Source organism: Sorex araneus, chromosome X, assembly GCF_027595985.1.
Source record: "Sorex araneus isolate mSorAra2 chromosome X, mSorAra2.pri, whole genome shotgun sequence".
Classification (NCBI taxonomy): Eukaryota; Metazoa; Chordata; class Mammalia; order Eulipotyphla; family Soricidae; genus Sorex; species Sorex araneus.
Window position 1 is genome coordinate 255602763 of NC_073313.1, and position 144179 is coordinate 255746941.

Below are 144179 nucleotides of genomic sequence, written 5' to 3' on the forward strand. Positions count from 1 at the left end.
AATTGCTGCCTTACCTCAACTTGAACTCTATGCCAACAACCAGGAGCCAGTGACATGTTTTATCACATTGGTTCTATCACGGTAACACTATTGGAATATCTCTTCTATCATAGGATGATCCCAAATATGCAAGCATATTGCATTGGTGGTATAGTGGTGAGCATATACTGCCTTCCAAATATGCAAGTATATGGGAAAATACATTTCCAAATTGGGATAATTAAGGTACTAAAATAAAATGTTTGCTTCCAGCACAAATGCAAATTTTTTCCCCCAGGAAAACAGCTGCCAAGAAATGACTAAGTAGTTAACATTAGTACATTCATTACTTAATCATTTTACTTTCAGTTTTTATTTTTAACTTTCCAAATTCAATTATATAATTATATGGACAAAGGGGAGCACCTCTGCTCACAATAGGGGTCAAGTGCAGTTGAATGCTGGTTGCTTGTGCCAGGAGAGTAGGGAACCCAGCTGGGATGAATGCTAGAGGAAGACAGATCTTCAGGAAATGGAGTCAATACACACACACACACACACACACACACACACACACAGAGTCAGGGGGAAATTATTTACAGAGAGTTTTAGCGTAAGAAATATGAGTAGAGCAATTTATATAGCAGGCATGCAGAGATAGAAAAGGGTATGAAGTCTATCAAACAGATACAAAGCATGTATGGCAAGATCTGAAATCAAGAGGGAAAGTGACATGAAAGATACATTCCTGTCATATAATTCCACATCCCAGTGGTATTTCTCTTGTGCATTGGGGAGTAAGTGATTTTTTTTTCAAGTGCCTGTTTTCAACTTGAGTTTAACGAAGTTTTCAAATTGAATTGAATGATGTTTTCAAATTGAATCTCAATTTGAGTTCAGTGACAACATAACCTGGTCATTGAAGTGAGGATCACAAGCAGCCTTTTTAAAAACAGGATCTACCACGAATGTGAGCTGTGAAGTCAAAGCCTGCCTCTGCTCTATCTGATTATATGCAACCTTGGCCCCAATGATGAACAACTTTGGACCTCAGTTCATTTAATCTGTAAAGGCTCACTTCAGGATCTTGTGAGAATTAGACAAGATAGCAAAAGCACACGTTCAGAAATCATTACCTTTGTTTCCTCAGATATGGATTTTTGTAATTGATAACTGTCATTTAAAAAAGGGCAATGAGCTAGATCTGTAAGCTCAAAGAGCTTTCAAGCTGAGGTAGGGCATAAATTAATGTCCTTTGTATGGACATGGCCTAGAAGAATTAATTCTCCAGTTACAAAAAGTAGAAGAATTTGTAAATCTTTACCTTATACAATAAGTATTTGTGGGGGGGGGGCGGAGGGTGGGGAGTAGGAGTTGTTTTTGCTTGCTTGGGGGCCACTCCCAGTTGTGCTCAGGGCTTTCTTCTGTCTCCTTCCTCAGGAATTACTCCTGGCAGTGCTTGAGGGACCATATGTGGTGCTGGGGTTCAAAGAGGGGTCAGCAGCATGCAAGACAAGGGCTTTAAACCCCTTAAACCCTGTACAATACCTCTGCCCCCCCATTTGGGTGTTTTTAAAAGATGAAATCATATTCTTTAGGTGAGTGCAGTCAACGTTTCTGCAAAGATAGAAATAGTCTAGGGTTGGAGAGATAGCACATCAGGGAAGTGGCTTGCCTTGCATGTGGTCGACTTGGGTTTGTTTGATCCCCAAAGCCCCAAATGGTTCCCTAAGTCCTGCCAGGAGTGATTTCTGAGAAGAGAGTCAGGAATAAACCCTGAGCACAGTCAGGTGTGCCCCTCCACCCACCCAAAAAACGAAATGTTCTCAATCTATATATGGTACATAGCTCAGTTCCATGTGACTATGGCACACTTGAAACATGCCTGGTACTACTGGGGAGCTGACTTTCTAATTTTACTTCTAATTAAGTTAAATGTCAATAGGCGTGGCTAGTTGCTGCATAATTGGACAGCAAACCTTTAGATGTGGCTATAATAAGGCTTTCCCATACTCGTCTGGACGTGGGAGAATCGAGAGGTACAAACTCATGGGTTATGGAATCCAGCTACGGGGACTCAAATCTCAGTTTACCTGTGGGCAGCTTCAAATAAACTTCAACTTCTGGGAGAAAGAAAGAGAGAAAGAGAGAAAGAGAGAAAGAGAGAAAGGAAGAAAGAAAGAAAGAAAGAAAGAAAGAAAGAAAGAAAGAAAGAAAGAAAGAAAGAAAGAAAGAAAGAAAGAAAGAAAGAAAGAAAGAAAGAAAGAAAGAAAGAAAGAGGGAGGGAGGGAGGGAGGGAGGGAGGAGGGAACTAAATAAGGCTTTGCAGTCATGGGCCTCAAAAGGCCTTTCGGATGATTCACCCAGAAGAGCGATGCCCTGCTCTATCGTACTCCCCTCCTTTGCCTACTGCATTAGAAGTAGCTCCCTAATACACAGCACATTTTGGTGTTAAGTCTTCAAGGAGAGAAGGAAAATAGGGGAAATGGAGGGAGAGCTGGAGTAGAAGGGAAAAAAAACTAAAATCGCTAGTAGTTTTTCGTGAAAAGTGAGGAAAGCTTTATATCTTTCTATTTATTTATTTTTTTTGGCCCTAGTGTTGCGTGGGGGTTACTCTCAGTGCAGAATTTGAAGGTCACTCCCAGAGGTGCTTGGGGGATGGTGCAGCGATGCAGATTAAACCTGCCGCTCCTGCAAGCTAAGTCCTCCCTTAACTTTGAGCCGATTCAGCTCTCTTCCTGACACCAAGGGAACCTTTTAAAATTAAAAACAAACTTCAAAAGTAATGAGTGTCTACAGTGAAAAAGTGCAAGGCTGGGTGAGTTTTGGAGAGAATGGACGATCTCCAATAATGAATGAATGAAGTCATCTAGAGAGAGGCATGCTTTCTAGTGGCAGCAAGATTTAAAAGAGCTGAGAAAATCAAACTGAGCGGAAGATGAACCTGAGGGTCTTCCCTAGACGTCAAATATCTGAAAGCACAAACTTCATTCCTACAAGTACTCACAACCAGGTTTTTTTCAAGAGAAACAATTGTGGGCTGGGGAACAGTATTTCTCCATGTCACCATCTCGGCACCCTTAGAAGGGAAGGAAGGACATGTTTGTATGGGATCCCCATTTCCAAGTTTGCTCCCCCCAAAAAGCAATAGAGACAAGGTTTCATAACTGTTTATTCATTATAAATAGTAAATATTTACTGCATTTTTTTACATGAAGGACATTTTTACAACACATTGTTGTCGGCTGAGGCTGCAACACGGAGAAAGCACTTCTCCTTACCCACCACCATCGTATGAACTACACTCGGTACTACGTCTAGTCTCACTAACTCACTACGTCATAGTTCTTAACTCTAAAAGGAATGTATTTGCGCCTACCTCATTCATGGTTCCAAGAATAGCAAAGAAATAAATAACACTGCCTTCCACCTTCTGGTTCCTCTTAACAATCGCGAAACACAAGTTTATTGACATTCTAAAATGTCACCACACAAAAGTTATGTAAACCTCAGTCCTATCACCTCTTAAGATGGGCTATCATTGTATAATTTAAAAGTACATGCGGGACATGTGGACATTTCTGCTCTTGCCCTGCCTTTCATAGAAAAGGGGAAGAATGTAAACGTCAGTTGTTTTAAAAGCATTGCTCGCCAACGTGGTCTCTGATCAGATCGGAGCAGAGAGGGTGTGGGCTACCAGCGAAAGCTGAGCACCGCTGCATTCTGCCATCATACGTCACGGGCTGCGAAAATAAAGCACCTGCAAAAATATAGCTCTGACTCTGTTTACCTGGCCTGGACCGTTCGTTGCCAAAGCAGAGGTGAGGTACATGGTATTGCACGCTGAGAGTAGCACCCCTCCCTCCCCTGCTCCATGTCGGCTTCCAAATGAAAATGAATGGGGAACACATCACTCTGCTCTCCTCCAGGGAAAGGAAACAAGCTTTCCTTCCTGCTGGCCCGTATCCTGTTGGCAAGACTGGTCCATCCGGGATGTTGATTGGCAGCAGCCGGATTACAAAGGAGGACAAGATAACAAATAATTTATTGGGGAGGTCCTTTACATCTAATCTAACTTCCTAAAAAATAATGGTGGCATTCATTTCTACATCAATTTCCAGTGTGTGCACGTCAAGGATTCCCCCATCCCTGCTTCATGAAAGTGAGCAGTTCTAAAGTTGAGTGTCGTCATTGTCCAACATGTTATACTGCCAAGTGTTCTCTGACTTTACTTTTGGACATTCTGCTTGCCCAAACCTATCCAAATAAATCTCTATCTGTCTCAATCTCTCTGTATGCCTCTCTCTCTCTCTCTCTCTCTCTCTCACACACACACACACACACACATACACAAACACACACGGAATGTTTTAGCTCCTTGATCATCAACACTACAGAGTTGGGATATTTTGATACCTAGCCATGTTTTTCAACCATCACCTTAAAATGTTGTATTTGTCATTTATTATTCGGGGTCTTCCTTGTACCCACTACTGAAGTCCAACATGTTCAGAAGAACTTGATACTGACTAATGGAGGAAGAAAATCAATCTCTCCTTTGTCTCCTGCCGAGACTGCCCCCTCCTCAAAAGGGTGATATTTTTCTCTCTCTCTCTGTCTCTCTCTCTCTGAGAAGATTCTTCATGTCTAGGCTGTGAAGACCGGAAACAGGGCCAGTTTGAGCTCCAAGTGGACAGTTCACTTATGCAATATCTGGTTTGAGATAATGAAAGGCACCTGTAAGGAAACACACACACAGCTTTAGGTCAAGCTGGGACAACTCACAGTGAGAGGCAAAATCAGCTACAGGCTGACAATGTCATATTTAATACCCTGGTATCAAAGGATTGAGACTAATATTTTTATTCTTGAGACAAGTTTGACACAACTCTGTGTCCTTAGGATTATACCCCATATGATCCTTGAGCTGACCTCATTAAGAACATGTGTTTCTAATGCCAAGGGTTATTTCATTTTGGCCAACCTTGTGTTTTACCTCCCGGCAATCAAGTTTCATGTCTCAGCAATTAATAACCACAAGATATTGTTGACATCAGTTAAGAAAATAATTATACAAGGGATCCTTTTCCACAGAATCCATCCTAGGATGTAAAGCTTTTTTTTTTCTTGCTTTTTGTGTCACACCTGGCGATGCACAGGGGTTACTCCTGGCTCTGCACTCAGGAATCACCCCAGGCAGTGCTCAGGGGACCATATGGTCGGCCGTGTGCAAGCCCCGGATGTGAAGCTTTATCAAGTCTCCTCCTCCTCTTTCTCAAAGAAGACATGAGTTTTAACCCTTCCGGGAAGAATTGCCCCCAAGAAAGTTCAAGGCTTACTTTGTCCATACTGCCCGTATTGATAGCCTGTGACAGGGTCCATACTGTAGCCTGTGGTGCTGTAGGTGGGTGGACAATAGGACTGAGAAGTTGGCAGACTGTCCAAGCTCTTCATATGGTCTAGTCTCTGACTGCAGCTGGCTGACACCGTGGTGGTAGGTTCCAAGCCCCCGGTGAGAGGAGAGAGCGCATAATCAGTCTGGGGCTGGTGGGGCACTCCACCATGGTTGGTCAGGAGTCCCATTACCTAAAATAAAGAGGCATATTTGAAAGCAGTTAGAATTCGGGGAGGACCAGATCATTGCCTGTAGCTGAAGAAATAAATGAGAAAAGTCTAATTTTCAGTTATTTGGAAATCTTCTCTTAAAGACTTTCCAGCTGATGGAGACTTCAATTCAAAGTGGCAGAGTTATTATTACATCATGCCCAATGATAACATCTGACTACAGTTTCAGACAAAGGAAAATTGGGGAGAGGGCACGAGGACAGAGGAAAAGGGGAAAATAAAAAGAAGGATGGATGGGGGCAGGGGAAGAGAGGGTATACCCATACTCCTAAAGATAAAATCAGAGTAGAATTTCAAAGACGAGAAAGGAAGGAAGGACAAAGGGACACAGGAAGAGAGGGAGGGAGAAACTGTATAGACTCATGTGAAATAATGTCTAATCATATACCTCCAAGTTTCACAAATGGTTTTAAACAAACGTTTGCTTAAATTTTTCTTCTTGAATATAAGTGAAACTACATGAAGTTTTCTTGTGTACCTTGAGATTTCTATATTTTCATCAAGTTTTGTCAAGAAAGTTCCTCTCCTTATCTTGACCACCCTTCAATCATCAGAAATAATTATGATGCACCCTTGGACTTTACTCAGCCCTTCCACTCTGAACTGAGCAGTTCAGACACCTGCTTCCAATTGTGAGAGTTTTGAAAGGAATAATGGACTCATCTTTATATCTCCAGCACCTAGTACAGAGCTTGGTATGAATGAGGGAGTAAATAACCACAGGAAATAATTAACAATTCTTTAAGTAACTCCCTCTATTACCTGTCCTTTAATTTCTTCTCCAAATTAAAGTGTTTCATATAGAAGAAGATGTTAAAAGAGAAGAAAAGGGGGCTGGAGCAATAGCACAATGGGTAGCGCATTTGTCTTGCACACAGCCAACCCGAGTTCGATTCCCAGCATCCCATACGGTCCCCTGAGCACCACCAAGGGTAATTCCTGAGTGCCGAGTCAGGAGTAAACCCTGTGCATTGCCGGTGTGACCCGAAAAGCAAAAAAAAAAAAAAGACAGAGAGAGAGAGAGAAGAAAAACCTCAAATGCAAACATACTATAGAAAGCCCATTGAGTTTTGTAAATATCCTTGGAGAGCGAGACAAAGTCAAACAAAAAAAATCTTGTAATAATAGAACAACTTTCAGATTAGCACACTGACGTGTTTCACAAACTCAAGCTCGCTGACCCTTACAACAGCATGCGATGGAAGTAAGTGGATAATTAATTTTGCAGCTGGAGAACTGCCACATGAACAAGAAAGTGATTTTTTTTCCTTCAACTTCAGACAATGCAGAGGCAGAGCTCAGGAAGCCACAGAAGTCACAGAAGAAATCCATGGCGAGGAGAAGAGCCCCCCAGAAGTAAGTGATCAACCTGCTTTACGAAGTCATTGAATGCAGAGACACACAGTTGCCCAGCCTCACCCTATTGGTCCTGCTGCCTGAAGCAGATGGAGATGAAAGTGTACGAATAAGAGCGAGAGATGAGGCAGAAGTGAAACCTGAGCCCTGACGCGGAGGCTTGAGCTGCTGGTCAGGATAGAAATTCAGACAAGAGAATCCTGGGTCCCGGGGTCCCAGCAAGGCGGGAAGGAGGAGTGAGTCTCACAAGCTGCCTAAATTAGATTCCAAAAACAAAGAGGCCACCACAATCCCCTTTGGGAAGGGTTTGCATAATCCTCATAGCTAAACAAAATCGTCTTGAAATACAGCTTTAAACTGATCCATCTTCAATTATCCCCCAGAGACAAGCTGAGCGAGAGGGCAGAGGAGAGGAGGGAGAGAGAGTTAGTTCACTCCTCTTCCGGAGACCCCTTCCTTCCTCCACATTATCCCCCACTGATGGTCCTTCTCTCTCCTCAAAGTCCCTATTTCCCCACTTTCTTGTCCTCATTTCAGTTACTGTGTGTAAATACAAAATCGGGGGAAAGAGGTGTGAACAACACGTTAAAACCAAAAGTCTGAATTTCCTTGAATTAGGGAGTGAAATGTCTATTTCCCCTCAATCTTTTCAAATGATTTATTATACCTCCACCACCACTCTCCTAATTAAAAGAATTGAGTTGGGAATTTTGGGTTAACTGAGATTAACCTAAGAAGAAAATAAAAATTCTCCAGATCAGCTGACTCTTGTAGGATCGTACCCATCATAGCTTTGTGTTGATTACCTCATTTTCCTATTTTAAAAACTCTAGTATATAACCCAGAATATATCCTTGGGTGTTCTGCTATATTAATTTCCATATCCTTATTAAACATTGCAACCAAAAATTCCTCCTGTCAATCAGAAGTCAATGATTATTCTGGCCCAAATACTGTATCACTGTCACTCTCATCACTGTCATCCTGCTGATCAATGATTTTCTCGAGCGGACACCAGTAACATCTCCATTCATCCTAGCCCTGAGATTTTAGCAGCCTCTCTTTACTCGTTCTTCCCAGTGGTACCACATTGGAGGCTCTTTCAGCGTAAGGGGAATGAGACCCATCATTGTTACTGTACTTGGCATATCGAATACACCACGGAGAGCTTGCCAGGCTCTGCCGTGCGGGCAAGATGCTCTCGGTACCTTGCCAGGTTCTCTGAGAGGGAAAACAAGGCTATAAGCAGCCGCGCACTTCCGGCCCAAATACACTTTTCTCAAATCAGGAGTATCTCTCTGTGTATTTGGTCAAGGGGCAAGAAAGGACAGAGAAAATTAAAATATAAGACATGTGACTTGGATAAAATGGAAGAGATAGTGGGGCAGGGAGAACATGAATCTCTTACAGAGAAGAAAATATCCAGCAGTTATGGATAAAGAGAAAACATATTCTAAATTTACAGTGCCCTGCAAAACATATTGCAAATTAATAGTGTCCTGAATGTAGATCCTAACTTGAAACTTTACCTAGTTTATTATCTTCAAAGAGCCATGATGATAGTACAGGGCTAAGGGACTACCAGATAGATAGTACAGGGCTAAGGGATTTGCTTTTGCATGGGGTGGGTCTGGATCAATCCCCACCACCCCATATGATACTCCAAACCCCACCAGTAATGATCCTAGAGCTCAGCCAGGAGGAAAGTTGACACTGGTGATGGAATCCGTGCTGGAACACTATATGCCTAAAACTCAACTAGGGAATAAATTTGTAAATCATAGTGCTTTAATAAAATATTTTTAAAAACAGTCTTCCATGAGCTGCAATATGCTTTTTTGTGAAAATCTTTGGTTCAGTTATCTGCCATACATTTCTTGCTTGCATAACTTTGAGGATAACAGTAACTTTGTCCATGATGGGAAAAGTCATGGAGATCCTGTACAAGAAGAAATAAGCCCCGCCCATAAGCAAAATTCAGCTGATAATGTTTGTGCAGCAAGGTTTTGCGGTTGCTGAAAATGATTAGCACTGTAGAACAAGATATTTGCAATATATCTTTTGGAGAGTGGGGGAAGAAGATATATACCTATCTGTTAGGGCTATATTCTAGACATTAGAAAGATATTTTCTCCAAAGTTCAAGGTCATGGTGTCCTTTAGGCATCCCAGGCCATGGTCTACGCTGGAAGGATAGATGCTGGGTGAACAGAGCAGAAGAGAGACTTGGTGAATCTTCTAATCATTAAGGTCATTGTCACATGAGAGAAAACTAGTGACAGCTTTAGCAATCGCCCTTAGCTCAACTGCCCGATCTTTGGGATGGTCAGTGAGAAGAAATAAAGAAAAGGAGGAATCCTTTATCTTTGCCTTCACTGATAAAGAGCAAGTGACAGACATTCTCCCACAATTTCTTATTTCCTCTGAGAGGGTCACAGATTGAAATTGTGTTTGCTTTCTCGAGAATTGTCTAAGGATGAGAAAAGATGCACTAATCTTTCCTGAAAGATTTAGTTTAGTCTGAAATTAAAATTATGTCAGTATTTCACATTAAGAACATTTAAGAAATACACAGCTTTTTTGTAACTTCTAATTTAAAATATTTAGAGGGGAAATATAGTTCTGAGTGGCGAAAAAACACAATGCAGAAAAGCCATCTGCATGCCTATGTTCACAGCAGCACTATTCACAATAGCCAGAATCTGGAAACAACCCAAGTGCCCAAGAACAGATGACTGGTTAAAGAAACTATGGTACATCTACCTACACAATGGAACACTACGCAGTTGTTAGGAAAAATGAAGTCATAAAATTTGCTTATACATGAATGTACATGGAGAGTATCATGCTGAGTGAAATGAGTCAGAGGGAGAGGGACAAACTCTCTCATTTGCGGGATGTTAAAAAAAAACATAGTTTGTGAATAATAGCCAAAGACTGTAGAAACAAGGAGTAGAAGGACTAGTCTGTTGTAGGAAGCTTCCATGCAAAAGGGGAGATGGGAGCATAGGTGCAGTCAGGATAGAGAAGGGACCACTATAACAATGGTAGTTGGAAAAGATCACTCTGGGCAAGAACTGAGTGCTGAGAGGAGGTAAAGTGATATGCATTATCAATTCCTTTTAATAACAGTATTGCAAACCACAGTGCCTAAGAGGAAAATCAGAGAGAGTGTGTCTGCCACAGAGACAGACTGCAGAGTGAGGAGACAGAGGGACAGGGGGAGCAGGCAGGAGGGAAACTGGGAGCACTGGTGATAGGAAATGTGCACTAGTGAAGAGATAAGTATTAGAGCACTGTATGACTGACAATCATGAGCATCTTTGTAACTGTACATCTCAATGTGATTCCATCGAAAAACTTTTTAATTAAACCCTCTACATTAACAATTAAAAAAATAACTTAGTAGGCCAACATATAGGAATTAGTACAACAGTAAAATTAAGCAAAATAAAATATAAGAGATAAAACAAAAAATAAAATAAAATAAGAAAAAGGAAGTCTGTTTTGGAAAATATAGTGAATATATCAATACACAATGCATTACTTTCTCCTAACATAATTTAAAACCTCAAATCTCTATGGAAGGGTCCCATTACACTTTCATGTATGTTCTTTCAAAGTTATTTTGTATTTCATGTGGTTCAAGGGACGCTATGGAAATTTCTTTTTGCTGTACAAAAGAAGTTGGTAAAGGAACCTCTCAGAACTCCCCCATTATGAGTATGGAATGTCTTCCTGTCATATTTTCTTTTTAAGAATATTGTCAGGATTTCCTTTATATATGCTTCTCCTACAGCAATTTGTAATTCAAAGCCTAAAATAAAATCTTCATTTGTTGCAAAGTGGGGTCCCCCAGCCCACTTCTTCCCAAGCAAGGTAATTCTTTGGCAGGACTGGGATTTATTGCCTGTCGGTTATTATTGCTGTTTGCTTCTTTGTTTTCAACTTGGGACCTGAGGGGGAAATCCACATGCTTGATCTTCTCAAACCATTTCAAAAGGGGAAAAAAAGGACTCCGGGTTACATGGTGCTGTCCATGAAACATGGGCCACGATTTCAGTTAATGCCAGCTAAGAGCTGAACAGGCTGAACACCATCAAGCAAGGGCAAGGTATCTTCCTTGCATATGGCCGACATGGATTCAATCCCTGGTATTGAATGGTATGGTCCCCAGAGCACCGTCAGGAATGATGCCTGAACATGGAGCCAGGAGGAATCCCTGGGCACCTATGGGTGCAGCCCAATAAACAAAACAAAACAAAAAACAGGTCCAGAAAGATAGTACAAGAGGTAAGGCGTTTATCTTGCAGTGCAGCTGACTCTGGTTTCAATCCCAACCCTACCTCAGCACCATGAGGAACTACTCCTAAGCATAGAACCACGTGTGGCCCAACCCTGTCCTTTAAAAGAAATATATATATATAACATATAATATATATTTTATAACATATATATTTTATAACATATATTTATATATATAGATAACAACATATATATATATATGTTGTTATCTCCAAAAACATTTCCTTGGCATAGCAGCTAATTTTTTTTCTTTTGGGGTCACACCTGGCAATACTCAGGGGTTACTCCTGGCTCTGCACTCAGGAATCACTCCTGGCAGTGCTGGAGAACCATATGGGATGCTGGGGATCGAACCCAGGTCGGTCGCATGCAAGGCAAACACCCTACCCACCCTCTGGCCCCAATTCTTTTCTAATGGATAACCTTTTAAAAGCAAATTCAGTTGGTACAGCTCCAAGCCTGTTCTCCAGACACCCGTTAGGAGTGATCCCTGAGCACAAAGCCAGGAGGACTAAGCCCTGAGCACCGGCAGGTGTGCCTTCTCCCCTCCAAAAGAGCATCAACACCGACAAAAAAATAGAGACATTTTCTTAAGATTTCTATAAGCTTATTCTCGAGTTTCAGAATTCCAAATAGGTTGCTTATATCTTGATTGGAAGATTATATGGTTCAGGAATAACTAACTCTTTACAATTGCCTAATTTTCCTATTGTAAGGTTAAATATGAAAGATAAAAATCCTGGGCCAAATTATGATTTACATTTGAAACAATGTGTCTGGAAAATATTTCTCTTGGCATAAGTGTTGTTATGCTGTCAGTTGAAAGTGCTCAAAGCTAATCAAAAATCTAAGATGATTTAGCAAATTACATTATACATTTCGACTCTTCATTTTTCCTTCGTAGGAATCCCGTTTCATGTCCTTATTTTCCTCTTTTGTTTTTAAGGAATCAGATGTTTTCAGCTTTATCATTTAATAATACTGTTTTCTTTAAAACAAACTAAATATCAGCTTTGCATACTAAGAAGGGTTGGATTGTTATTTTTTTAACTTCTCTTCTCTCTCAAAGTCTACCAGCTATGTGTATATTATACACACATATATTTTTAATGTGTATATTATTTACTCCAGAATCAAAACATTCAAACGTTTTTCCAAACGTGTTTGGTCAATGTGGCTGACTGCTGCTGGAATTACCTAATGATTCAATTTCAAGGACTGGATCTTAGAGGCTGAAAGTTTCAATTTGAACAGAGGAAACTTTCCTGAAAATGTTCTCTTCAGATCCGAATGCCTTAGGAATTATCCTGCAGTTGATTAGCATCTAAATAATTAGATTTTGGGTCCTGTCTGTTTGAAAGCTGTAAGAGGGAAGTTGCCCGCAGGCAGAAGTTTCTCTTAGGTAAATATCCTGACCTTCTCACCCGTGCCAAGAGTTACAGACCGGGCACCGCTGACCTTTACCTAACCAGAGAGAAAGCCGGTGCACATAAAATACCCAGCTACAAGTATCCTTGTTTTTTTTTTTATTTTAATTCTGAGCTCACATTTTTTCTAGTGGCAATGTTTAATGCATGATGAAAGTTTGAATGGCAAACAAATGTGGTTCTTATGGTGCATATATTTCCAAGTTTTATTGGTCCATTGCAGTAAGTACTGTCTTGGTTAAACTGTAAATAATAGGCTTTAACTTTCAGGACTGAGGAACTGAAGCCACTTTTATTTTGCCAGTTTCTTAGAATACTTACTTTTCTTTTTAATCACAGTGAGATACAGTTACAGGTTGTTCATGATTGGATTTCAGTTATATAATGTTCCAACACCTATCCCTTCACCAGTATACATTTCCCACCACCAGTGTACCAGTTTTCTTCCCTCTTCCCCATGCCCACAGCCCTCCCCCACCCGTGGCAGGCACTTTCTTCTTTCTCTCTCTCTCCACCTTCCTCCCTCTCTCTCTAACAGAAGAATGCCTACTTCTTAGTAAGGCCACACTGTTCAATCAAATAGCAAAATTTAGAAACTAATGACAAAAATAGAAACCTAGACAAAGAGTACAAAACATGGTTTGCAAGAAGCAAATATAGTTTATATATAACATATATAATTTATATATATTATATGTAGACCATGTATATAGCTTACCTCCTACTAATGATGAACAATCACATCATGTCAATATTACCAATAAAATCAATGGCATTAAGAAAAAAATGAACTCTACCTAAATTAAAAAGTGTGCCAGTTAATAGAGTTAGTAGTCAACGATGTTAGACCCACGTGGGTTGTGATGAAATTCTCATATGTTTTAATTCATTTACGGATGCCTGAATTTAAAATGCTTTGTGACCATGTCTACAATTAATATGATTTATGAGAAAAGAACATGTGTAATATTGTGGGGGAGAGTGCATACTTTTTCTCCTATGAATGAAAAATCTAACAAAAAGGCTCAAAGAAAATTGTTGGCCCTTAGCATAGGAAGATGGACTGGCAGAGCCCTGAGTAAACTTGGGGAGTTAATGATATCCTCTTATCTGACCCTGACACATTTGCAGCATGTAATTTACAGAAGCTCTGTCCAGGGAATCTTGACAAATGCTCCTAACGATGTCAGGGCAATGTTCCATTCTAATGTAAAACAGATGTGGGTCAGATACCCTCATTCATCACTTAACACAGAGAGTTTCAAACTCTTTTTGGGAGGAATGATATTACCTGCTGTTAACTCTTCTCATTTCAGGAAATTTCTCACCACCTCAGTAGCCCTCTGAACGACCTACACTCAAACCTAGCATTATTTCAAAAACCTGTCTGTACAAACTCAAACATAGATCTTGGTTTAACTCGATGGAAACTTCAGAACATGCTGGCTCAATACTCACTAACAATTTGGGCATAGGACTCCAACTACTGAAAGCGGAAGCTCCTTGATATTTGGGTACCCCATGATCTTTCGGTGAGGATAATGACTAAACCTTTTTCAAATTCCCCATAAGGTAAACTGATATTCAAGGAAATGCAGATTAACCCTGGCAATACTCATAATGCAAACTTTGTTGAACCTTACCTGTCCAGTTCTGCCTGACAGTCTCCCTCTCACCTTCTCTATCCTTCTCTCTCATTCTCTTTGTCACATATACATGCACACTTAATAAACTAGAAATCCGCCTTATCTTTTGCAAAGATAGATTTAATTCTATCTCTTTGAAGCAGGAGGTTAATGGGCTCTCTTCTGTTCCCATTCCCCCTAAATTTTCTCTGCTACTCAATAAACTAGGTTAAGGGAAACTAACCTCACCACTACAAAGGGAAAACATTTGTCCAGTTAAATAAGAAATTTTCTTCTTTCCAGACCATATGTGATGTAAGCAAATATTTCCATGGCTGTCCAAAGTCAATGTCTTGAGACTCTGCTATCTGCCTAAAGATTACAGAAGTGAAGGGGGCTGGAGTGATAGCACAGCGGGTAGGGCGTTTGCCTTGCACGCGGCCGACCCGGGTTCGATTCCCAGCATCCCATATGGTCCCCTGAGCACCGCCAGGGGTAATTCCTGAGTGCAGAGCCAGGAGTGACCCTTGTGCATCGCCAGGTGTGACCCAAAAAGCAAAAAAAAAAAAAAAAAAAAAAAAAGATTACAGAAGTGAAGTCTCCCTGCAGGTTTCTTCACATGACGGAAAGTGTTTCTTTAGGTAAAGAGTTAACCAAGAGGGCTGGAACAGTACTATAGCCAACAGGGTGTTTGCCTGGCATATAGCTGATGTGGGTTCAATCCAGTGGCACTTCTTATGGTTCCCCAAGCCCTCTAGGAGTGATATCTGAGCACAGAGCCAGAAGTAAGTCCTGAGTGCTGCTAGGTGTACCACCCCCCAAGAAAAAAAAGCAAGAAAGAGTCAACTGAGAAAGATGAATTATATCAGTAAGTTGCTAACCAGAATGAAAACACCTTTTCAAGGCAGCTGGGATAGAGAAGGGACCACTAAGTGAATGATATTTGGAGGGCTGACTTGGGATGGGAGATGCGTGCTGAAAGTATGCTATAGACCAAACGTGATGGCACTTACTACCTGTATCACAAACCATAACCCCTCCTTTTTAGGAGAGAGAGAGAGAGAATAAAAGCCTGACACAGAGGCAAGGGGGTGAGGGAGTGGCGGGAGGAATACTGGGCACATTTGTGTTGGAGAATGGGCACTGGTAGAAGGATGGGTACTCCATCCACATTGTATGACTGAAACATAATCACAAACGTTTGTAAGTCTGTAACTGTATCTCATGGTAATTCATTAAAAATATTTTTAAAAAACTAAGCTCCAATCGAGGGAAAAAGAAAAAGAAAATACATTTTCAGAAGTATCTTATTTCAAAGATTTTGGGGCAAGGTATGAATAGAGAGGATCTAAAAACAGCCTCATATGAACCAGAAACTACACTACCAAACTAAAATCCTAGTTATCTAAGTTTCCTCCCTTCTCCACTTCTCCAATTCCAGGGACTGAGACTTAATAAAGATATGTTGATTTTCCATCTGAAATTGTGCTTGTACCCTCGTCATAAGTTGGACAGTTGCTATGTCTCTATTGCAGTCAACTTGATGTAAACTGGCAATATATAGGACCCACAATAAAGTCACTTAGATAGCTCTTTGATCTACAGAAATTAAATCTGCCCCTGCAGATCTTGACAAACTAGTCTTTGTAATTTTAGTGATTAAAAGAATGTTCTCCAATCAGTGAACACCAGAGTCCTCAGTCAAATTGTCTCTGCTCGCTAAGACCTTTGTAATGTGCATGTTGTTTAAGCACCTTTACCAAGGAAAGAAAAGCATAGAATTCATCGAATTCTCCAACACACACACACAAACATGAGAAAAAGAGTGTGTGTGTGTGTGTGTGTGAGAGAGAGAGAGAGAGAGAGAGAGAGAGAGAGAGAGAGAAGGAGGGGTGGGGATGAGGATGTTGCTCAGGGCTTACTCTTAGCTCTGAGCTCAGGGATCACTCCTGTCAGGCTCAGGGGACCACATGGGATGCAGAGAATCAAACCACAGTTGTCCATATGCAAGGCAAGCCACCTAACACACTGTACTATCACTCAAGACCCAGAACTATGTTTTTGGTGTAACTTTGACACTATCGTATTTCAAGAAATAAAACAAGAATGATAAAAGGAAAATAAGACAATGCTGTTCTTCTCTACTCTCAACCTCATGGAACAATCATCAAATTATTGTTTATTATAGCGGACTCTAATGTTATCACAGTAGACTCTAATGTTATTGCAGCTTGAATTACTCATTTTTAAGTACTGTATTTCTGAGAACCACCCTTTGCTGGTACATTACAGTCAGTGCATTCTGTCTGAACACCAACAAGCTCTTTGCCCTTTGAAAAGTTTAAGTGGAATAATTAAAAGTACTCCAGTCAGGAAACTGCCTTTCCTCTGGTAGTACTCAGTTCTACACTTGCCTTCTTGTTTAGAGACAAACACAAGTCTATTTTTGTTAGAAGTTCATGTAATTTTTCAAAAGTAAACAATAATAAAAGCCCAGTTCTAACCATATTATTACTTTATAAAAAAATTAAATTTCCTAAGTACTATGCTTCCCAGAAGAGCTCTATAGGGTAATACTCTCTTTAAATCCTCCAAGATGAGAAAGTAGATAAAACAGAAGCTGAAAGAGTTTAAGAAACTTGCCTAAAGATAGATGAATGTCACGTAAGTATTTGAACTAATGTGCTTTTCATAGTATAGAGAGCTCTTCACTAAATCAATGGATTACACCCACACTACAATCAATTCACTAAACAGAAATTAGAAATTATCTCTTTACTTTCTTCTTTGCCCCTGTAAATATTAATCATTTAATAGTGTCCTTAAAATTATTCTTTTTTCTGCTCAATTCTTGTATAGGAATTGAAAATGGGTCAAATTTAAAGACAGCATTAAAACTTAACCAAAAAATATTACTAATAAAAAATTCAAGCATTTTAGAAATAGATGAATTGCCACATGATCCCTAGGAGGGTTTTCTTTCATTATTTCCTGAGAAATGTTGCTCTACATCTAGCGTTGTGGTACCCCGTGAAAGAGTACAATAGTTAGGGGGCAAGAAACTATATTCAAACTTATTTCCATAGACTTGTCAGCCTATACTAGCCTACTGGTGAGATGTGCACTAGAACTCTGAAAAATTATGAAATATACTTTGTAACATATACCAAAAGGTTGATTCAGAATCCTCTTTCTCAAAGACACTGTTCCAAAGTGTCCACTGGGAAACAAGTCTTCCTTATGAAGCAATATTTAGATTCAGGGTGTTTCAAGATGTTTGTGACCTTCAACTATTCCTCTAGACTCTCATAAGAAGGGAAGGTAGATGGGGACATTGTAATACCATCCAATTTAGTATGTGTTCTAACAGAGTATAAACAGTAATGTGGCATCAACAGAGTTTAAGACAAGAAACTCTGCCTAGAAAAATTGAAAAGATGGATACTGAACTGGAATTTTCCCATGGACTAACACAAGCAGACGGTCAGCTCGATCAAGGTTTCATAAATTTCAGAACAGATGGAAGAGTTTAGAATTTTTAACGCATTTCCCAAAATGAGACATCATTGTTTTTTTGGGGGGGGAAGAGTCCTTTCTTTAAATAATGCCTTTCTCCTTCATGGGTTTAGCTCTCAGGAGTGGCTATCCACTCAACTCACACCTAAGAAATATTCCTGGACAGGGAGGTAGGGGCATTGTGGTAAAGATGTAGCTGACCCTGGATTGAGTCCTTGAGACCCTGGCACTACACATGATCCTATGAACACTGCAAGGGTCACTTCAGGGGACTGCTAGGCATGGCCCCCAAACTCAATAAGTAAATAATAAATAAATAAGATTTCCTCCAATAAGTATGCAGTGCACTGTGATTCCACAAAATGCTCTATTTCAAAAGGATCTTCCAAATTGTCAACTTTTTCATTAATCAACAGACAATGCAATCACAAATCTCAGAGACTCTAGTTTACATAAGTCTAGCTAAATGTCAAGAGTAATTTTTAAATATTATCCTGTACATTGAAAAATATACACCTCTGATGAAACCCAGACTGTTTTGCAGAGACAGATTCTTTAGGAGGAAAAAAACACAAAAAAACAAAAAATAGTACACAACTAATGACTGAATCCAGTCCTCTGTGTCTGCCATACAAAGCTCACATTCAGTTCCTAATTGAATAAATATGCAAGTATTCAGATTTCTGTAGATATTGCCATTTTGCAAATGCAGTAATAAATTAAAAGCTTTACATTGCATTCCAACCACATATAAAGGGTTGATTCAGAGCATTGGTCTCACATCAGAATCCAGCATAGCTTTGCTGTATATTATTTACAAAGAAAAACTTTTTATTCTAGTAGCTTAGTTGTAGACTAAGCAATCACACCCTTTTTTTTCCCTCAATGGCTAAAGGAATTCAAATGGACCTAAAAACCATAGGGCTGTTGCACTGCCATGTACAGGAGAAAGTAGCTGGTGGGGTTTCTATTTAAATCAATTCTGCAGACAGAAAAAATTTAATTCAACAAGAAAGGTTTTCTTGTGGTTCATTTCAGTGACATGATGTAAGATTCAGTCATGGGTGGGTGGTTGCTCTTTCCCTTTCTTTAAAAAAAAAAAAGGTTTTGGCCAAATTGTCGTTTCTCTCACAATTCTCCAAATCTGTAACCAACACAGGAGGCCGAGGCAGAGCTGACATAAACCAGGGCTCTCCTCATGTTCTTTAAGGAGAACAACCACAGCCTTCAGAGCAAAACCAAAGGCACCAGGCCAATTACAGCCGGCACTGATTAACAAATAGATTGACTGCAATGTGTTCACCATGGAGCACAGCATCTCCGAAACCCAACAAAACAGAACGGAACCATACAAATGTCCAGGGACTATTCTGAGACAGCTAAAATGGTCTGACTGACAATCATAAACTTTCTTGAGCCTTCATAAACTTGGGAGGCTTCTGAATTCCTGGCTCTAAGCTTATAAGACACCTGAGAAATGATACAGAAAGATGTTAAGCTTTAGAGAAGTTGCTACCTTTGTACAGAATGTCATTGTGTCCCAGCTGTTTGACATCCAACAGATTTCTTCAATCAAATTCCCTCCTTCCAGCTACTCTGCCCACCCACCCCTCCAGAGGAATATGTCAAGCATAAAAGTGAGGAAATGCCCCCACTGGAAAAATGGATTTGTGGCAGGCTATCTACTTCCTTCCTTCCTTCCTTCCTTCCTTCCTTCCTTCCTTCCTTCCTTCCTTCCTTCCTTCCTTCCTTCCTTCCTTCCTCCCTTCCTTCCTTCCTTCCTTCCTTCCTTCCTCCCTTCCTTCCTTCCTTCCTTCCTTCCTTCCTTCCTTCCTTCCTTCCTTCCTTCCTTCCTCCCTTTCTTTCTTCCTTTCTCTCTTTTATTTCATTTTATCTTTTTGCTTTGGGGATCACACCCAGTGATGCTTAGGGGTTACTCCTGACTCTGTACTCAGAAATTATTCCTGGCAGTGCTTGAGGAAACATGTGGGATGCTGGGGATCAAACCTGGGTTGGCCGCATGCAAGGCGAACACCCGCCTCACTGTACTATTATTGTTCCAGTCCCCTTGTCCAGTTTTCCACGATAATAAAAATAGACTGAGGACATGGCATCCACACCATGTGTGTGAAGCAGGCAAAGTGAATGACCTGGCATCAAGTCATGTCTAAATATGTGCCTGTAAATAGCACTGTAGCACTGTCCCACTGTTCATCAATTTGCTGGAGCAGGCACCAGTAACGTCTCCATTGTGAGACTTGTTGTTACTGTGTTTGGCATATCGAATACACCACGGGGAGCTTGCCAGGCTCTGCCGTGTGGCTGGAAATATCCAGGAAAAATAGTTGTTCTGAAACAGGAGCTGAACTTGCCACCAGGAGATAAGTCTTACTGCTGTGTCCCTATATGAAAGCACAGTCCTCATCACAACCATTCTGAACAGCTACCCTCCATCCTCATCACAAGCTCACGGACAACAATCCTGACATTTCCGATGGACAAAGAACCATCAGCTGGCCTTGTAGCTAAGGAATTGCGGGTAATCGTGAGTACTATGGCCCCACAAATGACAAGCAAAATCAAAAGCAGCCTTGAGTTTTGTGTACACATATTAACACTTAAATGCTTCTCCTTAATAAGTTTCAGGATTAACAAATGTTTGTCAAAAGAAACTGTGCTGAGCAATTGAAATCTAATTTGAAATGGAACCACGACAGTCTAATACATATATGCATGAAATGGAAAAGCACCCTAATAGGCATAGCTGACACCAAATATGCAATTTACATACATTACACACTAATAATCTCAATTTTAATATTATTCTTTAAAGGCAACTGGATGGGTGGCGGAATTAAGGATTTTCTTTTGTAAAATGTGAATAAGAAGCAAAAGTTGATCCTGGCGTCCTCCACCATTAACCACAATCTCATTAGTAGGAAGTTCCTTTCTGGGTCTGTTTCACAGACAGCACCTCATCTCAACAAAACTGTGATGATTCAACCAGACGTAACAGATGAAGGGTTGATAAACTTGATGAGCTCTCCAGACTTGCTCTTTGTTCCTGGGGTGCTGCTGAGTGGTAAGCAAACATTCAAGCATTTGAAAGCCCCTACACAAGTCTTTATGAGAATTTTTTTTTCTTTCCTCAATAGATTACCCATGAAATAGGACAGGTGTAGTAGTTATTCAATTACATCGTGCTCAAAACCTTGGCAAAATTTGAATTGAGGTTTCTGAGCATAGTTCTGACTGTTGGGGATTTCTTAAGAACAGCTAAACATTCACTTAAAACAAAAGCTTTCTTGTCATTAGAGTCTATTTCATTAGTTTGTCATTGGTTTCGGTTATAAGCCAGAATCAAAAAATTAGCCCATCTAGTCCAAAAGTATAATGTGTTCATAATAAACCAGATTTATACCAAATGTATTTAAGTATTACTGAACTGAGAGAGCACTCAAAATTTATGTACTCTGAGGCTGCAATGAGAACTTCCTCTTTTTTTAAGAAGGAAAATACTTAAAACAATCATAGAAAAGTTCAGTTTCTTGGATATCAAATGGATCCACAGGAAAAAAACGTCAATGATATAAGAGTAAATGAATCAAAACCACATGGATCAAATTTTCCCTAAAATACACAGTTTGAAAAATTAAGGAGGGAAAGTGCTGGGCAAAATGTGTTTTAGGTTTTACCAAACCCAAAACATTTGAAGAATCATTTGCAATGGTTGATGAACCCTAAATGCAGCCAAGTTGGCCCATTTTTTTGTATACTATATAACAATACCAAAAAAAAAAGTTTCCCTGGAAACCATAGAATCCACTGATATTGTATTTCACTCAAAAAGTCATTAGATGCTGTCGCCCAAGAACTGCAGAGTTTGCAGATGTAGGTGGAGCTGGAGTGTGAAATGATAAAAGTTTGTTCATTTAATTGGTCTTATTTGGGAGGGGTAGCTCTGTGTGTTTTGGAGGTGGAGGAACAGCGAGGGTAATATTTCCTTCAAGGGAGAGTTAATTGGAAGAACGTGGGCCAAATGTTAATTAATCTTACGTCTTGAGCATATGGTAGCATTTCCTTTTCCAAAGCATTCCTGTCTCTCTCTCTCTCCTGCATATGCGGGAAGGTGCTGGTAACAAAACATCTTGGTCTGGAGAGCAGGTTAACATGATTTCTCCTCCCCTATGTTCCTTTTTACATTGTCCCCACACTAAGGAACACACCTTGCAAAAGAAAGAAGCTATCGCTGAGAAAGTCCTAGTTTAAGTGAGTCATGAGTGTTTTTCATGCAGAGATATGTCTCCTCATTCTTCTTTATCTCCGACCTCCAGAAAGAGTTGTGTTGTTGAAATAAAATGTAATTCGGAGACAGCAAATCATGTTGAGGTCATCTGCCTGTCCCCTCTCTCACTCATCAGTGAGAACCACCATTTCTCTGACAGATCCAGTCTTGGCGGCTGTGAGAACACCATGCCCTTCATATGTCAAGCCTTTCAACTATGCCTGCAGGAAAACTTGAGCCGAATATCAGTGCTGGAAACCCTGGAAAACTTTCTAGAACATTCTGCTTGTTCAGCAAGTGAAATGTGTAATTTGTGTTTATAGAAGAATTAGAAGCAACTGGAAGAGGATGGGGGGTCCAAAGTCTTATTTTTTTAAGTGAAATGGAAATATTTCAAAAATATAGTTACCAATTCACTCAAAACAAGAGAAACCTGGCAATAGTCAAAAGTAGGTAAAGGGATATTCTTGATAACCTTTCGTATCAATAAACCACAATGTCTAAAAGTGGAGAGGGAGAGAGAAAGAGAGAGAGAGAGAGAGAGAGAGAAGTGCCTGCCATAGAGGCAGGCAGTGGGTGCAGGGGGGCGTGAAGGGTGATGGGACAGAACCTGGGGACACTGGTGCTGGAAAATGTACACTCGTGGAGGGATGGGTGTTGGAACACTGTATGACTAAAATCCAATCATGAAAGGATCTATCTCACCGTGTAAGGGTCTATCTCACAGTGACTCAATAAAAAAGTTTTTTTTTAAGAAAAAAAATAACTATGTCTGTCTCTTTCTTTCTGACTCATTTCACTCAACATGAAACTCCAAGCAATAATAGTGAGTTTTTTTTGTTTGTATGTAATCAAAGTAAGTGAAATTTATCAGCTACACAGGCTGGGTGGGGGGCTGGGGGGCAGGGGGTGGAAGGGAGGTTCACCGTGGTTCTTGGTGGTAGAATATATGCACTGGTGAAGGGATGGATGTTCAAGCATTATGTAACTGGGACTTAAGCCTGAAAGCTTTGTAACTTTCCACATGGTGATTCAATAAAAAATAAATTAGGAAAAAAAAGAATAACTCGGGGGGGGGATATACATAGGGCCAGAGAGGAAATAATACAGTGGGTAAGACCCTTCCCTTGCACATAGTTGACCTAGGTTTGATCTCCAGCACCACCTCTGTTCCCCAAATCCCTGCCATGAGTAACCCCAATGCACAGAGCCAGGAGTAAGACTTTGGCACTGCCAGATGTGCCTTCCCCCCCAAAAAAGTATATAGCTTCTTTCAGCACCCTGAAGGATATGCAGAAAGCATCTTGAGGTTTGCGGGCTGTACTCTAAGATTTTGAATGTCACAAATATATATCAGTCCGTTTGCTACTTTGATCTGACCAGTCTGACGGATGTTACCCTGTGAGTCACTGCTGTGCACCCATCCCTCAAAAATAGACACCTTCCCTGAGAAAATGGCAGGGCATCCAAGAAATACCGGTTGTCTAAAGGCACTAACACCCATCTGTAAAAGCCTCTTTGCTTGAGGGTGCACTCACATATGGTAGACACCCCAAATGTAAAGTAACTAAAATCTACATACGAAGGAACAATTTGTCATTGTGGTCTCATTAATTCAATTATTTCAAAATAATTTCAATTATTTTGCCCATAATTAATTTCTTGCCCAGAAGCTAGGAGGCCCATTCTCCAACAGTTCCTGTACATGCATTCTAACTCAAACTTCGAGTTAAATGGTAAACCACTCGCCAATTTCAATGACAGTTGGGGAAGTAAAGCCAAGATGCTCCAACAATTTTAACACACCCAATAGCCTTCACTGAAGAGGTTTACAATGAATTGACTATAACATCTAAAAAAATGCAATCTAATTAACATACAGGAAAAGGTCTATGATCAAGGTAGAGAAAAAGACAAGATGTAAAATTAAGCACATGACCGTTCTCAAGTTTACTTTTCTCAAAGCAGAAAATTCAAAAAGAACTCAAAGACATTACTCAAAATTATTGACAGTAGTTTCCATGGGGATTTGATTCCTGGTCTAAAGACTTAAATTTTCTTCCTTTTAACACACATTACTATTTGGGGAACTTTAAAAATTAAAAGAAAATGTGTTTAAGGTAAAAATGTCGAGTATGGGGGCTGGAGCGATAGCACAGCGGGTAGGACGTTTATCTTGCATGCAGCTGACCCGGGTTCGATTCCCAGCATCCCATATGGTCCCCTAAGCACTGTGAGGAGTAATTCCTGAGTGCAGAGCCAGGAGTAACCTCTGTGCATTGCCAGGTGGCACCCAAAAAGCAAAAAAAGAAAGAAGAAAAAATGTTGAGTATGTTGACAATATCAATTAATCTAAACAAAGAGGTTTAGTAAACTAATCTTTGAAAATGATTTCAAAATATTATCAACTATTTTTCTTATAACCTGTTTCCTTGGATGGATTATAATGGACAAGATCTATGACTAGAAGCCAAGAATCATCGCCTCTGGTTTTTTTTTTTTTTTTGGTTTTTGGGTCACATCTGGCGATGCACGGGGGGGTCACTCCTGGCTCTGCACTCAGGAGTTACCAATGGCGGTGCTCAGAGGACCATATGGGATGCTGGGAATCGAACCCGGGTTGGCAGCGCACCAGGCAAATGCCCTACCCGCTGTGCTATCACTCCAGCCCCAAGAATCATCACCTCTAGACCCAAGTATTTAACAGGCTTTTAAAAGGCTCTCTGAGGTTCAGTTGATTTGTCTGCACTTGGATGTCCAAATAGAGGAAGAGTAAATGGGCACATAGAAGAAGAGGAATACTCATGATGATACATTAAAAAATAAAATAAAAAAATGAAAAGAAGAAGAGGAATAGTAATAGTAGGGTTTGTTCCACTTTAAGTATCATATGACCCAACATATTAAAACATACTTCTATAATATAAGCAGTCACCAGAAGTCACCTATCTCTCTTCACTCTGTTGGACATGGACTTGTAGTAATAACTTGACAATGTTTTTGAAAAGCTAAACAACCAAAAGTATGGTAGTCTTTCTCCTTGCATAAATAGAGGCATTCTTGGTAAGAGATAAATTACAAAGGTTATAGAAATCTGAGTTCTAATTCCAGAATCCCCAGTCCACTCTTTTGAAAATATGTTTGACAAGATGCTCCTTCACTCACTGTTTTTCTCCAACTTTGCTTAAGAAAATAAAAAACTTCAAACATCTCTTCTCTAATGCATTGGAGATGCTACAAGAATCAAGATAAACCGAGTACCAGCATCCGGGTGGATGGAGATACAACAAAATAGTATAAATGCTAAGTATCCCTGATCATCCCATGTAATAAGTAAGTAATCAAAAATAATATCTAAAAGCATAATAAAGATATGCAAGAAAAGTTTTAGAATTTTCCATTGCCTGATAGTAGATTGATTTCCACACTACTGAGAACTGGGGAATCATAGCTCGGCTTCTTGAAATCAAGGATTAGCAGTTTCAAGATCAAGTGCTAGTATTCCACTGATCTAATTCTTGTATAATATGCTTATTTTGCCTTAAGAATACTATTATAATAGGAGGAACTAGAAATTTTGTGTATAGAATACATATGTTTGCTATTAGTTTTATTATGATTGAACACTAAAAATATACATAGAGAATAATTCCTGGGTCTCACCTTATAAAAGTGTTTCAAGTAGAAACTTGCTTTTATTAAAACTTTCAACCAAGTGATATTCACAGAAAGAGTTTTCTATAGTTCTGAACTACTTGGGTTAAAAACTAAAAAGATAAAACTACCACTGTTTCTTCTAATTGCAAAAAAGCTTTATGTGCTCTCAATCTGGGCATTTTAAAGATGTCGGCCTGTGATTTTTATGCAAAATCACATTCACAAATGCCAGCACTTGGAAATTAAATGTATTAAAGTTCCATAGGAAGCACGTTCATTGTTGGCATGTTGTTATTTTTTCAGCTGAGGTTTAAAGCTACCACTTATTTTTTTAATCCCAGGATGTGCTATAGGAATCTATGGAACTTAATTACATTTACTGTTACAAAAAAAAGGATTTATGAACTTTTTGCCTTTAGGCATAAATGTTTATTTCATTGCCTTTGCTATTCATTCTTTTCAACTCCAAGGGCTTTGAACTTTTCAGCTGCTCAGACTTATCACCGTTGTGCAGAGCCCAGGAACTCCAGTCCCAAGACACAAAGCACAAAACAGAAGTTGAAGAAAACGAAGAAGGCAAAGATATATGAGTCGTTATTTTGGCCACCCTTTGTGCCATTAAAATCTCATTTTCTGCCTATTTAGAATGCCCTCTTGGTGCTTAGGCAGCGGTGATAGTCAGTGATTAGTGTGTAATTGAGTATAATTGTCTTTTCACTTTTCATTTATGTCATTCTGAGCTTCTCTCTGTTTTTCTAACCACCATGAGGAAAAAGGGGGTTAAGAAAAGATAAAGCTGTTAAAACTCTCACCCTCAGCCCTGGAGAGATTCCCGATTGCAATTATAGATTGCAAGCCCTTTGTGACATTTCTCCAAATTTAGCGGGCAGCTAGCCTCACCACCTGGACCAAGTGCTCGCTAATAAAATCAAGTGATCTGTATTTAAGCAACTGCTAATAATGTCAACCTCAGACAGATGCCACATGTAGGAAATTTAACCAACCCTCTGACAAGCAATTATCAAGGCAATTTATTAATATGATCTCTCAAGAAAAGCTCATAGTCCAATGCAAATTAGAAAAACAATTATGACATTCAAATTTCTATATATTCCCCCAAAGAGCAGTAATTCTCTTAATTTGTGCATTTATATCTCATTTATCCCAGAGTTCTGTAGTTATCAGCTGGGGCTCTGTCCACACAACTTGTCTGCACCCTCTGCAATTGTTTCATCGAGCGTGTTGATCGTTTCTGACTCGGTGTGTTTTGCTCACCCCGATTTAACTACTAACCAGATACCATTTTTTTAAGGTGTGTGCGTGAATGCATGCTTGCATGCAAGAGCATGCGAGCTTGTGAGCTTTGTTTGTGTGAGTGAGCTTCTTCCCCAAAGCCCGGGAGATGGAGATGACAAATGTCTTGACAGCTAAGTGTAAACATAAAACCTCCATGATTACATTATAAACCGTTTTGAATTCGAAGCCTATGCTACAACTTTTGATACCGCCAGTAGGAAGGGTGGAGAGAAAGGAAACTAGAAAACTAAAATCATGTGGCTTGTATAAAGAATACATTATGGTTTAAATTTGGCAATTCATTATATGACTGCCTCGGGGAATTGACTCTTAGGTTCTGGTACACAGCAAACGGTCTGTCTGGAATCACAGCACTGACCTGAGGTGAAAGGCCATTGCCAATGGCGGGGTTCATGGGGTTGGAGGGCCCGGATGGAGGCACAAAGCTGTCTGTATAGCTGGAAAATCCATGCCTGGTGCTGGGGAGGCAGTAGGCAGAGCTGCTGTCCGGGTTTGAAGGAATAGTGCTTTGGTGTACAGTGCTTGGAGGAAGTGGCTGAGGTCTGTGAACGGTACTGCTGGGATCCGACACGGCTGTAAAGAAGAAGACGGTCAGCCATGAAGTCCTTTCTAAGCCAACAGGGAAAGGTCAGTGCAAGAGTTCAAGTCACCAAACCACCAAGTCGTAGCTATTGGTCACACCCAGTATTCATTTCAAACTGCATTTCTCAAGATGCAGGTAGAGAGCTACACCAAACAAAGAGAGCCGTCTCTCTGAACCTAAGTGCAAATACATAACTTATTTATAGACTTCCATGGTCCACACACCCAGAAGAGTAGTTCAGAAATCACATTAACAATGCCAACAAATTGACTTTACTGAGGAATGTCATTAATCAACCTAAAAATTACCCAATAGAAGAATTTCAACTCTCAAATTTTTCAGCAAATACAGTCTCGAAACATTCAAATACCAATGTGCATTTATCGTTTAGAATGCCAGGAATATGATCTTTTACAATTCAAATTAATTTGTCCTATCACTTATCCCGGACTGAGGGACTGAGCGATAGCACAGCAGGTAGGGCATTTGCCTTGCACACCGCTGACCTCGGTTCAATTCCTCTGTACCTCTCTGAGAGCCCGGCAAGCTACCAAGTGTATTCCACCCCCACCTCACAGGCTGGCAAGATACCTGTGGTGTACTCAATATGCCAAAAACAGTAACAGCAAGTCTCACAATGGTGACGCTACTGGTGCTGCTTGAGCAAATCAATGGACAAAGGGACAACAGTGCTACAGTGCTATCACTTATCCCATCACCTCCACATACTACCAAATAGAGACTTTCTCCGGGTTTCCCCTTCCCTGTTCCTACCACAGTAAGGAACTACCATAAAATTGCAGACAGGCTGGAGTACAAACACAGAGGTGAAACTTTAATAGAAGAAAAGCAAGTCACTTATTCATTTTAAAAGGTTGTTTTGTTTTACATCCTTGTTCTGTTTTGTTTTAAAATACGGAAATGGCACTCTATTACAATACGGTTTTTCTAGAGAGACTCAGGTGTCATAGAACAAACTGTATTTTTGAACTGTGACAGGTACATTCAGGATATCCTGCAGCAAGGTAACCAACCAACCAACCTCCAAATCAGTGTCCGAGAGGGCAAGGGATTGGCAAAACACTTTAACCATGGGTTCCCTTTCTCCATACCTTGTGGAATAGCTGTGGGTTGGTAAGACGTCTCTGAAAGCTGGTATGTTGGCAGTGTAGGCATGGCAGTGGGCGGGAATCCCCCGGGAATGAGATGGTTGAAGGCCATCAGCTGATTGGCCCCAGCTTGCTTCCTCCATCTTGCACGACGGTTGCTAAACCAGACCTATGGATTTAATTTAAATGGTGAGTACTTCACTGATGTCATAATAGCACACTCTTCACAAATTTTTCATGCTAAAACAGATTAAAGACCTCTTCCTGACAGGGCAAATAGATGCAAAAGCTTTCAATCTCTAGTCTTGTATTGTCCAAGAGTAAAGAAGAATTAAATATCAGGGGGCGGGAGGAGGTCTTCAAGGCTCTGCAAAATCCCTAGGAGCTTCTCAAGCAGGCTTGCCTTGCGCACGACCAACTGGGTTCTATCTCCGGCATCTCACAGTGTCCCCTGAGCACTGCCAGGAGCAATTCCTGAGTGCATAGTAGGGAGTAACCTATGAGCATTGCTGGGTGTGGCCAGAAAAAAAAACATAAAAAAATTAATGAAGCAAGAAATAAAACAGAACACTTTAGATGCTGTAAAATTGTGACATCAGGACTTTCACTGTCATCATAATCTTGTGCAGCTCTTATATCTGTAAAGGTTAGGTCTAGAATTTGCAAGAATTGACTTACAGAAGAGTTTTTAGAGCTTTTAGGTGATAGTTCCCCAAAAGGGGAACTGCTACCAAGTGTAGGTATTTAAATTCCTATGTCAAAACTTCACTGATACTAGCAAGTAGTAGACATTTAAGTCCTAGATATATATATACTGCAACCATTAGAAATGATAAAATTATATTATAAACATTAAACTTGTTAAAGCCCAGACCATAATTATTCCAACAGTAGAAGAAATAATAATGGCATGATGCCATAGCAGTGTTATCTAATGCTGCAATAGAAATTAGATTATACTGAAAATGCATCAGATCGATGTGTTGTACACCTTAAAATAATGCAAGGTTGGTGTCACGTATATCTGAGTTTAAAAGTTAATGGTTTTTGATGACCTCTCAGTGTCTGTGTTGCAAGCCATAATGCCCAAAAGTAGAAGAGAGAATATGGGAAATATTGTCTGTCATGGAGGCAGGGGGAGGGTGGGAAATGGGGGGATATACCAGGGATATTTGTGGTGGGGAATGTGCACTGGTGGAGGGATAGGTGTTTGATTATTGTGTGATTGTAACCCAAACATAAAAGCTTGTAACTATCTCACAGTGATTTTATAAATTTTTTTAAAAAGAGAGAGAAAAAAGTTAATGGTTTTATAAAGGTAATTTAAAACAACTTTCTGAACACACTGTACTGGGGGGTCAGAGGGATTCAGGATGAAAGGACTGATCAGAGTAAGATTGGATCCCTACACATGAGCGGCTTGCAGATTGGTTTCTCCTGGAGCATTTACAGAGTAATCAAAGAAACCAAAAAAATTACTACAGAGAGGGACATCATGTTTGGAAGTGCAGCAAGTCAATAATAGTTTAGAATAGAGACAGTTTTACCTCATTTTATTTCTTTATTTATTTACTTAGTCTTTGGGTCACACCTCATGATGCTCAGGAATTGCTCCGGGCAGTGCACATGGGATCTTATGGGGTACAGAGGATCAAACATGGGGCTGGAGCGATAGTACAGTGGGTAGGGCATTTGCCTTGCACGTGGCCGACCCGGGTTCAATCCCCAGCATCCCATATGGTTCCTCAAGCACCACCAGGAGTAATTCCTGAGTGCAGAGCCAGGAACAACCCCTGTGCATTGCTGAGTGTGACCCCGAAAGCAAAAGGGAAAAAAGTGAGGATCAAACCTTGGGTCAACTGCATGAAAGACAAGCCCCCTACCTGCTGCACTATCTCACCAGCGCCCTCAACTCAATTTAAAACTGGGATATGATTCCTCAAAAAAGGAATCACTCCAAATGGAGGTGATAATACAGAAGAACAGCCAGTGTCAGAAAATATGGCACTTGATTTCCTTGTAGAACAGAGTTAACAACTGCACAGTTTGGGGCCGGAGCGATAGCACAGAGGGTAGGGCGTTTGCCTTGCACGCGGCCGACCCGGGTTCAATCCCCAGCATCCCATATGGTCCCCCAAGCACTGCCAGGAGTAATTCCTGAGTGCAAAGCCAGGAGTAACCCCTGAGCATCAATGGGTGTGACCAAAAAAAAAACCTGCACAGTTTAATTATAAGTTTAAATCATAAAACTTAAAAACGTTTGTAAAGCCCAGAAAGAGAAATGCTTCCATTCGGAGCAAGAAGGCCCCCTTTAACAAATATTTTACCAAGACATCTGCTTAAACTTTTGTTCTCCACCCAAACATTTGTCTGAAAATGACTGGGCTTCCCTAGCCATGTTGCAAAATATTGGTAAGGAAAGCTGTTTGAACTTCCTTAAAATACTAACATTTAATACTCCCTAGATTTCCAACAGGGAAAAAAAAAGTAAGTCAATATTTTCTCATGTTGATACATAATTGAATTAGAGTTTTACTTAACTTAATAAATTGCCACCTGGGATAATAGAACCATGAACAGCACTCAATTTCAGGTTTGCATCAATTGTGTTTTCTCCGTCTTAGCGTCTGTTACCATGACTCCCTGAGCCATCAGGATACAAAAACTATTTTCAGGGAAGTGTATGCACAAGTTGTGTTGGCCTGAGGAGGCTGAGCTATGAAATCAGGACCGTATGATTACCGGGAACACTTGTTATTTACTGCACACCAAAATTATATTCGATGTTATAAAATTTCAAGATGAGTGAAGGACATCTGGCTGAGGTGAACTCACCCCCTAGGTACAGTGCTGCGCCAGGACTGTAAACACTAGGGGAAGAGTTAAGTTCCAAAGATTCTGATGTAACTTAGTTCATTGAGACTTCTATCTTCAGTTCTACTGAAGAGCCCTTGTAGAGGAACTCGGAAGTTTACATTTCAGTTATTATTAAAGCATTTTGCCAACTTCTCCCTGCCAATTTCCTTTTGTAACCTTTAGCTAGTAAATCGAGTTTGGTATTTTGAGTGGTGGTAATACCTGATCACTGCATCAGTCAATCTACTTTTGACTTAAGTTCATTCTAACTCTTTCTTAACCAAATTTTGCACAAGAATGTCTCTGATCAAATGATCAATAAGAAGCAATGTCATCACTTTCTAAAAATATTTCCAAAAAAATTAAACTAAAAGATCAAGGAACATAAACCTTAGAGTGATTTTTTTCACTTTTCTAAAATGATACAAAGAAGAATACAGAGAACATTGAGAGTATCTACTAGGAGCTGAATATAAAAGTTCTTGGGGCCAAACAGATAGTTCAGAGGTTAAGGCACTTGTTTTTCATACAGCGGGCCCCAGTTCAAAACCTGGCACTGCCTATGATCTCCTGAGCACCACTGAGTGAGCTCTGAGCACAGTCATAAGTAAGCCATGAGTACCAAAAGATATGGCCCCGAAAATAAACCCAAAAATGTTCTTCACCATTTTTACAATACCTAAAATCTGGAAACAACCCAAGTGAGAAATAAATCTTGATTGAAAAATAAAGATTCCACAGGAAGGTGAAGAGACTTAAAAATAAAACATTTAAATGCTACTTAGACCTAAAAACCTATTTCTTAAACTAAATATCTAGATAACACTTTTTAAAAGAAATGATCACTCACTGACAATTAACCTGCCTGTCTCTGGCCAGATTTTCCTATTTTCTAGCCAGTACAAGCTTATTGGATCTGCGATAGTCAGCAACTCTGAAAACCAAAGCAAAAACTCAGAGCATTAAAAGGGACAGATACTGGAGTATTGAGGCTGCGGCTGAAATTCAAAGAGTTATGACTTTTGAAACCCCTGAAGGATGTATCTTTAGCTAGAGAGGTAAGTCGGTAGGGCATTTGCCTTGCACGTGTCTGATGGAAGTTCAATCCCAATACTCCCCGAGCCCTACAGGAGTGCTCCCTGATCACAGAGCCAGGAGTAGTCCCTGAACACTACCAGGTATTTTCCTCCCTCCATAAAAAATATATCTTCAAAGACCCAGAATATAGCTTAGTAGCAACACATATATTTTGCATATATGATAACCCTGGGTTTGGTTCCCCAGCACCACAACTCGCCCCCCCCCATGCCAAAAAAAAAAAAGTCTTCTGTTAAACACCAAAACTGACTAAGTCAAATGATCCTAGGATACTGTTGCTAACCTATCTTTAACTTAAAGACGTGCCCTTGGTACTTGGAAGTCTTAAATGACTTATTACATATTGTATCAGCAATTTCTAATAATCATGGAATGATGTGTTAGTATAAAACATTAGAATAAGCTGAATGTTGGAAGGCCATTTCTGATTCTGGCTAGAATTACCAGGAACTTAGCTTATAAAAAGAAGAGCAATGGTAATAATTTCAAATAGATCTTTGCCATTCTGGAGGGCAGTATAAGTAGCCCACCAATTTCTTCCTATATATCACCTGCCATTTTCATTCCACATTTAGTGTGGTAAGAAAGTAGGGGGAAGGAGCTGGAGCAATAGCACAGCAGGTAGAGCATTTGCCTTGCACGCGGCCTACCCGGGTTCGACTCCCAGCATCCCATATGGTCCCCTGAGCACCGCCAGAGGTAATTCCTGAGTGCAGAGCCAGGAGTGACCCCTGTGCATTACCGGTGTGACCCAAAAAGAAAGTAGGGGGAAAAGGTATACTTGGGTTCATAGCTAACATTGGTCATAGTTTATCACTTATAATTGCCTATAAAATGTCACATTATATCTAAATCTCACCTTCATAGCAAATTGTTATTTCATTACTGAACTACAGCCAGTTCATTTCCATTTGTCCCCTAGATTTTTACATGTTTCTTCACAAAACCTCTCCATAAAACTACGTATGTTGGCCTGATGTGATAGCAGTGATAGCATAGCAGGTAGGTCTGGCACATGGCCCACCTGGGTTTGATCCTGCATTGAACCCAAATATTGCCAGGGATACTTCCTAGGGGCAGAACCAGGAGTAACCCCTGAGCATCACCGGGTGTGGCCCAAAAGAGAAAAAAAAAACACTATGCAATTCTTTAGATATGATCTCTAAGTCCATTTGGGAGGTTATATAATGTTCAATAATTTTTTGACAAAACTTAAATTGGTTAAAAAAAGATGTCCAGGACCTCATTCTAACACAGAGTAGATGATGATAAGGCTTTCATATATTTTCTCTTTATTGGTGAAAGAATTAACCTATTTCTCCACAATATAAGTTGGTAAAAATTTAACATTTCATTTACTTATTTATTGTAAACTCAGGTCGTTTTTATTGAATGGAATTTGCTTAGAAATATGTATGAGGAAAGAGAGAAAATGTGCTCAAGAGAGAACACAGCCTTCGCCAGAGCAGCAACAGGCAAGCAAAGAAACTCAGAAACAAGCAAGTGAGATGCCCCTTCAAAGAGAACACAGGCTTGAAGAACACGGCGAAACTTAACATTGTAAAAGATAAATACTTAATCCTTTTCAAAGAGCATTGTCATTTCTATGGGTATGATGAAACACCAAGCAAAAGTTGAATCCTGGCCTTCCCACTTTCTTACTACTTCTTGGACCTGGAATAATTTGTTTGGCATCTATCTCCTCTGCTAAGTGGGAGAAATAGAAAACTACTTCACAGAGTTGTGACAATTACATGAGACAAAATAATCAAAACTCCCCAAAAGATACCCAAGAGATATAAAGTGTTCGATAAGTGTCAACCATTAAGTAAAGAGGTCACATTGACAACTGCCTGAGAAAACCAAGAATTAGAACCTTTGTTTTTTCAGTCCTGTGGTCAACTGCCAAAGCCTTTTGTGCCTATGAGCAAACAGGAAAGTGCCTAAGTAACACTTCAAAAACAATTGGGAGCCAGTTTGGCTTGGATGCAGACTTAGGACAAATTTGCTTCCAAGTGTCATGGATTAGTGCTAATTGCCGCACCGCATAGGCTTAATTTTACCTGGTTCCCATTTTCAATGTGAGTATTAAAAGCAATTATTAGTCCTGATAGATTCTTTTAAGCAAATTCCAAAGATTTGGAGTCAGAATCTAAGAAGTAATCCACAGAAAGATAATTCACATCAAGATTACTAAAAGTTTGATTGAAACTGTAGATTCAGAAATATCCAATGTTACACCAAAGCCAGTACTTTTCAAGTCGGGAAATTCCAGTCAACTTGCTCATTCTCTAGACTTTCCCTCTACTCAGTTCTCTGTTCCTGGATCACAGTCTCATCTGCCCTTTAACATTGCTGCTGCTCATCTTCTTTGGGCCATGGGGTGGAGGGATAAATACACTGATGCTCACGATACACGGTTCACTCCTGGCTCTGTGCTCACAGATCATTTTCTAACGGGGCTTAAGGATCACACCTGGGTCAGTCACTTGAGAGGCATGTGCCTTACCCACTGATCTATCTCTCCTGCCCAACTGCTACATCTCTGATCAGTGAATCAGGAGTAGGCTGGGGAAAAGATGGGCAAAATTGACAAGAAGAAATAGCAAGTGTCCATGAATGAAATCACAGATGTACATGAAATTATGTCCAACTGTGTATTGGTATATATCAAGAACAAAATCCAGCAGAAAACTATAGAATGATTTTTTTGGCATGGAGTTCTTAGAATCTTTGTAAGACATTTGTATATGTCCTTAATCATCTTCAAGTTATTCTTCACCACAAACCTATCATACCTGTTATTGTTTGCCTAACAGATACTTAGAAGGCAAATTGGACAATAGTCAGTGTACCATAATTCTTAGATTGTGTGCTCAGATGTGGCTATAATAAACACAATATAACTACTGTAAAGACACATTTTAAATAACATAATAACAATGGACTGTTATCACTTTACTCTTACCTCTACCCAAAAGCGTTTAACAATATTTTTACTCAGGAAGGGGGAAAAAGGGAACATAGACATGTTAGAGGTGGGGGTGAGGGGCTTGGTTTGGTGTTTGGTTTTCCCAGGTGCCCCAGATTAAACTAACTCACAGTCTCTGGCCATCACTCAAACTGAGTTGACTTTGCTACTGCTTTCCCAGATCCTTCTGAAAACGAAAGGATTTTGTTCTGGCATTTTAATCAGTGATTAACTACTCTCTTCTTTTTCCTGCTGGGTTAAGTAAAAGATCCATATGCCGTATGTTGTAGGGAATTTGTTAGGCTGTAGATCATAGCTGTGGTGCAGGACATAATGTGTCTCAAGGGAACTAATGAAGCCATAAGGAATGTAAAGAGTCACCGGGTTAAAGCCACATTAGGACAGCTGTTAGGTTAATGAGAATCCTGCCTTGCACAGGAGGTCACTGTATAGACAAATATGAACCACTCTTTACTGGTTTGGTCCCAGGTCCTCTGAAAGTTAATGGGTCATCCTTTTTTCCCTTTTACAGTCACTGAGCCAGATTCCCAGTGCTGGCACTGGGTGTATAAGTTACAAGGGTTGTTTTCGAGATTTATTTTATCCTCCATCCTCATTTTTTGGCAAAGGTAGCAAAGAGGTAGAGCAACACTGAACACTCTTTCTGGTTTTTCTTCACTCGCTTTGATTTCTTTAGGAAAGTATTTCTTGTCTGTCTGATTTTGAGTTCAAGCAGAAGGACAACACTCAACATGGAAGTCAGGGAGCATAGAGTCCCAATTCCAGAACAGAGTGGGCCAAGAGGAGTAGAAAAATGAAGGGGGCTTTCTTCACATTTAGACCAGATAGTCATGGAACTATACAAAGAAAGAAAAAGAAAAATATATGTGATACATATAGTGCTTGTGCCATTGTTTTCCATAAAACTATAACACATGTACTGTATATTCAAAAATATTCTAGATTTAGAAGTGTTATATTTACATACACAAAGGGTCATTTAGAGTAATTGATGGTCCCTTCTAAAGAGGAATACTGCATCCCAATAAAATAAGCAGAGTCAAGACTTTCCACTATAAATCTGTCATTTGCACTACAAATCTAGTCAGATCCAGTACTATTCCCTTCACTCTTTCTTCCACCTGTCTCCAACTTGTACAATGTGTTGCCTATACCCACTTCTGAGTATGATTCCCCCCATCCTTTCTTCCCAGTCCAACCACCACTGCCTCTACTGCCTTCCACAGAAAGCATGACCCTGCACTCCATACCCTCCATAACATGTCTGCAGCTTATGAACACACTTTCCCACCATCCTTATACTTCTCACTTGCTCTCCCTCAACCAAATTGAATGATGCACTGTTCCTTAATCTAACTGGACTGTTCCTTAATATCACTGGAAATGAGAGCCCCCCCCATATATAACTCCTAAGCTTCCAATGCTCTGGGTTGGGGTTTTTTTTGTTTTGTCTTGTTTTCATTCTTTGCTTTAGGGGGGGCCACATATAGAAGGGCTCAATAACTACTCCCAGCCTGGTACTTGGTGGTCACTCCCAGTAGTGACCACAAGATGCTGGAGATTGAACAAAGCATGTGCTCAGCCTTCCAAGCTATCTCACAGATGCCCTAATTCTGTTTATGCTCCTCTTATTCCCTGTCCCGGGTAGACTCACCCTCCTGTTTAGTGAGTATAGAGCCTTGAAAACCCATTTGAACTCTGCCTTCTTCGTGAGCCTCTCTGGTTTAATCCAAAAAGAGTTCAACCTTTTCTCTTATAAACTCCCACTATACTCTCCTTTCCCATCACACTCATTGCATCTTTGTTTTAAAATTTTTTGTGAGTTTAGTTTATTGCTTATATTAGACTACATTCCCTTAGCTTCTTTCTTTCTTTTTCTCTTTCTTTCTTTCTTTCTTTCTTTCTTTCTTTCTTTCTTTCTTTCTTTCTTTCTTTCTTTCTCTCTTTCTTTCTCTCTTTCTTTCTTTCCCTTTCTTTCTTCCTTCCTTCCTCCTTTCCTTCCTTTCTTTTTTCCTTTCTTTCTTTGTATTTTTTGGGCCATACTGGGAGGTGCTCAGGGTTTATTTCTGGCTTTGTGAGCAGGCATCACTCCTGGCAGTGCTCAGGGAACCATATGAGGTGCTGGGGATTAAACCCAAGTCAACCACAATACACCCTACCCATTTCACTACTGCTCTGGCACCCTAAAGTGATTTCTTACTGCATTTTAGCATCCTATAACTTTACTAGCACACTGACGGTCCTGGGGGAAAGTCAAGCTGAATGAAACAAACTCTCTGACTAGTATCTCATTGTAAAATTCAGCAATAGGAATAATTAAGCATAAAAGAGAAGGCACTGTGATCAATATTGAGATAGTACCAATGGACTGGTTCCCTGCTGAACCCCAGCCTTAAACTATGAAAGTCATGGATCTTGGAATAACATATGTTATGTGGGACATTTTCTGCATGAAACCTAACTTCAGGGTTGTAATAAGTTTCAAGATACATCGACGTTCATAATCTTTCTAACAGTTTTACTACCTGAATGAGGAACGTTTATATTAATAACAAAAGCATTATGCATCACACAGCAGAAATACATTGCACTAAAGCAGCCTCTTTCAAAATGTTCAGGGTACTTATAAGAACTTAAAAGACAGGCCAGAGCAATAGTACATGCAGGGAACTTGCCTTGTCTGCAGCAGAGCAGGGTTTGATCCCTGGCATCCCATATATCCCTCAAGTATCACCGGAGTAATTCCTGAGTGCGGAGCCATGAGGAACCCCTGAACATCACAAGTATGGCCCCCAAACAAAAAAATATTAATTAAAAAAAAACTCAAAGATGATTCGAATTGTCCTTATTCAGAGAACACATGCTCTGCGCATATCACTGAGTTAGATCCCCAGAAGAGCAAAAATTAGAGGTTCTTATAATGATACAGTTACTGAAATTTTTCTAGGCTATAAATTTCATAAAGGAAGAGATTTTGTCTAATCACACCCCTGCATAATTGACAAGGATAGAGAGGAAGTGCGCATACATCTATCACTGAGGTGACTTTAGCACTTAAATAGTTTGAATTTTCGAGGAAGTAATGCCAACTCAGTGGGGAGGGAAGAAGCAGGGATACCACAGGTGGAGGGAATCCAACAGACAGAATTTGAAGGGTTTCTATACACTGGTGGTAGATATGGTGTGACAACGTACTTGTGAAGACATCTGTAAAAGTATGTTCCTGGAATATATACATTAATGTAACTCAATATTAGCTTAATTGGGTGGGGGGGCAGGGGATCCAGCAGTAATCAGGGCTTTCCCCTGGCTCTGAACTCAGAGGTCCACTGCTGATGGGCTCGGGGGACCATATGGTTGCTGGGGGTCGAACCAGCGCTGGCCAAATGAAAGGCAAGTGCTCTGCCTGCTATAGTATCACTCCAGTTCCCATTCGTTCGATTTTTTTTTTAAATCAGATGTGGAAAAGAAACTGCCTGGCACTGAGGAAGCACTCAGACTTAGTTTGCTGTGATTAGTGTACCATCCGTAACATCCAGCCAGTGCCTGGAATAAAGCCAGTCTTGGAATAGTGACTGAAGTGAGTGAATCTACACAATTCTGTTTTAGACCTGCTGCAATAACCTCTTCTTAGGAATCAAAGTCTAATAAGAAATTGCATTTTTCATAAATAGCAAAAAAAATATTATGAATACAGAGAAAGCCAAAGATGTAGCTGAAGTATGGAGGACAGACCTGGCATGTTGGAGGGCCTGGTTTTGGCTCCTGGCATGTCGTCATGTGCCCCCATGATCACCTACCAGATAGGGCTCCCCAACAATAACAACAACAACAAATACAAAGGAAACGAACGGATCACATTTAAACTCTTTGCACACCGGGCCAGAGAAGTAGTACAGCAGATAGAGCATTAGCCTTGCATGCAGCTGGCCCTGGTTCAGTTCCCGATATCCCATGGGGTCCCTTGAGCATGGCCAGGAGTGATCCCAGAGCACAAAGCCAGGAACCATCCCCGAAGACTGTCAAGTGTGGTCCAAAAACAAAGCAAAAATTTTTTAATTTGCGGGGGCTGGAGCGATAGCACAGCGGGTAGGGCGTTTGCCTTGCACATGGCCGACCCGGGTTCTAATCCCAGCATCCCATATGGTCCCCTGAGCACCGACAGGGGTAATTCCTGAGTGAAGAGTCAGGAGTAACCCCTGTGCATCGCCAGGTGTGACCCAAAAACCAAAAAAAAATTTTTTATTTGCTTTAGATATATAAAATACTTTTACCAGGGTCTGGAGAGATAGTACTGAGGTGAAGGCATTTGCCTTGCATGCAGCCAAATCTGGTTCAATTTCTGGACTCAGAGAGTATCTGGCCTCAGATACTCTCTGGACTCAGAGAGTAACAGCACTGGGAGTTACTCGCAAGTAGACAGAGCAGGAATATCCCCTGAGCACTGCAGGGTGTGATCCAACACCCAGCAAAAAATAAAGTACTTGTATCAAATAACGTGAAAAGAAATAAATCAAACATACCCATTTATCATAAATTTAGTTAAACTTCCCCCCATTAATAGGTAGAGAACCAATTTTCTGATTGGTTATCAAAGTAAAATGAAAATACGGCTGTATACAACATATTTATCTAAAATAAAATAGCTTCACGGGACAGGGCAGAGTGGAGATTAGAAATCACAAAAGGAAATGAAAGTGAGGAATGTCAACAGGACAAGGCAAAATATAAAGAAGAGGCCTCAGGGGCGGGAGTGATACTACAACAGGTGGAGCACTTTTCTTCAAGCTGCCAGCCCAGGTTTGATCCCCAACATCCAATATGGTTACTGGATCCTGCCAGGAGTAATTCATGAGTGCAGATTGAGGAGTAACCCCTGAGCACTGCCAGGTATGACCCAAAAAGAAAAGGGAAACAAGAAAGGAAGGAAAGAAGAGAGAGGGAAAGGAAAGAGGAAAAGAGAAAAGGAAGAAAGGAAGGGAAAGTGGGAAGGAAGGAAGGAAGGAAGGAAGGAAGGAAGGAAGGAAGGAAGGAAGGAAGGAAGGAAGGAAGGAAGGAAGGAAGGAAGGAAGGAAGGAAGGAAGGAAGGAAGGAAGGAAGGAATAGAGGAGAGAAAGGGAGGGAGGGAAGGAGGGAGGGAGGGAGGAACGGAGGGAGGGAGGGAGGGAGGGAGGGGGGGAGGTTGGCTTACAGGTAAAGGAGGAAGTTCTTGAGAGTAGACAACTCACAGTGAAGTGCAGTTCCTCACATAGCTAGTCTCCTAGTGTGAAATGTGCTTTGGGGAGAAGCACTTTCTGATTTCCTATGAGGAGTTAAGCAGGGCAGGAAGGTTTGAATGCCAGTACCTGGACCCGGGCCTCAGTGAGCTTCGCCCGCTGAGCCAGTTCCTCCCTGGTATAGATATCAGGGTAGTGGGTTCTCTCAAAAGCGCGTTCCAGTTCCTCGAGCTGCTCGGCGGTGAAGGTGGTCCGACTCCGGCGCTGTTTCCTCTTAAGGGGCAAGTCTGGTTCCGAGTCTATGTCAGAGCCTTCATCCGACTGGGGAGCTGAGGCTGAAAGCACAAGAAGGGGAAAGCAGATCAACTGTGAGTGAAAGTGGAAGTCTGACCGAGTCCTAAGGTTCAGCGCCCTCTCTGAAAGTACATCCCCACTGTCTTTCCGTGGGTCTCCAGCCCCTCAGGGCCGTGCAACATTATTCAACGATACTTAATCTCTCCCCCTACCCTATCTCCAAGCCTCCTAGGCAGAAGTAATTGCTTCTTGCATCTGTCACCCTAGGTCCATTATGTACTTTTAGAAAATAGGGTTGAAACTTATTCCTCTTGTCTCCCCATTCTCCTTAGCACTTAATGGATGGCTAATGAATGAATCATGTTTCATTTGGTTCTGATCAATTTCCACCAGTTATTTTTATGTCAGGAGATCTATGAACAATTTGACCTTTAAGTGTTCCAAGGTTGACTTAGTGTCCCAAAAAAACAGGAATAATAAATTATTGCAGGAGTCTTATAGACACATCTACTCCTTCAGGAAATATCATTTTATGCCTATATTTAGTGACTCATTACCTGATATTAGGAAATACTTTAAAAGAGTTTCAACATTCTTGATGCCAAGTCAAAAACAGCTCGAGAAGATGTAGGCGTACTCTAATAAACTATCTTGAATTTGAACTTTAGACTTGAATTTCTGTAAAATGGGTAGGTAATTTCCCTAATTTAAGGAACTTAGGACAACGAAAAACCGTGGGGTTCAATGTCCAAAACCAATTATGCACTTCAAGATGACAATATACCATGAAACCAAGCCCTGTCTAACTAAATAGGTCACATGCTCCTGAGTTCAGCCTTGCTACTGTATCCTCCCTAGCAAAATTTCAATTTTCTTATATTAATATGTATGAAAAAAGGAGAACTTCCAAGTATAGTATCAGCTCCCAAAGGAAGAGAAGGCAGAGCTGAGAATTAGATCGGAATTTGCACACATGTTATTATCTGGACTGGAGTGATAGCAAAGTAGGTATGGCATTTGCCTCACACAGGTTCAATTCCTCCCTCCCTCTTGGAGAGCCCAGCAAGCTACCAGGAGTATTCCGCCCGCACCGAAGAGCCTAGCAGGCTACCCGTGGCGTATTGGATATGCCAAAAACAGTAACAACAAGTCTCACAATGGAGACCGTTACTGGTGCCAGCTCAAGCAAATCGATGAACAATGGGACGACAGTGCTACAATACTACAGTACAGTACTTGGGAGCTGTGACCATAGCTGCATTTCTTTCAGCTCCCTGCTGATGGTTCGAAAGCAAGACACCGGGCTCTGGTCAGAAATGCAGCATTCTCAGAGGTTCACTGCACATCGAGGCAGTGTGGAGGACCAAAGCAATCTTCAGTGTGCCCTGAAAACTCCCCCAAGTAACTGGGGCACCCTCCAGGGAAGTGGCTGAGGTGTGCTGCCGGCAAATGAGGAAGGAAAGCCAGAAAATTGTAGATTATTAACAATCATGTTAGGGCAACTCATCTGCCTGCTCAGGCTGGTCGGACTCAGGGTAGCCCTAGAAGTACTAATAAAAAGTGATTTCTCGGGGGCCAAACAAATAGTACAGGACAAGAAGCTTGGGCAGGGCCAACCCCATGTCAATTCATGTGACTGCCCTCACCACCAAAAATAAATAAATAACTGCTCTCTCCCATGATACTCTCTTTAATCTTAAGCTCAAATTGAACTCTGTCCTACAAAAATCTAAAATTTCACTCTGGGGCTGGAGCGATAGCACAGCGGGTAGGGCATTTGCCTTGCACGCGGCCGACCCGGGTTCAAATCCCAGCATCCCATATGGTCCCCTGAGCACGGCCAGGGGAAATTCCTGAGTGCAGAGCCAGGAGTAACCCCTGTGCATCGCCAGGTGTGACCCAAAAAGCAAAAATAAAATAAAATAAAATAAAATAAAATTTCACTCTATTTCAGTATAAACCATAAGCTGCCCCAAAAGGTATACACTAAAATAACCCATAAGTATATGATTTTAAGTGTTTAAACCTTTTAATACTTCTATATCATAAACACATTCAAACACTACAAAATTAAGCAAATTCATAAGATATAAATTAATGGAAACAAAGGCTTGTGAGTAAAAGTAAAAGGGAACTACATATAATACATCTAATGTATGTTAGCCATTAGGGATGATTTTTCAATTATGCTAATTTATAATAAAATAGACTGATTTAATAAAAGTCTTATTTTTAAATATCTTAATATTAACTAATAAATTCTTTTTTTAATTACAGGAGCATCTTAAGGAGTGCTGACATGCTGAGAAATGACAGGTATTGCATTTAAGGCTCTCAACACAACTTGCATGGATACACATTTGACAGATATTTAATTAAATAGAAAACAATATAAGCATAATTGAACATCAGTGGTTGTCAAACTTTTGGAGCAATGGAACTTTTTGAAAAGCTTGTTAAAACATGGGTTAGGACAGAGGCGGAGTGGGGTGGGGGGGGAACGGGATAGGGGGGTGGGAGGGATACTGAGTTCATAAGTGGTGGAGAATGGACACTGGTGGAGGGATGGGCTCTCGAACATTGCATGAGGGTAAAACAAGCACGAAAATGTGTGAATCTGTAACTGTACCCTCACTGTGACTCACTAATTAAAAAATCAATAAATTATAAAAAAAAAAACATGGGCTAGGGGCTCTGGGCTGGAGCAATAGCACAGCAGGTAAGGCGTTTGCCTTGCACACAGCCAACCCAGGTTCGATTCCCAGCATCCCATTTGGTCCCCTGAGCACTGCCAAGAGTAATTCCTGAGTGCAGAGCCAGGAGTAATCCCTGTGCATCACCAGGTGTGACCCAGAAAGAAAAAACAAAACAAAACAAAACATGGGCTAACTTTCCTGTTTCCCAGGTTGATGACTCAGTAGATGGGGGTGAATTCTGAGAGTCTATTTCTAACACATACCTAGGTGATCAGTATTGATTTTACAGATCCTAGATGCTACTTTAAAAGCCATGATTATGACTGAAGAGATGGTACAGCAGTGAGGCACTTATCTTGCACATGGCCAACCTGGGTTCCATCTCCAGCACCTCACAGAGTCCCCTAAGCCTGCTAAGAGGAAACCCTGGGCACTGCCCCCCCACCCCAAGAAAAGAACTATCTCTAGAATATTCCACATTAATTCTTCTTTCCCTCTCAAAATTCCCAAGTATATATAATACTTTCTGCCATGATTTATCCATATATTTCCATGATATAATTTAAATTACAAATAGTATAATCCCCAAGAAACAGATTACTTATCTCCCTCTGAAGACAATAGATTTTCACTTTATTTTTCTTTCCACGCTCTGATCTCTGTTATCCTACCCCTTCTGTCTAACTTAAATTCAGAGACAAAGTCAGAGCATTGAAGGAATGAGAAGAAGCGTCCTCTGCCTATAGGAATGTGAGACCTTGGCTGACACTTTCTCTAACTCTGATCCCATTAAGATCCCAGTCTGTGGAAATTTTCATGTTTCCTACGGAAGTCTCTGGGGTTATTAAGTCTTCCCGTGTAAATATGATGTGCCATGCACTGTCAGGTCAATTAATCAAAATCATCTCTGGTTTCTGAAGGGAAAAAAGGCTGTTCAGATTTATAAGTACCGGGGAGAGTTAATGCTGAGGGTCAAGACCGCTGTTCTTCACCTTGACAGTCAATACCCCAGAACGTAAATTCAAGATCCCTCCCTACCTTGTTCACTGTTAGAACACTTGGAGCATATAGTAGGTGTTCAATGTCCATGTTGTAAAAGAATGCAGAATGAAATGCAAGTTTTGACAAGAAAATAGACAGCATAGAAGGATGGACCCTTGGTGTTGTATTACAAAGTAGATTAACAAGCAAAGGGGTGCGTAGTGCCATGAACAAAGATCAGACTACATGAGATGACGTAGGGTCAGGGGAAGAAGGTCGTGGGCATTTTGGTGGTGTGCAGTAACTTTATACATCAAAATCATAAAATTTAACATTATTTTAGCCATTACCTAAATTATAATTTTAAAAATTTAAGAAAAAAAAAGATAGAATGTCAAGAGTAAACCGATATCATCATGTTTCCAAGCATCAATCCTGAAATAAAAGTATGAAATTTTACTTAAATTTGTTTTAAACTGATGTTTATTTCTCTGCCCCCATTTTGCATCTTTAAAATGAAACTATTAGGGCTAGAGAGATAGTATATGAGTTAAGGTGCTCGGCTTGTACCTGTTTTGATCCTCAGCACCAAATATGATTCCTGTGTACTGCCAGGAGTGATCCCTGAGCACACAGCCAGGAGGAAGCTCTGAGTACTGCTGGGTATGGCCCCAAAACAAACAAAGAAAATGGAAGATTACTATCATATCATGATTCTCTCACAGCTTTGGGGTTCATGGATAAGCTCTGGTGATCTGTAAATCATTAAAAAAATATTTGGGGGGGGGGGCTGGAGCAGTAGCACAGCGGGTAAGGCGTTTGCCTTGCATTCGGCCGACCCGGGTTCAATTCCCAGCATCCCATATGGTCTCCCGAGCATCGCCAGGAGTAATTCCTGAGTGCATGAGCCAGGAGTAACCCCTGTGCATCACCGGGTGTGACCCAAAAACCAAAAAAAAATTATTTGAAAAAATTTGTAATTATTGTATACCTGAATTTTTCTGGGGAATAATTATTCTTTCTTTCATGAGGGTTTTGATCTATTTTTTAAGTAAAAGATGAAGTCACTGACAACCAGTGATTTAAGACTCTGAATATATCAGATTTCAATAGGAAAGCCCTTACCATAATTTTTTTTCTTTAACAGGCTAACAAGTCACTACTTTTATTTCTAGCTGTTTATTATAAATCAGTCCAAAAGTCACGTTTAATTAGGAATCTCCATACAGCATCTTTTTAAAAATCACTGAAGAAATGTACTTCATTTCTGTGCTGAAAAACTGTTGAGTCAAGCAACCATTTTTGGTACTATAAAGTCACAGTCTTATAAAAGTTAATTCTAACATTTTCCCATTTGTAAACCCCAAAAGGATGTGGGATTTCAAATATGTTAAATCAGCAACCCAAGATTAATCTACTAACTAGAAAATATTTTCTATTCCTAAAGATAGAAATACTACTATTTGTTCTGTCACTTCGCGTAAATAAAATTCACTTCTCACACAAAACATAGTTCACAGTAGTATCCTGAGTGTGAATCTTTTGAATTTAACCAAAAACAATTTAAAACTAAAATATAATTATGAAAGCATAAATGAAACAGTTTTGTTGAAATTCAACTTTACTCAAGAAACTAGGAGATATTAAATATTAGCTACAAAGAATCTGATTTTTGTTTTGTAATGGTTGCTCAATAGAATGAATTGCTTTTTTTTCTGTGCAGAATATCAAATGCTATGATTGGAAATAGAAAGCAAGTTATCTAAATGAGTTCATGAGTTATCTAAATGAACTAACAAATTATGAGGATACAATAGGTAAATTAAATATACCCTTTTTAGGGGCTAGTAAGAGAACACAAAGGACCAAATGCATGCTTTGCACGCAGGAGGCCCATATTCAATTCCTGGCTTTATACAAACAAACAAACAAGCAAATAAACCAAAAGAGGGCCCAAAGAGACAATTCAGCAGCTAAGGCACTTGCCTAGCATATAGCCTACCTGGGTTTGATCCTTGGTCCCTCATATGGTCCCTTGAGTGACCCCTTAGCACAGAGAGAGGAATGAAGCCCAAAAATGTGGGAGATGAAAGAAATAAAGAAAGAAAGAAAGAAAGAAAGAAAGAAAGAAAGAAAGAAAGAAAGAAAGAAAGAAAGAAAGAAAGAAAGAAAGAAAGAAAGAAAGGAAGGAAGGAAGGAAGGAAGGAAGGAAGGAAGGAAGGAAGGAAGAAAGAAAGAAAGAAAGAAAGAAAGAAAGAAAGAAAGAAAGAAAGAAAGAAAGAAAGAAAGAAAGAAAGAAAGAAAGAAAGAAAGAAAGAAAGAAAGAAAGAAAGAAAGAAAGAAAGAAAGAAAGAAAGGGAGAGAGAGGGAAGGAAGGGAGGGAGAGATATATCTTCAGTAATATGATCTCTTTGGTCTATTTCTGTTGTTCAGTCTTAATATTAAGAGGAGCTGTTCCATTGTATTTAAGTTGTTTGGTCGTATTCTATCCATACCTTCCCAAAGTGTGCTTTATTATTCAGTAGAACTATTTTCTCCCAATTTGAAATTCCAGAATAATTCTCATAAGAAAATTCACAGCAGTACGTGGCCTTCCAAGTGGAAATTCTATTGCTCCAAATTGCCCAGGAATTCTTAGATTATATCCCAATTCCTATTCATATCAGACTTGCAAAAGTTTTGCTCTTGATTAAAACTTCCTCATAATCTATTCTAGCTTTAAGCAAACAAATAAACAAGCAAATAAACCAAAAGAGGACCCAGGATGAATATTAATATATTATTCAACTAATAACACACATGGCTAATAACAATTAATTTAGCTCCATGATTGCAATGAACCTGGAGCAAACCAGACCAAGAAAATAATAATTTCCTCCCCTCATGCAATCTCACACACACACACACACACACACACACACACACACCCCAAAATAAAGTGCTTACCCACTGTACAGAAAAAATAAACTGACAGGTTACTCTGGTCATACAGCCATGGCGAATGGAACTTGTTCAACTTTGTGGTACTACACATGACATGCTTCGGCACATGACATTCTTTCTCTTTTGGGGGGGAGGGGCAGGGTTTGGTTTGGGTTTGGGTTTTGCTACCACACCTGACAGTACTCAGGGCTTACTACTAGCTCTGTGCTCAGGGTTCACTCACCTGGCAGTCATGAGAGATCATATGTGGTACCAAGGATCAAACCTGGGTCGGCAGAGCATAGGCAAATGCCTTATCCTCCATACTAGGCCTCTTGTCCTTTACTTTCTTTTCAAGTCTGTAGTGCACTAAATAGGTGCTAAGAGGTCAGGAATGTAGCTCAAGTGGAAGAGCATATGCTTTGCATATGCATAGGCTTTGGATTTGATCCCTACCAACAAGTCCCATCACCCCTAGCAGCACTGCTGGGATCAGCACTGGGTGTGATCACAGTAATAAAACACATGACTAATAACAACAAAAAAAATTAGGAGGTGAGTTGCTTTACCTTTCATGTGAACACACACATATACATGCACACACACAATTTTTCTGAAAAGCAATGCCAGAAATTAGCCAAAATGAAATTCCAATGTAGATCACTTAATGGATTCCCACTCTTACTTTCACTTGTCCCGATATTCAGAAACTTAGTAGATTCAAATGAAATTCACAAAACGAAAACAGCAATATTATATAACAAAGATTCCCTATTAAATTCAATTCAACTGAATTCTTTATAGCATTAAAGTCTAGTTGTTGGAACTAAGAAGGGAGTCAATATTTCTGTATTGAACGGATTTAAGAAGTCAAAGTCTATTTTAAGTTTTCTTTAAGAATTATGACAGTTTTGAAGCTGGAGCAATAGCACTGCAGGTAGGGCGTTTGCCTTGCACAAAGCCTACCTGGGTTCAATTCCCAGCATCCCATGTGGTCCCCTGAGCACCACCAGGAGTAATTCCTGAGTGCAGAGCCAGGAGCAACCCCTGTGCGTTGCTGGGTGTGACCCCCATCCCCCCCAAAATTATGACAGTGCTGTACAAAAAAATTATGAGTGTTGTATAAAAGGAGACAAGATTAACACCCCTCTTGACAAGGAGAGAAGTTTCAGGTCTGTAACACGTGGCCACTTACCTCATTGCATCTAACCAACCTTCTTTAGAAAAAATAAGAGAAAGAATTGGGAAAGACCTTCGGTTCTGAGATTTGATCTGAAATAAACTATGATCAGATATGGCTGAGCCAATCACTCTTTCTGTTTATCTTCTACGGTAGTAAGGATACCTTTATGAAAGAATATGATTGGATGTTGTTACAAAGAGTTGTAAAGTAATCTTAAATTCTTTATAGACAAAAGTAGAGGAAGAAATCACTTGAAAGTTTCAAAAAATATCAGTGTGGCTACAGGAATATGTCTCCCAGGGGCCAGAGCATTTCAACTCTGTGCTTCTTCTTTTACTATCATAAGCAAATTTTAGGTCTTAGGTGCCCAATTTTTGCACATTCCTACTAGTTCACAGTGATTCCCAAGATTAACTTTGGGGAAATTAACACTGTCAGTGAAGAAAGAGAAAAAAAAAAGAAGAAGAAGAATTAAGCACAGGTCACAATCATACCCCCACAGGATTACAAATTCTTCCTTAGGAAACGGATCAAACTGGGAGGAGAAGAAGGCAGAAGTATTACCACCAGCGGACCAACCATGAAGTTTAATTAAAGAAGGAATTACAGAATTAGAGACTCGGTCTTTGTCAGTTAACCCCTTGTGACCTCGGCTGTAGCCTGAGGAAATATTTCACCCTCCTTAGCGTTATTATACATGAGATCTTACCTCAATTTGATAGGGATTTGGTCACGTGGAATTCTGTAATTATTGATTTCCAGACCAATATAAGTCCAAGACAGGCAAAAGAAAAAGGCGGGGGCGGGGGTGTGGAACAAAATCATTCGCAAGCATGAATTTGGCCCACTGTCTTTCCACCCAGCAAGACGTTTTCATTTGAATAAAGAAAGAATCAAAACATGACAACCATTTAAACTCTGTGTTTGCCCCAGATATAATACAAAGCGATTTATGGACACAGGAGGGTCTGCAGGGCTCTCTCTGTGGGCTTGGAAACTGAACTTCCTTGTTGGCCGCTCACTCATGAGAAAGATGGCCCCGGCCCAAATCAGATGGCCTTTTCTCTGTGCCAACCTCTCCCAGCTAAACCTGTTCACGTTTGTGCTCAAAGCTGGGCCTGCAGACCGAGGAACAGGGCTTTTAAAATAAAATTAAAATATGTCGCAGAGAGTTCCCTAAAATCCTTGACACCTGTCCCCCATATCCACCCCACCCCCACCCCCGGCTGACACTTTCAGGATATTCCATAGGTATATCCCACAGGGTGTCCAGGGCTCACTGTGACTGTGAATTTTTCCATTCAACGCGACGGGTACAAAAGGACAAGTAACCGTTTTTTTCTGATCTGAACGGGCTCTTTTACACCCAGAGAAATGACCTCGCTCGTGTTGACTCGGGTGAAAGCCCCAAGGAGCAAGGCAAGAGTGATATTCCCTCGTAAGAGCCCCGGCGTCAATGACAAATGACATTTTTCCTTTGTGATCTTTGGGATTTTTGTTGACTTATTTGGAGGCTTTTGTTGGATCCCGAGAAATGGCCTGTGGCTGCGGCCTATTCTCCCGATTTCCACGCTCCATCTGTGGAAGCCATCAACGGAGCCTTTCCCTCATTCAGGACGCTGACACCTGCCCGGCAGGGAGCCACAGACACAAAGGAAGCCGGGCTGGATGAGAAAGGGGACGTTGGTGTGTTGTTTTTGGGTTTTCCTCCAGGAGTGGGGGGGGGGGGGGGGATGGTTGAAATGGATGCACAGTAGGGGTTAATCCAAGCCAGTTCAGAGACTCCAGCACCTGTGAGCTTCTCTTCCGCATTAATTCACAAGCTCCGAAGGAGCGGGCAACATTAGTTTGTGTGTTTTTAAGTTGTTTCTGTGTCAGGAAAAGAAAAGAGCGGCACCCCCAGAAACACCCCAGACAGCGACAGCCGAATCCTAACGGCAAACTAACAAAGGACCACTCAACTTCGCAGGATTCCCAAGCAGGAAACTAACTCGGCACGCGAATCCTGGGCGTTTTATTTGATAAATCCAAAGAGATGATTTGCCACCTAACCCATGGTCTCTGGGAGATGGGAGGATCTTCATGTGTTACCTTTGTGTTTTCTTCCCTCCAATGCAACTCTGCAAGAATATTTAGCCGATTTAAAAAAAAAAAAAAGTTGGGCCGTTTATGGCAAGGATATTTCTGAATTTTCTCCGGGAACGGTTCTTTTAAGAATCCTAAATCGAATTAAGACCCTCCAGCCATTTACCTTCTCTTGTTCCTGCCCAGTGGTTCCCCTTTCGGGACCGGGGAATGTAACGCAATTCCCTCCCCCTCTGACCTAAGTGCTCCCCTCAGAAGCCGTCTTCTCGCAGCACGGGGTCATTAGGAGGAAAATAAGCTCCTGCCAGGTTGGTGCTAATCAAAATAGCACAAATAAACCCTGACACTCAACAACTCCCCGAGTGCCGCTGCCCTGGGGGGCGAGTACAGATTGGTTATGAATATGACCAGCCGCAGGGCCAATCCAGAGAGAGGAGCGCGCGTCGGAGGCTGCAGCGCCCCGGCCTTGTTGGCAATGCACAACGCGGACCTTTGGGTGTTTGCTTAAGATAAGGGCTGACAAGACGCCCCCCCACCACCACCCCCGCCCCCGGCCGCCCCGCCACGCAGCCTCGCTGCTCCGAAGGTGCTAAGCCCTGCACAGCCCAAACACCCAGACCCCTAGAATATCTGAGGGTCCAAATCACTGAGTTACAGGTGCGTAAGGGATTTCTAAAGGCACAGAGAGACCCTCTATTCTGGATAGATCTGTCCCAGCCCTGAGCATGACCTGCTCCTGAGCCACTTTAAAAAAAAAAAAAAACGCCTTTGTGTCAAGGATACTGGAAAATAAGGCTGATTTCTCTTCCTCCCTTGCTTCAGTGCGGTCCTGCTAGGGATTCTTTTTAGTACGCAAAATTCCTGGTAGATTTAAGTAAAACATGTTTGTGCTCTGTCTCTCTCTGTCTCTCTCTTTCCTCTGTCTCTCTGTTTCTGTCTCTCTGTTCCTGTCTGTCTGTCTATCTGTCTGTCTGTCTCTCTCTCTCTTCCCCCCACCTGCCTCCTCCTCCTCCTCCTCCTCCTCCTCCTCCTCCTCCTCCTCCTCCTGCACCTCCTCCTCCTCCTTCCTCCCCCACCCCCCCCACACAAATGCAATGTTTTGCTTCAGGGAGCCACAAAATCCTGACCAAACTGCTTCAGAACCTCTTTCCGAAGGCTGAATGTGAAGGAAGAAGCCAAGGAAGAATCCTTATTGGCTTAGGGACCTGGCATTGACCCACATTAACCCAGTGACTCCTTAAAGACCGTTTGAAACTTAAGAGCAACAAGAAATCCCTTTACAGCAGAATTTCTCATGAAGTTGCACTTCCCCTGCAACTGATTGCTATGGACAATTTTTAATGGCTTTTTTAAACTCCATGGAAACCGCCACCAGAGCATTTCAATGAAGGAGAGAGAGAGAGAGAGAGAGAGAGAGAGAGAGAGAGAGAAGCCTCAAGAAAACGTGTTGCTATTCAATTAGAAAAACTGATTAGTTAACTAATTAATCAGCTAACAGCTTTCTAAGAATAGTCTCCTGTGATAAGAACTTTCCCCCCTCAGAAGCTTCAAAGTCAGTCATAATTAAAATTAAGAGCCAGTGCCCTCCCCAGATCCCTGTCTCCATCCCTCCCTCCTAAGACAGGAAGCTAGGCTCTGAGTTACTGGGGTTGGGTTGCAAGAAGCAAAGAAAGGTAATTTGCACACTGAAGGGGAACAGGAAAACGGTAGTTCTCCTGAAAGGAAAAGGGCCAAGTGACTTTTATTTACAATTGCCAAGAGAGACCATTATGGACCATATGGGCCACTCTTGCCCTCTTATCCTGGGCTGGCCATCGTGTCCTTTGGGAGCTGTTAATGAACTGGGTAATTGAGCTGCTGACATGTGTTACCAAAACAAAACAATAGGAAGAAGAGACAAATGAACATTTTATTTGCCAATCAGAGTAGGTTCGGCTTTTCACGGAGCTGCAGCTAAGTAACTGAATACATAAAACAGAGCATTGAGAGCAAGCAGATGCAGACACAATAATAGTTAACTGACAGCTTATGGCCCATCTGTGCTGAACATTTTGTTAAAGAAATTACTTGACTTGCTAAAGAGACAAATCGTACAGCTGCCCCAAGTGTTGCATTCTAAGAGATAAATCATTAGCTAAACTGTTTCATGCTTAAAATGACAATGCTTATTAACAGTTATGTGGGGACACTTTGTCAGCACAGCTTGACACAGTTATTACTAAAAATGTGACAATTCCCAGATAGTTCATGAAATTGAGTTGGGGGGGGTGGAAATCAGAACACTGCAAGTAATGTGAAAGAACAATAGTCATATTTTTAATCTCTCACAGTCCAGGACTCATTTCTAAGATGTTTTGCATAAAAACCAAACCCTAGGAAATGAAGCCAAAGTTCAGATTAGTGTAGTGATTATACACCTATTCTCCACTTACGCTTTTTTTTTTCTGGATTGTCGAATATTAGTAATGCTCTCCTGCTGGGTTGATTACTATTGATTTTTATCAATGATTTCAGAACAAAAAGAACTAAGTAGTTTAGGAAACAATAAAATCCAACCACTTCATTCCCTCAAACATGTTCACCTTCCTCCGGAAAACCATTTCCTTAATAGGAGTAGAAAACCTTACTCAAAAAAAAATAAGGGGAGGAAGGAAGAAAGAAAGAAGAAAGAAAGAAAGAAAGAAAGAAAGAAAGAAAGAAAGAAAGAAAGAAAGAAAGAAAGAAAGAAAGAAAGAAAGAAAGAAAGAAAGAAAGAAAGAAGGAAGGAAGGAAGGAAGGAAGGAAGGAAGGAAGAAAGAAAGAAAGAAAGAAAGAAAGAAAGAAAGAAAGAAAGAAAGAAAGAAAGAAAGAAAGAAAGAAAGAAAGAAAGAAAGAAAGAAAAGAAATCCAGGCTGCAAAATCTCCTCCTTTTGAAGGAGATTTAGCTTATGTTTTTGTTACTTCATCTCAATTGAAACCACATTTTTTGGAGCAATATGGTTCATCCACTGCCATGTAGAACAACTTACCTCTGAAATCATGTCTATATAAACTAGCTAACTAGAGACAGAACATGGGCTCAAAGCCCTTCTTGTGATGGCTCCTTCAACATTCTGGGCAAGAAAAAAAACCCTCAATAATAGTAATAAGAATGGGGGGGGGAGGAAACAGCTATTCACTGACAACCCCCTCCTGTTGGCATTTTCCTTCATCTTCTCCCAAATGCATTTTGGAGGGATAATTTGGAGCCATTCCCATCTGAGAGGTGAGAAAAAGTGAGGTTTCGAACTCAGAGGAAAGTGTGCAAATAGATGATCAAACATATCAAACAGAAGATCTGATTGGGATTCTCATTTGAGAAGTAGGATTGATGTGGCTTGGAAGCAAACCGGTGGCCAATGTCATCACATTTTTTTTTCTTCCTGGTCTACAATGCCAGGACTCAAATGTCATGGTCAACTCCCTAGCTGAGTTGTGAAAACATAACCATAAAAGGTGAGTGATTTTTTTTTTCTGTGGTGGGTTGAAAGGATATGAAAACTATGTTGCATACAGTTACCGAGAAAGCATTCTGGTCATGAAACCTAAACCCGGCCATATTTACAGAGCTTTGAATAAGACACCATTAGGCTTCTTGACACAATTGACAAAGAACCACCTTCATTTTTATTTTCCACTATCGAATGTTTTCACTATTGTGTGCATCAGTCATTTTAAAGTCAACAAATAAAGAGGTAACAAGTTACGCAGAGAGCCTTGCAGGGCTCAGAAAACAAAAGAACACTTTTGCCATTCTTATTGAAATGGCCCGAAGATGCCGAAAACCTAAACAGCTTTAGCCATGACTAAACTTTGCCAGGATTAGCATGACAGGAGATGTTTGGAAATTAGAAGAAAGGCAGATTTAAGAAGAAAGTTAAATACTACACTTTTTTTGTGTGTCAGAATCCTTTCTAAAGAGGTGAGACGACAAATGACTAAGAGAACTGTAATGCCAGGGCAAAGTATTTACAGAACTGCAGAATCATTGGAAGAAGGCTTGGGCCAAGCTCTTCATTTTACAAAAACTAGAAAATACCACAAAGGATTGTCTCAAATCACAGATGTGGTGGACATTGTCCTTGGCACCAGGGATACAGATATGAATAATGTATAGAGCCAAAACTCAGAAAGCAAAACTTAAATCACCTAACTCCCATGCCAGTGGTCTATCCACAGAAAGAAAAGAAAAGCATCAGTATACAGAGAAGATCTCCAGCCATGCCCTAAAGCAACAGCAAGATTAAATAGCTTCTGGAGGCTGAAAGCCCTAGATATGTAATTTGCTAAATAACAGAGCTATGGACTGTATGAACTGTGATCTTTAATATAGAGATCAAATTAATGCATAAATGCTTTGACTCATGCCTCCCACATGACATTTCAAGATTGTTCCTTTGATTTTTTTTTTAAATTGGGTCCCATAAGGAATAAAGAAGGCTACAGAAAGCATCCAAATCTTATCTGGGTCAATTATTGCTTGTTGGAAGATAGAACATAAGTGAAAGGAAACCTTTTCCTGGAGGCAATAGAGAAAGCCGAGCTTATATTTCACTGGCCAAAAAAAAAAAAATTAGAAGCAACGTCAAGGTCATCATCTGAAATCATTCATGAGATACCTGCTGGGTTGGAAATACTTCTCTAGATATTGGAAAGGATGGGGTAAGGAATGAAAGTGTGACTTCTCCCTTTTATCCTGCAGAGATGTAAGGCACGGGCTTTCAGATTAGAGTCACATTCCCAGACAAACAGCCACAAAAACAAAGGGCCAGAGATGGTACAGAGGTTAAAGGCACTTGTCCTGTATGCAGCTGACCCTGGTTCAATTCCCGGAATAGCATAAAATTCTAAAGCCCTGCCAGGTGTCGGGAACAGCCCCTTTGCACCATCAGATATGACCCCACCCCAACAACAACCATAGAAAAAACAGATTACTGTGTCACATTGCACCAGAGAACCCCTGGGAGTCAACTGAGTAGGAAACCAAGATGGCTAAGTTGATGATATGAATGATTTATCACTAATTTTATATAGATAGTGAGGAGCTGTGTGTCTAAAACATCATTTTCCTCTCTCTGTCTAAGAAAGTCACCAGAATTCAGAAGAGGAAAAAAACAAAGTTTGGGACAAATAGAGCCGTATCTTGGTGGAGACAGCCAATCTATTTCAAATGCCCATTTGACACTACCTGTAAGCTGCTTAACCCTCTGAGCCAGTGGTTTCACTTTGTTTTTGTTTTTTGGTGGTTTTTTTTTTTTTTCTTTTTGGGTCACACCTGGCGATGCTCAGGGGTTACTCCTGGCAGTGCTCAGGGGACCATATGGGATGCTGGGATTTGAACCTGGGTAGGCCGCGTGCAAGGCAAACACCCTGCCCACTGTGCTATCGCTCCAGCCCCCTTGTTTTATTTTTTAAATCAGGAAACCGTGAGTTAAAATGTGTACTTTCAAGATTGATTGGATGGGGGGTGGAAAGGCCTCCCAATATGGTTGAGGAGACCCAGAGATTTTGTCCAGCAAAATTTCATGTGAGTGTGCAGACTTGCTGGTTACTGTTGAGTCCCAGAAAAGTTTGGGGCCACAAGGGCTATACACACCAATGTTTCAGAGGTTATGCCATCCCGGGGGTCAAACTTTGGATCTAGAGACTATAAGCTAGCTCTAGTTCTTTTAGGTAACTTCATATCATAAAGATGTACTTTAAAGGAAGACAGAGAAAGCAGAAAGCACAGAATTCATACACACAATTATTTTTGTGGTGGGGGTTAGACCATATCCAGCAATATTCAAGGGTTACTCCAAGCTCTGTGCTCTATGTAGTAGGGATCAAACCAGGGTCAGCTACCTGACCAGAGAATACTGTATCTCTGGCCCCAACAAACGATCATTATCCACAGCAAAAGTAACTACTCTACTCTAATAACCTCCTTCCTATTATTCAACATTATAAGGCAGAAAGGAGTAGTAAGGAGAAAATGTGCCCTAGATCTAAGTTAGAGAGAGAAAAACCAATCGTTAAGCCTTTGGAGATGCTGGAAGAAATCTCGATATTTGTGAAATTGTCCAATTTCTTATCAGCTTATACTTTTGAAAATTCGAAAAAGAAGATCCAGCCCATAGTCTGCCAGTCTGTTAATTCACTTACAAAGAATACTCAGTTCTGGTTTCATCCCTCTTTCCTGTGGAAAAAAAATTCTAAACAGAGTGAAAGTGCAATGAACTGCATGCACGTTTTGCACACCTCTTTGATCCCTGGTATCACCTGGACCCCGGACACAGAGCCAGGACAGCCCCCTAGCATGGCTGGGTGTGGCCCCCAAACAGACAATTCTAAATGGAAGGACTGAGGATGTGGCTCCATGGCAGAGTGCCTGCTTTCAATGTGCAAAGCCCCTAGTTTGGTCCCAGCACCACCTCACATCGCTAAATGTGATCCCCAGTTCAGGACAACCCTCATGGCCTCCACAAGAGCACTGTCCCCATGACCTCCCCCCCCAAGCCCCCACCAGCATACACACTAACACCATAACAAGAGGAGGAAAAGTGTCCTCCACATTGCACTATTCACCTGACCCAAGACATGCAACTTTGCTGTGGGATCAATGGTTAAGGTAGCTCTGAAAGTAAATAAATTCTGTGCTCCCAATACCTCAGGGCCTAAACAAGAAGACTGAATTTCACCAGAAAAAAAAAAAAAGAAAGAAAGAAAAAGAAAATCAGGCAGCTAGCCTAAAAGAAATTAAGTATATTTGGCCTCTCCTTTATGCCAGCATTCATTTTGGTTTCCATGGGGAAAACTTTGAATATGTTTGCTTGGAGGCAAATTCTTGTCTTCTTTTATGTCTACTGATATGTATCTGTGTAGGCAAAATGAAGTACAGTTTTGAACAACTCACTATCTGATCGTTCGGATTAGTGTCCACAGTCAGTGTGGATGGGTCAGCCATTAACGTAAATATATGTATATATGTATATATATAATTTATTCAGTAGCAGGCTTTTAGAATAGTGCCTTGCCTCTCCATGTTGCCTTTCCAGAAACAATCATGCAGAACTAAAGGAAAATAAGGATGTGCTCGGTAACAGAGTAGCACTGTAGCATTATTATTCTGTTGTTCATCGATTTGCTTGAGTGGGCACCAGTAATGTCTCCATTGTGAGACATTACTGGTTTTGGCATATTAAATACACCACAGGTAGCTTGCCAGGCTCTGCCGTGCGGACAAGATACTCTCTGTAACAGAGTACTGGGGTGTGGGGGGGATAGAGAAAAGAAAAAAGAAAACAGAAAAGCCGGCAACTTTCCTTTCCAGGAAAAAAGAACAGTAAGAAGCTTTAAGGATGGGCAGGTTGGCCTGAGGATGCATTTCTCCAAAAGACTCTGATGACAAGTCTTTTTGAATTAGTAATAGAGGTATAAGAATCTGAAAATGTGTCTGAATCAATGGCAACTTTATATAAACTAAGACTTTCTCCTGGATGCAGAACAAAAATGGTCCCACTCATCCTTCCCACACAGGTATTTGAACTAGAAACTATTCCATCAATATTTGGGAACAAATGCCCACACTTAAAGAACATTCTTTCACTCAAATTCAAGACTCATTCATCACTTCTCAGCTACAAATTTATTCCCCAGAAGAGTATCTTAAACAATACATTTTTGAGTGAACAAAAGATTTCTACTCTTTGTTCCTATATTATAAAAAAATTACATTATAAATAAAATTTAGAAAGTCTATAAAGATTTAAAATCAAAAGGGTCCTAGAATTCAAAATAATTTTTATTATAAATTAGAGTATTAGATTATATGTATTAATGGGTAAGTGGATGGATGATACAGGTACTGACAAAACCGTCCTTTACTATGTTTCTTTCCATTCTTCTATTCTGTGTATATTATTAAGAAAATTGTTTCAGGGAATGAAGTGATAGTATAGTGGGGAGGTGCTTGCCTACATGCGGCCACCCTGGGTTCAATCCCCTGCATCCCACATGGTTTCCCACTGAAGCTCCCCAGTAGTAATTTCTGAGTGCAGAGCTAGGAGTAAGACCCTGAGCTGGCTGTGACCCAAAAACAAATAACAAAGAATAAAAAAGGAGGAGGGGGAGGAAAGGAGGAGGAGCAGGAGGAGGAGGAGCAGGAACAGAGGATTATTTTAACTTTAGGGGCCGAAAAGATAGTACAGGGAGGTAAGAGGTTGCATACAGTCAACCCAGGTTCAATCCCCACTGCACAGGGTTCTGTAGCACTGCCCAAAGTAACCCCTGAGCAGAGAGCCCGAGTAAGCCCTGAGAAACCACCCCTTGTAGCCCAAAAACAAACAAGCAACAATTATTTTTAACTTCTTGAGCAGCTATCCAGTGAAAAATGAAAACAGACATTTTCCTTGAAGCAAGTATTCAAGTGAGTTTATCAGTGTAGTTTTAGTAATAGCAAAAAGGTTGGTACTACAGTTGACATTGTAAAACTGTAAGTTGAACTCTGAGATTCATCTACACCTGTGGAAACACTTCAGTGTGCAAAATCAAGCATCTGCCTGTTTCCGGGAGGATCCAGATAAATACTCACGTTGCATTTACATCCCACAGCTGCACAACTTACTGAAATCAGCATCATACCAGCTCTCTCATCTCAACTCTCCCAATAAAGACGCAAGGAATCAATAAATAAAACGGCTTCTCAAGGGGTCATAGAGAAAGAGTACAAAGGTGAGACTCTTGGCTTGCATGTAGCTAGCCTTGGTTCAAGCCCTAAGACCACACATGGTCCCTGGAGCACTGTCAGAGGTGACTCCTGAGCACCGAGAACAAAATAGCCCCTAGAACACCACTGCGTTTGGCACAAAAACAAAAAAAGAAATAAAAAAAAAGAGATTTTGTTATTTTGTTCGAATTCTGTCATTGGAGGTAGTTGTTTTCACTAACCATTTTACTAAACCACAAATGTTCTCCCTCTTGTTTTTTAATCAACTGCAACTAACAAAGAACTTATTTTTTCTGACATGTCAAAGTAAGGCCAGTATTTTGAAGACCTGAGGTTAAGACTGTGCATAGAAAGAAAGAAAGATAAAACCCAGCTGAATCACAGAAGAATATATCCAAGAGAACTAGCAAAGTAATCGAATTGCAGGGCAGGTTGGGGAGAGTTAGGAATATATCATTGTCTTCAATCGTTTTTCTATACTTGTTTAAGATGTTCATGTTTTATGTTAAATGAGTTGATGGAGCATAGAATTTTGGAGGAGGGCCACACCTAACGGGTGCTTTGGGTTGGCTCTGCACTCAGGAATCACTCTTGGCATTGCTCGGTGGTGCCAGGGGTTGAACTCCTGGCGGCCACGTGCAGGGCAAGCCCCCTACTAGCTGAACTCTCTCTCCAGCCCTGCATCGGCCTTTTTAATGTGAAAAATCACTTTCCGTATCATACTCTTATAGGTCAAAAATAACAACTGCGACCCAAATGAATGAAATGATACCACCATTGTTATCTGACTTACTAGCGGTAGAGTTAAATCTCCAGCATAGATCTTGGAATTCCAAATTCTAAGGCTCTTTCCTCTTTATCACAACATTAATTTGTAATTTTCTGGGGATCGTAGATGAATGATCTTCTAGTCTTTCTTTCTCGCTTTCCTTCTTGGTGTTGGGGGCGGGGAGATTTCCAAGCAGGGTTCAAGGCCACTCTGCTGATACTCAGCAAATTAAACCACATGGTTCAATGTTCAACCCCCACAATGCAGTGCTACTCGGGCTCTGCAGTCTAGAGAGCTGTCAATGTCACCCCAGAGGTACTCGGGGGGCCTCTAGTTATATAGCCATCAATGTTCTGGTGGCAAATAGTACTGAGGATGTAATCAAAATTCCGAGGATGCAAGACCTGTACCCCGGAGCCTGTGCTATCTCCCATCCATGTGTCAATGTTTTTTTGTTTGTTGGGGGACTACAACTGGCAGTGCTCAGGGCTTACTCCTGGCTCTGCACTAAGGGATCACTACTGGCGGTGCTGGGGGAACCATATGGGGTCCAGGGATCCAACTCCGCTGTACTACCTCTCTGGGCCCTCTAGTTCTATTTTCTAATAAACTAGGGCAGCCACAATCCTCCTTCCACATACCTCTAACCATTATATAATGTGGTTCTCTTTTCTGAGTTACCAAGTCTACCTTTTCTGAAACCCTGAAACAACATGATCCCTCCTTTCTCTCAACTCCAAGAACACTTCCCCTTTCTGTATGCTTAGCTCTTTCCTGTTTAATTTTTTTGGGAGGGAGGTGGGGGAATGATACCCACCGTTGTTGGGAGTTATATCTCAAGTGTCCAAGGGTGGTTTTTAGTAGGGAACCAGGTAGCACCAGATATCAACTCTACCCTTTGAACTGTTCCCAGCCCCAGCCCTTTTCCTTCTTCATTGAACTTCAAGTCAATAAACTTTTGCAAAAAATTCTTTTGTTGGGGCTGGAACAATAGCACAGCAGGTAGGGTGTTTGCCTTGCACGCGGCCGACCCAGGTTCGATTCCCAGCATCCCATATGGTCCCTGAGCACCACCAGGAGTAATTCCTGAGTACAGAGCCAGGAGTAACCCCTGTGCATTGCCGGGTGTGACCCCAAAAGAAAAAAAATATTCTTTTGTTTTGTTTTGGCGACCATGGTTTACAAACTGTTGTTGGATTTCACACACGACCTATTCCAGAACTTCAAGTCAACTCTTTTGCAACCACACATTGCTATGGTCACTTCCTTGAACTTGTGTAAATTTAGTTGTGTGTCCCTGCAGAGTCTTATTTGCTAAAGGGGTCAAGTGGTCAAAGTTCAACAACAAAAACAAAAATCCTAAGCCGTTACTGAAAATAAATAATGCCTTACCTAGTGTGAGATGTTTTGTTTTGTCCTTCCCAGTGGCACTCGTGGCCCTTCCTGTGAATCTCCACCAACTGGGCACTGTGAGGCTGGAGGATGCAGAGCTACAAGGGCATTGAGGTATCAGGGATTTCTGAGTCACCTAACTAGAGCTCACAAGGTCTGCAAGGCTGAACTCTGTGATATTTGGGGGCCTTAAGAGTAGTTCCCAATAGGCAGTCATATAGTACCAGGGCTGCACTCTGCAGTGCTCATAGACCCGTGCAGTAGCAGGAATTGAAGCCGAGTTGAAAGCATACCTTAAGCCTATACTGTCTTTTCAGTTCCCCAAGAGCAGATTTTGAGGGAAATTGGTTCTTGGCTTGACAGTTGAGTAGTTTTCTTTTTCTTTTTTTCCTTTTTGGGTCACACCCAGTGATGTACAGGGGTTACTCCTGGCTCTGCACTCAGGAATTACTTCTGACAGTGCTCAGAAAACCATATGGGATGCTGGGAATAGAACCCAGGCCGGCTACATGCAAGGCAAATGCCCTACCCTCTGTACTATTGTTCTAGTCTCTACAGTTGAGTAGTTTGTATACAAAAAAATCAAGGCCATACTAAGAGAAATTTCTTTATTGTGACACAGTGATTTTGACTGTTTTAATGCTGGAGAATTCACAAAAGAAGAGAAACTAATGGTATTGTGTCTTTATTACAAAATAAAGAATGAGAAGAGCACGGAGATTCATTTTTCCTCAGTCTATCATGGGTTCTAGTTGTGGGGTTTTGTTTTGCTTTGTTTTGGCTGGGAGGCAAGGGAGATGGTGGGGGATGACATATCTGACTAAGTATGTGCTCAAGGACTACTCCTAGTGGTGTTCAGGGGACCAAAAGTGGTGCCATGGATGAAACCATGGAAGGCAAGTATCTTAATCTCTGTACTCTCTCTCCAGTCCCAGGTTTTATGCAATTTTGAATTTATCCACAGGCCATAGATAAAGAGACTTTCTTGACTTCAACAGTTACCAAATAAAGAAAAATACATTAAAGAATTTAGTAAATTATAACATTCATGTAACATACATTTTGGTCTTTATCATTACATCATTGTCATTATTGTTTTAGTACATGATGGAAAACCAGTTAAACAAACTTCACTGTCAAATATTAAATTAAATGGACATTTAAATGAAGTCTCTCTCTTTCTAGAAAATAAAAATATTAAAGATTGGGGGCAAACACATCAGGCAGGGTGGAGGGCACGTGATTCTCCTTTTTTCCCATTTTACTTCACTCTTAAATATTAGGAAATATTTCCTGTCAACTTCGAGAGATATATCTATTAGCTTGCCTGACACGAGAATGACCTGAGTTCAATCTCCGGCACCCCATCTGGTCCCCTGAGCTCCTCCAAGAGTGATTCCTGAGTGAAGAGCCAGGAATCAATTCTGAGCACCATCAGGTATGTCCCCAACCCCACAAAAATGTATGAGGTTCTTCTTTGACCAACCAAAGGCACAAGTTCTTTTATTTTCCTTCAGACTTCCAAGTTTTTCCTAAATGCAGAGAAATGGCAAAAATGTTGTATGTTTCTTAGCTTCACATGCTGAAAAAAAAATTCTCCTTGTTTCCCATTTTTCTTCACTATTAAATCTTAGGGAATATATCCTGTCAACTTTGAGAGACATATCTACTAACAACGTTTTTTTCTCCCCTTCCAAGAAAGTTTACGCCTCAGTCTAAATATCCAAAGCCAGAAGCAGGTACATATTTTTGTGGGATCCAAAGCTTTTATATTTGGGGGGATGGTCCCAGTTCTTTAATAAAATAAGATGTCAGAGAGGATTGAGCACATGCCTTGCATGTAGGAGAACCTGAACGATTCCCAGCATGCATGACTCTGAGTGCCTCTGAGAATGAACCCCAAGCACCATTACATGTGGCCCAACCTACCCCCACCCCAAAAAAGAAAGAACACAAAGCTAACTTACTATTGCATATTTTACAAAATCATATGTCCGTATGACACATTGCTTGAGCCCTCTAAGGGATTTGGAAGGAGTTCTTGCCAATGCAACTAGGTTCATCAGAAATCCACTTTTGCTCCTGCACCAGTGGTAAAAATGATATCCTTAAGAGCACTTACAAGAAAAAAAATGCGCCTACATCCTCCTTTCCTGCCATGAGATAGCAGAAACATTCCTAAACAATAACAATGAGAGCTTTGTTATTGCTCAACCTCTGATTTCCAATAGCATGGACAGACAAGTTGGCAAATATTCGGAATCAAAAGCTATCTGGCATCTTCCAGGAGTGAGAGGCTTCTTCCCCAATTCCACTGAAATCAACTCTCAGACACAGCCACCTCTTGAACAAAGATATCCTATAAGCCATTATAAGGTTTGTGGAAAGTTATAAGATATAAGGCTTTTGGAAAGTTCAGAGAACCTCTTGATAAAGAAGAAAAACCATTCTACTATATTGTCCAAACTTAAAGAAAGATCTTGGGAACCCAGGACGTATCCTAGGTAGGGATCTCATGTGTTTGTTGATAACAGTTGTGAAATCCCTACATGAGTGTGATTTACATACACATACACACACATACACTTATTCCTTATGCTTCTTAGACTTCAGAATGAAATTTAAATAATTTGTTAAATTTCATTTTAAACATGATTCTTCTTTAGTAAATATGTACTACTTTTGTGTTAACGGAAATTATTCCATTGTAGGGATGAGCTCCCCCAAAAGAGGCTATTTAAACGAAAATCTAGAAACACATCTTAGTCTACATATGACTTCCTTTTTTACCTAGAAGATAACCATATATGGAGCCTCCTAAACTTGAAAAAAATTCAGAGTAATAATCACAAATACCACTAAAAATTCTATTCATATTAATTCACTTTGGAACTTCCACTCTAAGGGCTTTTGTGTTGCACTAGCCAAAACAGAAACTTGCATTTCTTCTTTATTGCACCTGAAGATGTGACACTTTAAAATGTGATCATTTTAAAATTCTGAGTATGATATAGGACCTTTTCACACAGTTTTACCCCAAACGGCTCATTTATTTGAAGGCCAAAGAGATAATCAAAGATTAAAGCACTTGACTTTCATGGAGCAGACCCTGGTTCAAACCCCAGTTCAATCCCTGGCACCATATATGGTCCCCAGGGCACTCTTGAGCATTGTCCGAACATAACCCCCAAAATAAAATAAAATTAATTGTTTGTTTGTGGAGTCACGGCCAGCGGTGCTCAAGGCTAACTCCAGGCTCTGTGCTCAAGGGTTACTCCTGGCAGGGCTTGGGGAACCATATGTCCATATATGGTTCCAGGAATCAAACCCAGGATGACCGTCTGTAAAGCAAGCACCCTACTGGCTGTACCATTACCCTGCTCCACATAATAAAATAAATTTAAAAAAATAAAATACTACTTTTCACTTGCTACAGCAGTTGCAACACATTATCATTTGAGAACGATTTATTAATTGGGACATTTTAAGCTGAGTGTGCCAAGACTCCACAAAATCCAAAACACATGTTTACATAAAGGACCACCTCTCCTATCACTTTGTCTTTAAGATATGTCATTGTGTGCACTGAATCCAAGTTGAGTGAGTTCTATCTATTCTCCCTGGAATGCTCTGTTATGTACCACCAGAAGTTTCCAACAAAACTTTAATCATGAAAATCACCTCAAACATGGATGGGGTGTGGGGAAATATGTATTTCTTCAAATTAAAGAGGCTAATAACTGCATCAGAGGTCAGCCGAATATGCCCCACTGTCTTTTCATGTCCTATGATCTAAGAATGGTTCTTCATTTTAGGAGTAGAATTTTTTAAATTTATTTTAGATAATAACACTGATACAAGAAAACTAAATTAAGCTTTAGTGTCCCTAAATAAAGTTTATTGGAACATAGCCGTATCCATTCATTTTGGTTTGGGCTTTTGCTTGTTTTTCTGTTTGTTTCTTTGGGGTGTTTTGGTGGAGTTGTGGGTGGCCCACAACCTACAGTGCTCAGGAGCTATTCCTGTCTCTGCAATCAGAAGTGATCAGTGGCAGTGCTTAAGGGACCGTATGTGGCACCAGAGATTACTTGGTGCCACATATAAATGTGAATTGAATTGAGTATGAATTGGTGAGGCAAAGCAAATGCCTTTAACTCCAGTATTAGAACCTCAGCCCTCACTGAGATGTTTTTGTGACTAACTGCTACAAAGGGAAGCTGAGTGGCTGTGACCAAAAATCCAACCAAAAAATTGCCTTTTTAGAAAATAGTTTAAATAGTCAATTGGCAATGTTTTGTAAAACCTATGTACCAGGTACTGTGGCAACGTTTCCTTTCACTCACTAAATCCTCAAATTAACAGTATTATTATTTTCCATCTTATGGAGGAAAAGAAAAGATATGGAGAGGATTATACAATTGATACAGAGCGGAGGTGGAAAGTGACATAATACAACTTTTGTGCCAAACTTCTTCCCCCCACTCCCTGGCTCACCAGAATCCATCACCACAATACCATTATTCAATATACAGAATTAAAAATTTTCACATTCCATAGCATGGTGCAATTTATAATTCCTCTGCAGTGTTGGCATATGATACCTTACCTTATCTTCTACTTTTGCTATTCCTCCATGTCCAGACATGAATGAAGATAAAGTTGTATGGGATAGTGATACTATAGTGGGTATAGTGATACTACACCCACATCTCTATAGTATCACTCAATTGTATAAATCAGGTGCTAAATGTAACTATGGATTAATTACACCATAGTTAAGAAGGCAAAGAACAAAAGAAACCAAGAAACCACCCTTTTGAATGGCCAACAGTTCTCCAGGTGGATTACAGACTTGCCACTATGGTTACTTTAGCTTAATGTTGACCCTTGTGACACTTGATTTTCTTGAATGTCATAATATGACACTGGCTATCCTGAGAGAGGTTAAAATTAGCCTTGTCATTCATCCCCAGCCCTGTGCCCTGATACCCCATACAAAACACCCATTCTTTTATATAAATGGCCATCACCAGGGCAGCAAAATTATTAATTTGATTAATAAAGGCGCTTGAGGAAACTCGAAAGAACTATCCTTTTTTGTCATAGGGCTCTGTTCTCAATCTAGACTGTTGTATTGGACAAACCTTCTAAGTTGTATATCTCCCAGATTTCCCATCTAGAAAGAAATAATAACAATGCACAGGTGAAAATTTGTAAAGGGCAAATTTTCACCAAGATATGACTGGATATTGAAAAATGTAGAGTACTCTATGGGGGCTGGAACGATAGCACAGAGGGTAGGGCGTTTGCCTTGCACACAGCTGACCCGGGTTCAATTCCCAGCATCCCATATGGTCCCCCAAGCACTGCCAGGAGTAATTCCTGAGTGCATGAACCAGGAGTAACCCCTGTGCATCGCCAGGTGTGACCCAAAAAGAAAAAAAAAGAAAAATTTAGAGTACTCTAGAAATAGAAAGTAAAAGAAAGTTAGTATCATGTTTTGACATCCATGTGCTAACTTTCACAAATTATGAAGTCATGAAATTTGCTTATAAGTGGATGAACATGAAGAGTATTATGCTAAGTGAAATGAGTCAGAAAGAGTGGGACAGACATAGAATGACTGCATTCATTTGTGGAATATAAGTGATACAAGTGAATATAAAATAATATAATATGAGACTAATACCCAAGGACAGTAAAGACAAGGACCAGGAAGATTGATCCATGGTTAGAAGCCTGCTTCACGAGCTGGGGAAGAAGGCAGATGGGATAGAGAAGGCTAAGTCAATGATGGTTGGAGGGATCGCTCAGGATGGGAGATGTGTGCTGAAAGTAGATAAAGGACCAAATACGATGGCCTCTCAGTACCTGGATTGCAAACCATAATACCCAAAAGTAGAGAGAAAGTAATAAGGAAATTATCTGCCATAGAGGCAGGGATGGGATGAGGTGAGGTGGGGTGGCAGGAGAGATACTGGGGACATTGGTGGTGAAAAATGTATACTGCTTGAAGGATGGGTGTTCAACTTTGGATGACTGAAACTCAATCATGAAACCTTTGTAACTGAATCTCACAGTGGTTCAATAAAGAGAGAAGAGGAAGGGAGAAAGGGAGGGAGGGAGTAAAGTGCTTGCCTTGCAGATCTGGATTCTATTTCCAGCACCCCATACAGACCCCTGAGCATGCCAGGAGTTATCCCTGAGCACAACCAGGTGTGGCCCCAAAATAGATTAATTAATTAATTAATTAATTAATTAAATGTCAAAAGGCATTTAGGAGCATGAATCAAGATCTGAGTGCCAATCAAAATACTCTCTGTATGAATAAACCTAGATGCACACCAACAGAAATAACAAGAAAGAAGGTTGCCATAATCATAATCCAAACAATAGGACATAAACTGTCACTGTCACTGTCATCCCATTGCTCATCGATTTGTTCGAGCGGGCACCAGTAACGTCTCTCATTGTGAGACTTATTGTTACTGTCTTTGGCATATCCAATACGCCACGGGTAGCTTGCCAGGCTCTGCCGTGCGGGCGCGATGCTCTCGGTAGCTTGCTGGGCTATCCACAGGCATATGTTTTCTTCTCCAGAAAAAATATGTCAATAATCTTAAACAAAAATTTTCTCTTGTTTCATATTTATTCATCTGCTGCTTACTTGTGTCCATATTCTCTTGTTTCATATTTATTTATCTGCTGCTTACTTATGTCCATTCAATGTCCAGTTCTGTGCAAAGCAGTATGTGCAAAAAGGTGAAGAGGACAGAGCTCACAGCCTAACGAATATCAAATTTTAAAAATCTGACATCCAATCTCCAGGAAATGCCAATTGCAAAAGTTTTCTAAGTGGAGAGTTTCATTTTAAGTTTTCAGTCAGACATGTTAGATGGCTAACCAGATAATCGTTGGGCTTCTAATCCCATTGTGTATTCAGTGGCTATATTATTTGCCTGGGGAAGTAGGGGGAATAGTCGTCACAGTCTCTCTTATATTTTGTCCGTCTTTTCTCACCTTACATTTAGATTGGTTTTATTATATTGAAATATGCTTGTCTGTTCTGACATGCTTCCTCTTGCAATAAGCATTGTCAAAAGCTTCAGAAATATAAGGTTACTGCAAAAGTCTGAAATTAGGGTCTTTTAGATGGCCAGAAAGGCCTTTAGAAAGCCGGGTTTTCAGAACTATTTCACCACAAAGACATGTCTGAAACCCATCTCTGGTTCCAAAAGTCCTCTGAATCCCCAACTGATGTCTCCATCAGTTCACAGTTAGCTAGGATTTAGGACAAACTGAAGCTGGGTGAGCCTCCTGGAAGATTCCCCCAGAGATCTTATTTTCTTTAGGGACCACATCCAGCATGTCCTAGGAGGATGGCTGCTCGTGTCAGTGCTTGGGCTAATACATGGTACAGGGTTCCAGCGTGCAAAATATATTCTCCAGTTCTCTGAGCTATCTTCCCAACCCAGAAATCTCATTTTCCTATTACTCTCATGTCACTACAAAAGAGGCACAGCAAACATCTCAGTTAATATCAACAGACATGTATCAGAGATGTTCACATACTTAAGATTTACGCTTAAGCTTTCTGTTCTTAACTCATTGGGGCAAGTTGCACCATTAGTAGATACAGGGATATTTTTCTGTTCAACATCCAAACACATTTACAGACTTCACCAAGGGAAGAGAAAATGGATAGTCTTCAAAAACATGCATCATAGTGTCTGATTCTAATACAGAGAATGAGATTATTTCACTGTCAGGAGGCACAGTGAGAAAAAATATTTGTCCAGCATCAACTGGCAAACACACGAAAGGTCTCTAGGGCATGAGGAAAGGGGATCAATGCCTTCTGCATGGGGCAATGGAGTATTGGCATCAGGTAAATTCAGTGGAGATATTCCTGTCCATCGCATCTGCATTAGCATTACCTGAGGAATTGCTAAGGTTCATTTCTGAGCTTCACCCTAGGTCGGCAAAATAAAAATCATTTAAAGGTGATCCCAGGAAATACCCTATAAGTTAGCAAAAAAAATCCCAAGGGGAATTGTAATAATACTAACAGCTAGCATGGCTCATGTCAATATTCTGACAACTTTACAAACACGAATTTAGGATCCCTTATGTGCAGGACTCTTGGGTCCTATGAAGCTGTGGAACTAAGTGAGCACTGAAGAGTCAGATCCAGGATCCGTTATTGTCCATGTGAAAGTAGCCGGGTCATTTACCCTTCCCTAAACCCAGGGAAATTCACGGCAGACAGGACAAATAATCCTTATGCCTTTTTGGTGTGGTGAGGATGGAATTTCTGCTTCCCATCAGGCACCAAATAGTGATGCACAAGAACCCCGTGGTGGTATGCTGTGAGCTGACATCATGTCCTCAAGTGCATCTGACAGAATGTCCATCCTGGAGCTCTGATAAAGAACTCTGTCATGTTCATGGTCCCTGGTCCTTGACAGCCCTCCCCAGAGAACCTACAATCCCTTCCCTCGGAGGCCAGGAACTCCTCTCTTCTCTCCCTCTGGCATTTGGAATGTACCAGAACCAATCACATTCCAAGGGGGCAAACTGGCTGGCTGGCAGTCAGCATGCCAGAGTCTTTTCTAGGAAAGACTTTCTCTGCTCCCTGGAACCATTTTGCTCTGCAAAGGGTCCGGGGACACATCTCACCATCCCCTGGAAGAGTCTTGATCAGGGTCCGGCCAAACCTCTCATTCCTCTAGGGCCATTCCTCCCTCTCAGAGGCTGTCCCCAACCCCCACCCCGGTCCTGCCCGGTCCCTCCGGCTCACAAGGATGCAGGCACTTCCTGAGCCTCCCCTCTCCCTCTCCACTCCCACTGAGACAATCCCCCAGGCATAAAGACCTCCTAACCTCCTCCAGGCCCTCAGCCCGGGAGACTCAGAAACCGCGCTTTGATTTCTCTACTGCAAGGAATTAACTTTTCTTTACTAGTAGCCTGGAAGTCTCATTTTCTCATGAATACCAAATGGAATACTGTATGTGAGAGCAATGGGTAAGCTTACAATCTTTGAAATGGCTTCTGCCTAAAGATCAGAAAGCGAAGACCACTCAGATCATTTTAATGGGATCAATTCAACTCTTTTAGCCAGAGTAACCTGACTTCATCTCTGAGATTCTCGAATTTGGTGAACTCTCTACTTTGAAACGGCTTTGTTCTTCAGACCTATTCTCCGCTCTGAAAGGACAGTGGGCCCACCAGACACACCACTTGAAACTTTGGTATAATTTAGACCCTATTACAGTGAATTAGGTAGTGAGAAACTAAGGTTAAATTAGGAGCTGGTAGACACAGGTATATTATGCTAGATAAAATTCTGGTCAAATCTGGAAGCAATCATTCTAGGCGCACGCAGTCACACGAAGCCACTGGATTTTGGGGTGAGTTGGTTAAAAAAAAAAGAGAAAGAAAAAGAAAAAGAAAAATCAGTACCAAACAGGGCAGAGACAGGGCTGCAGAGATAGCACAGGGGGGAAAGCTCATGCCTCCCGTGCTGACCCAGTTCTGTTGGATCTCCAGCACTGCCTACAGTCCCCTGAGCACCACCAGGAGCGATCCCTGAGCACAAAGCAAGGAGTAAGCCCTGAGCATCACCGGATGTGGCCCGAAGAACAAAAATAAAATAAAAGAAAGAAAGGAAAAGACAGAGAGAGAGAGAGAGAGAGAGAGAAAGAGAGAGAGATGGTTATCAAGATATTTCACAAAGACATATTTATATTTTCAGACATCTGTGCTGGGCTCAAAAACGTGCAGGTATCTTCTCTTCATACGGGCACGTTAATACTTGGTTTTGAAGTTCGATCCATGGAGGAATCCAAGATATATATATTATTTTTTTGCTTTCATTCGTTGGAACTCCTGCAGGTAAATCCCAACCCCCACCTGTTAGCACTTGGAAGCGTTTCGCTCTCATTTTAAGCGTGCAGCGCTAAACTCCGCTACCACCACCATTTCCTTCTTCAACAGCTACTTCTTTTTTAATTAATAAAAAAACTCATCGAGCTTGAAAAAGAAAAAAAAGAAAAAAGTAAGCCATTATTTTAAGGTTTGATCACGCTATTTATGGAGACACCCGTCCCGGAGAACGTCCACTTAGAAACCACTGGTTTCCAACAACAAAAATATATATATATATATATTATATAATATATATATTTTGTTCATATATATATATTTCTAGGGGGTATGAACAATTACACAATTACCCGACTACCTGTCCGTCCGGGGCGCATCTTTTGGGAGGCTGGAAAGGAATCCCGCAACTCTCACGGGTCTGAAATCACCGCCCCCCCAACACTCCCCGAGAGACCATCCAGAGTCCTGCGGATTTGGGGGGGAAGGGGCGTGGGGGGCGGGGAGGGGAGAAGCAGTGGTTGGCATCCAGAGCAGCTCAGACGCCGGGGCTCGGGAGGGGGGCGGGAAGGCTCCCTGCCCGGCAGGAAACAGCCCCTTTTGTGGGCCGCGGCCCCCCGGGGCCGCCCCGACGCCGCGGCCCCGCCGCTCCGAGCGCTCGGGCTCCCACGGCGCGGCGGCGGCTCCCCGGGCTGCTTTGTGCAGGATGCGCGGCCGCCGCGCCGGGGCCGGGCAGAAGAAAAGAGCCGCTTCCCGGGGACCGGAGCTCTCGGCGGAGACCCGAGTTTCTTGAACGCGCTTCGCCTGGCTCCTTTTCAGGGTATTTAAGAACACTTCCCATCACACCATCTCTTTTGTTATCGTTTGTTTTGGTTTTTGGGTTTTTTTTTTCCTTTTTCTTTTTCTTTTTTGCTTTTCTTTTTTTTTAATTTTGGGGGGCACCGCTGAAAATTAAATTCTGGGGGCGACAGAATCCAGTCTCTGGTCCAGCCCTTATCTGTGACTTCAGAGGATCATTAATGAAGGCTCGTGTGCCCGCGCCTTAATTATTTCAGCTCCTGAACGGGAATCGCTCCGTGGCGAGGATTAAATTAGGCGTGGTCGGGGAAATGGACACAAGGGTGCGATTACACATCAGTTCATTATATTTCTGATAGGTAGAGCTAAGAGGGTGATTTTTTTTTTTTTTGGAAATACCTAAGTAAGTGTCGGATTTTTTTTTTCTTGTTAATTTAAATACGGGGAATTCTATTCAGAGCCAGAAGGATCCAGGCCAGCGTGCTCCCCCTCCTTTTTGCTGACCCAGAGATAAACTTTGACCTGTTGTTTGATAATCACACGTTTTCTGAAGATGCCTTGTTTCTATCAGGAACAACAGTTTGACCCTAGAATCTGGAAACTGACATGCATTAATATACCTCTTTCCTCCTCTCTGCAGTCCAGCCCGAACCTTTAACCTTTGGACTTGATTCCTAAACCTTCTATATTGTTAGCAATTAGAGAATATTTGGGGCAGATGGAGATTTTGCTTTTTTTTTTTTGGTGGTTTGGTTTCCGCACCTTCCCCTGCCCTCCTCCCTGTCTGAGTTTGACTGGGAGTTGACTCTATCCTTCTAAAGAATAGATTTGAAATTCTGTTCTTAAAAAAAATAAGTTCTCGTTCGCAATGTTGAGATTTCCACACTCCCCCCCACACCCGTCTTATTCTCTAGGGCCAAGTCTGCTAGTGATGGCATGGCACTGATTTAACACACACTCTAAAAATCTCAAACCCTGGGGCATTCTGTGAAGCGAGGGCCAAACTGGCCTCAACATGAAAACTTCATGAGGGAACTTCTTTCCTGCGGGTTTGCTCCCTTTAAAAATAATTCATCTTAAAATTTCAAATTTCCTAGACTAAATGTATTCTATAATTTGCCTTGTCTAGAGCAACTGAGATCTTGTGAGAGAAAAAAACCCACTCACGCTGCTTTAGAGTTGAAAACTCTCGCATAGAGAGGCACAACCAACACAACTTACCCAACAAAACATCATTGTTGAATAACCTACTTCCTGATACGTTTTGAGATGGAAATTCCTAATCCCCGGAATCATATTACATTAAAGGCAGGACTTATATCACTTCTGCCTGTTTTATATCTAGATCAAAGATTTAAAAAAATTCTACAAAGCACATGAGCACTTTGCAGGTAATGTGTGACATATCAAGTATAAAATATCCGTAGCAATATATCAATATCTTTTAAGAACACTAAAATAAATGGGGATTCTAGCTACAGACAGAGAAATTATACTCACAAGTAACATTGATTATATTTACAGAAAGAAAACGAGAAGATTTTGTATTTTTAAAAGAACTTTTCTGGTGATCCCAAATACTGCATTTATTTTTTAAGTTTTTCATTTTTTAATGGAAAAATATAATAACTTTTGTCTTTGAGTCAGAATTTCAGTATTTTGGTGCAGTCCTTTCCCTGTCTCACAGATAGAGGGTAGGAATTTTTTTCCATATTGAAATAGAAATTAGTTGAGGAATGACTCTGGAGGAATGAGACTTGCCCTCTGATTCCATCTTTAGCTCAGACACAGTGGTTCAGTCACTCAGCTTCTTAGAACCTCACTTTCTATTCCAATAGAAAGTGAAGAATAGGGAGGCAATGTTTTTCTACAGCGTATCACAACAATGTAGTGGGATAATAGAACTATATATAGAAGAAATGTGGAAAATAAAGCATTATGATTATCATTAGACTGTGATAGTTTTATTGATATCTTTACTGGGCAGGGGGGCAATGCTCAATGGATCAGGGATCACTCCTGGCAGTGCTCAGGGGACCATATGTTGTACTGGGGATCAAACCAGATTAGCTGCATATAAGGCAAAGTGTCTTTTCTTTTTTCTTTTTTTTTTGGGGGGGGAAGAGCAAGTAAAATTATCTGACATGATATACCTTGAAGACCCTAAAGAGTCCACACAAAAGCTCCTAGAAACAATAAACCAACAGAGAAAAGTGGTTGGTCACAAATACACAAAATCAGGCAAAGTGTCTTTTCGATACTCTCTTTGCTCTTTAAAAATCAAATAGCTAGAGAGACAGTGCAGCTGACAGGGTATTTGCCTTGCATGTGGCCAAGCCAGGTTTGATTCCCCAGCATCCTATGTGGCTCCTCAAGCACTACCTGGAGTAATTCCTGAGCACAGACCTAAGAGTAACTTACCTCTGAGTATTGCCAAGTGTGGCCCAGAAACAAACAAATAAAAAGGGCAAATAGCCACCTTCCATATTTTGTGTGGTTATATTTTAACGCCATCAGATCTTGACTAAGTAATAAAAAAGTACTTCAAATAATACAAAAAATGGTAAATAATGCTTTCTTTAGAACTGCTCGACAATCACCTAAAGCACTTGCACTTTGTATAAATAGTTCAAACCAACGTAAGTAGCACAAACGTTCATCACCCTATCTTGCTATGTAGCCTGACTGCAGCATTCCTGAAACTATTTAACTGTTAAACTCTAACCTTAGATAATCATCTCCAAAAGATACAGTTTTTAAGGAGTAACCTGAAATAAGCACTCTGAGCCAAAACTTCCCAAATTAAATCGACAAAACCGAACTCTTCTGGCAGACATGTGCACAGAATGAGCTGCCAAGATGTCCGAGATGACGCTGAGCACCCCCGTCCAAAAGCCGAGTTTCACAGGCAATCTGCCAAATTTGAGATCCATTCGTTGAACTCTTGATTATGTTCTAAGCTCATTTTCAATAAGCTCACATTTTACTTTGTAAGAGCTCGATTTTAATTCTATTTGGGACATTAGCAAAAGGGTAGGAAGATGTATGCTTAGTACTGAACATACATGTCAATTAATATAGAACATTAGTGCCTCGGAGCTTAGCAATGAAACTGCCTGAGAAGGAAAAGATATTAAAAAATATTAGAGCATCTAATTGTTCCCTTCTAAGGAAGAGCGGGGAGTCGGAGGGGCTTTTACTTCATTCAAAGCAGAGAAAGAAAGCAAAACTTCCTACCTCCTCCTTTCCTCCCTGAGTTCCTGAGATTCTAGTTTTAAATTCAAGGACCAGAACATTGGCCTGGAAACTCAATAAAATTGCACATTTGCAAATGTTTTTGAAGGGACCCAAAGGCTTTTAAAGCTATATAAATTAAATAAATGATGCAAAAGCCAAGGGCAGGTTGACCTGTTCCTCATGAGCATGCATTAAATGTTTCATGTATGCCTTCCTTGTTCTCTGAGCCTGATTTCAAGTGTTGCATGACAAATATGGGTAGCAGGTAAAACATGTGGTAATCCAAAATTTCTATCTCTGGTGTAGATACGACCGTTCAAGCTCTCTGACTGAGAACCAACTGTTTCACTAAAACTGCGCATAAAGGAAGAAATTGTAGTAGGTAAAATGACATTCCCAATTTGGTAGATAATTTTATTCATGTTATGTGTAATATAGATTCATTTTTATCATCACCATAATTTCCAAAAATTTTCCAAATAAAATACCTTTTTACTCCCAGCAAGATTTTTTAGTAGATATAGACAGCAAATTCTAAAATGTATGTGGAAATACACCAGCGTAGCTCAAATCAATTTTGAGAAAGAAGAATTAGGTTAAAGGAATCATATTCCTAAATTTTAAGAATTACTATAAAACTACAGTGATCAAAGCATTGTGATGCTAGCAAAGGGATTGGCACACAAATTAATTGAACAAAGTCCACAAAAAGAGGCACATAATATGTCCATATGATTCTGACAAAGTTGCAAGTGCAATTCAATCGAGAAAGGATTTTTTAAAAAGTATAATTTTCATATGTCTACATACAAAAATAAATGGTTCCCAAAGCACAAAAAACACCTATAGAACTAACTAAAAAGACAGCAGTAAGATAAACTCTGCTTTACAAGAGAAATTTTCATGACAAGGGGTTGGGTAAAATAGTTCTTAAACATATTACAAACAATATAAAAATTTTAACTGACCCTTTAAATTTCATTGAAATAAAAAAATCTTTTCTGCCAGAGTCACTCTTGGAAGTATAGAAAGGCAAACTAGAAACAGACAAAGTGTTTGCAAATCATAAAGGACTAGTATCCAAAATAGAAAGAGAATTCTCAAAATTTATTAGTAAGAGAACAAAATTAGCAATTAAAATGAAAGTAAAGACCAACTGAGTGCGCATGACGCAGAGAATGTACTTTGCATGTAAGAAGCCCTGAGTTTGATCGTAGACACTGAAAGGAAAAAAAAGAACAAGAAACTCATCATTGAACAGATACGTCACCAAAGAGTATATATGGGTGACCAAAAAAAGCATTTGAAAAAATTTCAGTATCAGCAGTTATTAAGAAAATGTGAGGGGCTGGAGCGATAGCACAGCGGGTAGGGCGTTTGCCTTGCACGCGGCCGACCCGGGTTTGAATCCCAGCATCCCATATGGTCCCCTGAGCACAGCCAGGGGTGATTCCTGAGTGCAGAGCCAGGAGTAACCCCTGTGCATCGCCAGGTGTGACCCAAAAAGCAAAAAAAAAAAAAAAAAAAGAAAATGTGAATTATTAGATATCATCTATGCTACACATCTATTAGCATAGCTTAACTTAAAATTACTGACAACACAAAGGGCTGACACAGATACAGAAACCTTGGAATTTTCACATGTTGTTAATAGAATGTACAATGATATTGCCATAGTGGAAAACAGTTTAGAAGTTTCTTACAAAGTTAAACATAAACTTAAGCCTAGCAAAAACCACTCATAGTCTAGAGAAATAAAAACTTGTGTTAAAGCAAAGTTTTCACACTAGTGTTTACAGCAGCTCTTTACTAATGAACAGAAAAAAATGGAAACATGAAAATTCTTTTGTAGGTGAATATAGAAACAAACTTGAAACATCCATTTGGTACAACACTTTCCAGTGATTTTAAAAGGGGGGTATGAGATATCAACTTGTCCACTTATTGAATAAATCTCAAAATAATTATACTGAAAGAAAGTAGGTACATATGTAGTAAGCAGCTACAATGGAATATCATGCAGCTCTAAAAAAGAAATGGATGATGTGAATGAACATCTGAGGCATGATGCTAACTGAAAGAAGTCAGACACAAGAGGTCATAAATTGTATGATTCCATTTATATAAAAATGGTAAAAACTGTTCAGTCCATACAAACAGATAACAAACTTGTTATCTTTTGGGGTGATGAAGATCTTCAGTACAGAAGTTATTTTTCTTTCTTTCTTTCTTTCTTTCTTTCTTTCTTTCTTTCTTTCTTTCTTTCTTTCTTTCTTTCTTTCTTTCTTTCTTTCTTTCTTTCTTTCTTTCTTTCTTTTTTGCTTTTTGGGTCATACCCAGCGATGCACAGGGGTTATTCCTGGCTCATGCACTGAGTCGACCACGTGCAAGGCAAACGCCCTACCCGCTGTGCTATTACTCCAGCCCCTAGTACGGAATTTCTTGAGTTTGTTGTTGCACTGTATTGTGAATGTATTGCTCACTTAAAAATGTCTGCACATGGGGCTGCAGAGATACGGTGGGCAGGGCACTTGCCTTGCACACAGCAGACTGGGGTTTAGTTCCCAGCATCTCATGTGATTCCCCCCCCAAACCCACCAGGAGTCATTCTGAGTCAGTCAATAGTAACCCCTGAGCACTGCCAGATGTAGACCAAAAACAAACAAACAACATTCTTACACGTGTTACACAAATTTTACTTCAACAGTAAAAATATTCTTGGAAAAAACTAATTTTAACTCAATGAAAATTGCCAAAGGTAAATTTAAAGACATAAGATGGAGATAAGTTTTTTAAATAGAAAAAATAATTTAATTAATCTAACTTTGAAATAAAATATTAGAACAAATGCAAGTTTGTAAATCCATGCTCAGACTACCTTCTTGAACAAAGCAGAACGAGACGGCTAAATTGATGTGATCAGGAGCTGTGGACAAAGCTTAAGGAGTTAGGCACCCGCCTTGCATGCAGCTGACATCTCTGCCACCACATAAGGTCCCCCATGCACCATCAGAGGTTACTCATGAGCACAAAATGAGCACAAAACCTCTGAACATCACCAGACATGACTCAGCAACAACAAAAGTTGGAAAGGACAGAGAGAGAGTATAGCAGGAAGAGCACTTGTCTTGCATGTATCCAAACTGGATTTGATCCCCAGCATCCCATATGGTTTCCTGAGCTCCTCCAGGAATGATCCCTGAGCATAGAGCTAGAAGTAATCCCTGAGAACCAACAGGTGTGGCCCTAAAACAAACCTCCTCAAACTTGCAAACCTAGTCTTCCCACTTAGATGCACATACCCAGCTCTTTCCTTCCCAAAACATGCTCCTGCAAAATGGTCGTTCATTGTGGAAGAACTTTTGACTCAATTTTTTTTACAGCATATGATGGGCTGGAGAGATTGCTCAATAAGTAGGGCACTTGCTTTGCACATGTATCACCTGAATTTGATCCCCAACACTCCCTTCGGTCCCCGAGCTCTGAGTGCAGAGCCAGGAGTAAGCCTGGAGTGTCACCAGGTGTGGCCCACAAAAAAAAAGCATAAGAAATTTGTTTATTTTGGGGTCATACCTGGCAATTCTCAGGGCTTACTCCTGGCTCTGCACCAAGAGATCACTCCTGGTGAACTCAGAAAGTCGTATGTAGTACCAGAAATCAAACCTGGATGACTGTGAGCAAGGTAAGCACTCTATCTGCTGTACTATCACTCTGGTCTTGAAATTAATTTTTTAAAATAATACCTATATATTAACAAGTGTTGATCTGATCTACCTATTTGCAACAACATAGAATGGCCTTGGTAAATTAAGTCTAACAAATATAGTAAGATTGCACTTGTATGTCAAATTTTAAAAAGACAAACTCAAAGAAGTGGGAAATAAAATGGTAGTTTCCAGGGGTAGGATTGGAGGGAAAGATAAATGTTGGTCTGTACAAAATTCCTATCTTAGATGAATACCTTCTAGGACCAGAGAAATAGTAGAAGACATAAGGACTTTTCCTTGTATGCAGTCAACCCAGATTCAATCCCTGGCACCACATATGATCCCCCTCAGAAGTGGCCAGGGCTCACTTCTGAGCAAAGTCAAAAATACCGGCAGCTCACCACTAGCTTTGGTGTGACCCAACTGCCACCACAAATAAAATGAATAAGTTCTAGAGACCTAATGCACCAGCACAGTGGTTACAGTTCATAATACACTAAAGTATTGCTGACAATATAGCTGAAATATTGTTCATAGTATAATTATCATTGATAATAATAAAGTTGAAAATTGCTGAGAGAGTAGATTTTTCAATGTCCTCACCACAGAAAACAAAATACCAATTATATGATATGATATAGATGTTAGCTAACACTGTGGTAGTAATCAATTTGTAATGTGTAATAAGTGTATCAAATTATCATGTTGCATACCTTAAAGTTACACAAAGCTTTAGATCAATTATATCTCAATAGAGTGGGGGAGACCTTCTTACATATTTGAAAGTGCCACTAATTTGTTTAAAAGAATATACCACTTGTTTCTTATTTGTTTTTGTTTGAGGAGCCAAGTCCAGTGGTGCTCAGGGCTTACTCCTGGCTCGGCACTCAGAGATCATTTCTAGCAGGTTCAGGGAACCATATGGGATGCCAAGGATTGAATCCAGGTCAGCCCCATGCAAGGCGAATACCCTACCTGCTGTGCCTCACTCTGGCCCTCTATTACTTGTTTAAAATGGAACAGAAGAGACCAAAAGAGGCAACTCTGTTTTGCCTTTTAAGACTGAGGTATTCTGGGGCTGGAGAGATAGTACAGCGGGTGGGGCATTTGCCTTCCTCACAGCCGACCCAGGTTTGATCCCCATCATCCTATATGGTCCCCCAAGCACTGCCAGGAGTAATTCCTGAGTGCAGAGCCAGGAGTAACCCCTGTGCATCACCAGTTGTGACCCAAAAAGCAAAAAGCAAAAAAAGACATGAATTCTGCAGATAGGACCCCTGCTGCCTTCTGTTGCTTCCCAATTCCCAACTACACTGTGTGTTTGCTTCAAATCTTTGCCCATAATGCCTTTCTCAGTTATTCCTTGTGATGATCCTCTCCTCGTCAGCCCCCAATACTCACTTATAAGATGGACACCTCCAGAAATCCCCAGGCACGAGGGGCTGGTCAGATGACCTGTGTTCCTGAGGTGGCCTCGACGTCCAAAAGTCCTTTTGGAAAAAAGACTTTGCAAAGCACTAGACTGGGATGATCTGCTCATGGGCCCACTCTCCCCTCCAAGATATAGGCCCCTAGAGAGTGAGAGGTACTAATCTTCTTAGTAATCTGATCAGTCATTATTCTTGCTGGCAACTAACACAGAAGAGGCATTCGATAAGCACATTTGGTTTGCACAGGTTGTTGTCTATTATACCTAAAACTGTTTGAATTGATATTTGGACAAGTCCGAGTTCACAGAATTGCTGTTACCCTAACTCAAAGTAAATTTCAAAACTGGAGCAGTAGCTCAACAAGTTAGAGTTCATGGCTTCCACATAGAGGCTGGGCTCAGCCTCCAGAATCTTATGATCCCCAAACAAGACCAGGAGTAGCACCAGGGGCAGAGCTCTGGGCCAGGAGCACTGGACCAGGAGAAGTCCTTGAGAACTTCTGGGTTGGTCTCCAAATCAAAAATAAACAGATGAAGTCCACCCCTCTTGATTCTGCCTTCCCAGTAGTTCTGTTAGCAGCCCATAAATTCTTAAGAAAAGCAAGAGTTTTTCTCTCCTTTTCAGGAGACTGGGAATTTCAAACATTTCCCAAGCCTGATACAAGCTATTTCAGGAGAGGACGGTGTTTGGGCTCCTTTCTCTTTCGTTCAAGCACACATATAGAATTTGCTAGAATAACTAGAATTCTGTCCAACTGTGAGTGAATCAAACTCTGTTTGTTCTACATTGGTTGGGAGTCGGGGAGGTGCGTGGTGGTGTTTGGTCACATTCCTCACTGTTCAATGCTACTCCCAACTCTGTGCTCTGAGGTTGTTCCTGGTGGTATTTGGGAGTAGTACAAGGGACTGAACCCCGCTCAGTTGCAGGCAAGGCAAGAACCTTAACCCTTAGTAAAAGTCTTCTGGCTTTGACTCAACTCTGAGCTAACCAATCAGGAAAACACCAAGTCTCCTGCCGGAACCTGACTCCTTGGTGACTGTAGAAGGGATCTCTCTAAGGGCTTCAAAGCAGGTCAACCCTGGCAGTAGTCACGCTGATCCAGGACTCTGGGGACCTCTTTTAAATAAGCTTCAGACTGCTATATACACAAATCCAGCACAAAGTGAACAATTGCTTAGAATGGGGGAGAGGGGTGAATCACAATAAATTCCCAGAGTTCCTCTCTGTGCATCTCAAGGCAACTAACTGACTAGGAGGACATCCTTTTTCCACTCCCCACCTACAACAATCTATAGCAGCTATTCCCAGGACTCTCAGGGGTGGGTGCAGATAAGAAGCCTAAAGTTGAAGGGTTTTATGGGAAATCCATCTCTGGGGCACACACCTCAAGTAAGTTTAGCAAGAATACGGCAGTACACGGGTAAAGGCTCTTTCCTGCATCCTGCCAAACCTACTCTGATCCTCGGCACTGCATGAATCCCCTGAGCACCTCCAGGAGTGCTCCCTGAGCACAGAGGCAGGCATAACTCCTGAGCATCGCAGAGTGGGGGCCAGTCTCCACCCCTCCACACATTCAAGCACACAGGGATTAATAAAGAAAACATCCAATGCCTATGAAGACACATTTGGTGTACTTGCAAATTTTTTTCTTAGTTTTGTCCATTTGATAAGGGGAGTACTACTATTCACCTTACTTCATAGATGCACAGCTGCAGGGATGCTGAGTATATCCCTGGAAACAGTTCTCCCTCCTCAATTCTTTCTTACTCTGCAACTTTGCTTCTCAGAAACCACATTACATGGCCTTACGTGGCATTAGAAGAGCAAGTTCCAGAGTGGTCAGGTGAAGCCTGGATTCTGAACCCAGCTCTGCTCTTACAAGTTATGGTTTTAAACATCTTTAAACATCATTGTCTAGAGAACAGAAAATACTTATTATTGTGACTTGGTTCCTTTCGGTCCCCTTAGAAGAGTTGATTGCTGATCCAAGGACAATTTTTTATACATATATCTGTGGGCATATGAAATGTATTGTGTGTGTGTGTGTGTGGTGGGAAGGGAGAGGGCAAAAGGGAAATTACTCCAGATGCAATGATGGGTGTTAGGATGGGGGATTATGCAATGTTGAGGGCTAACCTAGGGCTCTCACTTGTGAGGCACCCGCTTCCATCTCCCTGCCCCCAAAGATAAATTTTAATCCAAAGGAGGTGGATCACAGGGGAAATTCTAACTTGGAGGAACCACCTAACACCTCAGATTCCCCCAAATCATTCAGGTTCTACTATATATCTTAAGGAAGCAGGGTAGGTAATGATTGGCCTGTATACCACATAGCAGTTACACGCATGAAATGTTTAAATGTGTTCTGAAAGCTTAATTTAGTCACTCCAGTCTGAATTCACCCAAGATGAGAGAAAGCAAATGATAAAAAGAATCTGGACTGGGGCTGGAGTGATAGCACAGCAGGTAGGGCGTTTGCCTTGCACGAGGCCAACCCAGGTTCGATTCCCAGCATCCCACATGATCCCCTGAGCACGGCCAGGGGTAATTCCTTAGTGCAGAGCCAGGAGTGACCCCTGAGCATCGTTGGGTGTGGCCCAAAAAGCAAAAAAAAAAAAAAGGAATCTGGATTTCAGAACCACAGTCCCACCTGGAGACTGAATGAGACTGCATGATTCTAACATAGCTCAGGAAAACAAGCTGAGTTAAAAGACCGACAAAAAAAGAACATCGGTGTGCTTCTCCAAGGTTCTCCAGCCTTCTCACCTTGCAACAAAAAAGTGAGCATGTAGGAGAAAATAATTTTAAAAGGGTGGGTGGGGAGAGGTTAGAAGAGAGAGTGGTTAAAAATTACAAATCACCCAGGAAGAATGGGGAGAACACATAGAAAAGCAAAATACAGTGAGAGCATAATGTAGATGTCCCAATTTTTCTGCTTGCGGTTCATTCTGATCTGAAAGATATGTGAATACTCTCTACTGGTCATTTTACTTTTCCAAACAGTATGACTTTTAGCCATCCTGTACAAAGGCATCAAATAAGGTACATATTCTTCAAAACTAAAGTAAGATAATTAATTGTTCAATCATAGCCATAAAAAGAAGAAATGTCCCTTTCCTTTCTATGGCCACCAAAGGTGCAAAGGTCTTAGCTATTCTGTTTCTAATAAAGGAGCTCTCCCTGAGTTTACTAGTATTGTTTAATTCCTTTTACATTATTACTGGGGGATATTTTGTGGTGCTTTCTCCCCAGACCAGGAAAACCTGCAGATTCACATTTGCACTTCCTGCTCACTATCTATTGCTAATTTCTTGTAGAAATGCCTCCTGACTCCTCCAATATTGTTCTGTCAAGAGTTCTGAACAGGGCGGGAGAGAGAACTTACGGCCTGCTGGACTAAAGAGCTGCAGTTATTCATAAGTTCAAAACTTAGCCATATCACTTGTTTTCATAATTTTGTATACAATTCACCCTGAGTGACACACCCCCCTCCCACCCCAATCAAGATGGTTTCAAGAAGAGGAACATTTTCAAGAACCAACGGATGACAACTCCGTGCGTCGTGATGCAGCGCCATGGAGTCCTTAGTTCAATAATGGAGTTTTTACAAAGGCAGGAACTTTTATGTTAATAGCTACACTCTGGAAGAGTCTGTCAAAAAGCTGCATAGCAGATCCTTCAGATCTATTACTGTCCCTCCAAACAAAACCCATTATGCACAAGCCCAACATCAAACAGCAATCTGCAACAGCCCATGTTGCAAATAATCTGGACAGAATTCTCAGGGGCCTCTTTAAAAGCCGCCCTTGTTCTGCAATCACAGCTACCCATTCGACCTATCTGCAGACATTTTTGTGGGTCCTTGGGGTTTTCCTCCTCTCTTACCCAAACCCCCCCTAAGGGAATCTGGACACATCTTTTTTAAATCAGGTTGCTCACACTTTCAAAGAAGTGCTTGGCTGACACTCTTTTTCTTTTTCGTTTTCCTAATGGCCAATAAAAATAAAATCCAAATATATCCAGCCTAACCACACTAATAGAAACCGATCATGCCTCCAATCAGCCCCCTGGCCCCCCCACCCTACCTCCTCCTCCTCCTCCTCCTCCTCCTCCTCCTCCTCCTCCTCCTCCTCCTCCTCCTCCTCCTCCTCCTCCTCCTCCTCCTCTGGCCTCTCTAGGTAATTCTTACAGCTCAGGGTGCTTCAGCAAAGAGCTTTCCAGAAGCTTCCCTTAAGGGTGAGGGCGTGAGAACAGTCAGGCGAACAGGGGGGCTTGTCGAGGGTGCGGCGGGGACCTGACTGAGTCTCCTCTTTTCCTCCTAGGCAGAGTCAGGGAATATTGGCCAAATCCTTCCTATTATTGGAGCACAACTTTTTCTTTCTACAAAAGAACTTTTCTAGACGAGTAAACGTGTTTGTCTTTAAGGATTGTTAAAGGAGAAATCATGCATATTTCAGCCAGCTCCAGATGAAACGAGTTAAGTGATTCTCCAGCATGCTAATGTTTGAAAATGCCATATTTGTGCCATATTTGGACCTTTCACTAGGAACTTCGCTTCAATAAAGCCTCCTCCCCCACCTGCCCCCCCCTCCATCCCCCTCTTACTCCTTTATGTATATACGTTGCATAATTATGGAGCAGGGAGTATTTATCACCTTTTCTGGGCAGTAAGCAGAAAGAAATACAATACCATTACTTCCAGTTACTGCCTTTCCCAAGATAATTAGGTAACCCTGCGGATGGAGGCTCGTAGGCCTAATGCTGTTCAAGTTAAGTGATTGACATGGCTCTGTCTGGCCGCTCTATTAACTGTTTCATTTTGTTGCTATTTGCAGTTTGCTTGGCTAATACTCCGAACAAATACAGACTGTTTCTTTAGCCCCTTTTTTCTCTTTGACCTTCTCCTGCCCATTTTCTTTGACTCACTTCAAACTGCCTTGAAAAGGCCTGTTGAATACACACAGCCCATCAGAGGCCCAGGTTCATCCCTAGCCCTGCCCTGAATGCCTTACTTCAAAGATGGGCCGCATTCTTTAATTGCCCTTTGAATTAATATCAAAGGGTCACAATGCGAGTGCCAAAAGAGAAAGGGGCTTTAATGAAGCAAAGAGCTGCCATTCATTTGCAGATAAGCACGTTTTTATGCTTGAATGGTCAGCACAGCTCAAGGCTTCGGGAAGGGGAGTCAGTCCTCCAGAGTTTCCCTTAAGTAGTGATTAGAGCAAACAAACAAGAGTAAACAAAAAAAGAAGAGAATTTTTGTAAAGGCTACAAACAGGGACAACATGAAATAAATAATAGTAAACTGTACAACAACCTCCCCCCAATCAAGTTCCCTGTTCAAAAAAGATGCTGCCCTTAATAAGTAAAGCCACTCACCGTATTTAATCCCATATTTCAGCTGGAAACTGCAAGGATGGAGTTCAACGACATACCAGAGAGAAAGCGTGGGGGCCACAGTTTGCAGCAGGATGACAGAGGGAGGGTCCTGTAACTTTGAAACGTGGAGGGGGTGGAGGGAGAAGGAGGGTATCATAGGTAACTTTCACCGAAAAGGAAAATCTCAATGTCCAAGATGTAAATACAATTGATCTGAACACTTGTGCTTAAATTACTGATGCTTCACTACGTCAGTTCAGAGAAATTCATCTGAGCCTTAAATTAAGTAGAAAAAAAAAAAAGAAAAAGAAAACCAAAACAGTATCTTCCCATCTATGGAGGCATATTTTCCTCTCACCCCCCCTTCCCCCCCCCAAAAAAAAAGAAGAAAGAACTCACCACTAGTAATTCTGTAGCAGTAGCTACAGAATGAGCACACCAACAGCTCAGGGGTCAATGGAAGGTAAAATAGAGCTCAAATCATCATTGATTACAGACTGAAATAGTAAGCCAGCCTTCCCCTCTTCATCATTCTCCCCTTGGAGAGGTTGGTGATTAAGGAAGGAGTTCAGTCCTGCTGAATTATCATCTCAGCGAAAGCTCAGACAGCATCCTTGGCGCCCACGACAGAGGCACGGGCTGGACCTCTCTGGTGGACATGACCTGCAGACATCACCTGGACCTTTTCTCCCTCCCCCCCCCCCCCCCCCGTGGATGCCGTGGCCAGCAGAGTTTACAGAGTTTACGTTACTCTCAGTGACGTAACAAGGAAGGCCTTGTTCCACCGTTTCAATCAGCCTCCCAGAGTGCCCAGGCCAGCTCTGAATCCTTGCACAGAAATACTGCCTCTGCTGTGCTAAAAGAGAGGAAGAAAGCGTTCTCTCTTATCTTTGAAGAAATCAAAGTGACGCCAAAGCATCTTCTCCTCACTGCTCTGATTTTCCATGAGCTTGTCCAGCCGGGGAGTAGTTGCCAAAACAGAGTGAGAAGAGGGCAGCAAATAAATGTCAGAGAGTCAGCCAATCTGCATAAATCCCCAACTCCTTCCAGAAAAACTTCTTCCTGGGCTGCTGGCCCTTCCAGTCTTGTGACATCAGCCAACCGGCACTGGAACAATGTGGAAGTCAAAAGACTTATTTTGCCCACATCTAAACCCTTAAAAACAGTTTCTCCTCCTTAGCACTTTGCCACTCGATGTCGCTTTCCAATAAAGTCATTTTTCTATCTCAGTGATTAGGTCCTGTACGTCACGAATTATTTTGCTATGTTTTTGGACTGACCCCAGCAAGACTTTTGTTTAAAAAAAAAAAAATTTACGCTCTGAGAAGGCATCCAAGCTAATCAATCAGCTACCGAATCTTGTTTCAATGAGCACAAAAGCAATCAGCAGATTGTAAGTAAGTCATACTTTCTGTGTGTCCAGAATTTCAAACACGTTCAGGGTCACTAAGCTACTGCAGCGAGTCTCAAGAGGCGCAGAGCCAGTTCCTGCAGGAGAGAGCTTCTGCTCAGCAAAGCTGACTGAATTTCCCAAGGCCACACAGCTCATCCGAAAATGAAACCGGACAAAGTCCAAAGCCTTTGAACCCCAAGCCCTTTCACAAAAACATGGTTCTATCTGCTGCAGAATTAGATTTGGACTGTCCAATGTTGTTGGGGTTTCTTGACCCAAATCTGCAAGTGGAATAAATGTTAAGTCCTCAAACCCAGCTTAATGAGCACAAGGAAAGTGTTTGAACTATTCAGACATGCCCGGGCTTCCTGAGGATGCGACAGGCATCTAACTCCAACCATTGAGATGCTCAGTTCACATATAGCAATAAAAGGTGCTACCGGTGCTAATGCTCACGGTAATGGTGCCTCTGAGGATAATGATTAATTCTTGTCTTTGCCTGGAACCTTGCCACTGGTTAAAATGTTTTAAGTCCCCCCCCCCCTCTGATATGAGCCTATCTTCCTTGGGGAACGAAACCCAAAACATAAATAAACATTTCACTTTATTTTCAAGAAATAAAGCACCATGACTCTCATCAGCCTAATCAGGATTCTAATAATTCCAGTGACGGGCAAACTAAAACAATGGAAGTTTTCAATTCTGAACGGCCTGCCCAACCAAGCTACCCGGGAAGCTTCGTGATTCCTATGTAAATCTACCAAACTTAAGGGGGCATTCCATTCCCGAGTCTGTTCCCCAGGACACGGGCTGGTCTTCCTCCCTACATCCCTTCCCCTGGTCGCCGGAAGAGGGTGCTTCTGCAAGGCTGAGGTCAGAGGGGCCCCGTTTAGCCAAAATGCAGCAGGGAAGAAAGGTGGATCCCCATCGCTCTTCTATCTGTCTCTGGGCTTCCCCGAGTTTCAAGAGCAAGCCTTGTCGAGACCTCTCCCTCGTGAAGGAAGGTCTGCACTTTTTTCTCCAGGTCATTAAAGCGACATGCGTTCGTGCGCCCCTCCCCACCCGCGACACAGACCTGGGGATGGGCCGAGCTGGAGCATCCTGCACCGCGGGTACCGCGCCGCGCAGACTCTCGCGGTCCATGAAGATGAAGCGGGACACGCGGCCCTGAAGTCAGAGTTGCTGAGCTTCTTAGCAAACGCGAGCCTACCTCTTCTGTCCCGGCGGCCACTTCTCCTACAGAACCAGCGTTTCCCAAGCCTGGAGTAAGTGTTATGTCAACTCAAGAGGCTTAAAGGGGAAGAAAATGTGATCTAAACAGACCTCAAGGAGCAGACATCCTGCTGTAGGCTTCAATGGGAAACATTTGTTATGAAGTAATAAGAATTTGCATAATTTTGGGGAAGACTTTGTTTTCAAAGTAATTCTCTTTTTCACCTGCTTAGGCCTTTGTCGTGTATGGCTTTGGTTAAGTTTTGTTGATGGAGGCTCATGTTTAACCAACTGTTTTTAATTTACAAATTAAACTTGTCAGAAGTAGAAATCCTTCCCTTGGAACTCTTCCAATATGTCAAGAATTAATTCTAATGAAAACGGCATTGCCTAAATGCAGGATGGTCAGTCGCTTATTTTATTTACACAAAGTCCTTCTCAGTTTCTTTGATAAAAGCAGCTAAATCTTTTTCCTCTTTCATGTTTTGTCAGCACTTGATTCCTTTTGTCCCTTGGCTATTTGCCTAGCTGTGGACAATAAGGCAGGAAGAATAGAAGCAGATTGTTGGAATGGCCCTCAATAAACCTAATTATGACATGTTGAGTGCCCTCACCATGACACAGGCAAGGGACCCAGGCTTATTCAATTACCCTTGCCAGGTTTCTCTTTCAGACCTAAAGTTATCCTTTGACTGTTTGTATTTCTGAACAGTATTCATGTTCATTGTGAAAGAAAATCCCCTGGACTTTGAGGGGTTTTTAAGTTGATGCTGTTATTGTAGCTAATTTTTATTAACTGAATGATAACATGATAAAGAAATAGACTTTTGTTATGTAATAAGAACAAATCAGTGTGTGCTTAAAATTACACCTTTCTTTCCTTTTTCCTCCAGCCAGCCTGGCAGGACGTGAAACCTGAATTAATAAACAAAATAATTTCTGCAGTCTGCACTGTCCCTTATAACGTGATCCCAGGTCTCAGCTCTGCAGAATGGGGCTGATATTACACTGTGATTCTTCTTAACTTAAAAAATAATACTAATCACCAAGAAAGTTCTATGCCCCATTAACACCCAAGAACAGAAGTTCACTGGTACCTTTATGCCAACAGCTATTTCTTCATCTGCTTGAGATAGACAGGATGAACAGTATTTAATTAAATCCCTGGCCACTGGTTGGAGGAATCCTTTCCTCCTCAAACAGATTGTCCGGAGGTCCTGCCAGTGGTTCCCGCAAAGGCAGTGTATAAAAGCTGTATGTCAAGCGAACAAAAGGGTGGAAAAATGAAGGAATGCCAAAAATCAGCTCTTGACCCATCTGAGCTTTTAAGTCAACTAAGTCTGATAGAATTAATATTCAATTGTATTTCAAGCTGCACAAAGCTTAGTGGGTAGGATGGTTTTGTAAGTTGTAGCATCTCTAGGCAAATTTTTTTTTCCCTCTGTTGAGAAACTCATTGTCCCCCTTAGATAATTTGACAACTCATGGGACTATAATAGAATAAACATTCAACTACAGTGTAACAAAGTTAGGTGCAATGATTTTTTAATTGTCTTCACTTATTTCCTTTGTTAGGAAATTCCCATCATTCAAATAAAAGGAAATCTAAATTGCAATCTGGCCTGGTAATGAATTTGAAGTTTGCTATTTATTTCCTTCCTAGAGAAATTACCTGTTCAGTGCAAATATGAGAAAAATCAACTTCACAAAAGACTTGAGAAATAAAATAAACAGAATCCTGAGTGTTTGAAGAAAGTTAGGAATAAATACTTGAAAATGTTTTCTGCCTTGCTTGTAACCCTCCTTAAAAACAATAATAGTTTCATTTTCTCCCGATCCTGTGGAGATCTTTTTCCATCTTAAACATCCCAAATGACTTGTAAAACAAACCCTTTAAGTACTACAAATATAAATCATTTCAGTGGCACACAGACATACCTTATGTGATAGTGCCACTCCGTTTTTTTCAACTCACAATGATTGATTTCATCTTTCGTGCACACATATTTATATTTACTTCACTTTAAAGTCCCTCAACCAAGTCACAACAGGACTTTCTATGCTTTAAAATAATGCGTCTTTCCATGAGAAGCAGCAAATATCTCAATCCTAGAAAGTTAAAAATGTTCTTCCAACATGTCCAAATGACTTTAATAAGCAAATGTAACCTCATGTATAAAAGAAGTTAAAAAAAAGGTCACTTTTGCTACTTCAGAATGGAAGTATTAAAATGTCCAAGATGGTTCAATATTTTAACCTGAAGCATATGTATTTTTATATTCCCTAAAATGTTTTAGTGTTTTTATATAGTTAAACAGAATAACAATTCTTCTTCAATCTCAACTAGCACTTCCCTAAGAAAACATGAAAAAAATAGAAGAAATCAAATACTCAGATCAAATACTGCTCAGCACCCCAAACTTGGCAAAGCATTATAAATGCCGGCCGTTCTAAAAGCTATATGGTTATCTTACTGTTCAAACTATAGTAAACAAATGTATGCCAAAACTCTCACAAACTCAGCTTCTTCGAGCCTGTTGCAATCTAATTTATGTGGCAGTGTAAGCCAGCGGTTTGCTTATAGATACGGAATGAAAAGTCAATAAGGAATTGTTTTGGTTTGTGTGTCCTTTTTACTCAACAAATTTCTAATGGGGACTGAAAGTAACTAAGATCAGATTTCTTCTCTAATTCACAGGTCAAGATTTTTCTCTCTTATCAAATAAAAATTTTAATCTGCAATTCAAAGTTCAAAATTACAGTACATTTGACCTGAGTACAGAATAATCACTAAGAAAAACAGAAACAATTTTTTTCATGTGGTAAATAATAAAAGTTATTATTCTATCTTACAAAGAGGCGTAGTTCCTCATACTAAGCTCCCATTTTTATAATGCTCAACTTCTATTTTAAAAGCTCAGTAGATATTTGCTTACATGTGTCTTCACAAAATGAATTTAAGACAAAATGAAAACAAACCTCAAATCATGAACATCAGGCATTGACAAACTGTACATGCAAATATTCATTTAGATATGTAAAATGTTTCTAACCAAAACACATTCTAACAAGGCATTTTACATTATTAATTTTATCACTTGGTCTTTTTGGATTACTGACTTCAGCATTCAAATGAATCACAGTCTATTTTCAGCATATATCTACCGAAAATGTCAACATCTACCTAAAATGTCAACGTGCAGTAAATGCTGACTTTTAAAATAACTTTCCTCCATAAAAAAAAAGCAGAAAAGTGATGGGGGTAAAGGATCAAAATCTCCTCTTGGTAGACATTACATCTTGCTCTGAATTGTGTCCAGTTAAAATAGTTCTTATATCCTTTCTAATTTTTAATGTTTCATAGCAAAATCTTCACAGACATGATACAAGAATTAAAATGTTCAGATTTTTGACTTATCTTTGAAATCTTTGTGAGTTTTTCTTAAATTCTCTACACACGAGAAAAAAAATCACATAAGCGTTTTCTTATCTGGGAATATATATGTATGTATTATTTATCTTTGTTTTGGGGTCACACCTGGCTACGTGCAGGGGTTGCTTACTCCTGACTGCACTCATGGATCACTCCTGGTAGGGCTTGGCGGACCCTATACAGTGCCATGGATCAAACCCAGGTAAGATATGCATTTTGCCCCTGTATTATCTCTCTAGCCTAAATGCGTGTATGTTTTCACTGAGAGAGACCAAAACCATTTTCTCTGACTTCGTTCTCATAACTGCTAGTTTGGGAATTCACTGAAGGTGTGACAGCACACTCGGATGGAGGGAATGCACGAGGGTTAGATTCACTCACCTCCAACTCAGTAGCTAGCTTTGACTTGGTCACCCGCCAGAAATCCCACATGCCCCTCTCCGGTACGGAGGAAAATGTCTAGGCCAGCATTTGAAAGGGGGAAGTTACCATTCTGCTTAAGTCACTCTAATGTAAGAAGTTCTTCAAATAATCTCCAGTCTTCCCAGTGGCATGAGAAGTCACAGCTTTGACTAAAGATGCACCAAAGCATGCTTGCCCTTTGGTGCAGGAAAGTCTGTGGGGAAGAACCCCATCGTGTATCCACAGTTCTCTTGGCACAGCACACATCTGTTTCCATCTTCACTCTTTTTATGCTGCTTTTTTGTTTGTTTGTTTGTTTGTTTGGGGACCACGCCCACCAGTGTTCAGGGCATACTCCAAGCTCTGCTCAGGGATCACTCCTGGTGGGCTCAGGGGACCATATGGGATGCTGGGGATTGAGCCCCAGTCTATGAGCTATGTGCAAGGTAAACACCCGACCCATTGCACTAAAGCTCTGGCCCCTCCACCTTTGCTCTTCTGGCACCTAAGGGTGTCTTTCCCACCAAAGAGCAGCCAGGTAGGTTGTGCTCACCTGCAAAGACAAGCAGGTGTAGCCACTGTCCTCTCCATGCTGGCTTTACTGTTTGCCGGGCAGCTGCCTGGACCTTGTGAGAGTCCACTGAACGCTGGACACAGCTGCAGCAGCTGCTGTGGCTGCCAGAACTGGGGAGAACAGGGACTATCCTGTACTTGGGGCTATCTTTTTTTTTTTTTAGAAAAAAAGAGGAATGAGATCCAGTGATGTAATGCAAATTTACCACCATAAGTAGGTGTCTTGTTAGATACCTACAAGAAACAATGAAACTGGCCAGCTTGACAGCTGAGAGAATTAAGATGCTCCCTTCTGTTCAATGAAGGCACTTGCCTGGAGTCCAGAACCCAGCACAGAGATGGGTGTTCTTCATATTCTTGTGAAAAATCAGTCCCCTTCAGGGGCTCCCTTCAAGGTTAGGAGACACTGGGTCTAAGGGTCACTCAGGTAAGCTCCATTTGGAAACCAGACAGGGCAGAGAAGCGAAGGAAGCATTCTGGGAATATCCAAGACATTGGACTGTAGAGATGGGACAGCAGAGAAGGCAGAGAATTAGGGCTCTACCCTGGGCACCACATATATTTGCCTGAGTCCTGCTGGGAGAAAAATCTGAGCATAGAGGCAGGAGTAAGCCCTGAGCAACATTCAGTGTAGGAAAAAAAAAAGGAAAAGACAAAGTAAAGACACAAGTGGAGGGTAACTGAACACAACTGCACATTCTGCATGGTTAGGATGATGGTTTGTCCTTCATGGCTGGTCCAGGACAAGAGTGTGGGTATAGGTAGGAAGACCATCTCTCAGCTCTACTTTTCTCATCTGACACTCAGCAAGGACAAGGGTAGATACTGTTTTGTGGAACCTGCAGCTTTCATCATTTAGAGAACCCCTGTTGAAAACTAAAACTGAATACCATTCTACATTGGTTTTGTATTTGCAGAAACCTAATGGCATGAAGACATTGTAGAGAGACTTTGGAAGGGGCCCACCAGGAAATGAAAATTCATAAGCTCTATGGTCTACCCACCTCTGATGAGGACTTCTCTCTCTCTCTACCACTTGAAAGGAACAAAAGACGTGTTCTCTTTCTAGGTCCTTCTATCTGTACCTAATACTTAAAGAACACTAATGAATTCTAAGTTCCCATGGTCCAGACTTAGAAATCAAAGATCATGGGGCTGGAGCAATAGCACAGTGGGTAAGACATTTGCCTTGCATGCAGCCGACCTGAGTTCAATTCCCAGCATCCCATATGGTCCCCCAAGTACCACCAGGAGTAATTCCTAAGTACAGAGCCAGGAGTAACCCCTGTGCATCACTGGGTGAGACCCAAAAACAAACAAACAAACAAATCAAAGATCATTTAAACAGTCCACAATCACAGCAGATTTCTTAATTTTTTTTTTTGCGGGGGGGGGGCAGGGAAGGACATTGTTTTTGCTTTAGCGGAGGCACACTGTGAAGTACTCAAGAGTTACCCCTGCCGGGGCTGGAGCAATAGCACAGCGGGTAGGGCATTTGCCTTGCACACGGCTGACCCGGGTTCGATTCCCAGCATTCCATATGGTCCCCTGAGCACGGCCAGGGGTGGTTCCTGAGTGCAGAGCCAGGAGTAACCCCTGTGTATTGCCAGGTGTGACCCAAAAAAGCAAAAAAAAATATTAAAAAAAAAAAAGAGTTACCCCTGCCTCTGTACTAGGGAGTGACTCCTGGTAATGTTCAGGGGACCATGTGTGGTGCCAAGGATCAAATCACATAGCTGGGATGAGAGGTAAGCACCTAAATACAAGTACTATCTCTCAAACCTCACAACAGGTTGTTTGACGCTCCCAACCATATAGATGGAATTAAACCCAAGGGCCTACTGAGACCCGTGTGGCCTACAGCCTTCTATGTTGGATTATTGCTCATGCTCCCCAGGACCCCAGTGCAGAATCTAGGAACCTCCATTCTTTCACCTCCGCAAGCTCTCAGCTAGCTGAGCCATGATGGAGAGGCTGGGGGCAGGCTCCACCCATTAGTCCTGTAATGGAGAGATGCCTTGTCCCTGGACAAGCTTCTCGGGTATCACTCAAAGACCTCAGATCAGACATCCCGCTTGTTGGAGAGGGTTCTGGCTCGGGGAGAGATAGATCCCACTGTGCTCCCTTGTCTATTGTTGTAAGATGGAACAGACCCCTAATAGCCTTCTGGCTATGGTCTTTATGCATGGCCGGGAAATCTAGAGAGTACACCCGCAGGACCTTCTGTAGCATCCGTACAATAGGGAGACCCAACACCCTCCCCACCCCCCATGCTGGAGAATACTTTAGACCCAGCAAGACTGGCCACTTCCTGGGTAGTTCTACGCCCTGTTAGGACTAGCTCTCCATCAAAAAAACTTCTTCCTGGCACACTAAGCTTGCCCATTCACCGTGACGACAGAATCTGCTGATGTGTGCTTGACAAGCATCAGAAACCAATCCCTGGGGCCTCCCCAACATGGTACCTAAAAATCTTATTAGGGATGCATTCCTCCGGGCCATGTTGTCAACTCCCAGGGTCTTTCTGGAACAGACAGACACCCCCCAGGAAGGGCAAAGGGTTTAGTCTACAGACAAATGAGCTAGAGCAGGTGGAAGCAGATGTTGCATGTATTTGAGTGGAGTGGGATGCATAAGAGAAGGTAACCCTGATGGAGACAGGACAGAGTAGAGGAGACAGGGATGAAATAAACCCCTTCCTTCTATTTAGCTAAGGAAAGGACTTCGTGAAGAAAAAAAAGCACTGGAAGGGTCGGAGCAATAGTACAGTGTGTAAGGCGCTTGCCTTGCATGTGGTTGACCTGAGTTGAATTCTCTGCATCCCATATGTTCCCCTTTGCATTGCCAGGAGTGATTCCTGAGCACAGAGCCAGGAGTAAGCTCTGAGCATTGCTGGGTATGGCCCAATAACAAGAAGAAAAGTGCAGGAAACATTTCAATAGGTTTGGGGGAGGCAGAAACAGAAACGTTTTCTGTTTTTACCAAGTATCCCTGTAAAAAGGAATGGTAACATCATTTCTCATAAATTACAGTTTGAGTGATGGTTCCGTTTTTCCTAAAGTTTTTCCAAATAGATTTCCCAAATCCCAGGAAATTTCAGTGTGAAAGATAGTCTTTGTCTTTCCTAATGAATTCAATTTAGGTTTTCAATTTAAATAATACTACTACTAATAAAAAAGGATTCATTTCAGGAGGAAAAATCATTAGTTTAAACTAGCAACATTAAATTATAGTAATTCAATTAAATGATGAAAGTTAGACAGCAAACAAAGATTCAGACCAAATTTGGGTCTCTGTGTCATTTGGGTTTTGTAATAAGGAAATTGTTCCTCTCTCCTTATCTGTCCAAGGTATCCACTAGTACCAAGTTAGAAATAAAAGCCTTTGCTGTGGTTTAATTTCAATTTTCCTACAAATGACAGAAAAGGCCGTAGGAAAGTGTGCCAAAAAATGAGTACTTGCTTTGGCCTTCTACCTGGAATCTATTCTGTGAATCTATCCTGTGCCTCCCAAGTACCCAGGCACTCCCCCGGCACTCTTATGCCTGGCTTGTGGCATTCTTTGCTCTAATCTCCTGTCCTCCGTTTGGCTACCTTCTTTCAGACAAAACTTTCCAAGTGTTCAGAGCTTAGCATGGGCCACTGACCATAGACAGACAGAGGCTTCCAGTTAGAAATTACAGAAATTGGGGCCGGAGCGATAGCACAGCGGGTAGGGCGTTCGCCTTGCACACGGCCGACCTGGGTTCAATCCCCGGCATCCCATATGGTCCCCCAAGCACTGCCAGGAGTAATTCCTGAGTGCAAAGCCAGGAGTAACCCCTGAGCATTGCTGGGTGTGACCCAAAAAGCAAAAAAAAGAAAAAGAAATTACAGAAATTGCCTCTCCTGTCTTCACATCAGTGTGTGTGGCAGACAGACAGACCCTCCATGTGCCCTGTCCGAATAATCACTAAGCATATTCACCACCTGGAAAGCTCCCACCCATGGCCTCCTGTGGCAGTTCCTGCCCAGGACGGAGCTGATTCTGAGGCATGTCATGAGATACCTAGCCATTTGCCTTGTCGCCTGAAATGGAGCTCTTTTTATTTACTTACTTATTATTATTATTTTTTTGCTTTTTTGGGTCACACCCAGAGATGCTCAGGAATCCCTCTTCACTCAAGAATCACTCCCAGCAGTGCTTGGGGGACCATATGAGATGCCGGGGATCGAACACGGGTCAGCCACGTGCAAGGCACATCACCCTGCCCGCTGTACTATTGCTCTGCACCTGAATGTGGAGCTCGTAGTTCCCTTGACAAACAGTCTGAGAGGATGCCAGAAAGATAAAGAGCTGGAGCACATGCTGGAACCCTGGATTCCACTTCTAGCACCTTATGACACTTTGAGCACTACCGGGCATGACTTCAGAGCACCAAGCTGGGAGAAATCCTTGGGCATCACCATGCGTGGAACTTCAAAAGCTTTCCAGGATGCAGCCAACAGTTTCAGACACAGAGATCCTGGATATTTGAGAACTGTGAAATGGAAAGTTAAAGTATCCTCCCTGATTAATTCATTTAGGTTTTTTGGGGGGTGGGTTGGATTTTGGAGACACACCTGGTGATGCTCAGGGGTCATTCCTGGCTCTGCACTCAGGAATTACCCTTGGTGATGTTCAGGGGTCCATATGGGATGCCAGGGATTGAACCCGGGTCAGCTGTATGTAAGGCATACACCCTCCCTTTTGCACCATCACTCAGGCCCTCACTTAGAATGTTTTATCTAGCACTGTAGCACTGTCATCCCGTTGTTCATCAATTTGCTCGAGCGGGCACCAGTAACGTCTTCGTTGTGAGACTTGTTGTTACTGTTTTTGGCATATCGGATACACCACGGGGAGCTTGCCAGGCTCTGCTGTGCGGGCAGGATACTCTCAGTAGCTTGCTGGGCTCTCTGAGAGAGATGGAGGAATCAAACCCGGGTTGGTCACGTGCAAGACAAACGCCCTACCTAAGAAAATAGTAATAATAATCACAAGTAGGGCCAGAGTGATAGAACAGCGGGTAAGGCGTTTGCCTTGCATGGAGCTGACTTAGGTTCGATTCTTGGCATCCCATATGGTCTCCTGTGTACCGCCAGGAATGATTCTGTAGTGCAGAACCAGGAGTAATCTATGACTACTGGCAAGGGTGACCCCAAAACAGAAACAAAAAAGCAAAATAATATCACAACTTGACCAACCTGATTTAAAACAAAATAAAACAAACAAACAAACAAAAATCCTGCTCTCTGACAGCTGATCTAGTTCCTCTGGAAAAAGAATCCTCTTGCCACTTCCCCTTCCCTTTGTTTTTTTTTTTTTTGTTTTTTTGGGTCACACCTGGCGATGCACAGGGGTTACTCCTGGCTCTGCACTCAGGAATCACCCCTGGCGGTGCTCAGGGGACCATATGGGATGATGGGATTTAAACCTGGGTCGGCCGCGTGCAAGGCAAAGGCCTTACCCGCTATGCTATCACTCCAGCCCCACTTCCCCTTCCCTTTGTGGCTGAGAACAATGCATCAAGAATCTGAGGTGACTGCATCTACGGCCTGAGACCACTTGGTTTCCGTGGTCTAAATTTCTATTAAGAATCTTAGAGCAGGGCTGGAGTGATAGCACAGCGGGTAGGGCATTTGCCAATGCCCTACGAACCAACCCGGGTTTGATTCCCAGCATCCCATATGGTCCCCTGAGCACCGCCGGGGGTAATTCCTGAGTGCAGAACCAGGAGTGATCCTTGTGCATCACCACGTGTGACTCAAAAAGCAAAAAAAAAAAAGAATCTTAGAGCAGCGGGGTGGGAGGGGTACTGGGATCATCGGTGGTGGAGAATGGGCACTGGTGGATGGATGAGTTCTCCAGCATTGTATGACCGAAACACAAGAACAAAAATATGTAAATCACCTCACGGTGATTCACTGAAAAAAAGAAAAAGAATATTAGAGCAGGGGCTGGAGCTATAGCACAGCGGGTAGGGCAGTTGCCTTGCATGCAGCCGACCCGGGTTTGATTCCCAGCATCCCGTATGGTCCTCCAAGCACTGCCAGGAGTAATTCCTGTGTGAATGACCCAGGAGTAACCCCTGTGCATCGCTGAGTGTGACTCAAAAAGCCCCCCCACGCCCAAAAAAAAAGAAACTTAGAGCAAACCTGACAAACAAATCAAAATGGTCCTGGTTGGGATTAACCCTCTCTAGGCCCTCTTTTCTATGTGAAAAGCCACACAGTTTTACAGGTAGTAATCAAAGGTCACAAATTATGAGCCTGATTCGATCCAAACAATGCACAGGGCTAGGATAGGGAGTGTGGTGATGGGAGACAGGGTAGGAGGATGCATTGCTTTGGATTCTTCTCAGCTCTTCAAAGATGCCCTTACCCCCAGACCTTTTTATATCCCCAAACTGATGCCTTTACTTTTTCATCAGCTAGTGTAGGGAAGCAGGAAGAAACTCCCAAGGAATTCCCTAGCAGTCTTCCACCTAAGCACAAACACAAGTTCTAGCATTAGAACGCACTTGCCTCTCTGTCCAGCACTGATTCATGCTCAGGGACCAGTCTGTGGGGGGTGAGGGGGTGTCTTATAGAAAGGAACAATCAGAATCAGTCTAGTTTAGTTTGTTTTATCTTTTTATCTTTTTTTTTTTTTGCTTTCTTGGGTCATACCTGGCGATGCACAGGGGTCACTCCTGGTTCTGCACTCAGGAATTACCCCTGGCGGTGCTCAGGGGACCATATGGGATGCTGGGATTCGAACCCGGGTTGGCTGTGTGCAAGGCTAATGCTTTACCCACTGCGTTATCGCTCTAGCCACTAGTTTAGTTTGTTTTAAACCCAATCAAGATTTTGGGGCTGTGGGCTGGAGCGATAGCATAGCAGGTAGGGCTTTTGTCTTGCTCGAGGCCAACCCAGGTTCGATTCCCAGCATCCCATATGGTCCCCTGAGCACCGCCAGGAATGATTCCTGAGTGCAAAGCCAGGAGTAATCCCTGTGCATCACCAGATGTGACCCAAAAATTTAAAAAAAAAAAAGATTTGGGGGCCGGAGGGACAGTACAGCAGGTAAGCTTGTCTTGCATGTGGCAGACCCGGGTTCGATCCTAGGCATTCCATAGAGTCCCCCAAGCCTTCCAGGAGCAGAGTGAGTCTTAGCTGCAGAGCCAGGAGTAAGCCCTGAGCAGCATCACCGGGTGTGGCCCAAAACAAATAAAAAACAACCAATCAAGATTTTGACTTTCAGAACTAAATCCTTAGCTGTTAACACCTCTTGTTTCTGAAGAGCCTATTTCAAAGGAGGAATGGCTTAAGACACTGTAAGACAGTCCCTGGCAGTAGCATGGTCTTCAGCTTTCTCAGGATGGCATGCAGAGGGGTGGTTTTGCTCCAAGGGTTTTGGCATAGCTCTTTCTGGCTCAGCTAAAGGCTCAGTCTTTCAGTTTAGGTAAGTCCTTAGCCACAGCAAACAGTGGAATTCTCAAGAGTCAGCTTCAAGAGATAATAGGCTGGAATTATTTGAGGGAGACAATGTATGTGAAAAACCATAAAAAAAAGTTTGTGCATGGAGGGGAATAAATGCATACAGCCTAAAAGTTTGTAAAATTCAAAATAAGCTTTTACCAAACTCAAGAAACCCCTAGAGCTTTAGGTCTGTATTTCCCAAAAATTAGAAAACATGAGATCATGTCTTATGATTCATCGTCTTCCCTCTGACTCGTCGTTCAAAACCAATTCAATAACTGAGAGACAATCCTGCTTTTGCAACTCAACAGTCAGAAGAAGTTGCTTTCAAATTATAAAACTACTGTCATCTTCGCTGCACAGAAAAATAAGGAAGAATGCTCAGCATACTTAATTTTTTTTCCCTTTTCAGCCATACCCAGTGGTGCTCTGGGAAAGGGAGCATACTCTCAGCTGGGTGCTTGGAAGTTGTTCTGGAAGTGTTTGTGGGACCATGCGATGCTGAGAATTGAACCTAGGGCTTCAGCAAGTAAAGCAAGTGCTCCATCCCCTGAGCTATTCTTGATCCATACACTATTTTAATGGTGGTAGTGTGAAAAATAATCAGTAAACACTAAAAAGAGTGAACAAAGAGGAACCAATAGGTCATGGTGGATGGAGGTAGAAGATACTTTTCTTGAATTAAGAGAATGTTTCCTTTAGATAAACAAGGAATTTCCAAAGGGTTCTGTTCACAAATATTTCCCTGGACAGAAATACCAAACCTTGTTCTTCTTCATGCAAACATCCAGTAGAGACCAGTGGCTCATGCAAGTGGTCACAAACATACATGCACACTTGCATCAGGTTTTGCAATCACAACTCCATTTGTTCTCAGCACAGAATCCAAATTCCCCCAAAGCTACACAAATCACAATACCATTTCCTTTGTCCCTTCCATGAAGGAATTGTTTTACAAATAAACTCACAGAGGTACCAAATGGTGTTGTTTGGCTACAAAGGATGTGAATGTTGTTGAATAAATCATCAGTTGCCAAGAAAATGGAGTACTATGCAGCTATCAAAACAGGCTAAGAAAGGAGTCTGATATGACCCCAGAATGTGAAGTCATTGTTCAGACACATACTGAAGAGGAAAGAAAGAAGAGGTCAAAACAGCAGAGCACAAAGTAGTTTATACAACAGACTTCCACTGACCCAAGAGGTAGGAGAAATAAAGTCTCTTAGAAGGGCTGGAGAGATAGTACAATGGATAGGGCACTTGCCTAGCATACTGACCCGAGTAAACAGCACCTCATATGGTCCCCTGAGTCCTTCCAGGAATGATCTCTGAATGCAGAGGCAGGAATAAGTCTAGGTATGGTCTAGCAAGCTACCCATGGCGTATTCAATATGCCAAAAACAGTAACAATAGGTCTCATGCCCCTGACCCTGAAAGAGCCTTCAATCATTGAAAATGATTGAAGTAAGGAGAAGCTGCTAAAATCTCAGGACTTGGAGGAATAGAGACGTTATTGGTGCCTGCTCGAGTAAATCAATGAACAACAGGATGACAGTGACAGTGATACAGCGATGGCCCCAAAACAAAACCAAAATCTCAAGGTTTTGCCTACGCTTTCTAAAACGTTGGTCAAGAGACAGGGCTGCGGGATGGTGAAGAACGTATCTGTGCATATCCTCTTATGGCTTTTAACTTTGTACAAAATGAACATTTGACCCAATCACAACTAAATAATATGATGCTTTAAAAATAAAATCTGACCAAGCCCATCTTTCACTGGGAGCTTTTAGAAAAACAAGCGTTCTTTGACATAAAAACAAAACAAAAACAGTTGCCTTTTAAGGCTGAGAGCTGGCCCCCATAATCCAGGAGTCCCCTTGCATCAAAAACCTTCAGGGGGCCAGCTCCGTCCAGAAGGAAGGCCCCTCAGCTCGCCAGTGAATTTTTATCAGTTCACCAGGGGCCAGGAGCCCTGGCAGCCCCGCTGTGACGTCTAAGCTGCAACAGCTGCATAAACTGGCTGTGCCCCAGCCTGACCTATTTCAGAGACAGGTCAGCCCAGTGCATGTGGGGATAAAAAAACAACCTTACTCCTCTCCAGAGGCTGCACTCGTAAGCTGCTGCAGCCGGAAAATTCAGGGGCAGGAGCTCTCTCGCTGCCCCCTCCCCACAAGTTGCCCCCACCTTCCCACTAGGCTGCCTTCCTTTTTTTTTTCTTCAGGCTGCCTTCCTTTTGCTCTCAAATTGCACCCCCATAGTACAAAGCTGGGATGGAGAGGAGGGGTGGGGGGCAGAATGGAAAGGAAATCAAATAGAAAGGTCACTGAAATGTATCCTCTAGCATAAAAAATCACCACCTCAGAAAGTTTCCTTCCTAGTTCTGCACTCCAGCATAAAAAATTGTCACCTCGGAAAGTTTCCTTACTATTTCTGCAGTTCAGTTTTGAAGGTGGAGGATTTAGCAGAGACAACCTTAAAAAAAAAAAGAAAGGAAAAGAAGAATGTGTACAAGCACAACTCCCTAAGACACAGTGATTTCTCCTTAGGAAGCTCTAAGGAGAAATCGCACACAATCAATGGCACAAAATGAAGCTTGGTGGCAGGATTTGGGAGTAAGAAGATTTACACGAAACACATTTGCAAAACCAGTTTGTGGACCTCTTATTAAGCCCAAGGAATCAGTAAAAAAAAAAAAAAACCACTGTTTGATTTGGAGCAATTTTTCAAAAGCTAAATTAATTAAAGAGGAAAAAGTAAACTGTGTAGAATTGGGAGGGGAGAGGTCATTAAAAATATCTTTGGCATCTCAATGTGAATGGTTTTATAATTTTATCATTTTTCCTATTAAATCGATAATTCGTTACAGTTGATAAGAAGGGCAATTCTTCTCAGCTCTGCAAAAGTAGACGTTGGTGCTTGTTCTGTGTTGGTCTTTCATTGTTGCTTCTAAACCCTGAATTAAACTTTTTCTCTGCCCTTGGGCATAGCCCGTCTGCCTGTCTGTAGGCTGACCAGTTTCCGAATGTTCAGAGTTCTCCACAGCCCCCCCTACCCCAAGACGGAACGTTGCTATGAGAGCACACATAACTTGCATCTTTTCAGTACCTGTAACTTGCATCTTCTCCTTTCATCCTCACGTCACCCTGGGACATTGGTATCATGAGTCCCACCTTAATAGACATTAAAACTGATATTCAAGGAGTCACACCTGAAATGTGGCTTGGTCTTTGGTTTAGAGCAATAGTGGTGATCCAAGACAGTTTTACTGGGGTATTGTCCTCTTAGAAGGCAAGCAAAAACATGACAAAACAGTTGACAAGGTGTCTCAGACAGAACAGTAAAGTAAACTCAACTGCTTTAGTGAACCTCAATCAGGAAACCAGCCAAGTGGGGATTTAGCAAAAAGAAACCTGTTGCTTTTCTGATAATAAAATGAATTGGACCAATTAATTTTCTTTAGTTCGGGTTAATCTCAACCATGGTAATTGACATACACACAGACACACACACAATCCCTATTGGCCAAGAATTTTTAATCATGACATAAATTTGAATGTTGGGAAACTTTTGAAATATGTTTGAAGATAGGTTAGCAGTCTATATTTTTAAATGACTATTTAAATAAAGGACACCCTATCAAGGAAACAAGGAAGATATATATTCCATATAATGTCCCAGAGCCATTGACTGGGTGAGTTTTGCCTACAATACTCCATTAACAAAAACTGTAGGAAGAGGGGTACCACTGATCTTTTTGTTGTTGTTGTTGTTTATCTCTAAAAAGCACAAGCCTACAAATATATACTTTCTGTTACAAAAATGGAAATTTATAGGGACCAAATAAGCATTTATTATGAAAGTTCACAAAAACGAAACCAATTCCATGTTGCGATACAAATTGCACAGGAATTAAATTTCCTTTCTTAATTATTCTACCCCAGCTTACTTATTATTTGCATCTAATGACACAAGGCCAAGTACATTTAATTCTGCAGTTGTTTCCAGAAATATGCCAACCATACGATTATAATTTTTTAAAAATTTACATCCAAGCCTCCATAAAACTATACTATTTGAATTCTCAATATGATCCTGGAAATTTTTTAATGCTGAAAATCAGTGGTATTTCCTCTCCCTCGATCTTATGCTGGCCAGCCAAGAAGAATCTCCCATCCTTGTCACATAGCATTTTGATCAACTATTTTTAAATGGAATCTGTTGGAATTAGATCCAGAATGAGTGGGAAAATGGCTCCTAGAATCAGGAGTTTATATTAATGTAATGTCGGCTCTGCAGTACTCTGGCCAAATAAAAATTCATAACTGTCATAAAATCACAAAAACAGGTTTAAAGAGATGAACATTAGATTATTTGCAACTGCCTGTCAAGATGTTTTATTGTTTTACTGGAAAGATTCATTTCCCCATCACTTTAATGTAAGAAAAAAGACACAAAAGTTAGACTACTTTGTTCAAGTTGCTTTATCTCAAAGAGAAGAATGGTTGTTGTACTTTAAAAGTCCCGCAGTGAAAATATAGACACTATGAACTGTACAATTGTGCATGGTTTTAAAAAAAACCAAATAAACACCTCAGTAGTTCCCTTTTTAGAAGGAGAACACAACAAATCAAATTATAAATTGTATACCACTGTCTTTTGTTAAAATATGATTTCTCTTTTCACGAGAGGCTGTCTTATCCATAGCAGATTATCTGTTAGGTTAGTCTTAATTTTTATCAGGAAAGAAGCCAAAGAAACATTGGAGGTAAGGATTCACAAAGCCTAATATTCCTCAAATTCTTCATAAGCACTTTACATCGTTTTTCTATTTCCCTTTGACAGCGGTCAAATGTCTGGCTCATCTTTCTTGGATAGATGCTTTATTATGTTACTGACTAATTCAAAAACTTGTACACTCCCCCAAACTGGAGAGTACATATAGTTTGTTCATTTGGAAGCAAAATTCAATGAAGATAACTTGAAATTAGAAAGCCTATGGCAGAAAGGTGCCAATTTCACTGAAAGCTTAACATTGTAAAAGGTCAATGTTTGGCCCGACAGAATACATAGGGTTGAAAGCTGAGCTTCTACTTCTACAGACTAGCATGAATAGGGAAAAAAAAAACAGAACTTTCCCCAAAGAGCAGAGGACAGCCTTCTCTTCAGTATGCATCTTCCAAGAAAAGGGCAACTTCCAAAATTCCCTTTTTGTTCTTCCTTCCAGATTACAGTTACCCAAAGAAACAGTTGCATGTTTTAAACAAAAGTATCAAAATTGGTTTTACTTTCTTGATTTTATTGAGATATAATTGATATAGTCAGTATTTGAGTCAGCAATTCTGCCTTGGCACTGAGATCAGACTCAACTTGGAACTCAAATCTGCTGTGTTGTCTGAGCACTCCCCACCCTCAGCCCCAGCAGTCTATGACACATAGCCTGATTCCCAAAAGGAAAAGTTACTTTAACTGTGTGTTTATATGTAACATACATGGGATAAATATGCAGCAAAGAAGCTCTAGTACTACATCTAGACCCAAACATGGGGACCAAAGCAAATCTGAGCTACTAGAGATTAGCATTTTTAATTTCAATAGATGAAACTGAAATTTCATCTATTTCAGTTCTACACTGCAATGTTGAGGACCCTACCAATAAACATAAGCAGATTGGTAAATTATAAAATTACAATAGAAAAATATTAGAAAGATCTACAAATGATTCTGTTGATCAAAATTCATCTTATTCAAGACTCAGTGAGAGAATAAAAGTAAAATAAATTTTAAAAAAGCTTTCACACTTATCTAAGTATTGAAATAAGCATGTCAGGGAGGAGGGTTCAGAAATCCACCCCCGACAACCCTTCCCCCCCCCCACCGCCAGCCACACGTACAGATACATGTACAACATGTATCTTGAAGATACATGATGTACAACTGACTACCCAAAGCCTGAATCTGGCATAAATTTCACAACACTAAGTAAGAGTGATTTGTTGGAATTTGTAAATTAAGCTCAGAGATGTTATTTCCCAAAACCCTTTGGAGAAATTTTAGTTCTCATGAGAAAATCTTCAGATATATTGAACTCTTAAAACAAAAATTCTCATAACTTATCTAAATATGAACAGTAAAAAAATTATAAAAATCATCCAGGGAAATATGAGTTTTGCTTTTTATTTGGTGCTGAATATGAATTGGGAGATTCTAGCTGCTTCAAATTCTGATGATTCTAGAAAATATAATCTATATTCTATTATATATCTAAGCTTTTATTTTGTGCAACTGGGGATAGTTTGCTGCGAACATAATTTATACTGAGCAACACATAAATAAACTTTAACGATGTACAAACTATACACACCAACATCTCTACCCTATTACAAGAAATTTAAGAATACACATGAAACTGCCTATCTATAAACACCAACATTTGGAAACACATGTAGAGAAAAGCAGTCAAATATAACTCCAAGTTTCCCATTTTCGTCACCATTCCTCACCTAATTTTGACATAAAATTCTGAGATCTTTATAACACTTGGAAGACATAAAATTCTGAGATCTTTATAACACTTAGAAGACAATTTGAGAGAAACGTCCATATTTAGAAATTTAGTGTCATGTCTCATAGTAGTTACCAGGAAACCGCCCCCCCCCCCCACCATTTATTTGGGGATAAATCCACCTTTCTCGCCTAAGTTCTAAACCAAGAAATCACCATAAGACCATTTAAAGCACCCCACGAATTTCTTCTCTACAAACCTACAACGTGCAACTGGTTTAGATTCCTGTTTCCTAGAGAGAATTTGGTCAGCCGTCCTTAGAGATTTCAGAGGAAAAGGGGGATTTTCCAAGACAGATAAATTGAAATGATCCTCCTTTGATCTCAGTGGTTAAGAATCTTTCACAATAGGAGATGGTCACCAAGAGGCCTCGATCTGGCCTCTTAAAGTCTAACAATGGTATCAACAAACAGCTACTTAATCAATATTTGGCCAGAGCTGCTGAAAACTTCCTTTTCAGATTTTAATTCCTAGTTGTAAAACAACCCCAGAGCAGCCAGTGAGATAAGGCATTAAACTGACTGCTTAATTGTCTTTTAGTGTCGCTTTAGTCATATATGTACAATCTTAATGGTTCTTTAATCTTTATTTACCCGCATAAATAAGTGGCCTGTCCTAGAAACTCATCGATCTGATCCTTCTCAGTCCAGTCCTGGCCCAAAACCACTTTCTCGCCGTTTGCTGCCGGTTTTAATACATAAGATTGTTTATGTACAACCTGAACACTAAACTTCACTGTGAAGGATTTGGATTTTTTTGTTGTTGATGGGGATGGTGGTAGGTTTTTTGTTTTTTTGTTTTTGGGTTTTTTTGTTTTTTTTTTTTTTTGAGGTGGGGTTTGCTTGTTTCTTTGGGTTGAGTTTTTCTGGGAGAAGGGTCCTTAAAATTTTTTTGTGGCTGTTGACTCTGGGTTGAGGTGGGGGTGGGGGCGGGGGGGGGGCGCTGTGGAACGCTTCTGTCGCAGTTCCCTGAACCAGGACGCGCTTTGCCGGTTCCGCCTCGCCGCCCCGATGAGTTTCACTGCGCGGCCCTGGGGACTCTTAAGTGACCCTTGAGTAATCATTACGCACTTGAGGCCCCGCCGTCCCCCGTTCCGGTGCTATCAACAATCACATCAAACTCCCAAATAAACATACGATTTCAAGCATTAATTAGAAAATCTGCATGTTTTCAATAAGGCTCGAAAGGAAGCGTACAGACTGCCCCAAATCAAACAAACAAGCGAAAAAAGAAAAAGAAAAAGCGCTACCAGCCCCTGCGCTGGGGAGTCGGTGCGTTCCAAAGCGTCGCGACCACCACGGAGTTCTTTAATGCAAGTTCCAATAACTCCAATTTTTTATATATTTACATATATATATTTGTACCCAATTATATATACACTTTTTTTTTAAGTTAAGAGCGTGAAGGGGCCTCACTGCGTGTTACAAGCGCTTCTTAAACGGGAAATTTTCTCTGGAGTCTAGAGATGGCCAAGGGGGTCAAAGTGGTGATTCTGACAAATGGACTTGGAGAACGGGCTGTCCATTTCCATTCAGGTTCGATTCCACCATCCTGACATCTTCCAGCCTGCGGTTTTAATCTGTGGGAAAGTTCCTCTCCTCCCCTCTCGCCCCCCACGCAAACCTCTCCCCCCCACACCCGCACGGTCAGGGGACAGAATGCCCCGAGCGCGGGTCCCGTGAACCGACTAAGTGCGCTTCACATGAGTCCACGGGGAAAAGAAATGTTTCCAGGACGTTTGGGACTTGTCTGCGGCTTTAATTGCTTTATCTCTGCCCTGTCGGAAAGCTGACGGCACCCTCGGTCCTTTTAAGGAAAGCTCTCAAGTTTGCAAATACGACAGGGGGACTCCAGCGAAACGTTGGTCACTTTTACTTTCTCAAAGGAAAAACAAACAAACAAACCAAAAAAAAAAATACCCACCACCAGTTTTTCATAAATGTCAACTTGGGAAGGGGCGGAGTTGATCTGAAAGGACTTTGTAAGTCCCAACCGGGCGACGCCTGGGGTCCCCGAGCTCAACCTTTGAAATTGTGGCAAACCTCCCACGCTCGCTGGTGATTTTAAAAGGGGGAAAGTCCGATGAAAGTGTATCTGCAGCCCCAATCAAAACATCAATTTGGCAATCTGGCCTCTCTCCCCCTGCGCTCGGGAGCTGCCACTTCAAAGCCGCTGCAACAAGTCAGTAATTGTAACGTTGCATCTAAATATTTAAGCGAGAGTCTTGCAGTCGCGTGTCCACTTACAGTCCTCATCTGTCCTCTAATTCCATTACGGCACAAAGCAAAAATGTTTCCCAAAACTCACAAACAGGAAAAGCGTCACCCTTCTGCTGCAGCGGCAGGAGGAGGAGGAGGAGAAGGAGAAGGAGGAGGAGGAGGAGGAGAAGGAGGAGGGAGGAGGAGGAGGAGGAGGAGGAGATGAAGGAGCAGTTTCTATTGATTAGTCACTGCTTTTGTGTTAAGGGCTTTCTTTAAAATAAGAAAAAAAAATGGGGGGAGGTTGCAGAAATTTCACTAATGTGAGCCTCAGGCAAGGGAGGAAAAAAAAAGAGGAGGAGAAGAAGGGGGGAGGCGGGCTGTGTCTAGATGAAAGTGAGAAGGACATAAAGGAGGCAATTGAGTCGGCTGCAGCCCTGCGAGCTAAGCTTCGAGCCGGCCGAGCACAGGGGAGGGGGCGGCGCGGCGCGGCGCTTTGGCGCAGGGCGCAGGAGTGGGGGGTCGGCCCATTGTGGCGGCGCCCGCGGGCCCGCTCGGCCGCGCCGGGGGAGGAACAGAGGCGCCCATTGAGTGGCCCCGGCGCGAGCCGAGTCCACAGCCCCGCGATGCAGCCACCGGGGCCCTGGCTCCTCCAGCTGCGCCTGCCTGCTCGCATCTCCGGGCCGCGGTGGCCCGGGGGTGGGAGGGAGGGGGGGTGGGGAGGGTAAAGGAGGGGAGTTCCCGGCTGCCCGGTCCCCTCCTGCCACCCGGCAAAGTTTGCTGCGAGAAGGTTCCCCAACGAGGGCGCGCTGGCCACCGCGCACCCGGCCCCGCGCGCGGCTGCTGCGCTGCTCTGGCCAAATGGGCCGAGGACCCGGCAAGTCCGGAAGGTGAAAAGGCAGCAGCGAAGGAGGGAAAAGGCAGGCAGGCACGGGAGAAGCACCGGGGTCGCTTCCATCTCCCGCAAGGTCAGCGTCTCTCCCCGAGGGGTCCCTGGGTCTGACGAGCTGGAAAGTGAGCGTCAGTAGCACCACGGGGCGCGCGAGGAAGGTGGCCCCTCGCGAGCGAGCCAGCTCCCCCCCCCGCCAAGGACCGGCCATCTCCCCCCTCCGCCGAGGCGCCGCCAGGAGCCCCTGATCATCCTCGGTTGTGTTTTACCCACGAGGCAGCCAGTGGCTTTGGAGGTCCAAACAACAGAGGGGATTTTTTTTTTCTTTTCTTTTTGTATGTTTCTCAACTTCCCATCAAACTACACTTCACTCTCTCCTTCTCTGGGGCACCCCCCTGCCCTCCAGGGACCATCTGGAACAGGAACTAGAGGCGCTGCAGAGACCGACGCTGCGTCTTCCTTGACAACCCCAAATTAAATTAGGCTCCAACCTCCGAGGTGTGTGTGTGTGTGTGTGTGTGTGTGTGTGTGTGTGTGTGTGTGTTTCAACCGGTACAGCCCCCGCTGGGGAGAAGACTCTGATTTTTTTAAAAAAAAACGGTAGCAATTGCCCTTGAATGGCAGCCGGCCCAGCGAGGCAGCCCAAAAGACTAGAAACATTTTGTAGGTGAAATGGCCACTTTTTCCACACTGGAGAGTCCATAAAACTTCCTGGCGTAGCAGCTATTGGGGCTCATTGAATAATTCATCCCTCATTGCAAGCCCATAATGTCTATTCTCGGCCCTTTGTGGGGCTGTTTTCTCTTCTTTTCTCCTTGAATTATAAAAAGGTTGCCTTCCTTTGTTCACATCAAGCTGCTGCAGCCCGAGCTTTGTCTGGGCCGAGCTAAAGTGTGAGTTTCAATGGACTCTGCAGGCTTTGTCTCCCAAGTTCATCTCCAAGTGTAGATTGTGTAGAGAAGGCCTTCTTTGTAAAAGCTGGAAAAGTTGTACAAATGTTTGACCAGCTCATTTGGGGCGTTTTGTCTCCTGGGCCCCGGTTGCCGGTGCTGCAAGGGCGCTGCCGATTTGCCCCGTTGATGCCTCCAGCAACAAGTAGCAAAACCTGGTGCCCCTCCGCGCACCCCCTCCCCGAGCCTCCGATCCATCGAGGCTCCCAGCCCCACTGCCTCAAGGGACACATTTGGTTGGGGATTGGCGGGCTTCTTGCCGTCCTCCCTCCCTTTCTGGTGCCTCGAAGCTGCATCTAGGATTGAAGTAAAATGCTGGGATGTCTTCTTAGATAGAGACCAGAGCAGAAGTGCCCTCCTCCAAAAAGAAGGGGTCAGGCTGCCTCCTGGCCAGTAAGAGCCCTGGCTTCAAGGAAGGGAAGCCACAGTTTGCCAACCAGCCTTCGGTGGGGTGTCTTGGCTCCATTTCCTGGGTAGGCTATAGCACCAAAACTTCTGATTGGTCCCGACTTTGGATCTACAGCATCTCAATCTAAGGACCCTTTTAGAGGCTGTGTGTGCAGACCTTGCCTGGGTTTGGAAAGCTGCTGCTTCTGGGGCCAGCCTGTTGGGCAATTATCAGTCCTATCCCCAAACCCACCTGGCAGAGGGTGTGCGCCAATCATGCCAGTGATGACCACTCCAGGGCATCTGCCCTTCCAGGGCAACTCAAAAATCTGCTCAGCCCAGGAACGTTTGGGCCCCAGGCAAGGGAACACAGGCCACAGGAGGGACTCCCAACCCCATGCACATTTGTCTGGTACCACTAACAGTCACCCCAAGGCTGAACTTCCTGGGCTCTGGCTGCAATGACCCCTTTCCCATTCAGTTCTGATGGCTCTGTGTGTGTGTGGGGGGGGTGTAACTTCAGTGTCTGAAGACATGGACCAGGTAAAAAGGCTGTCCTTAGACTCACAGGAAGTGAGTTTCCTAAAGGCTGAGAGGTTGTACCAAGAAGAAAAGGCTGGTCTGCAAACCTCTGGTGGAGAGAAGGTGTCGCCCCACCAACTTAAGAACACACACACACACACACACACACACACACACACACACACACACACACACACACACACACCTCAAAACCCACCACATTGGAAAACCAATTTAGATCAAAATAAAAGCAACCAACTTACATATAAACATTTGCAAGGCAGCCAATGACATGAGACTTGGGGGGGGGCTCTCTCTCCCCCTCTCCTCCCCCACCTTCCTCTTCTAATTTGCTAAAAATCACCCCAGGCTGGGGCCTACCCCAAGGACGCAAAAGTTCTCTAAACTTTGGGAACATGCCACCCTCTGAAGACCGCTGATCGCTGGGAGAATCCCAGCTCCACAGACCTAAGTAATTCGAAGTTTAGCCTCCAACCGGCAGAGAGCGAGGAGAAGAAAGATGCCCAGAATTAGCTCAATCACAGATCATAGAGAAGCTGCTGGTGTGCTGCAAGGGCGGCCCTGGGCCTTTCCCTGGACGGCCCCTGATTCGGGCGCCTCGAATTGGAGCCAGGAGGGACCTGGACCCCAGCGGGACACCAAGCAGGCCGGCCCTCGCCGCACGCGCGCGCGCGCCGCCTACCTCGCTCGCTCAGGATGCCGTCGATGCTGTGTTTCGCCTTCTTCTCACTCTCCTCTGCCTCCTTTCTTTCCAGGTCGGCATCCTCCTCTTCGCCTTTCCCGAATTTACTCCTCAGGATGCGGCTGATGGAACTCACTGCGGGCGGGAGGAGGAAGGGATCGTAGACGCTTGAGCCGAAGCCGCCTCTCACCGTCCCAGAACCGCGGACCCCACGCAGCTGTCGGTCTCTTCCAGCAACTTTTGGCGGCAGCTTTGTGCCTCGGACACCCCGCCCCAGAACCCTCAGCTCTGTACAGAGACTTATGGAATGCGCACCTCCAAGTTGAGGGCCGCAAACAACCCATCTTTGTCCCTCTCCTCCCGGCAGAGGTCCCTTTCTGGACTCTCCATGGGGCTCTTGTTCTCCAATCTAGGCGGGTTCTCCCTCCAACCCACCTTGGACACCCCACCTCTGCCCACACCTGAAGTCCTAGCGCCCCATGGTTCACCATTAGGGGAGCAAGAACCACAGTGGCCCGGTCCCAGCAATTCAATTTTTTTAGAGGCTCTATGAGGTTTAAGTTTCAACTGCAGAATCGTTTCCTATTGTAAAAAAATCAAAAGAAAATGCACTCTCCCCCCACCCATTTATTTTTTCCAGATTCCAGTCTGGTAAACAAATCCATGCTCTGAAATATCTCGTTCTCCAAGGGGGCAAAAGGGAGTTTCCTTTTAATTAAAAACAAACTCTCCCGCGCGCCCTCGCGCTCGCCCCTCTTCTCCGTGCGCCTCCCCCGCTGGCTGCCGGGGGGGGGGGGGCACCGGATGGTCCCCGGGACTCTCGGGGAAAAATTCTCAGAGCCTCGGCCCAAAGCTTCCCCTCCCTGGGCGCACTCCGCAAAATCGCGGCTGGCGTGGCCCGGGCTCCCTTCGGCTGGGGTTACCAAAACATTTGTTTCTCTTTAAAAGGGAACATCAATATTAATAAACGCTTGGCCTCCGCCTCGCGTTTCCTGCCCAGCCTCCTCGACAGAAATCGTCTTTGGGGAGCCCTCTGTGGCGGTCCTCAAACCCCCACCCCCTCCTCACACACACACACACCCGGGACCAACACCTCCTTCCACAAAATGCCAGGAATGCCTGGTTCGCAAATATCTTCGTGCCCGGGAAGGGAACATGGCCAATTGAGTGATCCTTAGGGCGGTTTTGGCTCTCCTGGCCCGCCAGGGTCATCGCAAGGGACGGAGGTGACCCAGTACCTGAGGGCACTGTGTTCCGATCACAGACCGCGTCCTTAAGTAACTTGTCTCGAATTTCCCAGCTGAACATGCCCGGGTTCTCTCTTTTGTACTCCTCAATTTTCTTTTCCACATCAGGCGTTGTCACCTGCTTTAGGAGAATAGGCAGGTTGGTACCCAGGAACACCACCACCTCCTAACCAAGCGTTTCATCCTTCGCTCCCTGCAAAGTGCCTCCTTTTGCAAAGAGACCCCAACTCTCTGAGAGGTTTTGTATTATTATTATTATTATTATTTTAGAAAGGGGCAAGCAGGAACCCGTTTGCCACACACACCCCAACAGCCTGGGGACCCTCTTTCTCTCCAGATAAAGCTTGAACAATCGGGGCCAGTTCAGCAGAGTTATCACACTGAGGGGAAGAGGTGCATGACCATGTTTTCTGGTCTCTGTGAATGACGAAAGGTAACTACTCACACAGAATCTACTTGAAAATGAAACCAAAAAAAAAAGAAATGCTTGAGAGAGGAGCAGAAAGACCAAGTTATCTCTGAAACCATGTCTCTCCGAGGCAGAGGCACAAGACTCTAGCTCCAGGGAAGAGCAGACATCAATGTTAGAGTTGACCACCCCAGTTTTGAAATACTGATTAGGGTCAGCAGTAACTATAGGGGACTGGAAGGACGGGGTTCCTTTTTGAATTGATAGACAGAGTTTGCAACTGATTCCCCGAAGGTTTGCAAAGAGGTTGCTGAGAGAGGGGGGGAGGAGGAGGAGGAGAAGGGTGTTTGGAAGTCTTCAGATCCCCTCCAGAAACTCTTTTTGATTCTGCCCTGTTACTACCAGAACTTGATGCTGGATTTCCTCCACTTCCAGAAGAAAAAGCTGACCCTTCCACTCAGCCCCAGCACGCGCAACAACCCTTCTTTTCCAACAGATCACCCAAATAGTTTGAAGATAGCACCGAACTGATTCTTCAAAGCCACTTGTGACAACAGAAACAAATCACCCTCACTTGGGGCTCCTTGAAGACCATTGGGGCTGAAGGCGGTTGAGTGTGTGGGACGAGGGTGGGAGAGAACCCATTAGAAAATCCAAAGGAACTCCTTAGAGGGTTTTGGGAAAGGTGGCGCAGTGGGAGGGAGCTGGGAAGGCAAGTGAGGACGAAGTCAACAGGTGGCACAAAAAGCCCCAGCACGTAGGTGTTTGCCTTGAAAATTACCTGAAGGTTCCAGGATTTCAGGGTGCAAAAAAATAAATGCTCTTTTTTACCCCCACCAAAAAGGCTGGTGCATTCCCTTAGCATGTATCAAGGGCCAAGAAAGACACTAGTAGCGCTTAAGTTGTTTCATTGTCTACCTTCCTCCCAAAACACACTGTTACACCTTCTCAGACTTGACAAATAACTCCTGCGAAGTCCCAGGTGGCAGTCCTTGCCCCCTGCCCTCTCTCCCCAAATCCTGAGGGACAAGGCCGGCAGGGATGGCCGTCCAGGGCCTGGCTGCGGGCTCACCTTGGGCTTACTGCCCCCGATGGCACCAGGGCGGATGGAGCCGGTCTCCTGGTACCTGCACAGGATCTTAGAGACGCAGCCGTGGGACACTCGCAGCTGGCGGGAGATAACGCAGGGTCGGATGCCGTGATGAGCCATCTCCACGATCTTGTGGCGGATGTGATTGGGGAGCGGCCTGCCGTTGATAAACACGCCACCGAGCTGGTTGACTCGGCCCTGGCCGAGGGGAGTAGACACTGGAGCAGGGGCAAGAAGAAGCAAAGGGAAAGTCATTGGGGGGTGGAGGGGGTGGGGGGATTTCTCGGGCTTCAGGCCCCGCTGGTGGCCACCTGAAAACCTCGGCCTTTTTTGCAAATCGTTTTTTTTTTTTTTGAAACGATGAAATAAGTCTTGGGGCTTTGGCGGAGGGAAAATAGGGAACAATACGACTGGCTACCAGTGAAACTTGTCTACTCTTTAGGAAAGGTGGCAGCTGGTGGGGGCACGGGGGGTTTGGGGTAGGGTGGGAAGGCTCTCCGGTGTTAAAAGGTTGAGCCAGAAGTTTCTGCAGTTTTCTCAAACTTCTTCTGCCTAACCCTGTCCTCTTGGAGCTGCTCGGCTCTCTTAGAGTCGCGGAGGCGCTGACAGCCCTTGGGGTGTGCGGAGGAGAGGGCAGCGGGCAAGGGTCAAAGAGGGTCTCGCCCGGAGGCCGCAGGGGGCAGCGCGCGTCACCTGTTACACCTCGGGACAGCAGACGGAGGAGCCTGGGCGCAGGTGCCCGGGCCTTCCCGGGAGTGCAGGGCTGGCGCCCCGCGGAGCCCCGGCCCGGCTCCTGCGCCCCGGCCCTCCGCGACTCGCGAGCAGGGACCGGGGCTTGCAAAAACCTTTCTGCGTCTTCCCCCCCACTCCTTCCCGCACCCCCAGAACTTCCCTGGCTGGAAATGTCAAGCGTCGTGGCAACTCTCAGGCGCCACTGGGGATGCATGAGGCTCTGATTAATTAATCGATTCGCCCTCAAAGGAGAGAAGGGGGGGGGAGAAAAATCCCGACCACATCGCCGCGGGCCGACAGCCCCCGAGACTTGGCAGCGGCGGCAGGAACAATTCTTGCGGCAGGAACCAGAGTTGAGCAAAAATTGAGTCCACCCCCCTACCTACCCACCCACCCACCCCCCGACCCTCCCGCCCAGCCCCAGCTCGGGGCCGATCCCTAAGGCGGCCGAGTGTCTCCCGGGCCCTGGGGAGTCCTCGCTGGCCCGCCACGGCGGTTCCCAAAGAACAGCGAGTCGAGGGTGGGAAGGGGAGCGGGCGGCGAGCGAGCAGGCCCGGCCGGTGCGGAGAGCAGCGCGGCGCGGCGCGGGAAGGGGGTCGCGCTGGGCTGTCGCCTTTCGTGGTGGGGGGAGGAGGTCCGGGGGGGTCCAGGGGGTAGGGAAGCGAGGGGTGCGGGGCGGCCGGGCCCGGGCCCGGGGCTCCGCCGAGGCCCTCCCTTACCTTCGAGCGGGAAGCCGCTGCGCGGGTAGTTCTGGCCCGGGCCCGGCCGCATCATCCTGGGCACAGCTCCGGCCAGCGTCGTCATCGCGGGGCCGCCGCGCCGGGGCAATTATATCCAGGGGGAAAAGCGAGGTGGGCCGGCGAGCTGCAGCCGGGGGACCCTCGGCAACTCCCCCTCCGAGCTGCGGAGAGCCCCTCCCCCTCCAAAAAAAATAATAATAATAAAACGACCGGAGCGGGACTAGGGGTGACGTGGGTGGGGGTGTGGGGGTGCGGCCCCCGCAGGGAGGAGGGCGCCGGGCGCTTGGGGTGCAAAGAGAGGCCCGGAGGGTTAAGGGGGGAGGTGGGGGACAGCCCGGCCCGGGGCGGACCAGGGAGGCCCCAGCGTTCAGGAAGGAGCCCGAGCCCGGGGCAGAAAAAAAGTTGGGGGCTCGGAGTGGTGTGGGGGGCTCAGAGCGCCGCCGCGGCGAGCCCGGGACGGGGGGTGGGGGGCGGGAGCACGCCCGGCCTGTGCCTCCTCCCGTCGTGACACCGAGTGAGGGGCTTGGGCTCGGGAGCATTTATTAGTTCTTTCACCCAAAGCTTGGTCAGGAGCCCTGAGCTGCGATTGGCCGACGGGGAGACCGTCCCGGGTGGCGGAGACACGCGCTGATTGGGCGACAGCGGCCACTTTCTCTTCCCATCCCCGGCGGGGCCCAGGCCTCGGCCGGCCCCGAGAGCGGGACCCGCGCGGCGCCCCTTGCCCCGGGAGAGTTAGGGGAGCACCGGGCCGGGCTGGGAGAAGCGGCCCGAAGGAGGGGGGCCGCGGCACAGCCCCAGAGAGGAGCCCCCGTCTCTCCAACCCCCCCCCACCTTGTCTGTCACTCCCTGTCTGTGTGTCTTCCCCGTTTCCTGCTTGTCATTTTTTAAGTCTGCCACTCTCTGGAAGTCGGTCCCTGACTCCAATCTTACTGTATCCCCGAGTTTCTCTTCCCAGCCAGTACCATCAAGAAAGCGTCAGGAGCCCCCGTTTGGGGAGCTTTCTTCCTCTGGTCAATGGCCCCTTGGCCTAGCCTTTGACGGGGTTCCTCTCAGAGGGGGTGTCAGCCACCCCCCAACTCATCCCCCAACAGTATTTTTGTTGTCTCAGTCTAGAGGTGGGGGTTGAAACTCAGGCAGCCCTGGGGGAGTCCCTAGAACTTGCTGGTTCGGTGACTGTAGAGGGAAGAAGGTAGAAAACCGTCTCCTCTTTTCGGTTGAACAAAAAATAAACCACATCCGCGCGGCAAAAAAACCCTGCTCTAAATCTCGGACGTATAGATTTCCTCCCGTGCTGCGGCAGAAATGCGTCTATACGTTAACGTTTGCCCGACTGGGCTTCGGCGTTTGTTCTCAGGAATTTATTATGGTATTCAGACTAAACTGCTGGAAAAATAAAAGGAGCGAAGTCTTGGCTAGGAACTGAAGTGTCCCCAGCAGGATATGACGCCAGGAGTGTTGTAAAGACTGTCTGTCCTTAGAGAAGGTACCATTGTGCATAGCCTTTTATTTATAACTTGGTAAGTGCCAGCAAACTCGCCTCCTTTACACCCCGAGTGCCAGCCCCGCGCTCTACACTGCGCTTTATGCGCTCGGGTCTATTCAGGAACTGTCAGTCCAGGGCTGTGAGGTATTCAGGGCCTTAATCAATCAAAAGGATGAGAATCGGGCAGGTTTTTTCCCCTTTGAAATAAAGGAAACAATGACTTCTGGACTTCAAGTTCCCCCTTCCCTTTGACAAGTTTTGAATTTTTCCTACGCCAGAGTGTCTCACCCCGTCGCTTGTGTCCCTTGTCCCCAACAAATTTTTTTTTCCAAACCCTGCTTCACCACCTCTGAATTAACGCAAACTCAGAAGGCAGCATCGGGTGGGGGGAATAGAAGGCATACATGTTTGCACAGAGTCTCTCCACAGTCTGTGAACTGACACTTAAAACGTTCATTGGTAGGAGGGAAAAGGCGGGCCTACAAGCAAAGAGTTGGTGAACCCTGACAGCAGCTAAGCGGGGTCCTCTTGAACCGACAGAAAAATTCTGGACCTCCTCTCACCCAGCTTGGAGGGGAGCACCCCTTTTCATTCTCCCTGCATAGGAGGGAGCTACTCATAACTGCTTCACATCAAACACTTCCATGGATTGTCCAGGGGAAAATATTTTCGTTGCTTTTTTTTTTTTACCATGAATCCTGACCCTCCCTCCAAGTTTGTGTTCTTTTTTTTTTTTTTTGTTACCCCCTTGTCACCGAGGGACTTAGATTTCTCCTCCTCCTTTTTCTGTGTCCAGAAAGATGTGCGGCACACAGCGCGTTCTTGCTGACGGCCAGCGGTCATGGGTAAAGGAGAGAGAGCCAGCGGAGAGCGTTTCCAGAGGGGAACAGGAGCTGGCAGCCACCGTCTAGTAGGGACAACGCCAGGACAGACGAGCGCAGGGCTGAGGACTGTCGGGCACTACCTGTTCATTTTACGCTCTGAACTCTGAGCCTTTCCAGCCTTCAACTGGCGTTTCCCTGCCAGCTCTTCCTGGCAGCTCTGTGAAAGGAAGAGCTGGTTGCAGACTCCTTTCCCCGGGTGGCGCGTCCTTGAAGGAGCTGCAGGGCCCGGGAGACGCCTGAGCACAGCAGCTGCCTGTTGATTTGAGTCCGTGGGGAACTGCCCACTATGCATCCATCAGGAATCACCATGCATCATAACAATATACAAGAGGAGGCCAGGAGGAGTGTGTGTGTGTGTGTTGGGGGGGGGATCTAAAACTTGAGGAGGTGCCACTGCTTTTCTCCTCCACCTCTGCTCCTCAGGAGCCTGAAGATTGACTTAACCATTTTCCATTGGGGGGACCCGCCCTGAGGGAGGCCTCTAGAAGTCCCCTCCCCACCCCCCACCGCCTTCATAGACCTCCTGTAGGGTTGGGAGGCCGTACTCAAAGTCTGTGCCACTGCCCACATTCCTTAAGGTTGTTTGGTATCTTGGTCATTTCCCCCAAGGCCAGGGCAGTGTGCCTGGACTGGTAGCATCCACTCTGAGCAGCCAGTCCAGACCAGGCCCAGATCCCTGAGATTGGACAAGACAGAACTCAGCAAGTCACGGGAGAGCTGGAGTTCCAGATTTCCCACCAATAAAAATGCAATGCACGCAAGTCCTGCACTCCAGTCAGCCACGCTTTCCCTGTCTCCCAAGCAAAATAAAGGGGCCTCCTTTACTTCTTTCAGAAATCTCTCTCGGGAAGCTCAAGTCATCCCCCACTCCCGTGCCACACTAGCATGTGCACATGAGCAAACAAGCAAGCAAGCAAGCAAGCGCATACACACACACACACACACACACACACGTGCGCTGATGGGTGACAGAGGAGAGAGACGAACCTGTGAATCTAGTTGCCATACAGGCAGTAATTGGCAAAGGAGTGACCGTCAGTGGGATTTGGAAGAAGAGACGCTATGACCTGTAGCCCCAGTCTCAGGTTTGCCGGAGAGGTGGCATTCTTTTCAGAGGCTGACAAAACACCCCGGAAGAGCTAATCTAGCAGAAGATACACAGATATGGTGTTTACATAGACGCTGTCTGTGCATGTGCAAAATGAAAGCAAGTCCAAGAGAAGGAGAAATTGGGAAGAAGGAAGGGAAAAATGAGAGGGAAGGAGGGAGAAAGGAAGAAGAGAAAGAAGAACATAAAAAGAAAGGAAAGAAAGAAAATAGAAAGAAGAAATAGGGAAGGAAGGAGGGAGAAAAGAGAAAGAAGGAAAGGAGGAAAGGAAGAAGGAAAGAAAGGGAGGGATGGAAGGAGGAAGAGAGGAATGAGAGAAAGAACATAAAGAGGAAAGAAAAAAAGGAAGAAAGAAAAAGAAAGAAAGAAAGAAAGAAAGAAAGAAAGAAAGAAAGAAAGAAAGAAAGAAAGAAAGAAAGAAAGAAAGAAAGAAAGAAAGAAAAGGGAGAGAGTAATGAGAGAAAGAACATAAAGAGAAAAGAAAGAAAGAAAGATGGAAACAAGGAAGGAGGAAAGGAAGGAGGGAGACAAGGAAGGAAAAAAGAAGGGAAGGAAGGAAGGAACGAAGGAAGGAAGAAAGGAAGGAAATAAAGGGTAGGGAGGGGGAAGAGAAAGAAAGGAAGGAAAGAACTAGAAGAAAGAGAGGTCACAGTGATAGTTCAGTGGGTAGAGCACTTGCCTTGTACTTAGGTGACCAGGATTCAGTCCCCAGCATTGCATATGGTCCCTCAAACACCACCAAGAGTAATTTCTGAGTTCAACGTCAGTAGTAAGCCCTTAGCATTGCCAGGTGTGGCAAGAAAGAAAGAAAGAAAGAAAGAAAGAAAGAAAGAAAGAAAGAAAGAAAGAAAGAAAGAAAGAAAGAAAGAAAGAAAGAAAGAAAGAAAGAAAGAAAGAAAGAAAGAAAGAAAGAAAGAAAGAAAGAAAGAAAGAAAGAAAGAAAGAAAGAAAGAAATCAGGAAGTTACCTTTGTGCCTTCTCTGGGTTTCAGAGATTCTCCAGGTGAAGCAGACAATTTGCTGCCTGTCCAAATTGGGGGAGGGGGTATGCTGTTCACTTGAAGATCTTCTCTGTGGGTTTGGGATGTGGATTGACAGTCAGAAGAGGACAGGAATAACTCTCCATGGGCCACTGAACTCCCTTCAGCCTGCAACCACCCCAGCATTGTGTCCCCACTCCCCAAACCTTTCACAGTCCACAGGTTCCAGGAGTGGGGGGCCCTGAGAGATAACCTCAATTCTAGCCAGTCTTAGAGATAATTATTATCTGTGTCAAAAATGCCTGGACCTAGTGGGGGGGAGGTGAGGAGGAGGGGAGGAAGTGGTAGAGGGAGGCGGTATCAGCCACCCAGGCCATTTTCTTGTTTTTTGGCCCCGACTGGAAAGCATGGCTGGAGATTGGCTCAGATTGGGGGGGCCCAGCCCCCAGTTCCAGATGCTGGCCTGGCTGAGGTTTGAGCAAATGCCCTGAAACTTCAACTCATCAGCAGGGTTTTCCCGTGTTGGCGGGATGGAAATCCAAATGACAGGTCTTGTGCCCCGCGCTGGATAGCCTGAGAGGTAAAGACTTGGGAGAAAAAGACATGGCCAGGTCTGTCACATCTGGAGGCCACCCCACCCCCCACCTAATATTTGTCAAAAGGTCTGTTCTTCTCCCCATGGGAAAATGCATGAGGTGAGTTTGGCTTTGGGACTGCACGGGGCAGCAGCACAATGTGGCATGGGCCAGCTCAGGCCTCTGCCTCTTCAGTGCCCCTGAAGTTGGAGCGGGTTCTCAATAAAGAACAGATGGTCTGCGGGGAGGAAAGAAGGAAGAAGGAGCTGAGGAGCCGAGAAAAGGAGGGAGGGCAAGAAGAGAAATGGGAAAAGGGAAAAACAGAGCTTAAAAGACAGTAAGAGAGGAAACAAAAAGAATCTCCCTGTAACTTGTCTCCAGAGAGTCATTCATTTGGTTCTAAAATTTAAAAAAGAGGGGCTGGAGCGATACCACAGCGGGGAGGGCATTTGCCTTGCACAGGGCCGACCTGGGTTCAAATCCCAGCATCCCATATGGTCCCCTGAGCACGGCCAGGGGTAATTCCTGAGTGCAAAGCCAGGAGTAACCCCTGTGCATCACCAGGTGTGACCCAAAAAGCAAAATAAATAAATAAATAAATAAATAAAATTTAAAAAAGATATATATACATATATATATATAATGTGAGGGTAGACTCATAAAAATTAGAGTGAGAAGTCTTCAACTTTTTAAAAAACTGTTTTGCCCAAGTTGGCAAAAGTCCATGGAGGAATGGAAAATTTAGAAGAGAAAAAATCAGTAGCTCTGCGTGTGTGTGTGTGTGTGTGTGTGTGTAATGTTATGGGGCATGGGGCTGAGGATGAGGGTGGGGAGTGGAGAAAGGAATGTGTGTGTTGTTGTTGTTGTTGTTGTTGTTGTTGTATTTCCTTGCCATCTGGAGCTAAATGCAAGGCCAGTGGTGACTCTAAGAACTCCTGTGCCACAGGACAGAGGGACATGACTGTGGGTTCTGTCCTGCACATGGGAGTGGGGGTCAGAAGGGAATGGGAAAGGGTGGGGGGGTGGGGAGAGAGGTCTACATGCCTTTTCCTTGGACAGAACAGCCGTCTCTAGTCCTAGGGCTTTCAGTTGCTGAGCCAATGCCACAAGCTGGTACTGCTTCTCACCCAGAATTCCACAAGCCACTAGATAATTTCTCTTGTGGAATAATTTTAGTGATAGGGATGGAACGTGGGTGAGCAAAAGAAGAGAAATCTAGGAGACAAAGGTTTCAACCCAAGATATCTAGATAAGCCTAAGGTCATGCCCCATGGGGACAAGAATTCTGGATTGCATAAAGGCTGAGTGAGCCCAGAATCCAGGGCCCCCAAGATTTAAAAATAGGTGGTAAGCAGAAAAATTAGCCAAGGCAGAAACACAACAGGTAGAGGGAGATAGAGAAGCCCTGAGTGATTTGCCCAACCCTGGGAAGTGCCAGCCAGCAAGGAACACCAGACCCAGAGGTGGGAGGTAGTACATGTGTTCTTGGACACCGTGCTTTCTGGGAGCTGTCTGTGCCAGGCTAGAGGAGGAGTGACCCTCTGCTGGATACTGGGATATATCTTTGCTTGACCTCATCATCTTTTCAAAGGATGGGGGCAGGCAGAGAAGGAGGAACAGAGTCAAAAAGAAAGTAGAAAGAAAAAGGAAAAGAGAGAGGATGCAAAGGAAGAAAGAAAGGAAGAAAGGAGAGAGAAAAGAAGGGAGAAAATAAGAAGGAAAGGAGAGGAAGGAAGGAGCCTAAAATTCAAAGAAAACGCCTACATAAACTGCATTAAATTCATTCTTAGACCTCTCTTGCTTGCTTGCTTGCTTGCTTGCTCGCTCAATTAATTTTTTCTCCACCCGGCAGTTCTCAGTGTTTACTCCTGGTCCATGCTCAGAAATCAACCCTGGTGGGACTTGGGAAATCCCATAAGGTATAGGAGTGGATACTGGGTGGGGGATGGGGTTCCGATCAAACACGAGTTGGTCACCTGCAAAGCGAGCACTTTATCCTCTGCACTGTCCCTTTCTGGCCTCCCATTTCCTTTCCTAAACAAAATTTCTCTTTCTGGAAACGAAATCTTCTGAATAGCCTTGGTTTCAGGGGTCAGCAGTCGGTTTGATTTAGAAATTTGGAAACTAGAGAGGCCTGAAGGGGAATCTGTCAATGAAACCGCCGATCAATTGGAGGAGTTCTCAGGGGCTGGCCCTTTTGCTGGAGGGAGCCAAGACCAGCACTGCAGAGTGGGCGTTGACCTGCGGGCCAGATTACACAAAAGTGCTCCGGAGGCCCCCAGGTCACCCTCAACGATCTTCCTCCCTCCTTCCCCCAAAATCCTTGCCAAGCATCCCAAGGGCCCCAGAACCCCAATGATGCCAAGAGTTAAGACAAGTAGCCCCAAGAGGAATGAAACTCCAAGGGCTCTTCTTTTTTTTGTTTTCCTTTCTTGTTCTTTTTTCATTTCTAAACGAAATCTAATACTATCTGGCTGCAAAATATATATCACTGGCCCAGAGTCTGAAAGATTAACATTTGGATATGTAGGAAATGTAATCTGCATGGCTAATTGATTCCCAGCGTATCAGTTTAAAGGATAAAGATCGATATCTTCATGATGGATATTGTATTAATAGGGGCATAAATAAAGGCCAAAGAGTCGTTACGGAAACCTTTGAAGCCGCTCCCCAGTGCTTGCGCCCTCCAGGCCACTGGGCCTTCCGCCTGCCTGGTCAACCTCTTGCCGCGCCCCCCCCCCCCCCATGCTGGGTGGGAAGCATAGGCTTCCCCTAACAGGTGCATTTTTTTTTTGCAGGGGGGGTGTGTCTAGGATGAAAACGAGAGCGCCTAAATGTAGCAGCCCTCCATGGAGGGGAAGCGCTCTCGGCCTACCGGGTTAGCAGGTGGACAGGCAGGCGGGAGAGAGAGCAGCCTCTAGGTTAGCCCAAGCGCACCTTCGGACACTTGGAGACGCGGGTGCTGAACGTCCGCACAGCGACAGGCACGGGCCCCTGGCTCCAGACACGTGGACATCCCCACAGAGACCCACGGGCGGGCCTATGGGCGCAGGGGTCGCTGCGGGGTGGGCCCAGGGGGTAACCGCGCGCATTCCCGCAGGCCCACGGTCTGTCTGCAGCGGGCCGCCCCGCCAGCCCGCACACCGCCGACAGGAGTCTACCGCAGCCCAGGCTGGGTGATCTCCGCTCTTGGTGCTCCCCTGGGGGCGTGCCAAGGGGAGTAGGGAGCCTTGGGAAGGCGCAGCAAAGAGAGCGCAGGGTGAGGACGTGCTAAGCCCCCTCCCCCAACTGGGGTGCGGGAAGCGCGCCTGGAGCTGCGGTGGTCTCAGCGGCCTTGGAGGGGCCGGGGAGTCCCTGGGAGAAGCACTTGGGAATGGGGAGGGGGGTGTCACTTGCATCAGAACGCCTCCGCCGGGGGCAGCCCACTCGTCCGGGGGGGGGCCTCCACCGCAAGCCCCTGGCGCCCGTGGTATTTTCTAGATGCCAATAACTGGCCTCTCGCGGTTAGTTAAGAGGGACGCGGCTAGGAACGGCCGCGCTCTTGCTCGCGCTGCCGCCCGCGCGCGCCGGTCGCCTGGCCCGAAGCGAAAGCGCAGGGGGCGCGCTGCCCCCCCGCGTCTCACGCCCTCCTCTACACGCGCAGAAACCCGCACTCTGACGCTCCAAACACGCCCACTACCCGCACCACCTCCTTTTCCTTCTGACGCCCGGAGGAGAAGCCGGATTCCCCCCCTCCCCCCCACAAAAAATCACTTCTGCCAATCCCAATGAGACTTCATCTGAGGGTGCAAAATGGACCGAGTCTGGACAGGCGGGGCGGGCCTGCTGCTTAGCATAGGAAAGTTCGAATCGTCTAGGGCGTGTGTGGGAGAGCCCGCTTGAAGGGGTCCTCGCACCCCGCGGTTAGATTCTTCCCGGGACTGATCCTGGAGATTCTTCTTTTCTTCTTTCTTCCTTATCCTTTCTTCTTCTTCTTCTTTCTTCCTTATCTTTTCTTCCTTATCTTTTTTTAAAATATTTTTTATTGAGGTACTGTAATTTACAAAGTTATTCATAGCTCCCACCTTTAAGATCAAATTCAAATTCCATATGATCAAATTCCATATGTATGGTTTACCCGACCTCAGATCTCAACCTCATCACACATCACTCCCGCCTGGGCTCTGGGGCCATATGGGGTGCCAGGGACGGAACCCGGATCAGCCGCATTGCGAGGCAAACGCCTTAACCGCTGTCCTATCACTCTGGCTCCTCTTCCTTATCTTTTCTTTCTTTCTTTCTTTCTTTCTTTCTTTCTTTCTTTCTTTCTTTCTTTCTTTCTTTCTTTCTTTCTTTCTTTCTTTCTTACCCTTTCTTTCTTTCCTTCTTTCTTTCTTTCTTTCTTTCTTTCTTTCTTTCTTTCTTTCTTTCTTTCTTTCTTTCTTTCTTTCTTTCTTCCTCCTCCTCCTCCTCCTTCACCTCCTCCTCCTCCTTCATCCTCTCTCTCCTCCTCCTCTTCTTCATCCACCTCTTCTTCCTTCTGTTTTGGGGTTTAATCTGCAATACTCAAGGGTTACTCCTGGCTCAAGAATTCCTCCTGGTGGTGCTCTGGGGACCATAAAGGATGCTGGAGATCTAGTCCCAGGTTGGTTTCGTGTAAGGCAAAAGCTGTACTATCACTCAGCCTGCTGAGATTCTTTTTTATTTTTTGAGCCACCCCCCTCCCCGCGATGCTCAAAGATCCTGGCTCTGTGCTCAGGAATCACTCCTGGCAGCCTCAGGAAACCCCACCCTATGGGGTACTGAGTCGCTCTGCTCTGGCCCCCAGTGCAGAGATCCTTGCATTAGAGTTCCCTACGGAGAACTTTATTGAAAACTCAAGTTAGTTTATTTCTTTTTGGCCACACCCAGCGGTGCCTTACCCACTGTCCTACCTCTCCCACTCTCCACCCCCAAAGGAGGAAACTCTGCAGGTAAACTAAATTTCCGGGGAAGGCGTAAGGGGTGCAAACTTAACAGATAATGGTTCCCATAGCATAAAAGAGGAGAGCTTGTGCAAGCCTTTTCTGGCCTTTCTGAACCCTTCCGGGGCTCTGCAACTTCCCCGGGGGCCAGCCAGCTGTCCGCAGTTGGCACCCTCAGCCCTGCGAGCCCAGCACCCCTCGCTCCTCGGTCATGGGGAATCTGAAGCAGAAACTGTCTCCCAACCTGGTGCCTGGAGCTTCCAGGGAGCACTGGTGCCTTGAGGACCGACCCATCGCGCCTGACCCGGATCAAGAGATGTCAGTGTCAGACTCAAAACCACTGGGCTTGCGCACTTCCTGGAGGATCTGCCCTCTTCCCCTTAATTTCCTTCATGGGGGCGTTTATCACATCCCTACCTAGCCGATCCCTCCCATTCAGGTCACTTATTTTCCTTCGGAAAGTTCTCAGGAGCTCAGGGGCCACCTCCAGACCCTCAAGCACCTGCTACCTGGTGTGTGTGACTATTTTATTCACCGCCCTTTTCTCCTTCAAGGTTTGGGGCGCCCTTTTCTCCTTCAGGGTTTGGGGCGGGGTGAAGAAGTGGATGGCTAGCGCTGTCTCCCAGCTGCAGCCAGATGTCACCCTGTGCTGGCGCTTCTGGGGGTGTTGGGTGTGTGCCTTCATTCCACAATACTGAGTGAGCCTCTGCCCATGATTTTGCAAGTGTTGGGGGTTACGCTAGTGATGGAAACTGCATCCGAGTCCTTCTCTGATTCCTCAGATCACCACAAGAATATCAGAGCTGGGTTGTCCTGAGTGGGGAAGGCACGTGCCTTACAGGAAGCAGACCCAGAATTTCCACATACCCTCTCTCTCTCAGGAGTACTCCCTGAACACAGAGTCAGGAATAAGCCCAGCTGGGTTTCCTCCTCCACTCCCCCCCAAGAATAAGTGGGTTAAAAAAAACTTAAAACAAATCTGGGTAAAGAGATGGCTGAAAAGGCTAGAGCTTATGCTTTGCACTCAGGAGGTCCCAGCCTTTCCTGAGTGACTCTGGGCACTTGTGGTTACCTGGAAGGAAAGGTGCTAGGGGGGGACTTCTCCAAGATTCTAAAGACCCCCTCTTCATTCTGCAGCTGCTAAATAGGGCGTGAGCCATGGCAGGAAAATCATCCGGAGAGAACAGCTACACCTAGCTTCACAAAGTATTGTAGGATGAGGTGTGTTTGTTTAGTTTGGTTTGACCACACTCAATGCTGCTCAGGGCTAGTTCTCTTCACTCAGGGGTCATCCCTGGTGCTCCTCAGGGATATGTGTCATTGGGGACTGAAATGAGGTTGGCTACACGCAAGGCCAGCCCTTTGTCTACTATACTATCTCTCCCAACCGATCAGGAGGAAGTCTTTGGAGATCCTTTTCCCTGGGGTGGGGGTGGGGGGTTGAGACCCAGGTATCTACCAAAGGAGGCAGAAGAGAAAGTGCGAGGTGAGCCCCTCAGGCCCCTCTGTGGGCCAATAGCTGAGAGCTCAAGACACATGCAGAAAATACAGTTCAGTCAAAGCAGCAGTTCTTATCACAAACTCTGGGTAAAGCAATTTTTCTAGATGTTGGGGCCATTAGCAGGCGAGAAAAAAAAAAAGAAACTCAGGAGCTAAGCAGCAGGGAAAGAGCCCAGAGGAGAGGGAAGGACAGGGAAGGACAGGGGGTCGCCACCTCCGATTTTCTGTCTTTGAAGCACGCAAATGATCTTCTTAGAAAGCCCAACTGCCTTGTCTCAGCAGGTCTCAAGAATCAGCCCTTAATAAACACGATCCTTTCAGGTCGCTCCGAATAAGATCACATTCCTAAGTGGCATGGGGTGGAGGAGCTTACACGCCACTATTACAGCCCTAGGAAAAGCCTCGATTTCAAGAGGCACAAACTGTTGTTTTCTTTGGGAGCCGGGAGAGGATGAGCTAGGCTGGCCGGAGCAGCCCCTGAGGCAGTCAGGAGCAGAGTGGCTGGTCCCCTGGGAGGGAGACATCAAAGAAGATGCTTCTGAGCTCAAAAGAGTCAGAAAGTATCTCGAGTTTGGAAGGGTATGGAGAGAGAAAAAGAAAAATCCTCCAAATGAAAACTCTTGGAGAGATTGGTCCAAAAGTAAAAAGGAAAGGAAGAGAGAGAGTGTGTGAGGGAAAGGAAAGGGAGATTAAAGAAACAATATACTGCTTCTGATTTTTAAAAATGATTCTTCATTGATTTCAACCAATGAATTTATAGAAGACAACAATGAACAGCTGGTTCTGACGCAAAGGACACATTGCATGGGGAAGTGATCTAAAACTTTCTTTCACCATTTCAGAACACATGAGAACAGGGGAGATACTTGTATATGGTAGGAAACAGGACATGGGAGTTGAAAGGAAGAAAAGGGCATTAGGAAAGAAAATAATATAGTGGCAAACCTACTGTGTGCTGAGCACATTGTATGCCCTTTCTTAGAATTGACTCGAGATGAATATATTTGGGCTGCTCTGGCTCTCACGATTTTCAATTTTATTTATGTTTTAAAAGAAAGTAAAATAGGGGTTGGACTTGCCAGGATGTGAGAGAAGTGCAGGATGATGGGAATATGGTGGGTGTGAGTAAATCATATTGGAAATAAACCTTTTTAAAAGTACTGGTGAGGGAGGTACTTCAGAGGCAGGGGTGGCTTAGTTCAGGAAGATGATGTCCTCCAACTCTGGATGCAAAATAGCTGTCCCACTACTTGTCCTAGCCTCCCTCCCAGGAGACTTCTCTGAGCACAGAGCTACTGAGGTGGGCAGCTAAGCAAGCAGAAAGTGCTCCTTGAACTCCCTTTGTTGTTACTGTAGGTTTTTATTTTTGTGGTGCTGAGAGATTAACTGGGCCTTACACACGAGTGTCATGTGCTTTACTATTGAGTCACATCCCTTGCCCGGGGCTCTCCATAAACCGAAATATCCTGGGACAACTGGGGCAGTGTTTATGTGGCACAACAGTACCTAACAGTACTGATACATTATCACTACAGGGCACTATTGGTTGTACACTATTACATCATTTTATGAGCCTGACCTTGGTTTCTATATGGTTACAATATTGTATTGCTGTTATGACGTTTAAAATCACATTGCATATTAATACATTTTAGTTAGTAGGGATATCCTTCGTTTGTTGAGCATTTCTAGTTATGGGCATTATTCTCAGCACTTTACAGGGCCATTTACTTAAAAGCAGCTAGGTTAAACATAATTATAATATAGAAAAGGGGCACGGAGAAATTTATTAAATTGTGTTCTGTCATACAGCTGGGAAGTGGTGAGGCTAGAATTCAAACCCAGGACAACGAATGTGGTGGAGCCAGTCCTGTTAGGATAGCCAAGTTTCTACCAACCCAGTATTCTTTTGTTGTTTGTTTTATTTTTGTTTTGTTTTTGGTTTTTGGCCACACATGCCAATACTCAGGGATAACTCTGAACTTCGCACTCAGGGATTGCTTCTGGCACTGCTCTGGGAACCATAAGGATGTTGGGAATTGAACCTGGTTGGCGGGGCAAATGCTCTGCCTCTACAACCACTTGAGTCTAAATTTCTACCGCTCTGATCACATCTGGAGTAGCTGGGAACAACTTAAATGTGCTCTGCCTCTTTCTGGTTGAAATTAAATTTCAACAAAAGTTACTTCTTGTGCCTCTGGGAGGCACTCATCAACTTTATCTTGATTGAAAATAATTTGAAATTTTTACTCACTTCAAAATACATCCAATGATATTTTCCTACTCTAAAATGTTCGCTTGTGGGGCAAACAATTCAATTCCCAGCATCCCATATGGTCCCCTGAGCATCGCCAGGAGTAATTCCTGAGTGCATGAGTCAGGAGTAACCCTGTGCATCGCTGAATGTGACCCAAAAAGCAAGCAAATAAATAAATAAATAAATAAATAAAATGTTTGTTTATTACTATTTTTTTCCACACTCGCTCCTTTTCTGGGTCTCTGGGAGGGGAGCATTTATTAGCCTTTATTCCCTTCCTGACAGGATCAGTTAGCATCCCCCATCTGGCGCTGGAGGGGGGGGGCACAGTAGGATAGTAAGAGCGCCAGTGAGTATTCACGGAAGAATCCCAGTTAGTCCACATGGCTCTTTATTTGAAAGGTGTGACAGTCATAGACCTTCTCCATGTCCTCCAGGAGACCTTTAGCCACATCCTCACCATCTTCTCCACAGCCAGACGATCCTCGTCCTGGCAAACCAGGCAAAAAGTCTGGGGGCAAACTACCCCCTTACCCCCACGCAAGGGACCTCAGAATAACGCACAAACAGAAACCCCAAACTAAAAATGTATTTTCACATCCCTTCCTGTCTGTATCACTTGGACCCTTCAGCCCACAAGAAGGTTTGTCAGGACGAGTTTTGCATCTTGGACAGCTTTGGGGGTGGGGTGGGGAGTGGGAAACCCAGGGGGGCAGTGAATGTGGGGTTTCCAGGAGTGTCTATATTCGGAGTCCCTACAGAACTCGGACAGTGCAAGAGAAAAGATGGACTGATCTAACCCTACCAGCTCCCACTCAGGTGGCTGATATTTGGGGTCTGTCTGCCTTGGGGGTCTCAGTGGGGTATCAGAGCTCCAATCCAGGGCCTAAGACAAGCGAAGTGTGCACAGAACGCCTGAACTCCCTCCCCAGGCTGTCTGCTATTTTATTTTATTTTATTTTTGCTTTTTGGGTCACACCCAGCGATGCACAGGGGTTACTCCTGGCTCTGCACTCAGGAATTACCCTGGCTGTGCTCAGGGGACCATATGGGATGCTGGGATTTGAACCCGGGTCGGCCGCGTGCAAGGCAAATGTCCTACCCGCTGTGCTATCTCTCCAGCTCCCTGTCTGCTATTTTAAAGAGCAGATGCATAGGCGAGAGCAACAGTACAGTGGGTGGGGCGCTTGCCTTGCACGCGGTGGCCCCGAGTTCGATTCCCAGCACCGCATAGAGTCCCGGAACCCCGCTGGGAGTGAACCCTGAGCCCAGAACTGGGAATAAGCCCTGAGCACAACCGGGTATGGCCCCAAAACAAAAAGAAACGAACGAAAAGAGTAGATGCAAATGCCTAACCCGGGGGCCGGGGGCAGAAGCATCCCAGGACGGGAAACGCATAGTACGGCTCCAGATTTAATAACTCTTCACACCCTGGGGACCAGGCGAGGGTGTCCCCAGGCCGGTAGACTCGAAAAGTTTCCAGTCACCGAATAAGCAGACGAGGCGAGCGGGGACGGGCCTGGGGCCTGGAGATCGTTCTCAGAGGGTCGCATCCACGTTCGGTTCCCGGGACCCGCGCGTCCCGCTCCCAAGCGTCACCGGGCGGGAGTCGGGCTGCGACAGGACCAGGGCGAGTTGTCGGTCCAACTCGAGCTGACCAGGATCAGCGTCTATCCGACCTGGATTCTCGATTGTCTCTTGCCTGGGTCGCGTTGGGGATGCGGGGTACAGGTCAGCCCCAGGACGGCAGCTTCCATCCCGCGGCCCCCACCTCCCCACGGTCCTTGGCGCACGGACGGTCCTCGCGCGGCTGCATTTGGCCACTGAGAGTCCAGATTAGCTAGAAAAATGAATAAATCCTTCAATTTCCCGTCCCCGAGGTCTCTGGGTCTCATGCAAATCCGTTGTCCAAGGTATGTGGGGGGCGGACGGGATGAGGTGTCGTTAATTTGAATGCCCGAAGGACCTGGAGACTCAAGAGGATAGTTGATTATTTGGCAGCGCTGGTCATCGAACCCAGTTCTCATGGAGTGTGTTTTACCGCGGAGACACGGAGCATTCGTCAAGACTCTGGCGCCCAGATCTTGCACCCACCTCGGGACAGCTGCAGCCCAAGGGAATTATCTACGGAATCCACCCTCAGACCCCAGCAGTGTCAGGGATTACAATCACCTGTTGTTTTATGTGAAGAGGTTGGGGAGAGCAGTGAGCACCACACCTGCATTAACTAACTTTCTTTCATTAAAAAAAATAAAACACGGTGAATTATGAAGTTACCAAGTTATTCACGATTGAGTCGCAGACGTATAATGAGTGTCCTAGTGTTCCAACACCAGTTCCTTTACCCGTGTCCTTTGCATTAACTTTCTTGGATTTGCAAAGTCAATGGTGTGTATGCAGTGGGGAGGTAGGGAGAGAGGGAGGGAGGGAGAGACAGAGAGAAAGAGAGAGAGAGAGCGCACATGCGAGCAAGTGAGAGAGAGAGAGAGAACTAGAGAGCAAGTGAGAGACAATGTGATCACAGTAATGATTGACTTTCCTTAAAACAACCGAAATTATAGCTATTCCCAATCCAAACATTGTTCCACCTCTCCCAATTTCTAGAAAATCTACCTGCCTTTATATTTTGAGTCTGGGGCCACACTTTGATTTGGGGGGTGGGGGGGCTAGATCTGAGATAGAGCAACTCCTTGTAGTAGTTCTAGAAATCCAAGGGAGGGGGCTTAGTATGTGAGGCAGATATTCCAGCCCTTTATTAATAAAGTTCATTCTTAGCATGAGATTTAGGGCGGGGAGAAAGCTCAAAGGGCCAGAGCAGACACTCTGCATGCAGGAGCCCCAGTTTTGATTTTAGTCAGCAAGGTCCCGGATTCCCTGAGTTGATAAAGGGAGTAACACTGTCAAACCCCACCCAAGCACCACTAGTGGGACCCCAAAATATAACGAAAAGTGAAAGAAGAAAAAGTGGAAGAAGTGAAAAGGTGAAAGAAGAAAAAGTTACTTTGCATTTTAATAAAGAATAAAAACAAGATTGAATAAAAATGGAATGAGTGTCAGGTGGAGCTACAGAATAGAATCTCCTGATATGCTTTGACAAAGGATTCTCCTCTCCAACTAAGCCAATTCCTTCTCCTCGACCCATTGAAATGCATCATTCCCTGGGCAAGAATGGTGCTTTCTCATTTAAAAAGACAAAAAAAAATCCCAACATGGTTCACGAGATTCTAGCCCATGACCAGGTTTGGGGACATTTTGCTAAGGTTCTCATCAGAGAATAAGCTTGTTGCATGGAAATTTAACAAGAAATGGTCTTTGTCTTTCAAGGCTTGATTACTAAGTATTTTTCCCCAGATGATAACTGTCTCCCTCTCACTTGGAGGTAGACACCAAATATTTTTCCAAGTTAATAAATCTTCTCCCCAAACTAGGAACCAATGTTTCTTTACTCTTCAAGGTGCAGACCTTATTTCTGAGTCTTTGCTCTCAGGATCACTTCTGGTGGTGCACTGAGCATACGCACTGCCAGAGATCAAACCTGGGTCAACCACATGCAAGTACATGCAAGTACACCTACTCACAACCCCACAAAATATTTTCTAATGTACACACAGTAGGTATGTCATCCAGATAAGAATATTTGTGAGCCCTCATTGTTATTGACCTGATAGTAAGAGCTGAGCCTCCCATGGATTACCCTGATTCCTGAAATGTTTGCTGTCAAAATAAAAGCATGTTATTCTTGCAATGAATAATGTTCTCTTTCATTAATTTTGTGTTTTTGTAAAATTAGAGGTAGAAGACTTTTTCTTTTGCAGACCTCTCTCCCCTCTTTCTTTCCACTTCAACATTCCCCATTTCCACCCCCATAGAGATGCGGTATTTCTAAACCAAAGATAATCCAATTTTACATGCAAAGACAACTTTTTTTTCTAAAGGAAGTGTGCACATTCTTCTTGAGCTCCTAGGAATATTCTTGGAAATTGGACATTGAGAACTCTTCCCTGAATGCATTTTATAATCAGAAATGATTGCGAACTTATTGCAGAAACAGGCTTGCTTCTCTCTGAATGTTTTAGTTTTGCACTGGCGAGCTGAAGCCTTAAGATTGGCCGAGGAATAGAAACAAGGCTGGTGGTTTATATTACAAAGCTTTTCTCATATGGGCAATCAAAAGACATCAAGCAAAAGATGATAAAATCTCTCTCCACTCTTTATCCATGCACATAACTTTGGGTTAACTAAGGTCTGACTGCAGTCATTTCTAACACTGATCTAGAAAAGCTGTAGCAAACATATATTCTTCACAGGAAAACTCTAACCTAAGGCAATAAAAACTTATAGAAAGGAGGAATCATAAATATACATTTAGTAGGGATACAATTATTTTCTCCAAGACTTGCATTTGACCACCTCTCTATCAGAGCTGAAAGTGAAAACACAAATACTGGCTCATGTGAAATAAATGATAAAGAATTTGAAGATAGGAGAATCTGGAGGAATTTCTCAGTTGTTAAGATTACAATGTTCACAAGGCACTGAAGGTTACTAGACTTAAAGTGGTGAAGGCTGAAGAATTGAGAAGAGGGGAACTGACCATCAGTGAGAAGTTCAACAGAGCTTGGTGGGAGATTTCACTGTAGTGTAAGCTTGTCCCAACTGAGCAGATGATGCTAGCTTTGGGGGGTGGTGCAAGCATATTCATGAAGGCTGGGAGCCAAGAGAAGTCAGGCCTTGAAATCTCACAATGCAGAAAATGACAGGAAATGGAGCACACAGGCCTCCCTCCAGTCTCTCTCCAGTCGTCTTTGTCACTAAATAGAAGGCAGTGAGAGTTTCTGTGTGACGGGAACTGATTTTTCTCAAAACTCAACCGTGCTTTTCAGTCCATTTTCTTAATCTTTTAAAAGTTCTTTAAAAGTCAAGCAGGAAAGGCAACTGTTTAAGTCCCCTAGGGTTTCAGAAATGTTTGTTCCGTACTGTAAAGGTGGAGAAACAAGTTACTTCTTGTTCAATCCCAAGTGTCCCACCCAATTACCCCGATTAACTTATTGACCACTCACAACGTCAAAAAATTGGTTAGGGTTTGGGGATGAAGTTTCTGGCTTCATTGGAGATCGAGAAGGAGAACATAATAACTAAGGCCACTGCAGAGGATAAAAAAGTATGAGGGGGAAATTCAATTTCAACAATCACTTGAAATACAATAGTCAGGACAGACTTCTTTTCTGGGGAGGTGCTTTTTAGACCTTTGGAGAACTGGAGACAAGGTCATTGATTCACATATGGCATTAAAACAAATATCCAATCATCTTCCCCTTGATCTGTGTACAAATCCTCACATAAATCTTCTAAGGTCTGCAGACTGATATCTTCTCTTCTGTCTATATAAATGAGGAGCCAGGGCTCAAAGAAGTGAAAAAAATTGCAAAGATTTGGAAGACTTTTTTTCCAAGAAAGGAGAGAGGCAGTCTTCAGACTCACTATTCTTGGATACAGATGTTCCAGACCTCAAAGCAATGTATTTTCTGCATGTGGACACTGCTTGCCAAATCATATTGCATTCAGAGATGGATGTATCAAATCCATCACCTTCTGAAGGGCTGTCTTGCCCTTGAAAATTATACTCTAGACTGGCACTGATGATGACCCTGGAGCCCCAGAACTGGGCAAAGGATTGGCACTGCAAGCTTGAGTACGTGTGAGAACCAGATCCTCTTGTCTGCAATGATTTCACTATTAGTTCATTCTCAGCTACTGGAGACAGATTTGGCTTTGAACTGAACACCTTCCAGAAGACAAAACTATCCATGGAAGGAAGAAAATGCTTCACTGTCCTCCAAACCACTCATTATCATGTGATCAATAAGGTCCTAAAACTCTGCTTTATCTAGATGCTAGCATGCTAGGGTTTCCTCTCAGCTAGGAATGACTGCATCACATCTTCAGGACATGGAGGAAGACACCTGAATGCATAAAGTCACTAGAAATCTGGACAAATGTTTTCCATCACATATCCTGTCACTCAGTTTCTGGTAAGGAAGTCAGAATTAGCAATAAAAACAAAGTCATTGAAGAAAAGAAATAAAAACCTCTCCACATTTAGGTACTGAGCTACTAATTGTATTTTTTTAAGTTAAAAAATATTCAAACTCAAATTGCTCATTAGGGTAAATTTACATATGCACTCCACAAAAGAAGCAAAATGTGATTTGTCTGGGAAATAGGACAATTCAAAGACATCTTTCTCATTTGTGTGAAATTTAGTTTGTGCCATTGGTGTATTTTCCTCTGCAGATCATAAATACACTCTGTAAGAAGCGAGTGGGTCCCATAGTAACTTTAGACAGGCTTCTGGGTTGTCGATTTAAGGGAGTGAAATAACAAACGTATGTGTATGCACATATGTACACATGGTTATATCTACAAAGCCAAGTTGTTACATATATGTATATATACACACATAGATATACACAGCTACACACATACATATATATACATGTGTGAACAAACTTGGTCAAACAATGCTGAATGCCTACAAAAATCTCAGCACTAGAGTTAAATAAAGAGTAAAAGATACAAATTAATGTAAAGAAATACAAGTTCCTTCTTGGTGGGAAAAATAAAGGCAACCTCTGCAATATACTTAATAGCAATATGCAATATGATTAATAGCTTTAGGAACCTGCAAAGCTTTGGGAGAAGTTGAGAATAAAGACTGAAAATAGTTTAGATTTAGTGGATATTCTGGGTTGGTTACCTGCTCCCTCCAGAATTCAACAGGATGGAGATATAACTCAATGGACTAGGCACTTACTTTGCCTGCAGGAAAAGCTGGTTCAATACCTGGCACCCGTGGTCCCCCCCATCATCCCCCAGGGATGAGAAGAGAACTGGGAGCAACCTCTGAGCCCCTCTGGATATGACCCACCAAACCAACCCATTAAACAAACTCCCAGAAAACAATAGATCTGGGCCTTCAGGAAGTCCTAGAAATAAACCAATGATGATAACCTGTAAATGCAATCCTATGAATGACTCTCAGTCCCATTCAAAATGTAAGTAAGCTTTATCTTTAGATAGAAGTGCCTATTTCAGGAAGAGAACTCCCACACAATAGCTTAATTTCCCCAGGAAATAAAAATTTCATGAAAATAGCTGTTTCTAGAAATGCTTCTTGTTGTTTATTAAGACAATGCTGACATAAAACACATCATTTTGAGCAATTTCCAAATTGCAGCCATACTACTTATCAAGGACCGATCAATTACTTCTTCACTGTGATAGATACAAATGCTTCATTCTAGTTAATAGAGTGTCAGGATCTCATGCAGACAGCTTGCATAAATACACGAGGAATAACAGCATACCCTCAGTAGCTTCTGTGACTTTTAGGCATGAAAACGTTGTCTATTCCAAATTTCAAAAAAAAAATGGAATAAAGAATGTTTTTTATATAAAATGCATTTGGTATAGTTGGTTTTTCATTAAAAAGGCATCGAATCCATCTGCAACAGATAATCACAATTTATCTTTTCAGTTACAAAATCAGATTGATGTGCATTTTACATCTAATGTAACCAGATGTGGATATTTCAGTGATTTCCAATACTGACTGTTGAACTCAAAATGGCTTCCTCATTTATATACTACATCTATCCATCATAGTATGTATTTGTAGAAGAAATCTTTGTCAGCTTAAGACCTGTCAATTTCATCTTTGGCCCCTACTTTTAATTTGTAACTGAAAGTCCGTTGTTTCACAGTACAGAATCTTGAACCAATTAGTCACACGCCTTTGTTTTCAGCCCATAATTTCAGAATACATTTGGTCTGGAGGTGTGGGAGAAATACTACTTATCAAACAGCTCTCCTGGCAATTGTATTGCACCACATTTCCAGATGAATACACTCTAGAATAAATTATTTTCAAAAATGAAATTAAGACCAAAGGCTGGGGAAGCCTACAGTTTAATATTCTGCGCGAATAGCTTTCAATAGCTTCCAGGTGGGGGCAACAGTAAGTCAGTTTTGAGAAGAGAAGGGAAACCGGCCCTCTATGCTCCCTGAGTCCAGTTGCAGGAGAAGAATGACCTCCTGGCACTAACAAAGTGGATAAAACTCCCATCGGCTTCCAAATATTGGGCACCCAGGTCTCTGGCGAGTCACACAGGAAGCAGGATGGACCCGGGGGCTCTGCTCAGTCGCGCTGGCCGCTGTCTGAACTCTTGACACGCGCCAGCCACCTGCCCCATAGCGCACCGAGACGGGCAGCTGGCACGGGTGACGCCCCCCTTCCTCCGGAGAAGGGGTGGAGTGGGGAGAGGGTCCAGGCGCTGAGCCCTCCTGCCGTGTTCGGGAACGACGGGGAGCCGCAAGCTTGGCTCCCACTAACATCGCATTCATTGCCACTCTGGACCACTGAAGTTGTTTCACCGCGGCTGCAGATGCGCGCGCGCACACACCGATCCCCTAAAAGCCCCTAGAGAGTCTCCAGCGGACAGAAGACCGGCTTTCGGGAGGCCTCGGAGACCCATTCTTCAGCCCCCCTCTCCGCAAATCCTCGGCCTCTAGGAGGGACGGCTGCGCACCCGGGCTAGGATGAGGGAGGTGCGGAAAGCAGGGAGTGACCTTGGACGGTCCCGAGCCGTGGGACCGAGCCCAGCATCCCCGCCTCCTGGGAGTCCCCGAGGTCCCCGCGCGCAGGAAGGAGGCGGGGCGCGGAGAGACTAGGCGCAAACCCAGGGCCCCCGCAGTGGCGGGGTGCGGAGAGGTGCGCGTCTGGGGGCCGCAGGGAGCCGATGGGCAAGCTCGAGGGCGGGGATGGGGGCTGCCCAAGGCCTTCTTGTCTAGGACCTCCCCGGGCTGGCCGGGCAGGCGGGGGTCCGGCTACGTGTCGCTTCTCCGCGCGCCGCCCGCCGCCGCGCGCGCCCTCAAGCCGCCGCCCGCGCCTCCTCCCGCCGAGCCCGCGGCCGCGCCCTCGGGCCGGTACTTGAGCCAGCAGATGACCCAAGTGACCACGACCGAGAAGAGCGCCAGGATGCTGGCCACCGACAAGCAGATGGGCCCGACCGGCGAAGGCGCCGACGACGCGCCACCCGGGGTCGCCCCGCCTCCGGGGGACCCCCCGCCGCCAGCCCCGGCACCCCCGCCGCCACCGCCGCCGCCGCCACCGCCGTAGTGGTTGACGAAGATGAGGCCGGTGAAGAGCAGCACCACCATGGACAAGAAGGAGAAGACCACGCACACGCAGCCGGCGGTGAGCGCGGCGCGCTTGCAGTTCTGGCAGCTCTCGTAGGCGCCCGGGGCGCGCCAGCCGGGCCGGGCGCGGGGCCCGCGGGGGCCGCCGTCGGTGGCGGCGGGCGGCGGGGCGGCGGCGGCGGCGGCGGGTGGCGGGGCGCCGACGGCGCCGGGCGCGGGCGCGGACGCGGGGCGGCGCGCGGGCAGAGGCGGGAGGCGGTCCTGGGGCAGCGGGTCGTGCGCGGCGCGCAAGGCGAGCGGGAAGGCCTCGGCGAGCTTGGTGTTGTTGGGCAGCCCCTGCACGCGGCTGTCGGGCAGCGGCGTGCGGTGGCGGCACACGGGGCACGCGATGGCTCCGGGCGGCCCGTGCCAGGGCGCGGGGCGCAGCGGGCGCTCCGACGCGTTGCTGGCGGTGCTGGAGGTGCTGGCGTTGCCGGCGGCGGCGGCGGCGGCGCGGAGCTGCAGCTGACTCAGGCACTCCTGGCAGAAGGTGTGCAGGCACGCCAGCAGCTTGGGCGCGCGCCGGTCGCCGTCGAAGTAGTTGTAGCAGATTTTACACTCGTAGTCGTCCAGCGGCGGGAGCACGGCCACGGCCACCGCGGCGCTCCGGCCGCCCCCGGCCCCGTCGGCCCGGGTCCCCGCCGCCGCCGCCGCCGCGCCCCCGCTGACCGTGGCGCTCCCGGGGCTGCTGCCGGGGCTCCTCTCGCCGCCCCCGCCGCTGCCGCTGTCGCTCGCCGGTGCTGCCATGGCATGATCCGCCCCTCATCGGGGGCAAGGTGAGGCGCCGTCCTCCCCCGGCGCCGCCGCCTCGGCGCGGGGCGGGGACGAGGCGCTTCTGCCTCCCCCCCTCGGGCTGCTGTCGCCAGGCGGGGGCGGCGGCGCTGGCCAGGGCCGGGCGGGGGCGCCGCGGCGACCGCCTCCAGGACGCCCCGCTTCCCCCGAGGCGCGGCTCTCGCTGCTTCTGTCCCTCCCCGTCCACCCCCCCCACCCCACCCCCCGCCACCCCGCACGCCCAGTCCCTGCCCTCCGCGGCCACTCCGGGGGCGGCCCGCCTGGCCCGTGGGGAGAGCACTTTGGGTCCGACTGGAAATTGCGAGCGGCGCGGGGAGCCGGGGTGGGGGCGCAGTGCCCGCACGGGATTTGGGGTGCGGCTGCTTAAGGATGTGGCGCGGAGGCACCGCGCGCGCGCGCGCGCGCACGAGCGCGCACACACCCGGGAGCACGGGGAGGGAGGGAGGGAGCCGGGTCCTGCTTGCTCTCTTCCTGCCCCCCTCTTTCCCCAGCACACACCCCATTCTCTACCCCCACCCCATCCTCGTTGTTACGTGGTCCCCATTCCTCGGTGCGCGGCCAAGTCCCTGGAGGAACCTCGTCCCCCCCAGCAGCGGTCCGAGCTCGCGGGTGATGTCATGTGGGGCGGGAGCTGCAGCCTCAGCCTCCCGCGGCCGCCGCCGGGTCTTGCTCTCTCCGCTAAGATCCTGAGCTCCTTGCTCAAGGCCAAGGGCAAAAAAGCCAAGCGGTTTCCAGCCCGGCCCACTGAGCACGGCGTGCATCCTCGGCTACCTCTCACAATTCGCAGGTTCCGGAACGCATGGGTACCTTCAGACCTCCCACTACCCCCCCACAGCCACCCCAAAACTGTTTCTTGAGATTTAAAGAAGCACGAAGACCCAGATAACAGACGTCACGGACCACACGGATGCAGGTAGCTATTGCTTTAATGCACAGCAGGGAGCAGGAGGGAAGACCAGTGATACATTCACGGAATTTCAAAGTCTAGCTTATACCCCCATCACCCAGTCATTCACCTTCGTTAACAAGATCGTGCGTGTGCGTGCGTGCGTGTGTGTGTGTGTGTGTGTGTGTGTGTGTGTGTGTGTGTGTGTGTGTGTGTGTGTGTTGGGAGAGGAAATCCAATTTGGGGACTCACACTCCTCTTAAACTTTCATTTTGTTTTGGGCCACAACCAGGGATGCCCAGGAACCACTCCTAGTGGTGCCCCCGGGTTCCATATATGGTGCCAGGGAATCAAATCCCGCTTCCTGCATGCAAAGCACTTGCTCTAGCCTTTGAGCTATCTCCCTATCCTTAGCCCTCTTCTCAAACTTTTTTTTTTGTTTGGTTTGGGGCTACACCTTGAGATGCTCAGAGGCTACTCCTGGCTTTGCATTCAGGAATAACAACTGGTAGTACTCTGAGGACCATATGGGATGCCAGGGATGGAACTTGGGTCTGCCACTTGTAAGGCAAAGTCCTGCCTGATGTACTATTGTTCTGGCTCCCCCCCCTTCCTTTTGGACTTTTTAATACAAAAATGTAGAGGGACAAACCTTTTTGGCAGCACAGTATTAGACCTTCTCAATTTTATTCAAACCACTAGAAGTCCAGTTGAGCCAGTTAGCATGATGTAGCAGTTCTGGGAAGAACATGATGTAGCATTTCTGGAAATTTGGGACTGCTGGGTTCCACCACTTTTGAGGGGAGTTGGCCTTTAGATACACTTACCCAGAAAGTTCTGTTCCCGTGTTACTCCAGGTTGGACTCCACCTGTGCAGACAACCCCCCACTACAGAAAGAAAGATTGAAAAAGAAAGAAAAAAGAAAGAAAGAGAAAGAAGAAAGAAAGAAAGAAAGAAAGAAAGAAAGAAAGAAAGAAAGAAAGAAAGAAAGAAAGAAAGAAAGAAAGAAAGAAAGAAAGAAAGAAAGAAAGAAAAGAGAACAGCTTGAAAGATTTTGGGTTCCCATTGGAATCCTCGCACATTCTCTACACATTCTCTTTGGAAGACATCAAGATGAGCTGGAAATTATTGTTGTGGAAGTGAAGAATGAATGGAAAATAAGCTGATAGAAGAGGAGGAAAGAAACCACCAGTGAACAGACAAAAGGAGGAATCATCCATAGTAATTATTCAGCGTACCTGACATTTGAAAAGACAATTACTTTTTGTGTTTATGGGAAAAGAGTGCTAAAGGTTCTAAGTATGAGGAAATTTGTTTTGTTTTGGGGCCACACTCAGTACTGCTCAGGGCTTACTCCTGGCTCTGTGCTCCAGGATGACTCCTGGTGGGTCTTGGGCTAGAACCTGGGTCAGTCAGATGGAAGCACCTTACCTGCTGTACTATCTCTCTGGCCCTGAGGGACCTTTCTGATGCTCATTTAAACTGACTTTATATTTCCTAGTTTCAAATGTCATGATTTTGGATAACCATACTTGAAAAACCATAAATAAAATTCTCTTTGTTATTTAAGCGTTTCAGTGTGTGGTGGGCATAGGGTAAGAAACAGCATGAGAGAGCAAATAGTCTTTAGAATGTTTCACTTTGCAAAGCTAATTTAGTTTTGTCTTGTTTTTCCATTTTTTAAATTGAATATCCATGAGATAGACCCAAAGCTGTTCATGATCGGTTTCGGTCAATGATTCAACACCCACCCCTCCACCAGCGTACATTTCCCACCACCAGTGTCCCCTGTTTCCCTCCCACCATCTCCCAACACACACCCCTCCAGCCAGCTGCCTCTATGGGATGTGGATAAGACTGCCGAGGCTCCCAGAAGTCCTGGGAGGTGGGGGTAGGTAGCCCATCCTGACACCCCCTCCCCCACAAGAAAACCTGAAGATTTCAGTAACAAAATTCACATACCTGAATTGTCAGCAGATTATATCTCGGTGAGGTCTGTCCTGAGATGAAGTCCTGCCAGGGGAATGGCAGCGGTTTGGGTTTATGGGAGAAAGCAGCTGCTGAGAGCTCTGCTTGGGTGGGCACCAGGCTGACCCATCCCCCTCCAATTTACCCTGCTCTGTTCAGCCTTGCATGGGTCCAAGATTAACTGTGGCTTTTGATCTCTTTTGAGATTTATACCTGGG

General features: G+C 43.7%; 2 protein-coding genes and 1 pseudogene across 2 annotated transcripts; 1 reads left to right on the forward strand and 2 right to left on the reverse strand.

Moving 5' to 3' along the window:
* Positions 1 to 3245: 3245 nt before the first annotated feature.
* PAX3 (paired box 3) lies at positions 3246 to 117412 on the reverse strand. The gene is made up of 9 exons (XM_004617122.2): positions 117328 to 117412; positions 115859 to 116094; positions 114369 to 114495; positions 113131 to 113265; positions 41075 to 41280; positions 28787 to 28952; positions 27450 to 27664; positions 5319 to 5565; positions 3246 to 4716 (listed from the first exon to the last, which is right to left on the reverse strand). The coding sequence occupies exons 1-9, from the start codon at positions 117410 to 117412 to the stop codon at positions 4682 to 4684; spliced, it is 1452 nt and encodes a 483-aa protein (XP_004617179.1). The 3' UTR covers positions 3246 to 4681.
* LOC129400210 (U6atac minor spliceosomal RNA) lies at positions 48954 to 49059 on the forward strand (annotated as a pseudogene).
* A 20812-nt stretch (positions 117413 to 138224) lies between the features above and the next one.
* LOC129399939 (translation initiation factor IF-2) lies at positions 138225 to 141277 on the reverse strand. The gene has a single exon (XM_055121517.1). It carries the CDS (start codon positions 141059 to 141061, stop codon positions 139964 to 139966), a length of 1098 nt encoding a protein of 365 aa, XP_054977492.1. The 5' UTR covers positions 141062 to 141277; the 3' UTR covers positions 138225 to 139963.
* Positions 141278 to 144179: the final 2902 nt, after the last annotated feature.

Coding starts and splice junctions, on each gene's coding strand:
- LOC129399939 (XM_055121517.1), bottom strand. CDS start 141,061: ATGGCAGCACCGGCGAGCGACAGCGGCAGCGGCGGGGGCGGCGAGAGG.
- PAX3 (XM_004617122.2), bottom strand. CDS start 117,412: ATGACGACGCTGGCCGGAGCTGTGCCCAGGATGATGCGGCCGGGCCCG. Junction 41,281..113,130: donor CGGCATCCTGAGCGAGCGAG/GTAGGCGGCGCG, acceptor TTGTGCTTTCAG/CCTCAGCTCCCCAGTCGGAT. Junction 27,665..28,786: donor ACCCACAGCTATTCCACAAG/GTATGGAGAAAG, acceptor TCTTCTTTACAG/CCGTGTCGGATCCCAGCAGT.